Here is a 144,179-nt window from a genome sequence, read left to right as displayed (position 1 = left end):
AGAAATCCAATGAATGAATGACTCAAACAATCTGGCCTCAACCTGCTCAGCTTCCGAAGCTAGAGAACCACCAAACCGGTTTGGTAAAAGCATCCGTTCCAGAGAAACAAAGACCACCCTGTGCTTTGTTATGGTTACCTCTCCACTTCTTTGTGAGAACAGTTGTTTTATCTGTGAGTACAACCTGGTCCTCCTCACCCACCCAGGTGCATTCTAGAAAGAGTGCAGAGAAGAGCAACACAGATGGATTAGGGAGAGACACTGTATAAAGAATGGTTGCAGGAACTGAGTTTGTTTAGTCTACTGAAAAGAAGAACTAGGCAGACATGACAAACACAAGGCCCGGGGGTCAGATCCGGCCCGCGAAGTGGTTTCATGCAGCCCGCGAAGCCATCCTGGAAACAGTGAGGGAACGGCCCCCACTGCCTTGGCCCTGGCCCAGAGACCCTCCTTCTGTCAGAGACCCTCAGATCTGTCCCACTCCTGCCCAGGCCCCCATAGGCGCCCTTCATGCGAACGATGTAGAGCTGGCCACGCCCACCCAGTAGGACATACACACTCTAGCCACGCCCACCCAGTAGGCCACGCCCACCCAGGCCATACCCACCCGGCCCCCTGAGGGCAACCGCAATGCTGATGCGGCCCTCAGTGAAATTGAGTTTGACACCCCTGAACTAGGGGGTGACATGTTAGCAGTGTTCCAATATCTGAGGGGCTGCCACAAGGAGGAGGGTCCGCCTATTCTCCAAAGAACCTGAAGGCAGGACAAGAAGCAATGGATGGAAACTAATCAAGGAGAGAAGCAACCTAGAACCGTGGTGGCGAACCTATGGCACGCGTGCCACAGGTGGCACGCAGAGCCATCTCCATGGGCACGTGCACTGTTCAACAATTTCAACTTCTCGCGGGGAAAAAAAAGATCTTGCAAAGTTGGAATTGATTGACTGAACTTTTTAGTCCCACCCCAGTCTGCAGTTACCACTGCAGCCACGCCCACCCCATGGGCCACACCCACCCAATGGGCCACGCCCACCCGGCGCCCTACGATACATAAGTGGGTTTTGGGTTGCCATTTGGGCACTCGGACTCTAAAAGGTTCGCCATCACTGACCTAGAACTAAGGAGAAATTTCATGGGAGTGAGAACAGTTAACCAGTGGAACAGCCTGCCTCCAGAAGTTGTAGGTGCTCCATCACTGAAGGTTTTTAAGAGGAGATTGGACAGCCATTTGTCTGGCATGTATAGGGTCACCTGCTTGAGGAGGGGGCTGGGCTAGAAGACCCCCCCCTAAGGCCCGTTCCAACTCCGTTATTCTGTTATGATAACAGTGTCCCCTCATTTGAGGGACAGCCACAAAGAAGGGGTGGGGGGGGTGTTCAACCTATTTTTACAAAGTACCAGAAGGCAGGAGAAGAAACAGTGGAAAAATTTCCTAACAATGAGAACAATTAACCAGCAGGAACAAGTTGCCTCCAGTAGCTGTGGATGCTCCATCACTGGCGGTTTTTAACAAGAAATTATTTAGCCATTCCTCTGAAATGATATAGGGTCTCCTGCATGAGCGGTGTGTGTGTGTGTGTGTGTGTGTGTGTGTGTGTGTGTGTATGAGAAGGTCCCTTTAAGGTCCCTTCCAACTCTGATATTCTGTCAACTGGGATCTTAGCTGCTTCCTACTCCAGGAGCAAAGGCAGAAGTCCAGCTGCTTTGATTCGTCTTCTCCCACCGGGGAAGGTTTCCGATTCCATTTCTTTCCCAACTACTGTAATTGCCCTTACAAGATTTACAACAACTCTGGGAAATCAGAGCTTAGTGGTTCACACTCTCCTGCTCCTTCTTTTAACAAGTCCCCTTCCGCAACTGGGATCTCTCCATCCAGATGTTCAGGATTGTTAGCATTTTGACAAGCACCAGCTCTTGAAGAGTGGCACCCTTCTGCCAGCCACATTCCTGGGATAATTCTTGTCCCCGGGGTGCTTGTGGTAAGGGCCCCTTTGAAACAGACATTTGCTTAGACATAAGCCTGTAATAACTGTTTATCTTTTAACACACCCTCGGCTCCCACCCACATTCCTGCAAACAATTTGAGGGCTTCATTATATCAAGATTCTCAAAATTCAACCCACTCCGCTTAAGTTGGACAAACAGAAAAATCCCTTCCCCCCCCTCCAAGCACTATGAGATAAGCATTGTTGCAGTACATGGGGCACAGCTAAGTGTGCTTTTTTTTAAAAAAAAATTCCAGTCTGGGGTTCACCTTTCTTGCAGAGCGTTTAGAAAATGATCAAATCTCGGAACAAATGGAACGCCTATAAATCTGTTACAGTACAAGGAATGCTGATATTATACCACCATCTTCAATTCTTTTTTTTTTAAAAAAAATAACGTATTGCTTCTCTCTGAGCTGTTTATTTATTAGGGTTTTATCCTGCCTTTTATTATTTTATTATAAGTAAGTGCAGGTGGTGAACATAGTTAATACTCTTTCCCTTGCTATTTTCCCCACAACAATAACCCTGCGAGGTGGGTTGGGGTGAAAGTGATTCACTGGTCCAAAGTCACCTGTTGGTTTTCATGCAGAACTAGAATTTAGAGTCTCCTGCAGATTGGCCCAAAGCCACCTCGTGAGCTTTCACATCTTAAGATGGGACTGGAACTTGTGGTCTCCTTCTGATGGGACCAAAGTCACCCACCAGCTTTCATGCCCCAGGCGGGACTAGAACTCACAGTCTCCTGGTTATTGGCCCAAAGTCACACAACTAGCTTTTGTGCCTAAAACAGGACTAGAACTCATGGTCTCTCGGTTTGTAGGCCAGTACCTTAAGAATTATACCTCTGCTGATCAGATTTGAAAAGATGCAAGGTGGAAATATTACATAAAATCATTTATAATACATAATACAAAACGTAAGCATTTTCATTTGCATTAGGTTGATCTCTGAACATTTTTCTAGCGGGGCACATCATAAAAGTAACTATTTTGTATAGAAAGTTGCAAGTTAGATGACTCTTGTGTAAGGCTCATTTCATTCTATCTCAAAGCCTTGAAATGTTGATAAAGACAATTTCCTTTATTTAACTTCTCTTTTCTCCAACTGTCTACTGCTGCTTTAACCTGGCACATTCTGAGGTCTTTACAGAATATCCAGGTAAGCGACTCAATGCAATAATCAATTCAAAAAAGTGCTTAGAACCGTAGCTACTTCAACTTAAAGCCAAGTTGCTTCCCTGCCCACAATGGGGCTAAGTTACAATATGGACATGGGAGTCCTCTGAATAGCTGAGAAAAGCAACATACGTATGTATAATTACAGTTATTAAACAGAACTAATGAAATGGATCAATTTGTTTTTGCCATCCCTATGCTTCTTTAAAAAGTACTCTGTACGTGCAAAATATGTCACCCTAGCAATATCTGTCAGGCTTAAATGTTTTCAATCTCAGCAGAAAACTTTAGCAAGGATTTTTTTCTTCCCATTCAACAAGTCCAAACATATTTTGTGCTGAACAGCATGCCATTCTACTCCTAAGTCTGAACACCCTGTAATAACATACCCGCAGTCATAGTGCTCAAGGAGCCAATTCTATCTACCACCCTCCAACCTTTTGAGAGAGCAAATCCTTCCTCCCATTTCTCTAGAGTTTTGATTATAATTTTTCTCCCTCACTTAGTTAACCAGACCAGAAATTCAGCTTGGCAAAGTGATTTCCTGGACTTTCTCCGATAAATGTTGAGCGAGGAGCACGAGGGACCCTTTTCAGATAGGAAAGTTAGCAAATGCGAAAAATCCCTTTTATAAAGCAATGAACAAAAAGGGCACCTGAGAACCTTAACAGATACAAAGGGTACGTTGAAAAGCCACAATCACCAAAAGAGGGTGTGTGTATATGCCTGTCTTATAAGTGGAAATCAGTTCAGAAGTGAAGAAAATTGGAAGATAAATGTAATCTGGATGGATGGATGAGGGAAGGGAAGGGAAGGGGTGGCAAGGAGCAAGGAGAAGGAAGGAAGGAAGGAAGGAGAAGGGAAGGAGTGGCAAGGAAAAGGAAGGAAGGAAGGAAGGAAGGAAGGAAGGAAGGAAGGGGAAGGAGTGGAAAGGAAAAGGAAGGAAGGAAGGAAGGAAGGAAGGAAGGAAGGAAGGAAGGGGAAGGAGTGGCAAGGAAAAGGTAGGAAGGAAGGAAGGGAAGAAATGGCAAGGAGAAGGAAGGAAGGGGAAGGGAAGGAGTGGCAAGGAAAAGGAAGGAAGGAAGGAAGGAAGGAAGGAAGGAAGGAAGGAAGGAAGGGAAGAAGTGGCAAGGAGAAGGAAGAAAGGAAGGAAGGGGAAGGAGTGGCAAGGAAAAGGAAGGAAGGGAAGAAATGGCAAGGGAAGGAGTGGCAAGGAAAAGGAAGGAAGGAAGGAAGGAAGGAAGGGAAGAAATGGCAAGGAGAAGGAAGAAAGGAAGGAAGGGGAAGGAGTGGCAAGGAAAAGGAAGGAAAAAAAGAAATGGCAAGGAGAAGGAAGGAAGGGGAAGGGAAGGAGTGGCAAGGAAAAGGAAGGAAGGAAGGAAGGAAGGAAGGAAGGAAGGAAGGAAGGAAGGAAGGAAGGAAGGAAATGGCAAGGAGAAGGAAGAAAGGAAGGGGAAGGGAAGGAGTGGCAAGGAAAAGGAAGGAAGGGAAGAAATGGCAAGGAGAAGGAAGGAAGGAAGGAAGGAGTGGCAAGGAAAAGGAAGGAAGGGAAGAAATGGCAAGGAGAAGGAAGGAAGGAAGGAAGGAGTGGCAAGGAAAAGGAAGGAAGGAAGAAATGGCAAGGAGAAGGAAGGAAGGAAGGAAGGAAGGAAGGAAGGAAGGAAGGAAGGAAGGAAGGAAGGAAGGAAGGAAGGAAGGAAGGAAGGAAGTTACCCAAAGTCCTAACTGCCTGGACAAGCGGAGGGGGGGAGGCAGCGAGCTGGAAAAGCGAGGTAATTCGAGGCACGGCTTTCACGCATTCATGAAAAGGGGAACAAGATCTGAAGTTGGGCTGAGTCTGCTTTTCAGCCAGGCTTCTTTTCCTTGCCAAAACCCTCCAACTCCGATATTCCCATCGCGACCCTCCGGGGGTCGTTATCTCCGTCCAGGAAACCCGCGCGGAGGACGGCAGGCTCTCCGCTCCAAAACAGCACCGCCGACACACACACCCCCGACCCAAACCCAGCCCCACGCTTGTTGCAGCCGTTCCTTTCCCCCTTCCTCACCCCTACAACCTCCCCCACCCACCCACCCACCCAAACACCCCCCCGGCAGGGAAGCGCTCTAACCTGGATGGTCTGGTTGGGCTCCCCTCCGGAGAGCGGCCCTCCCACGAGCTTGCAATACAAATCCTCCACCGGGCGCGGGGGGTTCCGTCCGCCGGCTTCCTCCTGGCCGCAGGTGGCGGTGGCCGAGATCTTGGTCCCTTCGGCCAGGTTGAAGTAAGGCGGGTGCAAGCTGTAGCCGTTCACGTCGGCCTGGAAGGAGACCGGCTGACCCGACGAAGCCCCCAGCAGAGCCAAGAGCAGCAGCGGCGGCAGCGGCCCCGGGCACCGGAGCCCAGCAACGGGCACCGCCGGCCGGCTCGCCATGTTGTTGTTGTTTTCTCCCGGGGACTTTGGCCGCCGGGAGCTTCCAAGCGCCGGAGGAGGAGGAGGAGGCCGCTCGGGCTGACCCCGCATCCCGGCCCAAAAGACCGCCAAAAGAAGCTCCTAAGCCGGCGGGGTGTGTGGAAGAGATAGGCGCCGGCAGCTCGGCGGAGTCGAGCCAAGTTGCAACCTGCGGCGGGAGGAGCCTCCCCAAACGAGCGCTCCTCCTCGTAGGGCAGGGGTCTTCAAACCTGGCCCTTTTATGACTTGTGGACTTCAACTCCCAGAATTCCTCAGCCAGCGAAGCTGGCTGAGGAATTCTGGGACTTGAAGTCCACAAGTCATAAAAGGGCCAGGTTTGAAGACCCCTGTACGACGTAGGGCGACCGCCGCTCGGTAAGCAGCTCGGCGCGGTTCCTTCTCTCGCAGCTCGCAACGACGGCGGCGGAGGCGGCCCCGGGAGGGAAGTGGTGCTGGAGGGGGTGGGTGGGTGGGTGAGGGACGGGCCACGCGGGGATTAGTCCTGCCGGAGGCTGCCCATTGTTGTCGGCCGCCCTTCGCGGCTCTCGTCCTGGCTTAACCCCTTCTGCCCACCGGCCGGGCAGGAAAGGAGGCCACGAGGGAGGGACAAAGAGGGGAAAGCAGCCGCCGGGGATGAAGGTGGGGGAAAAGAGGCGCCTCTTTGGTGCCCTCGATCCCCAAATTCTCTTTTTTTCCCCCTCTTCTCCTTCCCTTTTGCAAACGGCTGAGTAGATGCAAGGATTTTTTTTTATTTTCCCCCTCCTCCGTCCGGGCTGGCCAGTCCTGGCACGCTCGCCTGGGATTGCCTCTGGGCTCCCGGGGGTGGGGGGTGGGGTGGAGGGTGGGGGGTGCAGGAGGGAGGGAGGGAGGGAGGGAGGTGAGGAGGGGGGGAAGGTGGGCGAGTTTGCAGCAAAGCGCGTAGTATCGGGTAGTCCTCGACTTGCAACCATCCGTGAGCCCTAGATTTCTCTTGCTAAGTGAGATATGTGTTAAAGCGAGTTTCGCTGGGGGGGGGGAAACACACACACACACAAACACACACACACTCTCACCCTCACGCTCCCCGCCGTGTTACGCCCTTTCTTGCCCCACTGGTTAAGCCAATCGCTGCAGTCTTAAAAGCGATGAACGGGTCGCTAAGCGAACCCGAGTTGACTTTGCTTGTGAGAAAGTGAGAAGAGGGGGAAATCACGTGACTCCCGGGACACTGCAATTGCCGTGGTAATAAAGAGGAGAGGAGTCCCTTGCCAAGCGGCTGAATTTTGATCGCGTGACCCCGGGGATGCTGCAGTAGTCGTTAAGTGTGAATAATGGGTCACAGGTCACTTTTTTTCACTGCCGTTGTGACTTCGAATGGTCACTAAATGAACTGCTGTAAGTCGAGGACTACCTGTATTGGGGGGGGGAGACATTAAAGACAAGAGGGACGCGGTGGCTCAGTGGGTTAGGACGCTGAGCCTGTCGATCAGAAGGTCGGCAGTTTGGCGGGTCAAATCCCGAGTGCCGCGTAACAGAGTGAGCGCCTGTTACTTGTCCCAGCTTCTGCCAACCTAGCAGTTCGAAAGCACGTAAAAATGCAACTAGAAAAATAGGGACCACTACAGTGGGAAGGTAACAGCGTTCCGTGTGCCTTTGGCGTCTAGTCATGCCGGCCACATGACCACGGAGATGTCCTCGGACAAGCGCTGGCTCTTCGGCTTTGAAAGGGAGATGAGCACTGGCCCCTAGAGTCGGAAACAACTAGCACGCATGTGCGGGGGAACCTTTACCTTTACCTTTATTAAAGACAATCTTGCAATTAGAGAGAAAAATGACACACACACACACACACACACACACACACCCTCCACTCTGATTTGGCTCTATATTTTTGAACACAGAATATTTGGATTCAGAAGGAGAGATGTTCTTCCTGGCTATGGGGTTTTGACCCCGTTGCAGGTGACCCTCAAATACTCTTCAGTTCATTCTAAAATATTTTTTAAGCCTTGAAAAAGGAAGTCATCTAGGGGGAAGCACTAGCCAACCTGGGTTGATCTCACCAAGCAAGTTGGGACACGAATAACGCCTGCATGGGAGATACTGCTAGGTAGGAAATGTGAACTGTAGGCTAGACTTGGGAGTTGGGGGGGTGGGGAAACCAACCTATTGCAATGGAAGTTATTTTTGTTTTCAGGAGCTTAACATTTAAGCTTGAATTGAAGAAGACTTCAGTTACTTTGCTTTGGTTTTTAAAAGGAAGTGCCTAATGCAATTGAATTAGCCAGTTGGGTCCAATGCACCAGGCTAGAAACCAGGAGATTGTGAGTTCTAGTCCACTTTAGGCATAAAAGCTGGCTGGGTGAATTTGAGCCAATCACCAAGAATCTGCATGTACTAGTCCTGCCTTAAGAATGAAAGGCAGCTAGTTGATTTTGGACCAATCACCAGGAGACTGTGAGTTCTAGTTCTGCCTTAGGCATGAAAGCCAACTGGATGATTAATTTAATTTATTTAATTTAATTTATTAGATTTATATACCACCCTTTCCCGAAGGACTCAGGGCGGTTTACAGGGCGTGTAAAATCAAACCAATACAAAATACAAAAGTTAAAAACAATTAAAAAGATTACATTATCCCTGAAAATAAAAACCCCAGTTAAAAATTCTCAGCCTGGGCCGGAGAGCTCAAAAAGCCAAGTCTTCAGGTCCCGGCGGAATGAACGAAGGTCAGGGGCAGTCCTGAGCTCCACGGGCACACCCACCGAGAAGGCCCTCTCCCTGGGTGTTATCTGCCGGCAATCTTTTACCGCTGGCACCCTGAGAAGACCCTCCCTGTGTGAGCGCACTGGACGAAGGGAGCTTGATGCTGGCAGCAGGTGTTCCCTCAAATATCCCGGACCCAAGCCATTCAGGGCTTTATAGGTCATCACCAGCACCTTGAATCTCACCCGGAGGGCAACTGGAAGCCAATGCAGCTCGCGGAGTAGAGGTGTTACATGGGAGTGTCGGGAAACCTCCATGATTAGGCCAATCATCAGGAGGCTGTGAGTTCTAGTTCCGCCTTAGGCATGAAAGCAACTGGATGATTAGGCCAATCATCAAGAGGCTATGAGTTCTAGTTTTGCCTTAGGCATGAAAGCCGACTGGATGGTTAGGCCAATCACCAGGAGGCTGTGAGTTCTAGTCCCGCCTTAGGTATGAAAGCTGGCTGCATTACCTTGGACTAGTCACTCTCTCTCAGTCCAAGCCACCTCACAGGGTTGTTGTTATGGGGAAAATATGAAGAAGGGCCGTTAGATATGTTTGCCATCTTGGGTTATTTATAAAAATAAAGGTGAGTTAAAAAAATCTAAATAAACCTGGGTTTGAATTCTGTGCTACCTGTTGCCAGCTCCTCCAAATTTGATGAGGAAAATCAAGGGTTATAATCAGGGACTGTGTTGCAGGAAGACCAACATAATGTAAATATGATTTGTTATTCTCAACATCTTCACAGGAACACCCACGGCATCTCTGAAAACACCGTGAGACCTTCTGTAGCTGATAATTTTATTTAGAGAAGATTCTCACGTCCCTGAAACACGCATCCAGTCGGCTGTACCCAAAAATGGGGCCCGGCTGGATGCAGATCAGAGACCTGGTTCTCCTTGCATCGTGAGCAGCTCTTCCCAGCTGCTCCCATGTGTCTCAAGGTACCTGAGAAGGATGGAAATCTTTGCAGCTGATGCCAAATTGTGGCCAGGCCAGCAATGGGCCACTCCAAGCCTAAAGTGGATGGAGCCACCACAGGGTAATAATGTGGTTCGCATTCGTATAAAGATACATGACCTGCAAATACAGCCTCTGCTTTGTATCTCCTGAAATACAAATTTTAAAAGTATATTAAGGTCATTGAATCCAATACCTTCTCAATTTCTCTGGGTCATTTTATCTCCCAACAAATGCAGGTAGTCCTCAACTTATAATAGCAATAGCACTTAGACGTATATACCGCTTCACAGTGCTTTACAGCCCTCTCTAAGGGGTTTAGAGAGTCAGCGTCTTGCCCCCCAACAATCCGGGTCCTCGTTTTACCGACCACGGAAGGATGGAAGGCTGAGTCAACCTTGAGCTGGTGAGAATTGAACTGCCGAACTGCTGGCAGCCGGAAGTCAGCAGAAGTAGCCTGCAGAACTGCATTCTAACCACTGCGCCACCACAATCATTCGTTTAGTGACAATTAAAAGTTTATGACAGCACTGAAAAAAGCGACTTATGACCGGGTTTTTTTTACACTTATAACCATTGCAGCATCCTCAAGATCAAAATTCAGGCGCTTGGTAACCGACTCATATTTATGACGGTTGCAGTGTCCCAGGGTCATGGGATCCCCTTTTATGACTTGACAAGCAAAGTCAGTGGAGAAGCCCAATTCACTTAACAGCCATGTTACTCACTTAACAGCTGTAGTGATTCACTTAAGAACTGTGGCGAGAAAGGTCGTAAAATGGGACGGACTCACTTAACAATTGTCTTAGCAATGGAAATTTTGAGCTCTATTGTGGTCGTAAGTTGAGGATAACCTGTAGTTTTACTATATGGAATATATATATTACATATACACATACACACACACACACACACAGTATAAACTTTATATTCAGACATTTCCTTCCTGTAACTTGAAAAGATGATTTTGCATCCTATACTCTGCAATTTTGTACAGGTTTGCATGACTTTCTTTTCAGGATTGAGAAAGCTGCCCTATCAAGGATTTGAAGATGTTATCGTACTGCCTGTGAGGCATCTTTTCTCGAGGCTAAAACAAGGTCAATTCCTTCAGTCACCCTTCATTATTATTACTGTACCTCCTGAAATATAAATTTGAAGAGTATATTAAGGTCATTGAATCCAATACCCTCTCAATTTCTCTAGGTCATTGCATCTCCCAACGAATACAAGTAGTCCCAATCATCCATTTAATGACAATTCAAAGTTACGACAACACTGGAAAAAAAGTGACTTATGACAGTTTTTCACACTTACTTACCTTTTGTAGCATCCCAATGGTCCCCTGATCAAAATCCAGACATTTGGCAAACCGGCTCGCTTAGCGATGGAAATTTTGGGGTTTAATTATGGTTGTAAATCAAGGACTGTCTGTAATATTCCTCATTACAGGAGATCAAGAAGTATGAGATTTTTTATATTTAAGTAGATGGATGACACGTGTTTTTAGACCCCCCCCCTGGAGAAAACAAAATATCAGAATGATCCTTCTGGTTCAAAATCCTGGATTTCACCAATAAAAGCCCTGGATAGTTATTTCATAAATTGTTTATTTCGTTCCTTTGTTAGGAGGCCTTCTGCCCTGATTCCCTGTGCCATTCAAAGCAAAATAAGGGGCAGGGGATGTTTGCAGCTGGAAAGAAGCATAATCTCTTCTAGCGGGTGCCCACCACACTTTTCTGTTTGCGCAACCTTTCTGGTCTTTATTTTTTGTCGTGACCATATTGAGGCTGGATTTTGAACTGTTGGGCGCCAGTGTTTTTCTTGTGCGGAATGAATGTGGGGTTTTATTTTTGCCACTGAGTGAGACGTTGCCTAGGGCCATTGAATAACTAGCTGCCATTCTACGAAACAAAGGGCCGATTCTTTTATTGCCGCAGAGGGTAGGAACCACTGCGGTGTCAGCAGAAGTTTCTTGGGTGAATTGGACAGTTGCGGGAAACGTTCAACGGACACGCTAAGGCAAGCTTAAGCCGTTTCACCCTCCAGCTGCTTCAGTCTTGGCACAGGGCTACTGGAGATGGTATTGACATGATGTCACGACTTCCCAGCGCAATTTTCATGTAACCCAAGGTGCCTCGGCCCCCTTTGCAAAGGAGCATTGAAGCACGGCAGCCCAACTCCATTCAATTAGGAATGACTTCCTGGAGAGTTTTCAACGCTACATTTAAACGCTTGCTTTGAATAGCTTGCTAAGCTTGGGAATTTTAAAAGAAGGCCCTGTTTTTCGTGCCAGTTTCTCACCAAGCCAGAAATCTTTTTTTTTCTTCACTCTACTAAATCCTTGGTTCTGCTAAAAAGCTAATTTCTGCATTAAAACAGCTACCCGGAGAGAAGAATGATGGAACTATATTTCCTTGAGCAATGCAAAGTCTCTTGTTTTGGTTGGGTTTTCCGCTTGGAAGGTTTTCCTGGCCTTTGTGAAAATATAGGAAGAGTGGACCATAAGAAAGGCTGAGCGCCAAAGAATTGAGGCCTTTGAACTATGGTGCTGGAGAAGACTCCTGCGAGTCCCTTGGACTGCAAGGCGATCAAACCGGTCAGTCCTAGAGGAGATCAATCCTGACTGCTCTTTAGAAGGCCAGATCCTGAAGCTGAAACTCAAATCCTTTGGCCACCTGATGAGAAGGAAGGACTCACTGGAGAAGAGCCTAATGCTGGGAAAGGTGGAGGGCAAGAGAAGAAGGGGACGACAGAGAATGAGGTGGCTGGATGGAGTCACTGAAGCAGGAGGCGTGAGCTTAAATGGACTCCAGAAGATGGTAGAGGACAGGAAGGCTTGGAGGAACGTTGTCCATGGGCTCGTGATGGGTCAGACACAACTTTGCAGCTAACAACAACAACAAGGAAGAGCGGACAGTCATCCTCGAATGATAACCTTTTGTTTAGTGACCGCTCAGAGTTACAATGGCACTGAAAAAAGTGACTTATGAACATATTTCACACAACGGCCATTGCAGCATCCCCATGATCACATGATCAAAGTTCAGATGCTTGGCAACTGACTCATATTTATGACGGTTGCAGTGTCCCTGGGTCCCTTTTGTGACCTTCTGACAAGCAAACTCAATAGGGGAGGCCAGTTTTACTGTGTTACTAATTAAACAGCTGCAGTGATTCACTTAACAAGTGCTGCAAGTGAGATCGTAAAATGGGGCAAAGCTCGCTTAACAAATGTCTAACTTAGCAACAGAAATTTTGAGCTTAGCTGTAGTCGTAAGTCAAGGACTACCTGCATGGGCTGGGTTTTCAACTTGAAGGTTCCTGGCTTGGAAGAGCGTGTCTGAATGTGGTTTTGATAGTGTGCAGGTCACTTTGTGTCCACACACGGAAATTCGTTTGAGATGTTTGATTCCTTTTTTCTTTTCTCTATGCAGAAAAACTGGTTTCCTGTTTTGCAAAGTGCCGTTTCCAGCTTTGTTTGTCCCCTTATTCAATATGGAATTGCACCAAGAGGAAGCCATGCCTTGCTTTTGAAGTGGTCCCACAGTTCAGAATAGTTGTAAAAAAAAATCCATACAGTGTTGCACAGAGGCAGTGGTTATTCAAGGCGAATGCAAACCTGCAGAATCTTTGCTGTTTAAGGATTTATTTTCCCTTAGCAATTCGTAAAGAGCCCTTTGGCGTTTTTCTGTATGGCCAAATTACATAGCAAAGAATACTTTTTTAAAAAAAAACTTTACGTTAAAAAAACCCAAAAAAAATGGATAAGAACCAGCAGAGAGAGAAGAGTGATTGGGAAAAAGATGAGACACCAGTTTAGAAGAGGGTGCAAACCTGAATAGCAATAGCACTTAGACTTATCTACTGCTTTACAGCCCTCTCTAAGCGGTTTACAGAGTCAGCATATTGCCCCCAACATTCTGAAACCTTTTTACTAATCTTGGAAGGAGGGAAGGCTGAGTCAACCTTGAGCTGGTGAAAATCGAACTCCTGGCTGTGGGCAGAGTTAGCCTGCAGTACTGCATTCTAATAGGGACGCGGTGGCTCAGTGCATTAGGATGCTGAGCTTGTCGATCAGAAGATCGGCAGTTTGGCAGGTCGAATCCCGAGTGCTGCTGTTACTCGTCCCAGCTTCTGCCAACCTAGCAGTTCGAAAGCATGTAAAAATGCAAGTAGAAAAATAGGGACCACTACAGTGGGAAGGTAACAGCGTTCTGTGCGCCTTTGGCGTCTAGTCATGCCGGCCACATGACCACGGAGACGTCCTCGGACAAGCGCTGGCTCTTCGGCTTTGAAACGGAGATGTGCACCGGCCCCGAGAGTCGGAAACGACTAGCACGCATGTGCAGGGGAACCTTTACCTTTTACTGCATTCTATCCACTGCGCCACCACGGCTCCCTACGGCCTCCTCTCTCCCTGCACCACAAATGGATCAAAAATGCAGGCAAGGGAAAATTATAATTAGTTCCTCATTGCTCTTCCCCCTCCCCCATGGCAACTTCCAAGACCCCTTAGTAATTAAAAACAAGCAAACTCTTCCGTGTAGGACAGGGGTCTCCAGCTTGGCAAAGTTAAGACTTGCGGACTTCAACTCCCAGAATTCCCCAGCCAGCCATTCTGGAGAGTTGAAGTCCAAAAGTCTTTAAAGTTGCCCAGTTTGGAGGCCTCTGGCGTAAGACAAGAATAGAACTTCAATTCTTGACTCCTTTAATTCGTAAATCTGGCAACCATCCGATTTCATTTGACAAGCCTGGGCTGGAATTACAAATGCAAAACACAGCATGGATGTGCATCCCTAAAGCACTTTATAATGCGGTTGGCATGGTTTGGAGTAGCTTGGCGTTTGAACCCAGCAATAGTAGCTGTCAAATCACGGTTTGGGATCCAACATGGAGGTTGTCCCAAAGGTGCTTTTTAGGAGGCAACTGGACTTTCTTGGTTTTGTTTGAAGACGTTTCGCTTCTCATCCAAGAAGCTTCTTTGGCTCTGACTGGATGGTGGGGAATGGAAGGATTTGTATTCCTTGCAGACAGCTGGTCATTTGCATTCTTTTAGAGAGTCACTGAGGCCACTTGGAGGTTTACCTGTGTCCTCAGGGTCACCTGAGCAGTGCAAATGGGTGCGGAGCCTTCTTGGCTGCAGGACGTTTTTCTGCCTTGGGTCCCTTCACCGCTGAAGACAGGCGCAGGCTGTTGGGGATGAGTCTGTGTTGTCTGCATCTCAAACTGAAGCGCAAATGGTTCTTCTTGTAGTCTGCAATGTTTTCTGGAAATCCGTTCACACTCCCGCACCATTCGAAGCTATGCTGGCTCAGGAATTCTGGGAGTTGAAGTCCACGAGTCATAAAAGAGCCAAGGTTGCCTACCTCTGCCCTAGAGTCTAGATATTTAGCATGGTGGTGGATCTACAAAGCTTAAATAAAAGAGTTAGTGTACAGCATAGCAGAAATGCAGAACTAGCAGTGATCCTGCAAGAAGCCAGAATCTATCTGTTTGGGGGAATGTTGTCATAAGAGGGTTAAGACATGGATTGGCAAATCAGAGATCGCATTCCGATTGTGATTGTGATGATAATGGCAAACAATATATGGAAAATGAGTCAAACCTAACTCATAAACACAAGTAGTACTCGATCTACAGCAGAGGTCCCCAACCTTTTGGGCACCAGAGACCGGTTCCGTGGAGAGAGGTTTTTCCGCGGACCAGCGGGGTGTGTGGTTTTGTGTTCTGCCTGCATCTCGCGGATGGGGCTTTGCTTGTTTGTGCGGACCAGTTGCTGGCATGCTGCGGCCCGGTACTGGTCCACAGACCGGGGGTTGGGGACCCCTGATCTACAGTCATTCACCTAGAGACCATTTGAAGTTACAACGGCACTGAGAAAGTGACTTATAACCAGTCCTCACACTTACGACCATCGCAGCATCCTCCTCCCAGTCATGTGATCAAAATTTGAGCACTTGGCAACCAGCAAGTGTTTACAAAGTTTGCAGTCTCTGGGGTCATGGGATCACCATTTGCAGCCTTCCTAGTCAGCTTCCGACAAGCAAAGCCAAGGGGACAAGCCGGATTTATTTAATGGCCACCTGGCTCACTTAATCACTGCAATGATTCACTTAACAATCGTGGGAAAAGGTTGTAAAACTGAGTGCAGCTCACTTAGCAACCACCTTGCTTAGCAATGGAAATTCAGGTCAGCTGTGGTCATAAGTCAAGGACCACCTGTATGCAAGACTGGCTCTATTATTAGACCAGCGTTTCTCCACCCTGGCAACTTGAAGACGTGTGGACTTCAACACCCAGAATTGCTGACTGAGGAAGTCTGGGAGTTGTAGTCCACATGTCTTATAAGATGCCAAAGTTGAGAAACACTGTTTTAGACAATATGAACCACTTAAGGCCTGAGGCTATACACACAGCATGAAAGCAGTTTACATTTGTGCCTCTTGTTAATTTTGCCTGCTGGCACAAGGCTCGCTGGAGTCTGGAGGAAAACTGCCAATCTAATAACTGCCAATCCAAACAGATTTGCACATTTGCACAAGCAGAACACCATTTTGTTCTCAGACCAAATGCATTAAGCCACCTGGGACAGTATCCGTGTGCTTGCTTGCTGCCTGCCAGCTCTGCGTAATGCATGATACACATTGAATTCCCATAGAGTCTATTACACAGCTTGTCACTTATGATAAGCAGTTAAGCCTGGACGTGAAATTAAAAACAGGAAATGGATTAGTTAATAACAGGTGAAAATGCTAGTACAATACAAAACCTGTAAAATCATGTTGAAAAAAACTTTAAAATCAGTCGGATGGAAATCTGGTAACATGAATTGAAGAATTTCTCCCAAAATCCAAGGCTGTAATGAACTGTTTAGAATCCAAGTAAGTTTTTCATAATGAAAATGAAAATTGTGGTCTGGTTTTGTGGATTGACTTAAACAACCCCCCTTAACTCCATACCTGAGTGATGAACAGATTTGTTGGACATTTTAATGGGGATTTACAAATTTATTTACTCGTTTTAGCTTTGTTGCAGGTCACCCAGAATCATAGATAGATAGATGATAGATAGATAGATAGATAGATAGATAGATAGATAGATAGATAGATGAGAGAGAGAGAGACCAAGTTATGGAGGTAGATGACAGCATATTTGAAGGACAGTAGATTAAATAAAACTGGTCTAAAGCATCGCTTGGTGCATCTTTTTTATTTATTTTCTTTTATTTATACCCTCCATTACTACTTTTAGAAACAAGGCAACGAACATTTCTAACAGTTCTTCTTCCTCCTATTTATATATTTTAATTTATGTTTCTAGCTTGTATTTTTATGACAGATATTGTACAAAGTAAAGGGGGTGGTGGAGTTCAACACAATTTACTTGCACAGAGACAGAACTGAATTTCAGTGTATTCCATCAGGACATTAAGCATCTTTTTTACTGTGGATCTTTAGCCTTGTGAGGTAGTCCTCACAAGAAGCACAGGCAGGAGAACCAGTGCTAATTTCATTGTAAGGTTAGATTAGCATTGCATTAACGTTGCAAATCTGAAAGGACTTCCCTTTCCTTTTACTCTACAAAAGGGAGTTCTAAAGTCACCCAGCCAGCTTTCATGCTAAGGTGGAACTAGAACACACGGTCACCTGGTGATGGGTCCAAAGTTACTCAGCAGCTTTCATGCCTCAGCCAGAAGTAGAATTCATTGTCTCCTGGTGATTGGCCCAAAGTCATCTAGCCGACTTTCATGGCTAAGACTCTGGGGAAGCTCTAAGCCTGCTGTACCTCATCCTTTTCTCTGAAAACCCCCAGGAATTCAATCGAGAGCCATCTGTATCCCAAACATTTGCTCACTTCATCAGTTCTCATGAGGACAGGATTACAACAACATTCAAGAGGCTGAAAAAAAGGACAGATTTTTTTTTTGCTCCATTTTTGGAATGGAGGAGAAAACAGGAATAGCACAGATTGCAAAAAAACAAAATATAAAAATCCCTCTAGACCAACTCAACCAGTAGTTTTTTAAAAAAAATGGCCCAAGGGCATGAGATTCATTTGTTTCGAAGGAATTTGAACAATTCGAGTAAAAACTGAAAAGAAACAAGGAAAAAAGAAGAAGAAGAAGAAGAAGCATGGGGCTTTCGAATCCAAAATGGAAATCTTTTGACCTTGGGAAACATGCTCCTGAGTTCTGTGGAGGGGTGGGAGGGGAAATTGGCATCTTGGAATATTTAGGGTTAAGTCCCCAGGGATGGGATGGTAACTGTTGGAGAGCAAGCATGCATTTAAAAAATAACAAAATAGAAGCCTCTGGAGAAAACTCCTTATGAAAAAATTATTGTCTTTGTACTCAGTTAAGCTGACTGCTCTAATTGATATAAAATAATAATAATAATAATAATAATAATAATAATAATAATAAGAAGAAGAAGAAGAAGAAGAAGTAGTTGGAAGGGACCTTGGAGGTCATCTAGTCCAACCCCCTGCTCAGGCAGGAAACCCTATAACCATTTCAGACATATGGCTGTCCAGTCTCTTCTTAAAAACTTCCAGTGTTGGAACAATCACAACTTCTGGAGGCAGGTTGTTCCACTGGTTAATTGTTCCAACTGTCAGGAAATTCCTCCTGAGTTCTAGGTTGCTTCTCTCCTTAGTTTCCATCCGTTGCTTCTTGTCCTGCCTTCAGGTGCTTTGGAAAATAGCTTGACTCCCTCTTCTTTGGGGCAGCCCCTGAGATATTGGAAGACTGCTGTCCTATCCCCCCTGGTCCTTCTCTTCGTTAAACTATACATACCCAATTCCAGCAACTGTTCCTTATATGTTTTGGCCTCCAGTCCCCTGATCATCTTTGTTGCTCTTCTCTGTACTCTGTACTCGATCTATACTGATGCCCATCTTTAAATTGGTTGATCAGCGGCTCCTTTTCTTTTAAGAACAGCATGTAGAAACACAGCCATTCAGGAAGTCCTCAACTTACAACCATTCGTTTAGTGACCGTTCAAAGTTACAACAGCACTGAAAAAAGGGACATGATTGTTTTTCACACTTACGACCACTGCAGCATCCCCATAGTCATGTGATCAAAATTCAGATGCTTGGCAACTGGCATGTACAGATGACTGCTGCAGTGTCCCGGAGTCATGTGATCGCCTTTTGCGATCCTCTGACAAGCAAAGTCAATGGGGAAGCCAGATTCCCTAACTTAACTAACAGCAGAGATTCACTTAACAACTGCGGGCGGAAAGATGGTAAAATGGGATAAAACTCACTTAACTGTCTCGCTTAGCGATAGAAATTTTGGGCTCAGTTGTATTTGTACCGTATTTTCCGGCGTATAAGACGACTTTTTAATGCATTAAAATCATCTCAAAAGTTGGGGGTCGTCTTATACGCCCAGTCGTCTTATACGCCGGAAAATACGGTAAGTCAAGGACTACTTGTATTTCAGCAAAGCAAAGCATCTCATTCAATTTCATTTCGAAGGAACATCCCAAAGCGGCCACGTAAACATACAGTACTGGCCAAAATTGTGGAAACCTTTTGGGAAAGGTGTACAGTAGAAATGGCACCTTTGGTTAAATTTCCGCCATTTTTTCTTCTAATTTCTTTATAACTGTCAGCCTTGTTCACTTAATAATACTATTTTACATCACTTTCTGGGCGACCAGTCAACTCTTTGCACCATTACTTTTATTTTATTACGTTTTTACAAGCTCACTAAATGAAAGAACACCAAAAAAAAAACCAACCGACTTGATAGCGATCACATAACACACTGACAAATGACGTGATATCAATCACTGAATCCTGCTGTGATCTGATTGGCTCATTGCCAAAACAAGATGACACCTGATTGGCTCTCTAAACACTCTTGCTCATTGGCTACCATCAGATGAAGGAAAGCTACCTGATATCAACCTAAGCAAGTTGTGCTTCCTTTTTCTGGTTATTTGGCTATAACCTTTCACAGAATACAGTACAGACAATTGAACAAACTTTGTTGCATTACATTCTTGATTAAATTATCTTCCCATTGATATATAATTTTATGGTACTACTCCAAAAAAAAAAGTGGTGCTATTAGCCATGAAACCTCAAAAATACACTTTTCCCAAAGAGGTTTCCACAATTTTGGCCACTACTGTAGCTTAAGCATGGATTAGTCGTATCTGGGTTAGGATGACAAAATTAAGGTAGCTGCAGATCAAGATTAAGCCACCCTTCCTAACCATAACCATAATCACACCTGTCACCTAGATTTGGAAGGTACAATAAATTAAAGCAAAGCAGGGCTGGTATATATGAGAATGCTGTGTATATGAGAATGTAGTAGGTAGAGCCTTGGTGGAGCAGTGGGCTAATGCCTCCTTAAGTAACACCAGCTGCCTGCAATTAGTGCAGGTTCGAGTCCCACCAGGCTCAAGGTTGACTCAGCCTTCCATCCTTCCGAGGTAGGTAAAATGAGGACCCAGATTGTTGGGGGCAATTAAGCTGACTTTGTAATAATGCCGCTTGGGGTGTGTGTGAAAGCCCTAATAAGCAGGCATATACATAGAATGAAGGCTACTGCTAAGCTTGTAAGCTGCCCTGAGTCTTCGGAGAAGGGCGGGATATAAATGGAATTAAAATAAAATAAATAAAATAAAAATACTGTACTAAGATAATGATCATATTGGAATTAATTGTGGTGGGTGGTGAGGCTGTTATACAGATAATGGAGTTTCCCCAGACCACCAGCGAAATCCAGACAGTAAAGTTTTTGGTAAATAGTTACCCATAATTGAATAGAAGAGGAAACAGAAGCCAATAAATTCCCCACTAATTCCCACAAAAATGCAAGGAAATCATCAACATAATAATATGATGCATCAACTTGGCGATGTTGATCCTTCCTTTGTTATCATTCCAGCCAACTTTTTTTTTAAAAAAAACATTCAAAATATGAGGAATTCTCCAGAATCTTTGAAGACAAAGGGGAAAAGATTTAATAGAGTTTTCTCCAAATACCAGGATGTGTACGATTGCATCTGTAAACTCACTTATTTTCCGAAACGTCTGATTAGGAAAAGTTAAGCACGTGAATGCTTGGTAAATAGTAGAAGTTAATCTATAATGCCTTGGTAAGACCGCACTTGGAATGTTGCATCCAGTTTTGGTTGCCACAATATAAAAAAGATGTTGAGACTCCAGAAAGAGTGCAGAGAAGAGCAACAAAGATGATTAGGGGCCTGGAGGCTAAGACATATAAAGAACGGTTGCTGGAATTGGGTATGTCTAGTTTAATGAAAAGAAGGTCTTAGGGGGTGACATGATAGCAGTGTTCTGATATCTCAGGGGTTGCCACAAAGAAGAGGGAGTCAAGCTATTCTCCAAAGCATCTGAAGGCAGGACAAGAAGCAACGGATGGAAACTAATCAAAGAGAGAAGCAACCTAGAACTCGGGAGAAATTTCCTGAGAGTGAGATTAATCAATGGAACAGCTTGACACCAGAAGTTATGGGTGCTCCATCACTGGGGTTTTCAAAAAAAAAAGGCAGCCATATGTCTGGGTCTCCTGCCTGAGGAGGGGGTTGGACTAGAAGACCTACAAGGTCCCTTCCAACTCTGCTATTATTCTGTTAAATTAATTGCAATGGGAAGTGTGGGAATTGCACTCCAAGCTCTCTAACAGCTAGCCACATTTGCATTCCAGTTTGCATCCCAGCTCTCTGAGGCACGGCCTGAGGTCATGTGCACATGGAGAATGTCCCAAATCCTCTTTGCACTTGATAGGAAATATTTTTGCTTTCGTTTTTTTTAAATAAATGCAGAAGCTGGGAACTAAGACAGAGAAGAGAAACAGGGTTCTCTTGTGTGCTTAGCTTAATATTGTGTCTATGTAAAACTTCAGTAACTCATCATTGGACTTTAGAGTTTTAACGTTGCCTCTAATTTATAGGCAAAGCATCATCATTTTCTGGTCTATCCAGAGTCTTATATTTTCCTTTTCTTTTAAAGTTGAGATTTATGATTTGAACAGCTCTATAGTGCTGGAGAAGACTCCTGCGAGTCCCTTGGACTGCAAGGCGATCAAACTGGTCAGTCCTAGAGGAGATCAACCCTGACTGCTCTTTAGAAGGCCAGATCCTGAAGTTGAAACTCAAATACTTTGACCACCTAATGAGAAGGAAGGACTCACTGGAGAAGAGCCTAATGCTGGGAAAGATGGAGGGCAAGAGAAGAAAGGGACGACAAAGAATGAGGTGGCTGGATGGAGTCACTGAAGCAGTAGGCGTGAGCTTAAAGGGACTCCAGAAGATGGTAGAGGACAGGAAGGCCTGGAGGAACGTGGTCCATAGGGTCACGATGGATCGAACATGACTTCGCAACTAACAACAACAACATAGTTTTATCTTTTTTAAAAAAATTCCATTTATATCCCGCCCTTCTCCGAAGACTCAGGGCGGCTTACAAGCTTAGCAGTAGCCTTCATTCTATGTATATGCCTGCTTATTAGGGCTTTCACACACACCCCAAGCAGCATTATTACAAAGTCAGCTTAATTGCCCCCAACAATCTGGGTCCTCATTTTACCTACCTCGGAAGGATGGAAGGCTGAGTCAACCTTGAGCCTGGTGGGACTCGAACCTGCACTAATTGCAGGCAGCTGGTGTTACTTAAGGAGGCATTAGCCCACTGCTCCACCAAGGCTCTTATCTCCATTGTTTCTTCTTCTTTTTTAACATATGACGACTGAAAGCTAAAACAGAATGGCTTGTATATGTTTTTTTCTTCTTTTTGAGCTTTTCATTTCTCTCTAGTGAGATTGCTATATTTCCCCTTAGACTGCTAAGGGGAGAAGGAAGAAAAGCTGATTTTCCTAGCCGTGTGCATTAATGTCATAGGGATAGGATGTAGTAATCTCTCTCTCTCTCTCTTTCTCTTTCTCTTTTAATGTGGAAGCAATACAGATTTGAAGACCCTACATTTCTCACAAGCAAGGGTTAGTAGGAACACGTCACGTGAGATGCCCTATGGAAGATGGCAGAGGTAGTAATAATGACTAAAGTAGAGTTACTAATTATTCAATTAAGTGATTGTATGCCAGGAGTTGGGGATCGAGGGGAAACAAATTCCACCACATCTTCCTCAAAATTGTGCCAATGATGACATGGAAACTGGAATTCTTTTTATTTTGAAGTTTGCATTCTACAGCATCTATAGGCATTGTGACTCTTGCTTTGTGGACTCGCTGAAGGCACGAGCGATGGGAAACAAAAGAATTCGTCAGGTATCGTGCACAACGATTGGCCAATCTACTGTACACAATTATCTAAAGGAAGATCAATGTGACAGAACAAAGTTTTGATTGCGGAGAAGGAAAACGTTTCTTACTGATTCTTCAGGACACTTTTGTGCATTCTTAGTTTTTCATCTGCAAAATGAAAATAAAACTCATTTCTCTTTCCGTAGGGTTGTGTTGATGCTCTGCATTATTTGCTGTAAAAATACAGTGTGGAAACAACACCTGCATTATGTAAGCAAAATGGCTTTTTCCCCTCTTGCTTCTGCTTAGTCTAGAGAAGAAAAAAGAAACAGATTTGGGAAATACAAGTCGTCCCTGACTTACAACCGTTCATTTAGTGACTGTTTGAAGTTGCAACGGCACTGGAAGAACTGATGTGACATTTTTTTTTACACTTACAGTATTCATATACGGTAGTTATGTGGTTTACATTCGGACGCTTTCAACCGGTTCATATTTATGACGGTCACAGTGTCCGGGAACATGTGATCCCCTTTTGCAACCTTCTGACAGCAAAGGCAATGGGGAAGCCAGATTCATTTAGCAACCGTGTTGCTAACTTAACAGCTGCAGTGATTCACTTCACCACTGTGGCGAGAAAGGTCGTAACATGGGGCAAAATTCACATAACCATTGTCTCGCTTAGCAACAGAAATTTGGGGCTCGTACGTCGAGGACTACCTGTACATATTTTGCACTTCGGCTTTATGAGATTCTCGTTTCTTCCGTCGCACTTTGTAGAAATATATGTGAAAGTCCCGCCAAATCAACCCACTGAGAAACTCTTGAAGCTGAATGAAAATGGGTCTTTGCAGACTTGGCCAATTTGCTAGGGCTTTTATCTCCCATGTTTCTCAGGCATTCAGGCAAATATTTGCCATTCCAGATTTCCCACTCACGTTGGTACAGAAGTGGGAGAGAACAGCCAGAACGGCAGCTGAATGCCGACATCAAGGAAAGAGTGCAAAACTGCATCTGGCAAGGTTTTTTTGCTTTGTTAAACCACACCAGCTACAGTAACAGGTGGAGAAAGCTGATGGCCGTCACATCATCAAAAGCCTGAGGCACTTGGCTCTCGTCTGCAAAAGCCGAGCAGGATTTTTTTTTAACAGTTCAAAAAGTGGCTAACATTGCAATAAACCTGGCTAGAGAAAAAGAAAAGAGTCAGAATGAAGAACAAAGGAAGAAATTATCCTGGGAATTTAGGGTGCAGGAAATCTCAATGAAATGTACCACTTAACTTAGGATAGGAGTAACTCTGCCCTTAACCACAGATACCTTGCCTGAATTGACAATGAAAAATATAAATATAGAGTTCAATTTCCAGTCCCTGATCATCCTGGCTGTCCTTCTCTGCACCTGTTGTATTTTCTCTGACTTTTCTTTAGAATACGGTGCCAAGAACTGAAGACATGGCTTGAAGTGGAATCCAGTCAAGGCAGAATACATTGAAGTGGGGACATCCCATGCTTTGGAAATTTAATTTCTCTTGATACAGCCTAAAAGTGCTAAATTTGCCTTTTGAGGAGCTTCATCTCATTGCTGTCAGGTTCATCCTGTGCAAATTTATCCAAACTCAGTTTGATCCAGAGTTAATCTACTATATAGGTAGTCCTCGATTTACGACCATAATTGAGCCCCGAATTTCTGTTGCTATGTGAGACAATTGTTAAATGAATTTTGCCCCGTGTTATGATCTTTCTCGCCATAGTTGTGAAGTGAATGACTGCAGTTGTTAAGTTAGCAAAATGGTTGTTAAGTGAATATGGCTTCCCCAGTGACTTTACTGGTCAGAAGATGGTGTTGGAAAAAAATCAGGTCCACTTCCAAGCCGGGAATAAAATGGAGGCTGCTTTGGAAAGAAGATCTGTTTATTGATGAGCCGAACCAACAACAGCATGCAGTTCTGGGACAGCTGACAGATTGGTTTGAATTTTTATACAGTTTTACAGCATTTCATTATTGGTGGCTTGTTTTGTGTGCTTTTGTTATTAGATTTATTTAGTCTTTTTTGCAAAGGCTAGCAATGGGTCTAAAATGCTGGCTTCCTTGAGTTTTAATCCTGTCAAAAGCTAACAATGGGTCTAAAATGCTGGCTTCCTTGAGTTTTAATCCTGTCAAATCGATGTAATTAATTTTATTCCCTTATCTTCAGTCTGACTGTTACCTTTAGCAAGCTTTCTTTGTAAATCTACAGGCTTGTTTCAATGTTTCTGCTTTTTGCAATAGCCAGGGGGGTTCATGAGTGAAACATTGTTTGTGTATTTCTTTTCCTCAGCTTTATTCTTGTGATTTGGGGGGTGCATAGTAAAAAGGATTGGGGGTTGCATTCTTACCACAGTGGCAAAAGGGGATCACATATCCCTGGGATGCTGCAACTGTCATAAATAAGAACTCATCGCTAAGTATCTAAATTTACCTTTGAACGGTCCCTAAATGAATGGTTGTAAGTCAAAGGACTACCTGTACATACTGTATCTGCATTACATCTTACATTTTAAACCACGGCAATCATTAGAATGATTTCCTGCAGCAATTTCCACACTCACACATTTTTCTTTTATTTTTTTACAGAAACAGACAGTGGTGGGGATTCAGCTGGTTCGCACCAGTTCGGCAGAACCGGTAGCTAATTTTTTGTTGCCCAGGCCCAGAACGGACTTCCGGAAGCGGCATCCACACAGAGAACCAGTTGTTCACATATTTGAATGCCACCACTGGCAACAGATGTAAGAAAAACATTTCCTTCTTTGCAGAAGTGTGGTGTAGATACAGGTAGTAAACAAGTTTAATCCCATTTATTTATTTTATTTTAATCCCATTTATATCCCGCCCTTCTCCGAAGACTCAGGGCGGCTTACACTCTAAGCACAAATCAATGTGCTTAGCAATAGCCTTCATTCTATGTATATGTATATGTCTGCTTATTAGGGCTTTCGCCCCAGTTAGGATTGATCACTTAGCAACTGTTCAATGTTACAATGGACCTCAAAAAGGGTCTGGAATTCAAATTTCCATAATCCACAAACTGTCCCTGAATTTTCTGGAATTTGACAACTGGCCCTTGTTTACAGACCTCTGCAGTCCCCCCCCCATCACTGATTTTCAAAATTTCTACTATAAACTGGCATTTTTTTAACCACCGCAATGATTCATTTAACAACTATGGCAAAATGGTTATAAAATGAGATACAACTCATTTAACAACTGCCTTGCTTAGCAACAGATATTTTGGGGTCAATTGTGATCGTAAGTCAACTGTTTTCTTTAATTGCATTCTGGACCAACATTGTGTCAGATTATTTAACTGACCAGTGGTAAGGTCTGACTGATTGATTCGTTAAATTTATATGCCGTCCATCTCACACTGCAAAGAGATTCTGGATGACTTACAATTAAAATCATAGGTCTAAAAATCTGAAAAACATGAAATCCAGAGACAAGAAACAGAAAGCTGGGTTTTTTTTTATGTGCAGATTAAAATGTAATTATTAAAAGTGCATTGTATGTTTCTTCCTTGTTCAGCCCTAACCCGAATGAAAGCATTAGTTTTATCCAGGCAAAGGACACATATTCATTTAGCATTTAAGGAAGAAGCATTTGAGAATGTCTATCTTCCATGAAAGATATATTGTCTGGACTCACTCTCCTTACCTAAAGGTCAGCTCAGGGAAAAGCTATTTTGAATGTCCTTTTGCTATCACTTTCAATTACAGTTTACATTCTGATAAATGCCTGTCAAAGTTTGGAGAACATGTAAGCTCTCATCACCTCTAACTGTTCCTAGAGCAGAGATACGTCTGTCTCTGTTTGCAAAACTAGCTTTAAATTTCTAACAAGAGGAACAGCATCCGTATGAGGTAAGTTTTTTAAAAAAGTACTAGATATAAATGAATGTCTTTTTTGGAAAAAGGTCGTTTTAACTCTCTCCCCTCCATTATAATCCTCATTTTTTAAAAAAATATACTGCTTTAAATGAAATTTGAATCTAATATATGTTAAATGTACTAGTTGCTAACCCAGTGTTTCTTAGTCTCAGCAATTTTAAGAAGTATGGACTTCAACTCAATTCAGCATGCTGGCTGGGGAATTCTGGGAGTTGAAGTCCACATTACTTAAAGTTGTTGAGGTTGAGAAACTCTCCTGTAATCCTTTAGAAATGAATTGCAGCCATGTAACAATGGGCAGAAAAGGACAAGACCCAAACTCATCGATCTGGCTGCCCAGTGATCCACAGAGATTTCTAAAAAGGTCCACAAAATTTGTGGTTCGTAATGTGACAGATGATACCACTCTAATGGCAGAAAGTGAAGAGGAACTAAAGAGCCTCTTGTTGCGAGTGAAGAAGGAGAGTGCAAAAGTTGGGTTGAAACTAAACATTAAGAAAACCAAGATCATGGCATCCGGCCCTCTCAATTCCTGGCAAATAGATGGGGAAGAAATGGAGGTAGTGACAGATTTTATTTTCCTGGGCTCCAAGATCCCCACAGATGGAGACTGCAGACAAGAAACTAAAAGACGCTTGCTCCTCGGGAGGAAAGCCATGGCAAATCTAGACAGCACAATGAAAAGCAGAGACATCACCCTGTCAACAAAAGTACGTTTAGTCAAGGCTGTGGTCTTCCCAGTAGCAATGTATGGCAGTGAAAGTTGGACCATAAGAAAGGCTGAGCGCCAAATAATTGAGGCCTTTGAACTATGGTGCTGGAGAAGACTCCTGCGAGTCCCTTGGACTGCAAGGCGATCAAACTGGTCAGTCCTAGAGGAGATCAACCCTGAGTGCTCTTTAGAAGGCCAGATCCTGAAGCTAAAACTCAAATCCTTTGGCCACCTAATGAGAAGGAAGGACTCACTGGAGAAGAGCCTAATGCTGGGAAAGATTGAGGGCAATAGAAGAAGGGGACGACAGAGAATGAGGTGGCTGGATGGAGTCACTGAAGCAGTAGGCGTGCGCTTAAATGGACTCCAGAAGATGGTAGAGGACAGGAAGGCCTGGAGGAACGTTGTCCATAGGGTCGCGATGAGTCGGACACGACTTGGCAGCTAACAACAACAACAACAATGTGACAAATCATAGAATGATATTCTATGCATTTCATTTCAAGTAATTTTTAAATGCAAATGAAGCCAAGTGGCATAAGATAAGATAACCTTTATGGTCATTTTTTTACTGTGAGCACACTGGCATACATTAAAAATGAAATTCTGTTGCCTGCTGTCAAAAGCGTAACACATATAAACATGCTATTTAGAACATATGTATATACCTACACCCTTACATATAAATACATGTAAATATTAATCACTGTCCATCTTGAATACATAGCAGAAAGAGGATGCTTGAACATTCACAAGGTTGATACTGTATGGAACAAAACTGTGGCTGAATCTGGATGTTCTTCTTCGGATACCATGGAGCCCCCTCCTCCCAGAAGGTAACAAGGAAAACAGGTCGTGAAGAAGATGTGTCGTGTCCCAGACAATCTTGCGGACCCTGCTCAAGCAACGCTTATGTGCCATGTCCTGGATGGAAGGGAGGGAACTGCCAATAATCTGTGATTTCTCTCTTGGTCCCATCCATACTTTTCAGAGTCCAATTTCTACCGTGTCATTCAAAAGCAAAGTATGGTTCTCGGACCAGCAACAATTGCCGTTTTCTGCTGTAGAGGTTAGTAAAAATTCTCCTTTGTCGTCTTCTGGATAGAATGGAATGGAATGGAATGGAATGGAAAGGAAGGGAAGGGAAGGGAAGGGAAGAAGAGAAAAGAAGAGAGGAGAGGAGAGGAGAAGAGAAGAGAAGAGAAGAGAAGAGAAGAGAAGAGAAGAGAAGAGAAGAGAAGAGAAGAGGAGAAGAGAAGATATAGAATAGAATAGAATAGAATAGAATAGAATAGAATAGAATAGAATAGAATAGAATAGAATAGAATAGAAGAGAAGAGAAGAGAAGAGAAGAGAAGAGAAGAGAAGAGAAGAGAAGAGAAGAGAACATCTTTATTGTCATTGTGTAACTCACAACAAAATTAAGTGCTATCCACAGTGCACACCACACACAAGTAAAAACCACAAATAAGAACATCCTTGAATGTTGGATGCAGTGGGAGTGGCATACGCAGTAATTAGTTCTCAACTTACAACCACAATTAAACCCAAAATTCCCCACTGCTAAGCAAGTAAGTAATATTACCCCATTTTAAGACCTTTTTCTGTGGCTGTAAAGTGAATTGCTGCAGTCATTAAATGAATCACACGGTCATTAAGTGAATCCAGCTTCCTTCATTGACTTTGCTTGTGGAAAACCAGATAGGAAGGTCACAAAAGGTGACCACATGGCGCCTGGAGAGTGCAACAGTCAGAAATACATGCCAGTTGCCAAGCATCCAAATTTTGATCCCGTGACCCTAGAGATGTTGCAATGGTCGTTAAGTGTGAAAACCAGTCATAAGTCACTTTTTTCAGTGTCATGTAACTTTGAACAGTCACTAAATGAATGATTGTAAATTGGGGACCACCTGTATTCATTTCACCTCTGGAATTGGGACTGTTATGCTAACTTACCCATACACATACACACACACACACACACCACACACACACACACCACACACACAAATTACTACCAAGGCAGACCATTCTAAGGGATTTGGAGTGTCACATTCACTGAAAACCACATTTTTCATGAAGTTCTGTGGGTTCCCTGGGAGTGTGCAACTTCAAAGCTGTCCCTCTTTTCCCCATGTGCAAACGATGTGCCCAAACATAACAGATTAGTTTAAAATGGCCATTGGACATAAAACATCAAAAACAAGTTGCTCATAAAAAACGTAGCCGCCACAAAATAGTTACAATTTTGAATATCCAGTTCAATTTCTGATTGCAAACCCTTCCATACTTGTTTATCAGTTTCCAGCTACCGTGGAATCTACAACGAATTAAGATTATCTTTAAAAGTTCAGGTTTTGACTACACCCGTGTTGATTTCCCACGCTTCCTTTGTGTTGAAGCCGAAAATACGATTATTGCTAATTCAAAGTGTGAACATTTGGCAAGTTATGAAGATGCCTCTAACCATGACTATGCTGCATTTTTCCAGAATACTAACATTTTCGTTCCTCTGGGAGAAGAGAATGGCTTTAGGAGATTTTGAAACATTCCCCAGATGCAAATTGCCTTATAAATCAGCCTGTTTCTATAGGAATTGGGATGTACAGTTTACATTCTCAGTGGGAGAGCTCAGATAAGAACAGAAAGTCTTGGGTGGTCTTGGGTGATAAGAGTACCACAAGGGCGACATTAGCAAGACATGGGACAATCTAGCTGACTTATGATCCTTGGTGGCCTTAGGATTTGACTTCTCAATCACAGTGGTACTGTTTATTGGTTAACTTGACATTTAATCTGCCTCAACATTTCTTCATTCTACCTACCTACCTACCTACCTACCTACCTACCTATTTAACTAGCTTCCTAAATAGTTACTTGCAATGGATGAAAACTAATCAAGGAAGGATCCAACGTAGAACTAAGGAAAAATTTCCTGAGAGAACCATTGATCAGTTGTACAACCTGCCTCCAGAAGTTGTGGGTGCTCCAACACAGGAGGTTTTTAAGAAGAAACTGGACAGACCCTTGACTGAAATGGTATAGGGCAGTGATGGCAAACCTTTTAGAGACTGAGTGCCCAAACTGTAACCCATAACCCACTTATGTATCATCGGGTGCCTGGTGGGAGTGGCCCATTGGGTGGGCATGGCCCACTGTGTGGGTGTGACTGCAGTGGTAATGGCAGATTGGGTGGGACTAAAAAGTTCAGTCAATCAATTCCAGCTTTGCGAGATCTTTTTTTCCCTGTGAGAAGTTGAAAGTGATTGATTGACCCTTTTTTTTTTGCACACAGTGGCAGAGGCCTAAAGCGAAAATGTTTTATAAAACCCAGCTGAAGGCCTAGGACTGGGGCGACGGCGTGCGTGCCCACAGAGAGGGCTCTGCATGCCACCTGTGGCACGTGTGCCATAGGTTTGCCACCATGGGTATAGGGTTTCCTGCCTGAGCAGAGGGTTGGACTAGAACAAGGGTCCCCAATCCCCGGCCCGTGGACCAGTACTGGGCCATGGCATGCCAGCAACCGGTCCCCACAAACAAACAAAGTCCCATCTGTGGGATGCAGGCAGCACACAAAACCACGCTCCCTCAGGTCCACAGAAAAACCTCTCTCCACGGAACTGGTCCCTGGTGCCCAAAAGGTTGGGGATCTCTGGACTAGAAGATCACCAAGGTCCCTTCCAACTCTGTTGTTCTCTTACCTATCTACTTACCTGCTACGTACCTATCCACCTTCCTACCTACCAACCTACCTACCTACCTACCCAATCATAACTGTGCCATTTCTGGATCTGGGAACATTCTAAATCCAGTATCTCCCCGAACAGACAAGTGTATACTGTACATACTTACAGTCAGTCATAAGAACAAGACCTTCTCCTGACGTGCAAGCTTCTTAAAATAACAGAATAACAGAGTTGGGAGGGAGCTTGGAAGTCTTCTAGACCAGGGGTAGGCAACCTCAGCTCTTTTATGACTCATGGACTTCAACTCCCAGAATAAACTGACTCAGGAATTCTGGGAGTTGAAGTCCATGAGTCATAAAAGAGCCAAGGTTGCCTACCCTTGTTCTAGACCAATCTTCTGCACAAGCATGAAACTCTATACCATTTCAGACAAATGGTTGTCCAATCTCTTCTTAAAAATCTCCAATGTTGGAGCATGTACAACTCCTGGAGGAAAGACATTCCACTGGTTAATTGTCCTCTCAGGAAATTTCACCTTAGTTCTAGGTTAGATCTCTCCTTGATTAGAGCATCCACAACCTCTGGAGATAACTCGTTCCAGAGAGTCTGCTTTTGAACTCACTTCCATTGCCCCTTCCAATTGATGGGCATCTCCAGCAATCATTCTTTTTATCTTCAGATTGTCCAGGTGGGATCTCTAAAACGTGGGTCTCCAAACTTGGCCGCTTTAAGACTTGTGGACTTCAACCCTCAGAATTCCTTATCCAGCATGGTTGGCTGAGGAATTCTGGGAATTGAATTCCACAAGTCTTAAAGTGGCCAAGTTTGAAGACCCCTGCTCTAAAGGGTATGCTAGTTAGGGAATTCAGGGAGTTGAAGTCCGTTCATCTTAAAGTTGCCAGGTTGAAAAAGTACTGAGAGGATTGCAATAAATAAGCAAACCAAGATATGCCCAAATGCAGAGACCATTCTGGTCAAAAGAGCTTCTCCAAGTACTTGCATTTCAGACTTCTCCATAAATAGCTCAGAAATATACGGCGCTGGAAAGGAGACAAGACAAAATGGTTTCATATAGATTAGAAGATGGCTTTTGCTAAACCAGTATTTTTAACTGGGATTGCAAACCTGCCAGAAAGATTAAATCCAGGAGGACCAAGAGAACATGGAATGTAGGGAATGTAGAAAAACCCTTAAGTTGGGGAAGAGGACCTCTGTTTTTCCGTACTCTTTGGATTGCGTTAATCTTTATAGCATTTACATTCCACCCATCATATTTATAACCAGGGATTAGAAATGAGGGTGGGGGGTCCTGTGAAATTTTCATGCAAACTCTCTTGCTTATCTTCACTAACCGGAAAGCCTTCCAGCCAAATACAAATAACTCCTTTATCACAAAATCATATCTAGGTTGCCAAACCTGATCTCTGACCTTTTAGAACAGGGAAGAGTATATTCTGGCTGAACTGGGTGGGGATTGGTGAGGGTTTCGTGCCCGACCACCACTGTCAGAAGCTACTAGGTAGGAAAGGAGAGAACTGCAGGCATGGTCAAATTAATTAGAATGAAATAAAAATAAAGTAAAATAATAAAATAAAATGTAAAATAAAGTAACACAAAACCGAAACAAAATAAAAAAAATTAAAATTTAAAAAATGAAATAAAATAGAAAATGCAAAAAGGAAAAAAAGAATAAAAAGTTTAAAAATAGAAAATAAAATAAAATAAAATAAAATGAAGTAAAATAAAAAAAAACAATCTTGGCGATTGCCTAAAAGTCACCCAGCTGACTTTCATGCCTAACACGAGACTAGAACTCACAGTCTCCTGGTGATTGCTCCAAAGTTATCCAGTCACTTTTCTTGTTTGATTTTGAGGACTAGAACTCATAATCTCCTGGTTTCTAGACTGTACCTTTACTATTAGACCAAACTGATTCTTGTGCATGGACTAATTTGAGATAAATGGAGATGTGTGTGGGGTGGGTGGGGGTGGTAAGAGAAGGATCCACAGTCCACTCAAGTATCCCAGTCTCCTTATTCACTCCCCGTGGCATCTATAAAAGATTCATGATCTACTTTGCACAAGAGCTTCCCACATTTTGCAGCTTTTAAATCTGAGCATTATATAGCTACAGCTAGTCCTAGACTTACGAACACAATTGAGCCCAAAATTTATGTTGCAAATTGAGAAATTTGTTAAGTGAGTTTTGCCCCATTTTACGACTTTACGTGCTGCATTTCTTAAGTGAATCACTGCAGTTGTTAAATTAGTAACCCCGTTGTTAAGCAAATCTGATTTTTCCCATAGACTTTGCTTGTTAAGAAGGTTGCAAAAGCTGATCACGTGACCCAGGGATACTGCAACCGTCATAAATGTGAGTCAATTGTCAAGCGTCCGAATGTAAATCACATGACCACAGGGATGCTGCAACAGTCATAAGTCTGAAAAATAGTCATAAGTAACTTCGAACAGTTACTAAGTGAACTGTTGTAAGTTGAGGACTACCTGTATTTAGAAAATACAGAAAATAACTATGGTACCTGTTATTTGGTAGTCCCTTAAAGGACAATAACCCTAAGGTTATTTGCTAACAGCATTCATTCTCCTTCCTGGGATAGGAGACCACAAGGAGATTTCACTTTTGTGTAATTTATGCTGGATGGTGCAATTTAGAGTCGAGGAACAGCGGATCAATGTCATGTTATGTAGTTTTTAAAATTTATTTTCAAATGGACATGCTTCCTCCCTTCACTGCTTCCCTCTCTAAATGTGACCCATATAACATTAGGAAGTGGACATGGTTGGATAAATGACATATCTTTTGAGGAATGGCAAATTCTTTGCCTTGGAGGCTCAGGTACATATTTCTGCTGTGGATTCATTCCCGGAGGGCGCCTGCTCTGACATGATTCACTCACACACACACACACACACACACACACACACACACACACACACACAGAAAGATACAGAGAAGGTCTTTTCCCCCTTATTGTGCCCCTTATAGAAACTCACTCAGCTGATATGCTGAGTGAATTCGGAAGGCACAAAGTTGTATATTTCAGATCTGGGCTCCTGTACCACCAACCTCTTCGTTGGTTTCTACGATGGGAAGGTGAAAATTCAGATGAGAAGGAGGCAGGCAGTTCCTGTGGGGGAAGCAAGTATTGGTGGAATTCATTGCTGCTGGGCCTGGTTTATCGAAAGCCGCCTGTCTTTTGCCCTTTAAATTAAAACAAAGAGGAGGGAAGCATTAGGTACACAAAGAAAGAAAGCTGAAATGTAGGTTATGGATTGCAAGAAGCTTTTTTTTAAAAAAAAATTATTTGCAAAACTGTCTTTTTGCTGCATTAAACCAGCTTGATAAAATTGTATGTCGGGAACTTGGTGAAAAAATAGACTTTACTGGCTTCTTCGCGTACCAATTTCGAGAGCTTCTTTTTTTGTCAACTTTGATATTGTCTCAATGAGGAGGTTCCAAATCAGAACAGAGCTGGAAGGGACCTTGGAGGTCTTCTAGTCCAACCCCCTGCTCAAGCAGGAGACCCTATGTCATTTTGAGACAAATGGCTGTCCAGTTTCTTCTTTAAAACCTCCAGTGTTGAAGTACCCACAACTTCTGGAGGCAAGCCGTTCCACTGGTTGATTGTTCTCACTCTTAGGAAGCTTCTCCTTAATTTCTAGGTTGCTTCTCTCCTTGACTAGTTTCCATCCATGGCCTCTTGTCTTGCCTTCTGGTGCTTTGGAAAAATAGGTTGGCCCCCTCTTTTTTTGTGTGGCAGCCCCTCAAATATGAGAAAGCTGCTTTGTGAGATCACCATTCTCCAGCTTCAATGAGTAGCCAAGGATTTTGTCAGGGCCACCAAATCCCACCAGACTTCAAAGTATAAATAAAATAATAGAATGGAGCTCCTCTGGAGATTAGACCTTCTGAGAACCCAACAATCAAACTAGATCTCTGAATGTGTTTTGGGGGAAGGGGAGATCTTCCAGTCTTGAGAAGGAAATGCTGCGGGCTCTCTTCCCAGAGCAAACAGACTTTGATCAATTTAACAACTGATCTGATTAGTTGCCTCGGAGGCATGTTTGAAGATTAGAGTCTGTTGTGGGTTTTTAAGGATGGGTAGGGCTTCAGCAGGAAACTGTCAAAAAGAGCTTCAACTCAGCCAACTAGTCAGGGTGAAAACTATATTAACCATTGATGAGATTCATACAGGCAAGTGATAAGGCAAATAATATATTTAATAAAGGATAACCATATAGATACACACATGTATAGGAATACACATCTGCCAGACAACAAAGCAAGGGATAAATAAATCAAAGCTAGGACTTTGGCATCATAAATCTTTGTTATGAGTTTGGTAAAAGGTAAAAAACCAAAATGTTTGGGATCAAATAGATAAATTAATTCAGAAGATCCTGAAGACTAATATACAATCGAAGCCAGTGAGGTTCCCGTTAGGACTGATGGATAAACAATTGGGGGGAAAAAGTCATGGAATTTTGTTTTTATATACTGTATGATAACAGCGTGAGACTTTTATAGGCACAACGGTGGAAAGATATGACATTATCCACAGTGGAAAAATGGAGGGCAAAGTTGATGGAGCTGGCTGAGGTGGCGAGGTTGACAGCTTTGATTAGGAAAAAAAAAAGACATGGATTAATTTTAATGCTGATTAGTAGCTCTTCAGGATCCTTTTGTGTGAAACAGAAAAAACAGTGAAATAATGATATTTGGATTTGAGGACTAAAAAAAGTTAGAAAAAAATAAAAGTTATGTTGCAAATTTAGAATAAAGCTTAGGATAAAGTTATATCTGTGATAAAAGAAAGTTGTTTCTCTGAATTTCTTTTTCTTTCTGCACTTTTGGATATGTTTCTTTCATTTTTTTTATTCTGGTCAGGAGTCAGTTTCAGAAATAGCTAAGGCCGGAAGTGATATTGGCTTGAATTTGTCCTATCTCACCCATCTGCTTATCTGCTAATCAACTGATTAAATTAACTCCATAAACCAGGATTGTATTTATACACCAGGTTTAATCTTGTTTGTTCTTCTTGGTACAAGACATCTACCTGGATAATTGTAAGGGAAAGCAGTGACCACAAGTCAATTGATAATTACTTCTAAAGGTGCCCCTAGGAAGTCAAAAAAGTCAAGATGGCAGCCACAGCTTTGTAACTGAAGCTCCACCCCATTTCCCAACTTGCTTGTTTTAATGTTTTATGTGAACCCAGTCTGCCTGAACATACCGTAGGTACCTGTAGAGGTAAGTCCTCGACTTACAACAGTTCATTTAGTGAGTGACCGTTTGAAGTTACAAAGACACTGAAAAAAATGACTTATGACCATTATCCACACTTACCACCTTGATAGTATCTCGGTGGTCACATGATCAAAATTTAGGCGCTTGGCGACTGACTCATCTTTATGACGATTGCAGTGTCCCGGGGTCATGGGATCCCCTTTTGCGACCTCCTGACAAGCAAAAGTCACTTGGAAAGTCAACCTCAGCTAACAACTGTGTTACTAACTTAGCAACGGCAGTGATTCACTTAACAACTGTGGCAAGAAAAGTCACAAAATGGGGCAAAACTCACTTCACAACAGAACTTTGCCACTTGGGGTGTGTGTGTGTGAAAGCCCTAATAAGCAGGCATATACATAGAAAGAAGGCTACTGCTAAGCTTGTAAGCCGCCCTGAGTCTTCGGAGAAGGGCGGGATATAAATGGAATTAAAATTAAAAAAAAAATAAAAATAAATCAGTCAAATACTACCTGTAGAGTACTTAAATTTTGTTCCCTCGTGTTATTCAGATCCAGCCAATGAGGAAACGGATTGTCTGCTTTAAATCTGTTTTTTTAAAAATAAAATAATAATAATAATAATAATAAAATAAAATAAATCTCTAGGTTGCCGTGTGGGATTCCTCTCTGGATTGAAACGTGCAGCCCTCGCCCTTTCAATTCATTTGTCGCGGTCTCTCGTTGCAATATTCATGGGGCTTTTGCACAATTGCTATGAATAATTCTCCCTCGAGAAGCCGAGAAAGCAGCGTCTTGCTTGAAAACTCTGAGGCAGGTCCATTCAGATTTAGCTGGAGGCTTCTTGGCGGCTGGCCAGACCACAGAAAGCTGTTTTTCTTTCTTTTTCTTTCTTTTCTTTTCTTTCTTCAAGGCTTCCTGGATTTGGCTGATGAAAAGGGGTTCCTTGAAATGGATACATTCGCTGGATGGGTGTTCTAATAAATTCAGGATAGGCCACTGAAGATTTGTGTCCTGGGTTAGGGCGATATGGAGCTGTAGTGAGATATTCCTTATCTTGATAAAAAGCAAAGACAATTTAAGAATTGCGCCGATGGGAATCTAATGCAGGAGAAAAGTTGCATTTTGGCCAGAAGGAGATTAGACGGAACCATCAGATTCTCAAGTTTGTGAAAGACACTGCTTTTGATTGGGTTCAAGTGTTGTTGTTTTCTGGATTTTTAAAACATTTATTTGTTTGTATCCTGTCTTTCTTATTTTTACAAATGTAATTCAAGGTGGCAAACATATCCAACTGACTTTCCTCCTCTTATTTTCCCCAGAACAACCACCCTGTGAGGTAGGTTCAGCTGAGTGAGAGTGATTGGCCCAAGTCCCCCAGCTGGCTTTCATGCCTAAGGCGGGACTAGAACTCACAGTCTCCTGATGATTGGGCCAAAGTCACCCAATTGCCTTTTATATTTAAGAGAGACTAGAACTCACGAGTCTCCTGGTGATTGGCCCAGTCACCCATGCCTAAGGCAAGACTAGAACTCAGGTCTCCTAGTGATTGAGCCAAAGTCATCCAGTCAACTTTTCATGCCTAAAGAGGGACTAGAACTTCCAGTCTCCCAGTTTTCTAGCCTGATACCTTAACCACTAGACCAAACTGGCTCTCAATTTCTCCTCCCATAATCCACAGCCTTCAAGTTTCTAAACTGGCGCCTTAACTACTAGATCAAATATTCCTGGTTAGCTGACAGCAGTGACAATTCCTGGTGGTCTCCTCTCCAAGCTTGTAATAGATTCAGTTTTGACATTTAATAATGAAAAAGAAAGCTGTACTGAAAAGTGACAGATTCATCCATCTGTACTATGCTTTCAAATAATATTTCTGAGTGCCTCCTTACCAGTGGTGGGATTCAGTCAGTTTTCACTAGTTTAGTAGAACCGGTAGCTAATTTTTTGTTGCTCAGGCCCAGGATAGACTTCCGGAAGTGGCATCCACACAGAGAACCGGTTGTTCACATATTTGAATCCCACCACTGCTCCTTACCCAAAAATTCCAGAATGGTTGTGAGGCCTGCCTACCAAACTTTGTTCCTTATGGTACGGAACAGAGGAGGGATCACCTGTTGTCCTATTTTCCATCTGCTCTTGCTGTTTACATAAAAGGGTTAAAGCTTGAACAATCAAAGGGCACTCCCTTTGGTTAATGCTAATTATCCACATTATGGCTCTGGAAAGTTCTGCTCCTTTTGATAGAGAATTAACAGAAATTATTGCTTGTTGTTTCTGTCTTATTCTTTCTCTGTTTTTGTTTTGCTCTGTATTTGTTCCTGTTCCCCCCCCCCCCCAATTCTATTGATGTTTGCTGATGTTTAATAAATAAACATTAAGCTATCTTTTTACTGGCAGAACTGAGTGGCGGGTGCGTTCTGGTCTAATCTGGATATCGGGGTTGACTGGAAAGCTGCTGGGCACAAATTAAACTGGAATGTAATCACAGTAATTTCCCAATAGCCCCTTCATTTATGGAATGCTGTCTTAAGAAATGACTGCTTGGAAACCATTCCAATGTTCTTTTAGCACAGGGATCTTCAAACTTGGCCCTTTTGTGACTTGTGGACTTCAACTCCCAGAATTCCTCAGCCAGTGTGCCTGGCTGAGGAATTCTGGGAGTTGAAGTCCACAAGTCATAAAAGGGCCAGGTTTGAAGACCCCTCTTTTAGCACCACAAGTTACTATCAAATAAACATCATTTTATTAGCAATTGTTGATGATTTATTAGTAGTTTTCCATTTTTTTTGCATCTTTAAGAAGTTGCATAGAAAAAACTAGTCATGAAAAGCATGCACACTTTGCTATTGGGCTGTCTGCTTTAGGCATCTATTTCCAATATTCTCTGCTTGTACAAGTTAAATCAATATTGAAACAGCCCAAGTCTCTACTGGAGCATTATTTATTTTTATTCTATCTTCATTATTTTTATAAATAACTCAAAGCAGAGAACATACCTAAAACTCTTCCTTTCCCTATTTTCCCCAAAACAACCCCATGAGGTGGGTTGTGTTGAGACAAAGTAACTAGCCCAAGGGACGCTGTGGCTCAGTGGGTTAGGATGCTGAGCTTGTTGATCAGATGGTCGGCAGTTTGGCGGGTCGAATCCCGAGTGCCGCATAGCAGAAGTGAGCGCCTGTTACTTGTCCCAGCTTCTGCCAACCTAGCAGTTGGAAAGCGCATAAAAAGTGCAAGTAGAAAAATAGGGACCACTACAGTGGGAAAGTAACAGCGTTCCATGCGCCTTTGGCGTCTAGTCATGCTGGCCACATGACCACGGAGGTGTCCTCAGACAAGCGCTGGCTCTTCGGCTTTGAAACGGAGATGAGCACCAGCCCTAAGAGTTGGAAACGACTAGCACGCATGTGCAGGGGAAACTTTACCTTTACCTTTAACTAGACCAAAGTCTCCCAGTCATGTATTATGCTTAAAATGAGACTAGAAATCCCAGTCTCCTGGTGATTGGCTGAAGTCACCTAGCCATCTTTCATGTCTAGATTAGAACTCACAGTCACCTGGGAATTGGCCCAAACTCACCAAGCTAACTTTCATACCTATAATGACATTAGAACTCACAGTCTCCTGGTGATTGCTCCAAAGTTACCAAACTGGTTGTCATGTCTAAGATGGGACTAGAACTCACAGTCTCCTGGTGTTTTGGTTGTTGTCTTAACTAAACTAAACTAGCTCTATATGGAATATACAGAACAGCAATCCTCATGTTAATTGCAGTGCATCTTTGGCCTTAGGTCACCATAATCCACATGGTGATATCCTGCTATGATCTTCACCCTTACAGATATCTACTTATCTGAATCAGATCCTTATTAGATGCCTTTCACTGCCTATGGGAAGAGGTAATCTCTCAGTAGTGAGAACTAGAACCTTAAGTCAAAGTCAACAGAGGAATCTCTGCAGCTGAGGGTGAAGTATAAGCTGACCAAGAAGAGAACCAACCTAGAACTAAGGAGAAATTTCCCCACAGAACAATTCATCAGTGGAACGACTTACCTTCAGAAATTGTGGATGCTCCATCACTGGAGATTTTTAAGAAGGGATTGGACAACCATTTGTCTGGAGTGGTATAGGGTTTCTTGCTTTAGCAGGAGGTGAAGACTAGAAGACCTCTGAGGTCCCTTTCAACTCTGTTATTCTGAGGGTGGAGTAGAAGCTGACCTTCTCCATGACTAGTTGAACAGCCTAACCCAGGGGTAGGCAACCTTGGCTCTTTTATGACTGGTGGACTTCAACTCCCAGAATTCCTGAGCCAGCCATGCTGAGGGGAAAGGGAGAGGTTTCCAAGCTGAGCCATGCTGGCTCAGGAATTCTGGGAGTTGAAGTCCATGAGTCATAAAAGAGCCAAGGTTGCCTACCCCTGTCCTAACCACTACATTACACTGACTCTCTATTGGAACCCATTGATGAAATCACCAGGACTAAAGAAAGGCTAGTTCCTTTTCCCCCTTAATATGAATCTTGAAATTATTTCCTTTCATTTCTTTCAACTGAAGTCAACTGAGGTGTTCAAAAGGACAGTGGGCAAGGACCTCTTGAAACAATAACTGAGAACATTTGACAGCCCCAAAATGTAGCTGCAGCTGTTAATTTAGGAGATGGTTTTGATATCTGGATAGATTGTCCAATATGTATAAAGGTACTTCAAACATATGTTGGAAATGTAAATGCAAAGAAGGAACTTTTTTCCATTTATGGTGACAAAGCAAAGAAATATTGGAGTAGGATTCATATCTTAATACAGAAGATTCTTAGACATAAAACCAGAGACTTTTCTTTGGGGCTTAAAGAACTTGGGAAAAAATGGAACTTTGATGTTATATATGCTGACAACAGCAAGAACACTCTATGTACAAAAATGGAAAGATACTTTTGATTCTCACAGTGGAAGAATGGCTGCAAACGTTAATGGAATTAGCAGAGATGGCTAAATTGACTGCTTTGATTAAAGAAAAGAATATAGCTAATTTTGTTTCTACTTGGAAACTGTTTCTGGACTTTGTGCTTGAGGTGGGGAAAAAGTGAAATGTTGATTTTGCTGATTAGACAGGTTTGTTAATTATAGAAATACCTAGTATATACTATTGTATAAAAGTAAACAGTTGGGGTTGTATGTTATTGCCTTACTCTACTGTGCCAAAATATCAGAAGTCAACACATTTCTTTTTCTACCCTCCACGTTTTCCTCTTCCTCTTCTCTTTTCCTCTTTTTATATGATTCTCATTTTTCTTTGTATTTTATATTTTGATAAACTAATAAAAATTTGAGAGACCAGAGATGGCTTTGGAAAACGTTTAAGTCAAATTTGCAAATTTCTTTATTTAGAAGTGGTCGACGATGGTGGGAAAGGATACATTGGTTGGACATGCCTTGGTCTTATCTGTCATCCAGATGGACACTTCCTCTGTTGAAAGTGCTCTCAAAAATGGCCTGGATGTGAAACGCATCAACCAATTGACTCTACAAGACGATGCAGGAAATGTTACATTGCCAGCCCACGGATGCAGCTGTATATCTTGGTTAAATCCGATCCAGAGCAAGGGAAACGCAGAGGCCGGTTGACATTTTGTTTAAAATGTGTTGAGATTTATGGGGATCCCCTGATAAACATTTTATCTCCCATCAGTTACTGGGCTTCTGGAGAGCTTAACTGGAGGGAAAGCTTTTGATATGGTATTTTTCTAAGCCAGTGGATGATGGAAATCTTGAAGGGTTTAACTCTTATCATTTCCATTTCCATTTGCAAGGCCGCTGAACTGTGGAGGAAGGGAACAGCCTTTTTTTTTTGAATTTCCCTTTTTCTGTATTTTAGGTGCAAAACTAGCAGAGCAGTTGGTTTTAAAATGGGCTTGTAATTTTCTGGTTTTTAGCCTGCCTGGTCAAAATTTAAGTGGTCAATATTTAAGTGGTGTATTTTTCTCCAGTGGGTACCCTTAGCCTTATGCATAATGGCATAGACATAAATCACTTTAATACTGACAATATTAAGGATTTTTTTTTATTTTTGAGTTTATCCCACCTTTTTTATTGTTTATAAATAACTCAAGGTGGCGAACATACCTAATACTCCTTCCTCCTTTTGTTTTCCCCACAACAACAACCTTTTGGGGTAGGTTGGGCTGAGAGAGTGTGACTGGCCCCAAGACACCCAGTGGGTTTTTCATGTCTAAGGCAGGACTAGAACTCACTGTCTCTCAGGGATTGGCCCAATGTCACTCAGCAGTTTTTCTTGCCTAAGGCAGGACCAGAACTCAGAGTATCCTTGTGACTGGCCGAAAGTCATTCAGCTGGGTTTCATGTCTAAGGTGGGACTAGAACTCACTGTCTCCTGGTGATTGACCCAAAGTCACCCAGCTGGCTTTCATGCCTAAAGGGAGACTGGAACTCACACACTCCTGGTTTTTAGGCCAACACCTTAACCACTAGGGCAAACTGGTTGTCTTTAACCCTGTTTGGACAATGTATCTGCACAACCCTCTAAAGCAGGGGCCTTCCAACTTGGCAACTTTAAGATTTGTGGACTTCAACTCCCAGAATTCCTCAGGGCTGGCTGAGGAGTTCTGGGAATTAAAGTCCACAAGTCTTAAAAGTTGCCAAGTTGGAAGACCCCTGAATCTACTGTCCTTGACCAGGCTTGTATTTTAGCTGCCATAATTCTAAGCCGCATGCCAAATTTGCAGAGTGATGGAAGCATCTGAAGAGTTTTCCTTAGTAGCCAGTTTCCTTATAAGGATGTGCAGCTCCTTATCACACAATCCAGAACATGGAACATTAAAGGATATGGCTGGCATGTAAGACAAATACTGTAAAACAGTGTTTCTCAACCTTGGCAGCTTGAAGATGTGTAGACTTCAACTCCCAGAATTCTCTGGCTGAGGTATTCTGGGAGTTGAAGTTCACAAGTCTTAAAAGTTGCCAAGGCTAAGAACCACTGCTTTCAAACATAGCTGCAAATCACTTTATAGTTACAAGTCACCTTAGTCAGTTTCTTCAGGAAATATTTACAGGTAGGCCTAGATTTATAATCATTCATTTAGTGACCATTCAAAGTTGCAACAGCACTGAAAAAAGTGAAATGACGGGTCCTCACATTTACAACCATTGCATCATCATCATCATCATCATCATCATCATCATCATCATCATCATAAGAAGAAGAAGAAGAAGAAGAAGGAGTTGGAAGGGACCTTGGAGGTCATCTAGTCCAACCCCCTGCTCAGGCAGGAAACCCTATACCATTTCAGGCAAATGGCTGTCCAGTCTCTTCTTAAAAACCTCCAGTGTTGGAGCATTCACCACCTCTGGAGGCAGGTTGTTCCACTGGTTAATTGTTCTAACTGTCAGGAAGTTTCTCCTCAAATCTAGGTTGCTTCTCTCTTTGGTTAGTTTCCATCTGTTGCTTCTTGTCCTGCTTTCAGGTGCTTTGGAGAATAGCTTGGCTCCCTCTTCTTTGTGGCAGCCCCTGAGATATTGGAACACTGCTATCATGTCACCCCTCACCCTTCTCTTCATTAAACTACACATACCCAATTCCAGCAACCGTTCCTTATATGTTTTAGCCTCCAGCCCCCTAATCATCTTTGTTGCTCTTCTCTGTACCCTTTCTAGAGTCTCGACATCTTTTTTACATCGTGGTGACCAAAACTGGATGCAGTATTCCAGGTGTGGCCTTACCAAAGCATTGTAAAGTGGTATTAGTACTTCACTTGATCTTGATTCTATCCCTCTGTTAATGCAGCCTAGCACTGTGTTGGCTTTTTTGGCAGCTGTAGCACACTGCTGGCTTATATTGAAGTGATTGTCTACTAGGACTCCGAAATCCCTCTCACAGTTACTACTATCGAGCAAGGTACCACCTATACTATACCTGTGCATTTGATTTTTCCTGCCTAAATGTAGAACCTTACTTTTTTCACCATTGAATTTCATTTTGTTAGATAGTGCCCAGTGTTCAAGTTTGTCCAGATCCTTCTGTATCTTAAGCCTATCTTCTGGAGTATTGGCTATTCCTGCCAGCTTGGTGTCGTCTGCAAATTTGATGAGTTCCCCATCTATCCCCTCATCCAAATCGTTAATGAAGATATTGAAGAGCACTGGGCCCAGAACAGAGCCCTGGGGCACCCCACTACACACTTCCTTCCATGTAGATGCAGTTCCATTGAGGACCACACGCTGAGTATGGCCTGTCAGCCAGCTACGAATCCATCTGGTGGTGATGCTATCTAACCCACATTTTCTATCTTATCAAGTAGTAGGTTGTGATCTACTTTATCAAATGCCTTACTGAAGTCCAAGTAAATTATATCTACAGCATTCCTCTGGTCCACTAATTTTGTCACTTGGTCAAAGAATGTAATAAGATTTGTCTGGCATGATCTGTTTTTGACAAACCCATGTTGACTTTTAGTGATGACTTTGTTTGCATCAAGGTGTTTGCTGATTTGTTGTTTGATTATCTTTTCCAGAATCTTCCCAGGTATTGAGGTCAGGCTGATAGGCCTGTAGTTTCCTGGATCTATTTTTTCCCCTTTTTTGAAGATGGGAACTACATCAGCTCTCTTCCAGTCCTCTGGTAGTTCCCCAATGCTGCAGGATCTATGAAAAATATAGTTCAGTGGTTCTGAGATCACGTCTGCCAGTTCCTTGAGAACTTTGGGGTGTAATGGTCAGGGGTAGGCAACCTTGGCTCTTTTATGACTCGTGGACTTCAACTCCCAGAATTCCTGAGCCAGCATGGCTCAGTTTGGAAACCTCTCCCTTTTCCTTCAGTGTGGCTGGCTCAGGAATTCTGGGAGTTGAAGTCCATGAGTCATAAAAGAGCCAAGGTTGCCTAAGCCTGCCCATGGTCATGCGATTGAAATGTGTGTGCTTGAAAAACTAGGATGTATTTACGATGGCTGCAACATTCCAGGGTCCTGTGATCATCATTTGTGACCTTCCCAACCATCTTCCGGCAAGCAAAGTCAATTGGAGAAGCTGGCTTCACTTAATGACCACCTGATTCAGTTAACAACTGCAGTGATTCACTTAAGAACAATGGCAAAAAGGTTGCAAAATTGGGTGTTCCCACGTAACAACCACCTTGCTTCAAAACATAAGTTCTGTTCCCAGATTTGGTCAAAAGTTGAGGGCTATCTGTATTTATTTTATTTAAACATCTATATGGCTGTCCAACTCAGACCGTGTGACTCTGAACAGCGTACAAAAGGACAAAGAAATTTAAACATAAATCAATCAATTAAAAAACAACAACTGGCGATTGGAATTGAAAATTATAAAATTCAAGCTGTTTGCTTCACTAATCCTGCCTCAGGGCCTAGGAAAGAGCCAGGTCTTAAACTGGCTCTTAAATGTTCTAGTGAAGAGATAAATTTAGGAAGATTTATATCAAAACAGTGAGATATAAATCAAATAGGAATTTAATAACCATGGAATCAACATTGAGAAGAACAGAGCCCATTCCATAACTCTTTTGTCTAATTGCTTTGACTTGGCAATGTTTGCTGCATTTAATGAAAAATCCACCCACACCTTCACCTATATATTATGCCTTTCCGTGTCACATAAACATCCCTGAAGAGCAAACGAAAGTATTCAGAAAAGTAAAGCATGCATGTGTGCATAATCATTAACTTCCATTCCAACGAAGCATAAAAGAATTCAAGCGTCTGCAGCAAAACTTCAGCTAAATAATCAAGCCCTCTTGAATTTTGAGTGGGCTGTTCAGATTCCTAGAAAAACGACATATAGGTTTGTCCGCAACAATGTTTCTCAACCTTGACAACTTGAAGATGTGCGATTTTACTTTGCTGCCTGGGGAATTCTGGGAGTTTAAGTCCATGCATCTTCAAGTTGTCACGGTTGAGAAACATTGGTCTGCACAACTTCAGTCATTTTCCAGCTGAAAAAAACACAGCTCTCTGGAACCACACAGTGGCTGCAAAAAATAATACAAAGGTAAATGGCTGAATTTTGAGGCTTCCTTTTTCTTGTTTTATTACATTCAGCATTCTCACAGTATTATATAGTATAATTTACAATATCCTTCAGGTGGGACTGCCTTTGAAAACCACGTGGAACTGAGAGCCGATACAAAATTCAGAGTAAGTCTGTCAAATGATTGTTGATGGTAAGAATCAAACTTCTGTTCAGTTTTTATCCGATGTAGTTGGCTGAAATCAACACTCTGTAGTGAAATTCGCCTTGAATCAGTTACCTTCTCTCACTCAGCTGTGGGCAACCGTGCAACCCCAAAAGCTGCTTAATTGAAATACGAAATGGGAAGAAGGAAGAGAAAACGCTAAGCTCATCATATTCAGTGACCTCACAGTCTCCCTTACAGTCATAACTCAAGGACTATTTGTACTAACAGCAACATAGATTTTCTTTCCAAGGTGATCACCACTTTATGATGCCTTGGTAAGGCCACCTTTGGAATACTGCATCCAGGTTTGGTCACCACAGTATAAAAAAAGATGTTGAGACTCTAGGTCAGGGGTGTCAAACTTAACTTCATTGAGGGCCGCATCAGCATTGCGGTTGCCCTCAGGGGGCCGGGTGGGTGTGGCCTGGGTGGGCGTGGCCTACTGGGTGGGCGTGGCTAGAGTGCATATGGCCTACTGGGTGGGTGTGGCCAGCTCTACATCGTTCGCATCAAGGGTGCCTATGGGGTCCTGGGCAGGAGTGGGACAGATCTGAGGGTCTCTGGCAGAAGGAGGGTCTCTGGGCCAGGGCCAAGGCAGTGGGGGCCGTTCCCTCACTGTTTCCAGGATGGCTTCGCAGGGCGCATGAAATCACTTCGCAGGCTGGATCTGGCCCCTAGGCCTTGTGTTTGACATGTCTGCTCTAGAAAGAGTGCAGAGAAGAGCAACAAAGATGATTAGGAGGCGGGAGGTAAAACATATGAAGAACAGTTGCAGGAATTGGGTATGTCTACTTTGGTAAAAAAAAAAAAAAAGACTAAGGGTGACATGATGGCAGTGTTTCAATATTTGAGGGGCTGTAATCTGGAAGAGTGGGGGGGTCAACCTAGTCTCCAAATCACCTGAAGGCAGGTTAAGAAGCAATGGATGGAAACTAATCAAGGAGACATCCAACCTAGAGCAGAAGAGAAATTTCCCGACAGTTAGAACAATCACTGGAAGATCTTGCCTCCAGAGGTTGTCTGAAATGGTATAGGGCAGACATGTCAAACACAAGGCCCAGGGGGCCCGGATCCGGCCCGCGAAGTGGTTTCATGCGGCCTGCGAAGCCATCCTGGAAACAGTGAGGGAACGGCCCCCACTGCCTTGGCCCTGGCCCAGAGACCCTCCTTCTGCCAGAGACCCTTAGATCTGTCCCACTCCTGCCCAGGCCCCCATAGGCACCCTTGATGCGAACGATGTAGAGCTGGCCACGCCCACCCAGTAGGCCATACGCACCGTAGCTACGCCCACCCAGTAGGCCACGCCCACCCAGGCCATACCCACCCGGCCCCCTGAGGGCAACTGCAATGCTGATGCGGCCCTCAATGAAATTGAGTTTGACACCCCTGGTATAGGGTTTTCTGCTTAAGCAAAGGGATTGGACTAGAAGACCTCCAAGGTTCCTTCCAACTCTCTTACTGTTATTTTGATCTGTCCCTAACCTGATCCTTCTGGTCTTCCAATGATGACCCCATCAGCTGCTGTAACTGAGTCCATTCACCTTGTTAATGATTGCCCTCTTCTTCCTTTTCTTTCCACTTTTCCCAGCATAAGAGCTTTCTCCAGTATTTAGGCTCTTATGAATGCCACGGGCATTTTTTTTTATTGCTGTGCATACGTCAGCTCTGCCTGGGAAGGAAGGGCGGGACAGCCAGAATTCTAAATGCACAAACAACTCCCTCGAGACTTGTAGAACTAATTGTATTTTTCCCCCCCAGAATACATGCCTTCCCTGAAACTCCCTCCGTGTTTTGAGCCGTTCAAACTTCGTGCACATGGTTGCCAATTCAGAAAACAGAAAAAACAGGTCTTCTTATTGTAATCTCACACCAATTTCCTAGGTTTAATCCAGCAGCACGGAGAGCTAATTCCAAGAAAGGGGTGCGCTAAGGGGAATTCTCTCTAATTTTGAACAATAGCAACCCTTCCTCTTTGGAAGTAGCGTTAAATGCCCTTCCTTTGTTTGCTTCCAACTTAAATCTTGTGGGTAATGGTTAGAGATTTACCATTCCCACCCCTAAATTAGATTTTGCAGAAAGTTTCTGCAATTTACGTAATGAAAGTGGCACCTTGCTGACTGATGATGCCTTGATTTGGCATACATGAGAATCAACGTTGCCAAGAGAAAAGATCAGCTAGGTAGGATTACTAGTTAGGTGGGACTGTATTGCTACTTTTTCATACAAGTTGAAGCTGTTGGTCCAACATACCTGGACAGTGACAACCTGGGAAGGCAACTGGTATAGCTTCTTCCTACCTTCTTTTTGGCAGAAGGTGCAAAGTGTGTTCCTCGGGTCTTTCATGGACAACATTCCAGTTTTGGGAAGGGAGTGATTCATTAGGTCCCGAGCTGATTTTTTTAATGAGCCAAAGCTCTCACTAATCTATTATCTTCAAAAGTTTAGTGTGCTGTCTTTTCTGGAATGCAATAGCAATTAGACTTATATACCACTTCATAGTGCTTTACAGCCCTCTCTAAGTGGCTTACAGCAGGGCATTACAACCAGTGGTACACGTACCACCTGTGGTACACTGGCACCTGGCAGGTGGTACGCAAACATCCTAGAAAAGTGAGTAGTGGGGGAGGGGAATGAGCTGAACTGGTGGCAGCACCGCACAAGCCTGAGCGAGAGACGGCTGGAGCTGCAGAGCTGTCAAGGCTCAGTGGAAGCGCCAGGATCAGTGCCAGGCTCCAGCTGGAGCTCAGCACTGATCCTGGTGCTTCTGCTGAGCCCAGAAGCGCCAATCAGCTGGAATGTTGCAGCATCTCCAGGGTCTTGTGATTTACATTCAGATGCTTGGCAACTGATTCATATTTATGACGGTCACAGTGTCCCAGGGTCATGTGAAGTGGCCAAAACCTGCTGCAACCACCCAGCAGAGGAGGGGGGAATAAAAACCAAGCACCCCCCCACCCCACACCCACTGCCAATCCTCAACAGAAATGCTCACAACAATGAAAACCTCGGACAGGAGGAAGAGCACCACCGGGCAGGCAGGCAGGTGTCTTGCCCGGCTGTGGGTTGGGGGGCACTTTTTTCAGTGCCACTGTAACTTCGAACAGTCACTAAGCGAACTGTTGTAAGTCAAGGACTACCTGTACTTCATCACTTTTTTCTTTTTTTTTTTGTCATCAAGTTTTTGACACCTTGCTAGGCAACTGGTGGTACTCGGATGTCGCCATATCCTAAAAGTGGTACAATGGGTGAAAAGGTTGAAAAGCCCTGGTTTACAGAGTCAGCATTATTGCCCCCAACAATCTGGGTCCTCGTTTTACTGACCTTGGAAGGATGGAAGGCTGAGTCAAACCTTGAGCTGGTCAGGATTGAACTGCAGGCAGCCGGCAGTTAGCAGAATTAGCCTGCAGTACTGCATTCTAACCACTGCGCCACCAGAAAGACTGCTGGTCAAGGAAAGGGACACCAAACTTTTCACTAGGGGGAAATTATATTTGTGGACGGCTGAAGTCTTCTCTTTTTCATTCATGTTTTATTGACAGGCACCAGGAAGCATTAGAATAGAATAAGAGTTGGAAGGGACCTTGGTGATCTTCTAATCCAACCCACTACTCAAGCAGGAGACCCCATACCAGGAGTCTTCAAACTTGGTCCTTTTATGACTTGTGGACTTCAACTCCCAGAATTCCTCAGCCAGCCTGGCTGAGGAATTCTGGGAGTTGAAGTCCACAAGCCATAAAAGGGCCAAGTTTGAAGACCCCTGCCCTATACCGTTTTAGATAAATGGTTGCCCAGTCCCTTCTTAAAAGCCTCTAGTGTTGGAGCACCCACAACATCTGAAGCCAAGATCTTCCAAAACTAAAGCTGAGAGTCATCCAATCTGCAATCTGAAACGGTCCCTTCCAGAAGGAGCTGTGTGTCGTAGATTATTTGGGAGGCCCAGTACAGGTCGTCTTTGACTTACGACAATTGGGATCCGTCCTTCTAAAATTAATGGGTAAGAATTTCACGTTACTCAATATAACCATGTAAGGGCAGGAGGGCACCCCTTGCACAAACCTCCTTTCCTTTATTCCCTTTCATGGCGCTTTTGAGATCTGAACTATTTCTGTCCGAGAACAGTAGAGCATTTTATACTGCACGCAGATTCCTAAAATACATCTGGAAAAGTTCCCTAAAACAGCCCAGGCTGGCAAAAAAAACCAAAAAACTTATTTCTAATGGATCAGAGAACAGGATTTTATGCAGCCCATTGAATGCATTAATACTATTGTGGTGCTGGGTGGGGAATTGGATTATTCCTACCATGAATAATGGTAGGAATGAAAAAAGGAACCATTTCCAAAAATAGTCTGGATTAGTTTTTTTTTTTTACTGCTGGGGTGGGAAGCAGGAATCGACAGCCAGATAAATTGAGATTAACATCAAGATTTTGTTTATATTTCCTATTTCTAAACCTCCTTCCCTTACTAGACCAAAAATCAAACAGTAAACAACAGTTTACTGCTTCATACAATTCCCCCAATCAAGGAACTACCTACTCAGACAAACAGTAAATACAGCCTAATTAAGGAACCAGCAAGACACTCCTACGATAACGCCAGGGTAGGTTGCTTGTATGTAAATAGAACAAAACTCACTCCCTTCCAGCACTGATCATGTTACCTAGTTGGGTAATAAAACGTCTTCAAGAAAACAGCCAAGCTGTCAGAATCCATTTATATCACATTCATAAATGTATATTTAAAACATTATCCCCCCCCCCATGGATTCTGCCATCTCCCGAGGAAGGAGGAGCGCATGTGGATTCAGCCTGCCTTAGGTTATTTCAAAGACCAAGGGAAACCTTTTGAACTGGAGGAACAAAAGGGAGGGTTAGAGAAGAGGGCATCTGGCCTGTGTCTTCATTTAAATCTGTAGAGGAAGAAGGCAATAACCATAAAGATTCGAAGTTCCTTTTTCCCCACGAAAGGGATGACACGAAGTAAAATGATGGGGGCTGACCAAATGGGGTTGAACTGGGAACACTTTATAAAGTTTCAATTTGTAAAACTATACTAAGTCCTGTCTTGTATTTCCACAACCAAGCATGTCCTAGTAAAAATTCCTTTTGGACTAGAACTGACTCCAAGAGTTTTTCCTAAGATGTGGATTGGGGTGGGTCCTGACACAAGCTCAGAGAGAACCAAGGACTACAGTCTCCCTCCTCTCCTGGCACTTGCAACCATTGCAGCCTGCTCACAAGTCACACAATCAAAATACGGGTGCTTGGCAACTGGCATGTATTTATGATGGTTGAATTATGAGGTCCTATGACCGCCGTTTGTGACCTTCCCAGCTTGGTCCCAACAGGTAAAACTCAAAGGGAGCTGGATTTGCTTAATGACCACATGGTTCATTTTACTACAGAGATTTGCTTAACAAGCATGGCAAAAAAAAGACCATAAAATCAGGCATAACTCATTGAACCACCTTGCTGAGCAATGAAAATTGCTCATAGGTTCAGAGACTACCTGTAATATGGCGTTTCCAAGCCAAACATAGCCAAACATAGATGGTCCAACAGTGCTCCATGTTTTACTACATGCTCTGTGATGTCATGCTGGCCACATCACTGCCAAAATGTCCTCAGACAACACTGGCTTCCTTGGCTAAGAAATGGAGATGAGCACCACCCCCTTGAGTTGGACATGACTGGATAGGGCAGTGGTGGTGAACCTATGGCACGCGTGCCAGAGGCAGCACTTAGAGCCCTCTCTGTTGGCACGCACCCATGCCACCGCCAACAGCAGGTCCATCAGGACACCACCGCCACCCGGAGCAGGAGTCCCGCCCAGCACAAAGGAGGTGAAGTGGTCGAATACAAGCTCGAGTAGAGGTGGCAGAGCAGAGGTCACCAACCATTGTCGATTGGTGGACTGGAAGGGAGGGGGAAGCATTTTACGTGAGAATGTGCGCGCAGGGCCGCAAGCATGCACATGCTGCAAATGGGGCGGGGCTAGTGCCTGCGTGATACTCACTAGGCCTGCCCCCTTCTTGTGTGGTGCAGTGCCTTGTATCTGCATCCTATGGTGCGGCAGCAGCCGTTTTTACACCTTGCACACAGTAGCCCATTTTTGTACCCCCTGGGTTTTGTGTGCCAGAAGCAGCACTCAGAGGTGCCTCCCTGCCGTCTCCTCCCCCCCCCGAGGGCATCACAAAGCTGATGCAGCCCTGGCACTTTGCGATAAATAAGTGGGTTTTGGGTTGCGGTTTGGGCACTCGGTCTCTAAAAGGTTCGCCAACACTGGGATAGGGGAAACCATTACCTTTTACAGGGTCTAAAATGGAGCATGATGGATATTAGCTAGGAGTGAAAATAAAGGGCAGATGAGAGTACTAACTACAGGTTCTTTCCAATGAACTCAGTGCAGAATCTCTGGGCTTTACCAAGTAGAGATGAACTGTTCTGACCTGCTCGTTAACTGTCTATTGAAATGGCTATTCTTAATAAGCCCTGCGGTGGCTCAGTGGATTAGGACGCTGAGCCTGTTGATCAGTTTGGCGGGTTGAATCCTGAGTGCCGCGTAAGAGAGCGAGCTCCTGTTACTCGTCCCAGGTTCTGCCAACCTAGCAGTTCGAAAGCACGTAAAAATGCAAGTAGAAAAATAGGGACCACTACGGTGGGAAGGTAACAGTGTTCCGTGTGCCTTTGGCATCCAGTCATGCCGGCCACATGACCACGGAGACGTCCTCGGACAAGCGCTGGCTCTTCAGCTTTGAAACGGAGATGAGCACCGGCCCCTAGAGTTGGAAACGACTAGCACACATGTGCGGGGGAACCTTTACCTTTTATTAATTACTGTTTGTTCCACAACATAAACCATCCACATTTTTCCCACCCAAGAAATTATTTCCTACGGCAGAGGCGATATACAGAAGGCTGCACTGCCTGAAAGGTTAGGCAGCCCTCAGTGCCACTGAAATTGATGGAATTTATTTTAAAGTTAATTACGAATAGGATTGTATTCTTAAACGATGAACACCAATAATGCCTTAAACTTAAAAATTATCCACATGTAAAGTATTCTGCCTGTTATGACTTGAAATGATGCACTGCACGACAAATGTTTTCCAATGGTTTTATTTTCTAAGAAATCCCATATTACGTTTCTTCAGTTAGAAATTCCTGCAAAGACAAAACCAAACACAGGATGGTTAATGTTCCCAAAAATTAAGGATATGGGCTCACAGAAATTCCTCCCTGGAACCTGCCCTATTGGACTTTCTTAAATAAAATAATGGTCGGCTGAAGCCCTATGCTACATCTGAAAATATGCCCAAAAGCACTGAAAAACAAGGGAGGGGGATACTTTCAAATGGAAAGGGTAACTATAGATTTCCTTCTGATAATATAATTAATAGAGCTGAAAAGGGACCTTGGAGGTCCAAACCCCTGCAGAAGCAGGAAACCTTTATACTAGGGGGTCTTCAAACTTGGTCCTTTTATGACTTGTGGATTTCAACTCCCAGAATTCCTCAGCCAGGCACGCTGGCTGAGGAATTCTGAGAGTTGAAGTCCACAAGTCATAAAGGAGTTTGAAGACCTGTCTTATACCATTTCAGGCAAATGGTTGTCTAATCTCTTCCGGAAAAACTCCAGTGTTGGAGCACCCACAGCGTCTGGAGGCAAGCCACTGATGTGATTGTTCTCACTGTCAGGAAACTTCTCTTCATTTTTATAAGAATCACTTTTTGTGAAATGAGCAGCTATAGAAACCTAATAAATACATAAGCGTTTTCACCAAGGCATATATTTTGAGAATACACGATATCCATTATGTGCTACCAAGCAAAACAGAAAAGAAAAATGCATTATCCCAGTTTCCAGACTTAAATGTCAGACTTACTTGGAAACAATTCCATCATTTTTTGCCAGTCGCAGAATTGAGTCATCGGACTCCCCCTGAAAAATAGTTTTATAGTTAGGCAAGACGAAGAAATTGAATTCATACCCTGAATTTCAATCTGAAAATGCTTAGGTGAATTTGAAAGGAAATTCATCGGCAACTAAAAGGGCAACAGTTTGTATCAGCCTTAAGAATAAAGTGGACACTAAGCTGATGTTGAATTTAATTACGGCAGCGAGACTTTTAGTAGTGCAATATTGGAAGAAGGAAGAACTGCCGACTATAGAAGAATGGACTTTAAAAGTTTCCAATTTGGCGGAAATGGCAAAGATTTCAGCGTATTTGAAAGACCAATCGCAACAGAGATATATTGTGGAGTGGAGAAGATGGATTGATTATATCCAGAATAAATATGGGACTAAAAAGTTTCACTTAGCATTTGAATAAGTAGTGGATTTATATGATGTATAACTAGCTTGTAGTTATTTTATTAAGAGTTAAAGTGCGATAGAATTTAATATTTTATTGTTGTTTGCATATTTTAGATTATGTTTGTTTGTATTTTTATACCCTGTATTTAGCTCTGGGAAGTCAAGGAGGGGGGGAGGGGAGGGGAGGTTTGGGGAGAGGGGAGGGGAGGGGTTTTGTATTTAAAAATGTACTGTAAAACTTTTCAATAAAAAAAAAGAATAAAGTCCTATTGTATACTTATTTGCTAAGTTTTTAAGATTAAATAATGGCCAAGGTTTAAAACCTAGTTACAAGAATTCGTAATTATAACAGTCTAAAACCACAATACAGAATTAGTATTTCTTTAGTGAAGATAGGTAAAGCATTCCACAGTAACACATTGAGACTGAAATGGATAGTCCTAAAGTCTCAGATAGGCTTTTTTGCAAGAGGCAACTGGACTTTCTTGTTTTCCTTTGAAGATGTTTCGCTTCTCATCCAAGAAGCTTCTTCAGCTCTGACTGGACGGTGGGGAATCCAGAAGAAAGCCCGGTTGCCTCTTGAAAAAGCACCTCTGAGACAACCATGACATGGATGACTGAGAATTTCCATAAACGTAGTGCTAAAGTGGTTTGACCCTGAAACAAGTCCATTCTAATGTTGGTCTGTTTCTTGAAAGGCGGTCTGTTTGAGGTTACAACATTCCACGATGGTACATTTTATACCCCCAAATTATATACCCTAATTGCAATGTATGGCTGTGAAAGTTGGACCATAAGAAAGGCCGAGCGCCAAAGAATCGAGGCCTCTGAACTCTGGCGCTGGAGAAGACTCCTGCGAGTCCCTTGGACTGCAAGGCGATCAAACCGGTCAGTCCTAGAGGAGATCAACCCTGACTGCTCTTTAGAAGGCCAGATCCTGAAGTTGAAACTCAAATACTTTGGCCACCTAATGAGAAGGAAGGACTCACTGGAGAAGAGCCTAATGCTGGGAAAGATTGAGGGCAAGAGAAGAAGGGGACGGCAGAGAATGAGGTGGCTGGATGGAGTCACTGAAGCAGTAGGTGTGAGCTTAAAGGGACTCCAGAAGATGGTAGAGGACAGGAAGGCCTGGAGGAACGTTGTCCATAGGGTCGCGATGGGTCAGACACAACTTTGCAGCTAACAACATTAATATGTATGTCCCTTTTATTATTTTTACAAATAACTCAAGGCGGTGAACATATCCAACAGATAATCCTCCTATTTTCCCCACAACAACAACAACCCAAAGTTGGTTGGCCTGAGAGGGACTGGCCCAAAGTCACTCAGTTGGCTTTCATGGCTAGAGTGGGACTTGAGCTCACAGTCACCCGCCTTCTAACTTAATGTCTTAACTACCAGACCAGGGGTCTTCAAATTTGGCCCTTTTATGACTTGTGGACTTCAACTCCCAGAATTCCACAAGTCATAAAAGGGCCAGGTTTGAAGACCCCTGCACTAGACCAAACTAGCTCTAACATTATGCAGTATATTAATGTATGGTACATTACTTTAACTGAGTTGCTACAAGAAGAAGAAGTGGAATGGACATACATATGCATAAATACAATGTGTGAAACTACCCATCCTGTATTTATAAACCATTCAGAAATGGGCAAACTCTGAATCGTTGAAAAACCATTAGACTTACCATCCGACGAATTGCTCCGCAAATGGCATATGCTTTGAACTGGCCATTCACTCTGCCTGTAGCTTTGTCAACCTGCCAATGGAATTAAGGGGGGTTCAATTAAGAGGGTTACACAATCATACCTGAAAGTTGAAAGTCACAGAATATACTTGCTCACTTTTATGTTTTACATATCTACATATCTAGCCAGTTTGACACTCTCGGCAAAGCCCATTCCCATCTCGAACAAATGGGTTTAAAGGAAAAGATGCATTTATGGCTAGAGTCACCGGAATATTGCAAACTTGGGCAAAAGTCCCACTTACAGAATCATTTTTCGTTACGGCTATTTTACAGCACATCAAAATGAAAGGGGAAAAAAAAGGCAAAGTTTGAAGCAATTTTTAAACCAGGGGTCTTCAAACTTGGCCCTTTTATGACTTGTGGACTTCAACTCCCAGAATTCCTCAGCCAGCATGTTGAAGACCCGTTTTAAACTTTAAAAGAAGCCTACAACAAATGACGATTTCAACCTCCGTTACATACAATATTTTGTTCTAATCATATTCGTTCTCTCTCCTGTCTCACTGCTAGGTTTCTGTTTGTGTTCTGAAAGCTTTTGATTTAACAGTTGTTATTACATAACAATCAAGCTCTGGTTTTGTTTGCCTGCGTTAGGAATGACAGCTTAATGTCTAATGCCCATACATTCGGGATATATTACCCCAAACAAGTAAAAATATTTTTTTACTATGCAATTGCAACAAGCTGTTTATATTATTTGAAACACAGATGGCTTTCAATTTGGAGTACTGATATTTTACTTACTTCTGCAACATTTATTTGGATGGAAGCGTGGTCTTTAGCACCAATTATCCGATTGCTAGCAGAGCTGAAGGGAAAGGAATATATAAACAGAAGAACTTAAAATCAGACCCTGGTCTAGAAAAAATGCTGTTATCTTTCTAGATAACTCTCATCATGTAGCATTAATTCCATTTCTTGATGTGCCAACTTACCACTCTTTTAGCAGAAGTTCCCACAAGAAAAAAAAAACCAGAATCGCTCTTATTAAGACATTCTGGGAGGGCAGCTATGCTAATCTATGGTAACATAAAATCAGAAACTTTTTTCCTAATTTACACATATAATTTTCACAAGCTGCAGGATGTTTTATGCCTTTTAATGAATTATATTAGTCAGAAAAGGTTATGCCAGATTCTTCCTTATAATTACTTTTTTTTACAATAGTAAATTATGCATATAGAAGTATCTACTAGTATAACAAAGCAAATCTCCCTATGCGTGCATAATCCACCGGAATAAAACATAATGCCCAATTAAGATACAATAAGGTTAAATTATAATTTGAGTTAAAATCATGAATCAGAAAGCTACTGCTCTCTGTGAAAGATCTTTCCTGAGAAGAAAACAATTTTTCATCTATAGCTGAGCGCTCATTTGGGTATAAAGCTAACCCATGTTCCAATGTTTTTTAAGTTTGCAATTCTCTGTTTTGGAGGGTCCACATAATATTGAAAGCTCTTCCTTCCCTTTAAAAATAATCACAATTTTATTTTATAATCTGAAATGGGACAAACTGCTAATCTGAGCGATAACTGATACAAACAAGGCATTTTCAATAATAATAGATTTATGATTTTTCTCTCATCTTAACTAAATTTAACTAACCAGTTTGGTCCAGTGCAGGGGTAGGCAATCTGGGCTCTTTTATGACTCATGGACTTCAACTCCCAGAATTCCTGAGCCAGCTGGCTCAGGAATTCTGGGAGTTGAAGTCCATGAGTCATAAAAGAGCCCAGGTTGCCTACTCCTGGTCTAGTGGTTAAGGCATTAGGCTAGAAACTAGGAGACTGTGAGTTCTAGTCTCACCTTAGCATGAAAGGGAACTGGGTGCCTTTGGGCCAATCCCCAGGAGACGGTGAATTCTAGTCCCACCTTTAAAGGCAGTTGGCTGACTTTAGGTCAGTCTCAGTCCAATTCACCTTTCAGGGTTATTGTGGGGAAAATAGGAGAGGGAAGATTGTGTAAGTTTGCTGCCTTGCATAATTTTTAAAACTAATGAGTTCAGTCTAAAAACGCCTAAATAAATAAAAAGTACTTTGCGGCTATGGTGGAAAAGAAATGAGAGAGAAGGTAGCCACCAAGGCAAGATTCTCACCGCACGAAACAGAGGAGCCTGATGGCCTAGTTCAGGGGTAGGCAACCTCGGCTCTTTTATGACTCGTGGACTTCAACTCCCAGAATTCCTGAGCCAGCCATGCTGAGGGGAAAGGGAGAGGTTTCCAAGCTGAGCCATGCTGGCTTAGGAATTCTGGGAGTTGAAGTCCATAAGTCATAAAAGAGCCTACCCCCTGGCCTAGTGGGAAATATTAGGCATGATACTACTGGCTTTCATTCATGGAATATCTGAACCAAACTGTCCCAAATTTCCTTTGTTGGGCCATCGGAACATGTTGCAATAACTTCCTTCTGGAAAAAACTATAGGAGGGGGAGGAAAAAAGCACAAAGCCATCTGTGATTGGCGCCAATTATTTCCCCCAAGTACCGAGAGGATGGTGAGCTAAGCTTGCAAATAATTTTGCCTTGCAGCAGTGAGAAGCCTTTCATGCTTTCTGAGCTTGGTGGTTTTCTTGCAGATGTTTCCTTACTCAAACTAGGAAATATAATCACTGCCACTGGCACTAGTTTGGATGGTGAAACATCCGCAACAATATAATCAAGCGCAGAGAGCATCAGAGACTCATTCCAGCCCTGAGTTACAAATATTCTCTTTTATCGGTACAGCAGTTTAAAACAACTACCCAGAAAAGTGATGGTTTCCCTTCACCAGATGTATTGGGATGGAAGGTGGAAAGCCAGGCCTGAACTGCCCCTCCGAATCCTTATAAATCCCTGGATATCCTGCCAGTTGTGTCTTACACATAAGAGGCTGAAGCTGGTACTTTCCTGGCTAAGATTATTTTACCAGATTACCGGACTATATTTACTGTGTTGAGCTTTAGAGAGCCATAAAACTTTGGATTTATTTTTTTAAAACCCAATGGACAATTCATACAACCTGGCACCTGTTTTGCTGTTTATCGTTGCATGGGGCTATAGTCTTTATAATTTTACTATACTACTGTTTTTGGGATTGTTAGTTTTGTTATTCCATTTTACTATTTTAATTTATTTATTTATTTATTTTATTTTAATTCCATTTATATCCCGCCCTTCTCCGAAGACTCAGGGCGGCTTACAAGCTTAGCAGTAGCCTTCATTCTATGTATATGCCTGCTTATTAGGGCTTTCATACCCCCCAAGCGGCATTATTACAAAGTCAGCTTAATTGCCCCCAACAATTGAACTAGAAGGGAATGTAAGACACTTAGGAGTCCTGATTTGGAATCCTGTGTGAGATCAAATAAGTAATAATACAGCCATATCAATTTTCAAACCATCCTAAGGAATACACACAATTTCTGATGATCAGATTTACTCACCATTTGCGAGGCACATAGAGATCTACAAACTCCCCAGCGTCGTTCTGCATTATGCTTCTTTTATTTGCCTCAAATCAGGTGCAACAGGAGATTTCTAAAAAGATTATTGCAAATCATGGAGTTATTATGCTAATCTGGCTTTCCCCACTGACTTTGCTTGTCAGAAGCTGGCTGGGTAGGTTACAAAAGGTGATCACATGACCCCAGGACAATGTAACTATCATAAATATAGTCCAATTGCTAAGCGCCTGAATTTTGATCACATGACCATGGGGATGCTGCAAGGGTTGTGAGCGTGAAAAAGAGTCCCGTCACTTTTTTCTGTGATGTTGTAACTTTGAGAATATTATCTGTAGCTGCCCATTTGCACACAGCTTTACAGGATAAAAACTGGAATTGTTAACATTGGCTTACACATCTTTTGGGAACAAGATTGTATCCAGCTGGCCACTACTCCCTCATTAAGATAATCCTGTGTTTAATAACACTTGAGATACATGAATGGCGGGATACAGGATCTCTCCATCCTTACTACAGAAAGACCCTTCTCTTTTCACAGGGGTTAAGCAGGAATACACTCAAGCATTTCCTCATTCTCCTTGGCCAGCACAATTAGCAGCCACTCTGAAGACCACAAAAATTATAGATACATATATGTGGAAAACAGGCTGTAGAATAGCTGCATTCATTTGCTCTGCTGTATCTGCTTCTAGGAGACAAAACTCATAAACCTGAGTATAAAAATCTGCAAAGCCTATCTTTCTTAAATCAAGGTTTTCTCAACAGCTCCAGTTCTATGACATGCACGAACAAGCAGGGGCCCATTTTCTATATCAGGGGTGTCAAACTCAATTTCATTGAGGACCGCATCAGCATTGCGGTTGCCCTCAGGGGGCCGGGTGGGTATGGCCAGGGTGGCCATGGCCTACTGGGTGGGTGTAGCTAGAGTGCGTATGGCCTACTGGGTGGGCGTGGCCAGCTCTACATGGTTCGAATCAAGGGTGACTATGGGGGCCTGGGCAGGAGTGGGACAGATCTGAGGGTCTCTGGCAGAAGGAGGGTCTCTGGGCCAGGGCCAAGGCAGTGGGGGCCCTTCCCTCACTGTTTCCAGGATGGCTTCGTGGGCCACATGAAACCACTTCGCGGGCCGCATCCGGCCCCCGGGCCTTGTGTTTGACATGTCTGTTCTAGATTCTCATGTCTCCTTGAGCGTTAAGTGAAGCAGAAAGGATGGGCTTATTGATCGCAGACACTGGCTCAAGATTTCTCCTAAGGAAGGAAGAAGGATGGATGGATGGATAACCTTTTACTGTGGGCACGGCACACACCAAAAATGAAATTTAGTTGCCCACTCCCAAAGTGAACACATACACAACACACACCTAAACACACAATATACAACATATGCATAGTTATCATTAAAAAACAAAAAACCTAACCTTCATTTGCCTTGAACTGGAAAGATGGAGATATCTCACATCATCCATCAGATACCTGGCTGGGTCTGACAGGAAAGGGCAGAATCTGTTCTCCATAGGTCTGAATGCAGACCAAAAAGGATGGATCCATGATACAGGAAAGTAGAATCAACGTGAGGGGAAAATAAACCCGAGAAGCCAAGCTTTACTTGCTTTCTAAAGAGGAACCAAGGGAGGTGGGTAGTGGGGTGCCCCAGGGCTCTGTTCTGGGCCCAGTGCTCTTCAACATCTTCCATCAACGATTTGGATGAAGGGATAAATGGGCAACTCATCAAATTTGCAGACGACACCAAGCTGGCCGGAATAGCCAACACTCCAGAAGATAGGCTTAAGATACAGGAGGATCTGGATAGACTTAAACACTGGGTGCTATCTAACAAAATGAAATTCAATGGTGAAAAAAGTAAGGTTTTACATTTACGTAAGAAAAACCAAATGTACAGATATAGTAGTAACTGTGAGAGAGATCTCGGAGTCCTAGTAGACAATCACTTCAATATGAGCCAGCAGTGTGCTGCAGCTGCCAAAAAAGCCAACAGAGTGCTAGGCTGCATTAACAGAGGGACAGAATCAAGATCACGTGAAGTACTAATACCACTTTACAATGCCTTGGTAAGGCCACATCTGGAATACTGCATCGAGTTTTGGTCACCACGATGTAAAAAAGATGTTGAGACTCTAGAAAGGGTACAGAGAAGAGCAACTAAGATTGGGGGACTGGAGGCTAAAACATATAGGGAACGGTTGCTGGAATTGGGTATGTGTAGTTTAACGAAGAGAAGGGTGAGGGGTGACATGATAGCAGTGTTCCAATATCTCAGGGGCTGCCCCAAAGAAGAGGGAGTCAAGCTATTCTCCAAAGCACCTGAAGGCAGGACAAGAAGCAACGGATGGAAACTAGTCAAGGAGAGAAGCAACCTAGAACTAAGGAGAAACTTCCTGACAGTCAGAACAATTAACCAGCGGAACAACCTGCCTCCAGAAGTGGTGAATGCTCCAACACTGGAAGTTTTTAAGAAGAGACTGGCCAGCCATTTGTCTGAAATGGTATCGGGTTTCCTGCCTGAGCAGGGGGTTGGACTAGATGTCCTCCAAGGTCCCTTCCAACTTTATTATTATTATTAGGTGGTGGTTCCCCTTCGCAGGAAGCGTGGACGGGACGGCCAAGCAGTCGTTAAGACGGGAAAAACAGCATAGAAATGTAACAAATGAAGCTGTCTGGGATACTTGTAATTGTTGGGGGCAATAAGCTGACTTTGTAATAATGCCGCTTGGGGTGTGTGTGAAAGCCCTAATAAGCAGGCATATACATAGAATGAAGGCTACTGCTAAGCTTGTAAGCCGCCCTGAGTCTTCGGAGAAGGGCGGGATATAAATGGAATTAAAATTAAAAATTAAAAAATAATAATTTGGAATCCCTGCAGTAGCAGGGGGTTGGTCTGGATGACCTCAAGAGGACCTTCCCACCCTAGGCTCTACCCTCCTAATGGGGCTTGGCTTTCTGCATAGGCAGCATTGGGAAGAGGAGGGTCGCGGGCACGTTCTTCCTTCCCCGCCCCGCAGTAAATCTAGAAACATCCCCCCCACACACACACTTCCCGCCGTGGTCCGACCGGCCCGGGGAAGGCGGCGAGAAATAAAAAGGCGCCGCCGCGAACCCGGCCAGGCCTCGCCTCACCTCCGCACACGCCGCGAGCCCAAGCCGGAAAAGGAAGAGGACGTCACTCCGAAGCGACTCGAAAGCTCGCGGCAGAAGGGAGGGGGGGAGGAAAGACACGGAGCGGCGCGCAGGAGATGACGCCATCAGAACGCGAAAGCGGAAGTGAGGGCGCTACCTGAGGGCGGGGCGCAGGGGGCGTTAGCCACGCCCACGCCTTTCTCCCGTTGCAGGGAGGGGATGCCCAACCTGAGCGCGCGCTTTTGGCAGCGCTGGTGGAGCCGAGGAGAATGCAGAAGCTCCCAGCGGGAGAAAGAAACGCGCACCGCTTAGGCCAGGGGTAGGCAACCTGGGCTCTTTTGTGACTCGTGGACTTCAACTCCCAGAATTCCTGAGCCAGCATGGCTCAGCTTGGAAACCTTTCCCTTTCCCCTCAGCATGGCTGGCTCAGGAATTCTGGGAGTTGAAGTCCACGAGTCATAAAAGAGCCCAGGTTGCCTACCCCTGGTCTAGGGCATTTCAGTGTATTAGTTAAGCATTACCTCAGGGATAGGCAACCTTGGCTCTTTTAGGACTCGTGGGCTTCAACTCCCAGAATTCCTGAGCCAGCATAGCTCAGCTTGGAAACCTCTCCCTTTCCCCTCAGCATGGCTGGCTCAGGAATTCTGGGAGCTGAAGTTCACGAGTCATAAAAGAGCCAAGTTTGCCTACCCCTGGCCTAGGAACTCATGCTGGTTGGGGAATTCTGGGACGTGAAGTCCACCCATTCTTAAAGTTGCCAAGGTTGAAAAAAGACCCTCATCTAGATTGGGTTGGACTTCCAAACTTCAGCTCCCATAAACCACTGCCCATGATTGGGCATAAGGGGAGTCCCAGTCTCTCAGTTGGAGGGCATTCCGCAGAACAGAAAACTATCCTGGGATTCTGCCAGCTGAGCCTGTACGCTCGCCACACCGGAATGGTGCATCCACTTTTGGTCATCACGATATATATATAAATATAAAAAAATGCTGATAGGCCCTGGAAACTGCAGAAGAGCACCACAAAGATGATGAGGGATCTGGAGACTAAAATATATGAAGAAGGGTTACACAAAATAGGTACATCTAATCTAAAGAAGAGAAGGACTAGGGTTGACTGCCTTCCAATACTTGAGGGGCTGTCACAGAGAAGAGGGGATCCATCTGTTCTCCAAAGCACCTCAGGGCAGCACAAGAAGTAACGGATGGAAACCTATAAAAGAGAGATGCAACCTACAATTGAGGAGAAATTTCCTGACGGCGAGAACAATCAACCAGTGGAACGGCTTGCCTTCAGAAGTTGTGGGTGCTCTTATCACAAGCTTTTTAAGAAGAGGCTGGACCCTATACCATTTGTCTAGGGCAGGGGTGTCAAACTGCCGGCCCGCGGGCCGGAGCGTCACGGAGAAACTGCGCTCATCCCATTGCCAGCAAAGGGAAAAAGTTCCGATACGTTGCACGATGTCACATGACGTCGCGAGTTTAACATGTCTGGTCTAGGGTCTCCTGCTTGAACAGGCGGTTGGACTAGACTAGAAGTCCTCAGAGTTCCCTTTCAACTCTGTTATTTTGTATTTTTGGCTTCTGCCAGCTCAGCAGAGATGATGCTGTTGGGCAAGGGGGTTGAACTGCAGGCCAGTGGGCCGGTTGCATCATGCAGAGGCCGCGCCCGCTCCAGCAATGCAAAAAAAAAAGTCGAGATATGTCGCAACACGTCATGCGACGTGGTGAGTTTTGACACCCGTGCTGTTGGGCATCAGGTAGGATAGCAACAGGATTCCTCTTCACCCTGGGCAGCCCTCCACCATAGCAGTAAATATGGCTTCCTGAGAAGACAGTTGTTATTGCACCTTTGTAAAGCAGTAGTTTCAGCAGGAACTGCCAAGCCAGCCGGCTCTTCCGCTGTTGTATGGTGATGGAACTACTTAGGGCCAGATGGGTCTGGCATGGATCACAGCGCCCCAAAATGGGAAGGGAACTCAACCTGCCAATTCAGTTCTTGCTGATGGGAAGTGAAGCACAGCAACCAACACCAAGAAGCTATTTTGCATCTCTGCCCCATTCTTCTCTTGACCTACCTGAAAATGACAGCAGCTTGAACTCATTCCCCAGGCCCTTCTTGGCACTTGTAAGGGTGGGCAAATGACAAAATATGCTTAATAACATCACAGAAAGGCTGCTATGTGTCATTTTGACATCATTGTGGTTTGCTGAAGCTGTTGCTATTTGCTTCCTGGGCATGCTTTGCTCTTAGGATTTGACAAATTAAATTAGGTTAGGTACACACCGCTGATCTGATACAAAGTTGAACATGCAACAATTGGAAGAAGCTGTGCTTGACAGGGAAGCATGGAAAACACTTACCTATAAAGTCACCCAGAGTTGGACACGACTAAATGGTTAAAACAACAGACAGCTAGTCAAAATTGCAAGAATTCACCATATGCCATTTTCCCAGACAATAAAGTGGAATATCACTGCAAACTATACTGGACAGTTGTGGAGAAACATTTCAAGCCCTTGTACTCTGGAAGTTAAAGGTCTATTATCCTCCTGAAAAAAAAATCAGCATACCCTTTAATCTTGTATCATCTGAGGACCTCTCTAATTTGGAGGGGAAAAAAATCAAAGTTGCAATTAACAATATTGGTTTTGGTGGAAACACAATTGCGATCATTGCAATCCAGCTTTCAGTTTAAGCCCAGGATGAAGATGTGAATCTTGCTATACATTTTCCAAGGAACATATCATTTAAACCAATTTTAAAAAATAGCTTTCATTTCTTCTGTGAACATTTGAATTTTTCCCTTTCTCTATTTTGGCAAACCTTTTCTTTTTAAACTATTCTCTCCACTATCACTGTTTCTGCTACACAGCATACTGTATATTCTGAGTTATTGTGATGTAACTCAAACCAAAAATAGGTAACCTGTAGTGACATTTCATCTTTCAGCATAAAATGCCTTTGTGTTGGAAGTTAAGTTTTTTTTACTTAAAAGTTGGTAAAAGCGTTGTCATTAATTCAGAAATATTTACCTTTCACATGTTACCTTGAACCTGGTTAGATTAAAAACTGTTGTGTCCCCTTTGCTTTATTATTAGCGAATGGCATAGAATTAGAAATTCGGTCAGCTACAACATGCATTTATTATAGGGTATTTGAAGTTACCCATTACTACATTCTCTCCTTGGAAGATGCACAGTTCACCCCCATCTCAAGATCATCCCCCATCAATATGAACACCAATGATAGTTTTGAAATCAGGTAATCCTTGAGAGATTGTTTTTGAAATTTGATACTATACCTGCTTAAAGAGTCATGCATACAAGACTCAGTATACCTTGCCCTTCCTATTGAATTTTTGCTGACAGCTTGGGTTCAAGACCCCAGTGCCACGTGACAGGGTGAGCTCCTGTTACTTGCCTCAGCTCCAGCCCATCTAGCAGTTTGAAAGCATGTAAACGCAAGTAGATTAATAGGTACCAGTTTGGTGGAAAGTTAACAGTGTTCTATGTCCCTTTGGCATCTAGCCATGCTGGTCACATAACCAGGGAGATGTCTTCAGAGAACGCTGGCTCCCTCAGTCAAGAAATGGGAGATGAGCCCCGCGCTGTAGAGTCAGACACAACTGGACAGGGAAGCTTTATCTGAATCTTTCCATTTTATAATGTATTTATTTGACTTCTATGGCAATTCATCTTATGAAACGGGCTTGGGTAGTTCACAGCACTATGTTATCCTTCCCCCTTTTTATGATCTAGCATACTTTCATCCTCATCCCCTTAGAATGATTTGAACAAGAATCAACCCGTTCCAACTTACTGCACTCTTCGTGGGCCTATCATCTCTGTGAACACAAACTACAGGTATTCAGTGATTTAACATTTCTCAGTTAAAACCAGGTAAATATGGTAAAATGTATCCAGAATGCGCATATTTGTTGTATGGTAGCCACCTTTCGGCTTTCGGCTGCCGAAATGATACCACTCTAATGGCAGAAAGTGAAGAGGAACTGAAGAGCCTCTTGTTGCGGGTGAAGAAGAGTGCAAAAGTTGGGTTGAAACTAAACATTAAGAAAACCAAGATCATGGCATCCGGCCCTCTCAATTCCTGGCAAATAGATGGGGAAGAAATGGAGGTAGTGACAGATTTTATTTTCCTGGGCTCCAAGATCACTGCAGGTGGGGACTGTAGCCAAGAAATTAAAAGATGCTTGCTCCTGGGGAGGAAAGCCATGGCAAATCTAGACAGCACACTAAAAAGCAGAGACATCACCCTGTCAACAAAAGTGCGTATAGTCAAGGCTACGGTCTTCCCAGTTGCAATGTATGGCAGTGAAAGTTGGACCATAAAAAAGGCTGAGCGCCAAAGAATTGAGGCCTTTGAACTCTGGTGCTGGAGAAGACTCCTGCGAGTCCCTTGGACTGCAAGGCGATCAAACCGGTCAGTCCTAGAGGAGATCAACCCTGACTGCTCTTTAGAAGGCCAGATCCTGAAGCTAAGACTCAAATACTTTGGCCACCTAATGAGAAGGAAGGACTCACTGGAGAAGAACCTAATGCTGGGAAAAATTGAGGGCAAGAGAAGAAGGGGACGACAGAGAATGAGGTGGCTGGATGGAGTCACTGAAGCAGTAGGCGTGAGCTTAAATGGACTCCAGAAGATGGTAGAGGACAGGAAAGCCTGGAGGAACGTTGTCCATAGGGTCGCGATGGGTCGGACACGACTTCACAACTAACAACAACAAGCCACCTCTGTCCAACCGTGGCTATTTTTAAGTCCCTCCTATTTTGACGTAACTACAGCATCCAATATCCCGTGGCATGCGCCATTTTAATTGTGGGTGCTGAGAATTATAGTTCAGTAGTTTCCCGTTTTTTAGTCTTTACGGCAAGGCTCTCAATTCTGGAGACACATCTTGAACATATGCAGGTTCCAAAACAGCCTGCACTGTTGCGGTTACTCCTTATGTCATAATCTATGAAACAACTCCGATAAGATGCACTGAAGACTACAAGGTGTGAAGCCTACCATGTACTTGCAAATAGGTTCCAGTTTTACTGCAAAAGTAGCCACTGATAGAAAGGTCCATAACCGAGCTAAATATAGATGCAAAAAAAAAAAGAACCCGATCAACCCCTTTGAGATTACACTGAAGCTCATTGATTCTGCAACTTTGTTTTGATAAAATATCCAAGGCCGATTTTCATTGTCTAATAATATATCACTGATCAACAGATCCTAAAACGCTGGCATTTGTTGAAAGAGGTAACCTGTATATAGTTATAATTGGAGCAGAAGTGAGCAGCTATTTATGGATTTTTCCCCTATTCGTGCAACTAATGAGAAGGCTCAACTTGCTGACAGTTCAGATTACAAGAGAGGAATATACAACTAAGTCACTATTACATATAAGCTATGTTTTCTTCCAGCATATTAATATTATACATCAAAGAAGTATTGTGAAAAATATATGTAGACAGGTTTTAAGATTTTGACACAATCAGTGCTAACAAACTAATGCTATTTAACAGCAATCCTGAGTAAACTTTGTCTTCATAGTCAATATTACACTTAATACCGGTATGACAGCTAAAAAGTAGCAGTAGCCCTATTCTGAAACCCCATTATTTACTCCAAAAGATCCTAGCAAAGAAATCAGTTTTATCAGCTTAATGGTATAAATGGTATTTATATTAATGGCTTAATATTCTGATACCAAGTTATAGAATATTAGGAGGTAAAATCTAAAGCTATAAAAGATTTCAAGTAAAGCTAAACCTGAACCTCTTTATATATATATGTATGTATGTATGTATGTATGTATACGTACGTGTATATATATATATCTATCTATATATCTATATGTATGTATGTATGTATGTTATGTATTTAGATTTTTTTGCTGACAAAGAATTAAAGGGAGACTAGTATAGCTATTCGAGCTTTTTGGCTCTCATCAGCTAGCCATACCCTTCTGAGATTCGAACCTGGGCAGCTTGCATGTTAGGCAGTTGTATTAACCTCTAGGCCACAGGTTCTCCTCACTTCTGTCAGCTGGGAAAAAAATATCTAAATTTATAGTTTATTGCAGTAGCGACTTGAGCATGCAAAACGCTCCTAGATTGGGGCTGAAAGGCAAAAGTAATCATAGCAGTAGACCAAGGTGTTCTATTAGACCGGTTTCACAGGAAGAAAAAAACTTAGTATGTATGTATATGTATATATAAGGGACGCGGTGGCTCAGTGGGTTAGGACGCTGAGCTTGTCGATCAGAAGGTCGGCAGTTTGGGGGGTCGAATCCTGAGTGCCGCGTAACAGAGTGAGTGCCTGTTACTCGTTGCAGCTTCTGCCAACCTAGCAGTTTGAAAGCACGAAAAAATGCAAGTAGAAAAATAGGGACCACTACGGTGGGAAGGTAACAGTGTTCCGTGCGCCTTTGGCGTCTAGTCATGCCGGCCACATGACCACGGAGACGTCCTTGGACAAGCGCTGGCTCTTCGGCTTTGAAACGGAGATGAGCACCGGCCGCTATAGTTGGAAATGACTAGCACGCATGTGCGGGGGAACCTTTACCTTTATATGCATATATACATTTATTTATTTATTTTATTGCATTTATATACCGCCCCTTCCCTGAGGACTCAGGGCGGTTTACAGGGAGTTAAAAATCAGGCATACAAAAGTTAAAAACCAATTTAAAAAATATTAAATCAACCCTGTATTATTAAAAACCCCAATTAAAATAATTTACTCATCAGCCTGGGCCCGAGAGCTCAAAGAGCCAGGTCTTCAGGCCCCGGCGGAATGATCAGAGGTCGGGGGCAGTCCTCAGCTCCACCGGCAGCTGGTTCCAGAGGGCAGGCGCTCCCACCGAGAAGGCCCTATCCCTGGGTGTCACCCGCCGGCAATCTCTTACCGGCGGAACCCTGAGCAGACCCTCCCTGTGGGAGCGCACTGGGCAAAGGGTGTTTGATGCCGGCAGCAGGTGTTCCCTCAAATACCCCGGACCCAGGCCATGTAGGGCTTTATAGGTAATAACCAGCACCTTGAATTTCACCCGGAGGGCAACCAGAAGCCAATGCAGCTCGCGGAGTAGAGGTGTTACATGGGAGTATCGGGAAACCCCCATTACAACTCGCGCGGCCGCATTCTGCACCAGTTGAAGCCTCCGAGTGGTCTTCAAGGGCAGTATATAAAATTCTAACTTTGGAATCAGCATGTCTAGAAAGTATTTGTTCTAACATTTAACATTCAGTTGTTCATAAAATCACAGGCTGACTTTTGTGCAGAGAAGAAACAGAAAAAGACACACCACAGTGTTTTAAAGGGTTATTTATGACACAAACCTGAAATATATTCAGATGTGCTAAGTTATAAAATAGGTATCAAAACATTCAGTTACACAAACATTCAGTTATTAACAAATTCATTCATTTCATTTGGAAGAACAAAGTCAGACAATATACAAAGCAGAAACTTAAATTTAGGACAACACAAATCTACTAACATAAAAATATACAAACTCCAATTCAGAGTGTTTTCTTGGGCTGAAGGTATACAAGCACCATTATTTACATAAGAATCTATAATTTAAACTTCAATTGTCAAAAGATTAGTATCTTACTCCAAAGATAGTAAATTGGGATTTTATACTGGATCTACGTTTGGTTGTAATAATAATAGTTACCACGCAGTGGCAGATATTGCATGAACAAGGAATACAGTGAGTCTCAGGTGAATGAGAATCAACCCCAAAAATTAAGGTATGAAATTACAAACATATCACACTCTCCATATTCACTACAGTATTCAATAGTTGAACTGTTCTATGTAACTCAGTGTACAAAGTCAAAATGCAAAATTAAAACGATGATACTCAATTCCTCATTCTTTTGAATCCTGAAGCAACATTGTCTCGACTATCAGGCAAGATTTTCAGTCTCTTCCATCCAAAATATATTTCCAGGTTTAATAAAAGACCAGAACAAACCTTTTGTCAATTATATAGACCACTGCAAATTTGCAAGTACGTATAGAGATCATCCGAAGAGGGAGAAGAAAATCAGAACCCCTGATTTACAGGTAGGTCCTTGGTGCTAAAATAAACTTCTTTAAAAAAATTGTACCATCGGTCATTATAAATCCACTTTATTATCTGAAAAGGTGAACTCGTACCATTGCTTTATGCCTTATTTTTTGAGTGAGCATGCTTTTAAGTATTACAAGGAGAATAGCCTTCTCCAACCTTACATTCCCCAAATATGCTTCCCAACTCTCAGAGGCGCTATACTAATGGCCTCTGGAAACCAGCAACCAATTGCAGTAGAAACTTACTTGTCAAAATGCCTGCATATCAGTAAATGTTTTAACTAAACTTTACGTTTTTCCAAAGGAAATTTTTCCCCCAGAGTTTAATTATGACAGTCTTTTCAAGCAGCCTTCTGACAACTGTATTTGCCTGAAAAAAGATAATACCTGCCTTACTTGGAAAACTAAGTAAATATTTCAAAACACACTGTAGTTAATGAAGTCAGCTGTGTTTAAGTTTATACTGTTTAACAAGACTGGAAGAATAGTGTAAAAAAACAATCTTATCACTTTCTGTTCAGGTGATTTTTAACGCCCCCACCCAATTATTTCTAAAGTTTCCTGGGTAAAACTGGAATGGCATTCTACACTGTCGAAATCCAGAAAAGAAATGAAACATACCACATTTTTGTTGTTGTGAGCAATAGTTAAGCTACTATACATTATATCAAGAAATGCTACAATTAGGGTTTGACTGGTATTAATACAATAAGGTGCATTAATTTCCAAGCCATGATTAGAAAGCCATTCTCAACTGGGTTGGCTCAAACTTCAGTAGTAAGCTGACTTTGGATTAAAAATATTTTTCCAACTAGTGTTTGTTCATGCATAAGTGCAAGGAGGTCAGGGATAAATCAAAACTCTTCATGCTAAATAATGCGTTCTTGGATTTTTCTATTTTTTCTCTCCCTTCGTTCCAGATGTTTCTAAGCCCCTTTGCAACTTTCCATCCCAAAGCCTATGTATTCCCAAGTTAAAATTTGTGGCAATCTAGGTACCAAAAGCCCTCTATTTTAATGAGGCTCATTTTCTATAGCCCAGAATCGTTGACTCTACCATTTCAGATTCAACCAGGCATGTGGCTGTATGTTTAAGTGCCTTTGTTAAACAGCAATCACCATCATAAAACAGCTTATCGGAGAAAATTTGTTCTCTAAACTTCTCCCAAGTGTGCTTTGTTTACTGTACACACTGTCATGATGGTAGCAGCGCACCTGTGCTTAAAAATGTGATTTTACACCTGCAGTAATCCATTCCAATCTGATGCACCTTTATCTCCCCTCTTTATTTTGCAAGATCTTTCTCTTTTTTTTCCTCTCTCACTAAAACTGGCCAAACTTACACTTAAAAAAAGTAAAAGAGTGTGGACATTAATCACAATACCCAAATAGTAATTTTGTTCACTGGCGAATGTCACACATGTACACAAACACTTTGATTTATATCGCAATATTGCTTAGGAAAAAAAAAACCTGACAGCCATTGACTCTTCTTGTAGAAAGAAAGTTCGTATTTTAGCATCTAAATCAATGTATTGTCCAAGTGTATAAAAACTGCATCTGCTCAGCACGTTACTTAGACATTGGCGTTTATCAGATTGGCGGTTTGAATGTGCCTTTAAAAATCAGGTTCGTGAGGAACATCACAGTGACGAAGAGCTTGGAAGAACCTCTTTTTTTGTTGTTTTCAAAGGAAAATGTTTTACAGAAGTTAGATATGCTGAGTTTCATTGGCTTAATATAGGTAATGACAGCAGTACTGCCTGAGACATTTACATGTCAGTAGCACAGGAAAGACAATATATGAACACCTTGTTATAAATAAAAGAGTTATTACTTTCAAGCTACAGAAAGCAGGAACAGAAAGATATCAGTCCTAGAAGCCACGTCAAAATTACTGCCGTGAAATCAATGGTTTCACTCAACCTCTGAGGGACACACTTTACCATGAGGACTGTTTTGCTACAGCTCCTGGTTCAACAGGTGCAGTATTTCAACAATAGGCTTCAGTTCAAAACGAAACGAAACTGAATAATCAAGACGGGACAACCTTCCCAAAAATGATAGTGCAGATACGATGGATTTTTTTCCCCCTCCCTTACAGCACAAGTAAATAAAGGCAAAAGGATAAATTGCTGCCTAAGTTCAGAGTTTCCCACTAAGTAACAGAACTTTCAAAAAAACGAGAAAGAGAAAGAGAGAGGCTGGTACCAGCCCAGCCTTAGGCACATCCTTCTTCTTCCCCTCCCCAAGTTTTTATGGTTCGAAACGAATTTTCACACGGGGCTAATTAAGGAATGGAAGTGATGCTCTTTTAAGTTTGAAGAAGAGGGGGAAAAAAGAGAGTAAGGAAACGATCAAAGTAGCAAAGCCAGGCAGGAAGAAGAGATTGTTTCCAAAAAAAACCCCAAAACCCCACAAAAAGTTAAATGAAGGATAATCAGCAACTTTCGTGGCAACTGGACGAGAATTATTTGTGCTTTAGTTTCTCAAGCAAAAATTCCCCCACTTCTGCCACTTCTCACACGAGAGTTCTGTATCGTCTTTTCCACTTTGGAAGTTCCATGAAAATCCCGCCATCGACTCCATGCCAGGAATATTCTTAACACAGTTTAATCCTGTCACTTAGGAAAAGCCGGGGGTCAGTTCCCAAATCCACCTAAGGATTGGTGCTTTTGTCATAATGTAAGCATTGACTAGGACTGTTGTGTGAGACGACGGAAGTGAGGTAACACTTGGTTATCTGGAAGGTAAAGAGCTAATTCCAAAGCCACGAGAACGGTAAATTCAAATCCAATGAGATCTCGTCTGTTGAATCGGAATCGTTCTTCCAACTTCTGTAAAGGCAGAAAATAAATAAAATAAATACAGCACCGTGTCTGTGGAGATTCTCAGTCATGGTTGTCCCAAAGATGCTTCTTCAAAAGGCAACCGAACTTTCCTTGTTTTTCGTCAAAGACGTTTCGCTTCTCACCATAGAAGCTTCTTCAGTTCTGAACTGAAGAAAGTTCTTGGATGAGAAGCGACACGTCTTCAAGGAAAAACAAGCAAGTCCTGTTGCCTTTTGAAGAAGCGTCTTTGGGACGAATGCGGCACCATGTTTTGTGTCATTGATTGTAGCGGTCTCCATATTTTAACTGTCTGACATATAAAACCAGAGCTATTTTAGTGATTACATACAGATAGTCGACTTACAACCATTCATTTAGCGACTATTTGAAGTTACAATGGCACTGAAAAAAAATGAATTATAACCGGTTTTCACTCTTACGACCGTCGTAGCATCCCTGTAATCACAAGGATTGAAATTCGGGCACTTGGCAACTGTGTTTCGGATACACTACATAGTAGTTCTTTAGGAGCAAGTATTTATTTTCTGTGTGGAGAAGCACTGAAGTGTGTAAATGTACACCACTAACATCAGGGTGAGTAATTTTTCAAGGACAAGAGAGGGCAACTGACTAGCTGGGGCTGTTAAGCGATATAACTTGAAGGATGCATGTCAGTAGAAGGGGTGAGACTGGCCCTTGTAAATGTTTTAAGGATAGAAAAGGATGAAGGAAGATTTCTGGAGATAAACTGTTCCATTCTGACCTTTAAAAATCCCACTCATCCAAACTAATGTATCATGAACATTTAGTGAAAAAGGAGAAACATTTTGGTGATCTGATTTCTAGTTATTACTGAGTGCGCTTGCACTGTCTCTCTCTCTCCCTCCCCCCTCTCTCCCTGTCCCTCTCCCTCCCTCCCTTCTCTCTCTCCCCTTCTCTCCCTCTCTCCCCCTCCCTCCCCCTCTTACCCCTCCCTCTCCCTTTCTCTCCCCTCCCTCCCCCTCTCTCCCCCTTTCCCTCTCCCTCCCTCCCTTCCCTCTCTCTCCCCCTCCCCCCTCTTACCCCTCCCTTTCCCTTCCCTCTCTCCCTCCCTCCCTTTCTCTCCCCTCCCTCTCTCCCTCCCCCTCCCTCTCCCCGTCCCTCCCCCTCCTCTCTCCTCCCTCCCCCTTTCCCCTCCCTCTCTCCCTCCCCCTCTCTCTCCCGCTCCCCCCTCTACCCCTCCTTCTCTCCCTCCCTCCCTCTCTCCCCTCCCTCCTCCCCTCCCCCTCCCTCTCTCCCTCCCTTTCTCTCCCCTCCCTCCCCCCTCTCCCCCTTTCCCCTCCCTCTCTACCTTCCCCCTCTCTCCTCCTCCCTCCCCCTTTCCCTCCCTCTCTCCCTCCCCCCCCTCTCGTGTGTGTGCGTTTGTGTGTGCGTTTGTGTGTGCGTATGAAGTTGGAAATTGGAGCAGTTTATGTCCTCCTAACCCAGGGGTGAGGATTAACATTTTGCCACTGAATTTCAATGGACCCATTTCCATGTAGTCTGTGGACTCCCATTTCTGACTTGTGCCGTATTCCGAAAAGCTCCAGCCTGAAGGCCAGACAGATTTAGCTGCTCAGTGAGAGGCACACCAAATGGTTACATAATTTGACAGCAGAGAGTGACTTGGTCTTCTGCAGAACCTAATGGTTCTGCAATTGCGATATATTGCTGATGTCTGTTGCAAGGAAAGCTAGAACTAATTACATCGCTTCAGGAGGATGTCAGAGCTTGGTGTTATTTTCTGGTAAAGAATCAAACTGGCTAAGAATTGTAGGTACTTGGCCCATCAACAATGGTTTATTTAAGGTAAGCGGAGTGTCGCAATACACTGAGGGGCAACAAAGAGACAGCTTCAATCCCTGTTCATTTATTTGAGATTAAGTCTTACTGAAAAAGGAGCAGGGCTTATTGTCAGAAGGCATGAATTTTTGTCCCATGTTTGGGGCCTAGCAAGGTAATTTAAATAGTTAACAAGCATTTAACACATATCTCCCTTGCTTCTCAGCTAACAAAGTGAGATAGAGTTTGTGGCCTAGAGGGTAAAACAACTGCCTAATGTGCAATCAGCCCAGGTTCGAATCTCAGAAGGGTATGGCTGACTGATGAAAACAAATGTTTGAAATGCATATCAGTCTCCCTTTAATTCTTTGTTAGCAATCTAAAAAATTTACACACATATATATACGTGTGTGTGTGTGTGTGTGTGTGTGTGTGTGTGTGTGTGTGTATCAATCCAGAGCCAGACAAAGAATAGAAAAAGAAATGGCTTGATGCCACTATCAACAAGATAACAGGGAGGAAAATTTAAAAAAACTGATGCATATAAACAAATTGACCTGCTTTAGGAAAATTCAAATTATTTTGGCAATAACCAAGGAGACCTAGCGAGAAGGAAGAACTCACTGGAGAAGAGCCTAATGCTGGGAAAGGTTGAGGGCAAGAGAAGAAGGGGATGACAGAGAATGAGGTGGCTGGATGGAGTCACTGAAGCAAGAGTCGTGAGCTTAAAGGGACTCCAGAAGATGGTAGAGGACAGGAAGGCCTGGAGGAACGTTGTCCATGGGGTCGCGATGGGTCGGACACGACTTCGCAGCTAACAACAACAAAGGAGATCCAGTCCCAATACAATTCAAATTTGATATCGTGTCCCATTGCAAACTAACACAATCCTTTGGCTGATGATCCATTAAGTAGACAATTTGGGGCTGGTGTTGCAGAGAGAACATTATTACTATTATTTTCATCACAATCCTGACATCCAAATGGTAGCTTTAAAGCACTGCCAACAGTTCCACCCTGCATCTTTCTAATTTTCTCATGCATTTACAGTGACAACCAGGTGCAGGGTATTCTTACCACAATTCCTTAAAACTAACTTTGGACTTCCAGTCTCTACCAAAATGTATATATTTCCATTCGATGTTATTTGCAAGTTTGCAAAGATTTATGTATGAAGCGTAGGAAAAAAAATATTGGAGAACTTTAGCACTTTCAAAGAGGTGGAGACCCTGGAAGAAGCAACCTGGAATTAAGGAGAAACTTCCTGACAGTGAGGACAATCAATCAGTGGAACAGGTTGCCTCCAGAAATCGTGGGCACTCCATCACTGGAGGTTTTTAAGAAGAGACTGGACAGCCACTTGTCTGAGATGGTATAGGTTCTCCTGCCTGAGAAGGGGGTTGGACTAGAAGGCCTCTAAGGTCCCTTCCCTCTATTCTATTCTATTCTATTCTATTCTATTCTATTCTATTCTATTCTATTCTATTCTATTCTATTCTATTCTATTCTATTCTATTCTATTCTATTCTATTCTATTCTATTCTATTCTATTCTATCCTATCCTATCCTATCCTATTTTCCAGGTGTACTTACATCAATTAGGTGTTTGACTTCGTGTTTCCTGAGATCACTGCTAATCTTGGCTGCGAGCAGCACACAAGCACCGGCACACAGTTTTCGGTTGTGTTTGTTGAGCTTGCCTTGAAGGACCAGCTTCTCAAAGTAGACATAAGCCATGGACACAGTAATTGGCTCCAGGTTGCACTCCATACTCAGGGTCCGCATTTCTCTTTTTAAACTGCAAGGGGGAAAAAAAGAAAGTGAAAAAAAAAGTTCATTTTTTTTCTAGGTGAACGAGAGAAACTTCAGAAGTACGGTAGGTGAAATGTGTATGTTTTAAAGGTAAAGGTTTCCCCTGCCCAGTCGTGTCCAACTCTAGGGATGGTGCTCATCTTTGTTTTTTGGCTGAGGGAGCACATGTTGTCCAAAGGCATTTTCTGTTGTCATGTGGCCAGCACGATAAATACGCTGAGGTGAACAGAACGTTGTTATCTTCCTACCGAAGTGGTACCTATTTATCTACTCACATTTGCATGCTTTCAAACTGCTAGGTGAGCAGAAGCTTGGGCAGGAACGGGAGGTCACCCCTTCATGCAGCGCTTGGGCCTTGAACCCAAGATGACAGCTTCCCAGCTGACAAGTTGAGCATCTTTAACCACTGAGCTATTGTGCCCACATGTATGTTTTTGAACGGTCCCTTTCTTTGGGGCTTCAGGAAGTAGCAATTGAAATACATATACATATACATATATATATACATATATACATACATACATAAAGGTAAAGGTTCTCCCGCACATGCGTGCTAGTCGTTTCCAGCTCTAGGGGCCGAAGAGCCAGCGCTTGTCCGAGGACGTCTCCGTGGTCATGTGGCCGGCATGACTAGACGCTAAAGGCGCACGGAACGCTGTTACCTTCCCACCGTAGTGGTCCCTATTTTTCTACTTGCATTTTTACGTGCTTTCGAACTGCTAGGTTGGCAGAAGCTGGGACAAGTAACAGGTGCTCATTCTGTTACGTGGCACTCGGGATTCGACCCGCCAAACTGCCGACCTTCTGATCGACAAGCTCAGCGTCCTAACCCACTGAGCCACTGCGTCCCTTTTCATACATACATACATATATATGTATATATATATATATCAGGAGAGAGACTATGGGACCAATCAAAAGGACATGGCTAAGGGGCAGTCCCCATAGAAGATCGTTCAATCAGAAGAAAATCAGAAAAAGGAGCAATTATCTGACTTCTTTCCTATACATTAGAACTGAATTGTTGTGCAATTTCTTGCAGAATCAGAAGTATCAACTACCAATACTGTACGACAAGGAAATATGGAACATTATAAGCTTGTGAAATGTTATTACAAGTAGTCTTCGGTTTATGACCATCATGGAGCTTGTGGTCATGTGACTGACCCGCTTTTGCAAGCTTTTTGGCAGTCTGACCACAAGAAGGACAGCTGTTGGGATTTCAGAACTGGTCGCAAGTACTTGGGGGGGGGGGGAGACTGTCATAACTTTAAACAGTTGCCAAGTGACAAGTTGTAAGTCAAGCACTGGCTGTCTAATTAGAAGAGAATGAAAGAACTACAATGAAGCAGATATTTTTTTTTACCATGCCTCTATTTCATGACAGCAACTTTGATTCAGGTTTACGTAGAATTTATTCAGTGCCCTTTCAGTCTGACATTCAGAGGAAAGCGAACTAAATTAGATCTATATCCTAGAGAGAGATGGATCAAGTGGTTAAAGAAAACCAGAACTATGGAAAAGCTTGAGCGTCTCAAGCTCAAAATGATGAAGTTTATAATTATTGTTTGAAAATGGCTATTCTAATGTCAGGGCAAGTGCTTCATCTTTACTAGAATGGTTCCGAACCGGGTCCATTTTTATTTCAAGTTCACGACATTTTAGTTAAGCTGAAACTGTACTAGGCATTCTCTGTGAAGTCGAAATACTCTGGTTTGAGTTGAAATGTTTCAAATTTAAATACGTTTCACATTTCTAGTCAAAAAATGTACAGAACAGAAGCACTGCCAGGAACAAAAGCATTCAAACGATGCTAGAGGATTGAATGCTCATGATTTTTATTTTTATTTATTTATTTTTTTTTTTATTACACTTATATCCCGCCCTTCTCCGAAGACTCAGGGCGGCTTACAAGCTTAGCAGTATGATGGATACGATACGTATGTGCAATAGGTCAGGGCTTTTCAAACTTTTCACCCATTGTACCACTTTTAGGATATGACAACATCCGAGTACCACCAGTCGCCTAGCAGGGTGTTAAAACCTTGACCTCCCCCCAAAAAAGGAAAAAAGTGCTGAAGTACAAGTAGTCCTCCACTTAAAACAGTTCGCTTAGTGACTGTTCGAAGTTACAATGGCACTGGAAAAAGTGTCCCCCAAGCCACAGCCGAGCAAGACACCTGCCTGCCCGCCCGGCGGTGCTCTTCCTCCTGTCCCAGGTTTTCATTGTTGTGAGCATTTCTGTTGAGGATTGGCAGCGGGAGTGGTGTGTGTGTGGGTGTTTGGTTTTTATTCTCCCCCCCATCTGCTGGGTGGTTGCAGCAGGTTTTGGTCACTTCACATGACCCTGGGGCACTGTGACCGTCATAAATATGAATCAGTTGCCAAGCATCTGAATGTAAATCACAAGACCCTGGAGATGCTGTAACATTCCAGCTGATCGGTGCTTCTTCGGAGCTCCAGCTGGAGCCTAGCGCTGATCCTGGTGCTTCCTCTGAGCCTTGACAGCCCCGAAGAAGTGCTGATCCTGGCGCTTCCGCTAAGCCCTGCAGCTCCAGCCATCTCTCGCTCAGGCTTGTGCGGAGCTGCCACCTGTTCATCTCATTCCCCTCCCCACTACCACTTTTCTAGGATGGTCGCGTACCACCTGCCAGGTGCCAATGTACCAAAGGTGGTACCCGTACCACTGGTTGAAAAGCCCTGCAATAGAAGATGCAAAAAACCTGGGTATGAAACAAGCTAAGAACAAAACCTTTCCCAGTAACATCTTCTAACTAAAAGTAAACCAAATAGTTTAGGTTCCTACTTCATTGTAGGAATTAAATCTGTGCTTAGGCCAGCGTTTCTCAACTTCAGCAACTTTAAGCTGGCTGGGGAATTCTGGGAGTGGAAGTCCACACATCTTAAAGTTGCTGAAGTTGAGAAACATCGGTTTAGACCAGGGGTAGGCAACCTCGGCTCTTTTATGACTCATGGACTTCAACTCCCAGAATTCCTGAGCCAGCTTGGCTGGCTCAGGAATTCTGGGAGTTGGAAGTCCATGAGTCATAAAAGAGCTGAGGTTGCCTGCCCCTGGTTTAAACTATATCACAGCATATTTAGCAGCTAGAGATTCATAACAGAATGAAAACCCCCAATTCCTAAAATAATTAGCATAAAAAACAAGAAAATAATAATTCCTCACCTCCTGACATGTTACGCTGCTATAGTTATTACCTATGACTATGTTGTCACAGAATATATTTTGGGATGGAGCACTGAATCAAGGACTTGTAAATAAAATATCTCATAATAGTCAAATCTGCAATGTTGTATGTATTTCCTCATATTTATTAATACTTATGCAAGATTGTGCTGTAAATATTTACAGATAAAGCCACTCTGATGTAAATCTGGATAGAAAGAAGCTTGTTCCAAAGACAGGACTGACACACAAAGTGATTTTCACACCTCCCAAACAGTTTTTTTACCTTCTGATTTTGCTTAGCGTGAGCTTGATGTGAGGAAATTTTTCTTTAAATGTTTCATTCATATCCTTTTTAAGATCGGAGGGTTTTACGTATTCAATCACGGTGGTCTGAAATAAAAAAAAAAGGATTTATTTAGTCATCTGTACGGAAAAAGAAGATTGTGAGACACGAAAAATAACTTGATGGCAGTATTCTGTCTAACAAGGCAGGTTAATCTCTTCCTCAGAAATTCAGCTTGATCATGTTAATTTAATCATTTATTTCTTTAAGTAAGCCCTTTTCCTTACGATGCTATTTGGTTTGTATGGATTTGACTGGCGTTGTTTGAAAATGATCACTCAGAAACCAGACATGGATAGAAAATGTTATCTGCATTCAATTCAACACCAGAAAACTGCTTCTGATTATGTTCCTTTGTTTCCTAAGATTGGGATACTAAGCACAGTAGGGTCCTTGGTGCTCTCTGAGCGTGGCTGTTTTCTTGCAGACCAGGGGGTGTCAAACTGGTGGCCCGCAGGCCGGATGCGTCATGCACAGGCCACGTCCACCCCAGCTCCACAAAGGAAAAAAGGTCATGATATGTCATGTGACAAGATCAAGTTTGACACCTGTGCTGCAGACGTTTCAATACCAAACTAGGTAAGATCATCAGTGCTAGAAGGGAGTGGAGATATAGGAATATAGCCAGCCATACCAACAGGCTGAAAAATAGCTTTTATCCGTGGGCTGTTAGGCTTTTAAATGGGATATAATCTCTGTGAACTTATGCAGAATTGACTTGGGAGGCCGGTGTGTGGTGTAGTTGGTTCACACGGTGTGGTAGGATGGAGGGTTTGTTGTCACTGTGTGTTGGGGGGAGAGAGCACGGGGGGAGGCTCAGCTAATCTCAATGTACACATGTTGTACTTTGACAATAAAGGTTTATTATTTATTATTATTTTTGCATTGATGATGTTACCTAGTTTGGTACTGAAATGCTTGCAAGTTCAGAAAGTATCAAGGACCCCAACTGAGCTACCAATATTTGCTTCTATCAATACTAAGAACAGATTCTGTCTAGATGAGCTAACAAGTTGGGCTGATTCAGAACAGAATAAGGCAGGGGCCTTCAACTTTGGCAACTTTTAAGACTTGTGGGCTTCAACTCCCAGAATTCCTCAGCCAGCCAGGGCTGGCTGAGGAATTCTGGGAGTTGAAGTCCACAAGTCTTAAAGTTGACAAGGTTGAAGGCCCCTGGAATAAGCGGTCTTGCAAGTGCCAAGCAATAAAATGCTTTATAGGACAACACCACCATTTTATATTGCATTCAGGAACTAACTGGTAGCTGGTTGCTAGTTAAGATGAGTAAGGATCACACAGTACTGTAATGTGTACTCCTAGGGCTGCTTGATGGTGCGTTCCTATGTTGCTTGATAATCTTCTGAAATGACAACTGACAAAAGACTGAAAATCTAGTAGGATGTTAGCAATGGTGTTTGCTGCAGCTAAAACTCTGCTCAGTTTCTCCCTAGCCCAGTGCAAAGATGCCTGGACTTCAACTCCCAGAATGCCCCAGCCAGCTTTGCTTTGGGATTTGAAGTCCATGCACCTTAAAGTTGCCAAGGTTGAGAAACGCTGCCTTAGGCCTATTTTCCACTGGTGTTTGGCCATTGTTGATTTTTGTGTGCTTAATTTTGTAGGCTGCTTGGAATTGTGCACGTGAAACAGGCAGCTATATAAATCTACTAAACCAATAAATGTTTAAAAATAAATCTAACATAATGGTATAATAGAATGAACCTTTATTGTCAAAGTACAACCATGTATACATTGAGATTGGCTGAGCCTCCCTTCGTGCCCCCACCCCCAACTTACAGTGACACAAACCCTCCATCTTATTACACCATGTGAGCTAATTGCACAACACACCGGCCTCGCAAGTCAATCATGCATAAAGTTTATAAAAATTATTTCCCGTTCAAAAGCCTAACAGCCCATGGATAAAAGCTGTTCTTCAGCCTGTTGGTACGGCTGGCTATACTCCTATATCTCCTACCCGATGGTAGGAGAGTAAAGAGATACCGTCCAGGGTGTAAGTCATCCCTGAAAATTTTCCTCACTCTTCCAAGGCAGCGAGCCCTGGCGAGGTCATCCAGTGGTGTCAGGGGACAGCCCACAATGTCTTGTGCTGTGCTCACCACCCTCTGTAATGCCTTCCTATCCGCGGCTGTCAGACCAGCATACCAAACCACAATACCATACGAGAGGACGCTCTCTATAGTAGACCGGTAAAAGAGGGTCATTAGCCATTGTTCTACCCTGTTCTTCCGCAAGACCCTGAGAAACTGAAGCCCCTGGGTGGCCTTTCTGGCCACCTGTATTAACTTTCCAGGTCAGATCTTCGCAGAGGTAGACTCCCAGAAATTTAAAGGAGGAAACTCTCTCCACACAGTCCTCCCCGATGTAAAGTGGGGCAGGTTCCTCCTTTTTCCTCCGGAAGTCTACCACCATCTCTTTCGTCTTGCCGATGTTTAGGTGCAAGTTGTTGTTACTACACCATATGGATAGTTTTTGTACCTCCGCCCTGTATGCTGTCTCATCTCTACCTGTAATAAGACCCACCACGGTAGTATCATCTGCAAACTTAATTAGACAGCAGTTTAGAATTGTGGGGTCCTTGGTGCTCTCTGAGCTTGGTTGTTTAATAATAATAGTAATAATAATAATAATAATAATAATAAGAATAAGAATAAGAATAATAATAAGTTGGAAGGGACCTTGGAGGTCATCTAGTCCAACCCCCTGCTCAGGCAGGAAACCCTATACCATTTCAGACAAATGGCTGGCCAGTCTCTTCTTAAAAACTTCCTTGCAGATGTTTCATATATCTAATTAGGTGCACTGATGATGTTACCCAGTTGGGTAACTAAACGTCTGTAAGAAAACCACCAAGCTCAGAGGGCGCCAAGGACACTACCCTGAGTTACAAATATTCTATCAAAAATGTAGAAAGCCCACATATTCTACACAGCACAGAATTCAATGCTTTGTTTCAGCTGCACCCCATTAAATTGAACTTTGCACTCTAACAACCCTTAGCTGGTATTAAGTTGCACTAAGTTTATGATGTTAACCACATTGTTCGTCTTTGTCCGGGGATCGGCGTCAAGCCCTCCCCTAACTAGGTCAATAGGGTTACAAGACTAATCACTTAAAGCCCTTTAATAATTTAATCCTGCAACACTTGGCACTTCAAACGTAAGGCAGAATGGTGAGTTTGTGCCAGTTTGGGTTGCGAAGCGCAGCCTTGGCAGCAAATGCAAGATGGGCAACAATGGGGGTGGGTGGGTGGGTGGGTGGGTGCAGAGAAATACGGGTTTGCTTGGCTATTTGAAATTCAGAAGCTGAATCTGAGCTCATTAGGAATTTGGGTCTGCTTGCTAACGGCAGCCAAACCTGCTGGAGAGGTCGTTACAAAAACATTATTGCTCGTCATCTGGTATTTGACCACAGCTGCTGAAACTCCTTGCATTTCTGTGTGCTTCAAAGAGAAAAATGTAAGTTGTGATAATATCTGCATTGCCCTAGAGGTCTATGTAAGCTCCATTTATTTGTGCAATGCCTGAAACTAGGCTTGCCTTAGGCCACTTGGTGCCTCCGGTTGAGATACAATTTGAATAATAAACTGCCTGATTTACTATTCAGTTACAGAGTCCCCTACAAGCTTTCAGCTACCTATTGCTTCAGCACAGAGATTCTCCACTTTTGAGTTGCACATCACTGTAGGCACAGATAGTCCTCCATCTATGACTTCTGTTGAGTCCCCAATTTCCCTTGCCAAGCAAGATGAGGGAGTTCTACCCCACTTTATGACCTTCCTTGCCACAGCTGTTAAGTGAATCACTGCAGTTATCAAGTCGGTAACCCGGTTGATTAGTGAATCTGGCTTCCCCATTTGACTTTGCTTGTCAGAGAGTCACCCAAAAGGTGATCAGGTGACCCCGGGACACGACAACGGTTGTAATTGTGAACAAATGGCGCTGGGTCACTTTTTTCAATGCTGTTGTAACTTCACTCGGTCGCTAAATGAATGGTTGTTAAGTCGAGGACTACCAGTGTATGGAAAAACCCAGCATTCCCAGGAATCCTTGAGTAACTGAAGGTTGTTTTCTCTGATCATACTGAGCCTCCAGTTCTGGCAGTTTTTTTGGAAATATCTAAGCATATTGGCACGATCAGGAGGAGAAACAGTCAGACTAGTTTTCCCCATGAGTCACAAGATCATCTCCTCTCCCTCCTGGCGATATGGAATCACCTTAGAATTAGAAGCTGATTCACCTAGCACAGGGCTTTTCAACCAGTGGTACGGGTATCACCTGTGGTACATTGGCACCTGGCAGGTGGTACGCGACCATCCTAGAAAAGTGGTAGCAGGGGAGGGGAATGAGCTGAACTGGTGGCAGCACCACACAAGCCTGAGCGAGAGACGGCTGGAGCTGCAGGGCTGTCAGGGCTCAGCGGAAGTGCCAGGATCAGCGCCAGGATCTAGCTGGAGCTCGGCGCTGATCCTGGCGCTTCTGAGCCCAGAAGAAGCGCCGATCAGCTGGAATGTTGCAGCATCTCCAGGGTCTTGTGATTTACATTCAGATGCTTGGCAACTGATTCATATTTATGACGGTCACAGTGTCCCAGGGTCATGTGAAGTGGCCAAAACCTGCTGCAACCACCCAGCAGAGGAGGGGGAAATAAAAACCAAGCACCCCCCCCACCCCACACCCACTGCCAATCCTCAACAGAAATGTTCACAATGAAAACCTCAGACAGGAGGAAGAGCACCGCCGGGCAGGCAGGCAGGTGTCTTGCTTGGCTGTGGCTTGGGGGGGGCACTTTTTTCAGTGCCATTGTAACTTTGAACAGTCACTAAGCAAACTGTTGTAAGTCGAGGACTACCTGTACTTCATCACTTTTTTTTGTCATCAAGTTTTTGACACCTTGCTAGGCGACTGGTGGTACTCGGATGTTGCCATATCCTAAAAGTGGTACAACGGGCGAAAAGGTTGAAAAGCCCTGATCTAGCAGATGAAAAACGAGTAGCAGGAAACAGAACATTGAAGTTTCAAATGGGGAAGAAAAAAGGCTTTTTATTACTAAGAGCTCCACGTGAATGAGATTCTGTAAGCTATTTTTTTTTTGTTTTCAAAGGCATCTAAATCAGCAGCCCTACAGGGGTAATTAATTCTGGAGGTGAAAGTCCTCTATGTGCTACTTCAGAATGAAACAAATCTCCTTTGGTTAACAGTGGTCACTGAACTGCAGTTTGCTAAGAGAGGTGGTTGCAGGGGGAAAAAGGGTCTTATTTGCATAAGCCACTTTCTCTTTTATTTTACAGAAATGTTGGAGTTGGGGGAAACTCGAGTCAGGAAAATGACACCGGAAAAAAGACTCTGGGGCGTATTGATCACAATTCTATCTAGTTTTCAAAATCAATATGATCTCAGATCCCAGAATGCTAAAACTGGAACACCAAGTTGCTACGGAGAGGTGAAAAGAACCGAAAACCACAGGTAGTGCTCAACTTACGACCGCAATTCTTGTCACTAAGAAGGCAGCTGTTAAATGAGTCGTGCTTTATTTTATGACCTTTTGGCCATACTTGTTAAGCAAACCACTGCAGATGTTAAGTGAATCACATGGTTGTTAAGCAAATCTGGCTTCCCCATTGATTTTGTTTGTCCAAAGCCAGCTGGGAAGGTTGCAAATGATGATCACGTACGTGATCCTGGTTACAAGCCACTTTTTTCGAACGGTTGCTAAACGAATAATTGTAAGTCAAGGACTACATTGCATAGAAAATGGCATAATAATCATTGATTCCCCCACTGTAATTTTTAACTAGTCAAGTGGAAGAGGACAGACGCCTCACTGCATGCATGTAAATAAAACACACAGGGAAATACATTACCAACGTTTGTGCTTAATTAGTGTATTGTTGAGAATCTGCACAAAATCATCTTACCATGTATGATGCAAAGATCAGGACACGTTTGTGTTTCCCACAGGGCCACTGTGGGTCATCAAGCAAATTGGGATTGTATTCTGCTAACTCTCCCACTTCATTTCCTGGAAGCAAAGGAGGAGTTGAAGATTAAAAGCTCACCAAGGTAATTTAGGAAAAGCATCTCCTCAGTCTTTCTGAAGGATAATAATAATAATAATAATAATAATAATAATAATAATAATAATAATAATAATAATAATAATAATAATAAGTAGTAGTAGTAGTAGTAGTAGTAGTTGGAAGGGACCTTGGAGGTCATCTAGTCCAACCCCCTGCTCAGGCAGGAAACCCTATACCATTTCAGACAAATGGCTGTCCAGTCTCTTCTTAAAAACTTCCAGTGTTGGAGCATTCACCGCTTCTGGAGGCAGGTTGTTCCACTGGTTAGTTGTTCTAACTGTCAGGAAATTTCTCCTCAGTTCTAGGTTGTTTCTCTCCTTGACTAGTTTCCATCCATTGCTTCTTGTCCTGCTTTGCTGTCAAATCCAGATGAGGCTAAGAAAGGCTCAATCCACGGGTCTCTCGTTTTGCAGGGCGGGAACACACAACAGTGGTGCTCTGTCTACAGCCAACGGGGAGGCCATTTTCTGCTACATGGCCAAAGAAGTGCATTTTCTGACTTGAGCCAGGTCAAATATTGCTGTTATGGTTCACTTGCCTGCTTCCTTTCTGGGTTGGCAAGCCCATACACTTCAACAGCTTACTGTGTATCAAAGGTAAAGGTAAAGTTTCCCCCGCACATGCATGCTAGTCGTTTCCGACTCTAGGGGCCGGTGCTCATCTCCGTTTCAAAGCCAAAGAGCCAGCGCTTGTCTGAGGACGTCTCCGTGGTCATGTGGCCAGCATGACTAGACGCCAAAGGCGCACGGAATGCTGTTACCTTCCCACCGTAGTGGTCCCTATTTTTCTACTTGCATTTTTACGTGCTTTCGAACTGCTAGGTTGGCAGAAGCTGGGACGAGTAACAGGCGCTCACTCTGTTATGCGGCACTCGGGATTCGACCCGCCAAACTGCCGACCTTCTGATCGACAAGCTCAGCGTCCTAACCCACTGAGCCACACCGCGTCCCTTACTGTATCATAGCAGGCAGGAATGCAAACTCTCAGCTGGTCCCTGGTTACCACCCAAAGTATTTTTAAAGGTTTATGAATGGAATAGTGAAACGTGGATCTGTTGAATTTTTTTTTACCAGCTATTAATCGACAAGAAATCTATTTTCCCCGTGTAGCCCTAGCACAATAAAAAAGCCTCCCTCCCTCCCCTCTTTCCTTCCTTCCTTCCTTCCTTCCTTCCTTCCTTCCTTCCTTCCTTCCTTCCTTCCTTTTCTTTCTCTTTCCCTCCCTCCCTTCTGCCAGGAGAGAATCAATCAGATTCAACACAATCTGGACAGAACATCACGTCACTGTTGTCGCTAAAGCAATGCAAGGAGTTAAATCTGGAAAAGAATACTTTAAGCTGGCTTTATTTTCAGTTTACCCATGGGAGACAAGCAGCTTAGGATTGCCGTGCAGAAGCTCAAAATCTTCGAAAACCCTAGAATATAACTACAGATAGCAAAAACAAAAAGAAAAAAACAACAACCCCACAAACAAAACAGAAACGAGCTAAATAGGCCCGTAATTTGATTAAGCAAAGGCATATTTATATATGTTTGGTTTAGTTTAGTCTAGTGTTAAGGCACCAGGAGACCGAGTTCGAGTCCCAATTGAAGCATAAAAACTGCTTGGTGACTTTGGGCTAATCACCAGGAGACTGGGAACTCTAGTCCCGCCTTAGGCATGAAATCCAGCTGGGTGACTGTGTCCAAGTCACTTTTTCTCAGCCCAATCCACCTCAGAGGGTTGTTGTGGAGAAAATAGGAGGAGGGAGGAGGACTAGGCACCCCCGCTAGTTTGACTTATTTATAAAAAATAAAAAGGCGGAGTAAAATACACACACACACACACACACACACACACACACACACACACACACAGACCTCTTTTTCCTGATAAACCACTTTAAAACAAACAAAAAAACAAATAGTTCCCGAAGGTCAATTTTTCTATAAAATATATAGGACTATTCTCATTTGGCTTTAACACACACACACACACACACACATATATAAAAGCTATAAAGGTCATGCAAATGTCTGGGAAAAAGGATGTACTGAGTCCATTCCAAATGTGCATAAATCATTTCTCCACTGACCCCTTCCTTTCTTCCTCCTCCAGTCACCCCCCTGCAGATCAGCGGCTCCTGTTGTACGTTCTGTTACTCGCACAAAGCTACAGCGTGTGTATCTGACAGCTCAACGCTGTTGCCTCCCTCAATTACTGGTGCTCTTGCCGTGGCTGGAGCAGCAGGTGCCTGGCTCCGAGCTTCCATCCTGCTGCTTTTTGCAGAGGTGCGCTGAGTCACGGCGTGGCCAAGGCAAATTTTTCTTAAGGTCTCCCAGCGGTGGTTGAAAGGATTTGTCAAATCATCTTGACAAAAAAAAAAAAAAAAGGCCCGGCCTTGTATGACCAGCGGCGGCTCGGTGATAAAGCAGCATCAAGAGGGCAAAATGGAATTCCTTTTAGGAGCACTTAGGGCAACCCAGAGATGGATGGTTGAGCTAGAAGGACCAAATGGGCTTTTAGCCAGAACTCTCAAAGTCAACCTCCTGTTTGCTGCTTGTTTGTTCCTTGAAAAATAATTAACCTTCTTTCTTTAGGACCTCTGATCCACATTCATGCAGCATTTGCAACTCCCAGAATTCCTGAGCCAGCATGGCTCAGCTTGGAAACCTCTCTCTTTCCCCTCAGCATGGCTGGCTCAGGAATTCTGGGAGTTGAAGTTCACGAGTCATAAAGCGGCCTAGGCCTAGGGTAGGCAACCTTGGCTCTTTTATGACTTGTGGACTTCAACTCCCAGAATTCCTGAGCCGACATGGCTCAGCTTGGAAACCTCTCCCTTTCCCCTCAGCATGGCTGGCTCAGGAATTCTGGGAGTTGAAGTCCACGAGTCATAAAAGAGCCAAGGTGGCCTACCCCTGGTCTAGAGTTTAAGACACCAGGCTAGAAGTCAGGATTTCTAGTCATGCTTGGGGCATGAAAGCTGGCCAGGTGACTTTGGGCCAATCACCAGGAGACTCTGAGTTCTAGTTCTGCCTCAGGAATGAAAGCTCTGGTATCTGGGTGACTTTGAGCCAGTCATTCCCACCCCAATTCGTCTCATGAGGTGATTGTTGTGAGGAAAATAGGAATTTTATGTTTGCTGCCTTTAGATGTACAGGTAGTCCTCGACTTACAACAGTTCATTTAGTGGCCGTTCAAAGTTACAACGGCACTGAAAAAAGTGACATGAGCATTTTTTTCAGTTGCCACCTTTGCAGCACCACCCCCCATGATCATGTGACCAAAATTCAGAGGCTGGGCCGCTGGGTTCATATTTATGACCGTAGCTGTGTCCCAAGGTCACGTGACCGTCTGACAAGCAAAATCAATGGGGAAGCCAGATTCACTTAACAACTGAGTTACTAACTTATTAACTGCAGTGATTCACTTGACAACTGAGGCAAGAAAGGTCATAAAATGGGGCAAAACTCACTTCACAAATGTCTCACTCAACAACAGAAATTGGCTCTCAATTGTGATTGCAAGTTGAGAACTACCTGTACTGGCCACCCTGTTTGAAAATCCTGGAAGTTGTTTGATGCAATAGTCCTGGTTAATATCTCTGAGCACTGCTCAGCAACGGTTTTTATAATCGAAACAGCAGAGTCAATGCACAAGAGAGAAGAATCAATCAGCCACAGGAAGTTTCAACTACTGCAGAACTAACAAAAAGAGGAAAAAATGCCCCAAGGGGTGGAGAATGTCTCCCAATTGAAAAGTGGGTGCAGTAAATTATTGACTGAGTCTTGGGATGGGAGAAAGTGGAAAATTGGAGACAGAGCCTATAACAGGCTGGCATTCTAAACAGAAGCCATCTATCCGGCTGTATTGTGTTGCAAGTCTCGATTCTTTTTCGCCTATTTATCTTATCATCTAAAAGCAGAACTGGCTTGTTTTCAAATTTAAAAGATGGCACTCACTGAACGATCACAGCTTGGCTTCCCAAAGCCAAAGTTGGTTGGGATGAAGCATTCACTCAAACATAGCAGTAAACTATTCAGAATTGCTATTTTAATGCCCTTGGCACATTGCCCAGATTTTTATAAGAATATATGTACGTTTTTGGCTTTTTAAGGCATTGCTTCGACTTTCAGGAAATGTCTCATTTGTATCTTTGGCATAACCATGCTTATGAGATTTTTTAAAAATAATTCTATATTTAGTTGGTTTGAGACCTCTGGATGCAACTGCTGAATCCGACCCAGGAGTACTCAGCCAGTATTAAATTTGATTAAATTGAGGAATTTTCAAAGAACATTTTGTAAACTCAATAATGCCTTTAAAAAAATAATATATTGCTGAACTGTTGAAGTTGGTATCCAGATACAGCCTATTTTCTACAAGACTCATAGCTTGCAAGGTCTCATGCCAATTCTCTGGATGTAAAGGGGAGATAGAAATATATTAAATAAACAACAGAAATTTATTTGGGTTTGAGCTGAGGGTCACAAAAGAGTAAGATGGTTGTGGGGATCTGTTCTAACCTCTCTGCCATGATTTAGTTAAATGCAGCACCAAATTTATATCTGGGTGCTACTTTTAACTGAACAGGATGCTCGTAAGTGTAAAAAACAGCCATTTCTTACTTTTTCAGTGCTGTTATAACTTCAAACTGTCACTAAACAAATGGTTGTAAGTTGAGGACCACCTGTAGGAGATGATCAGGCTGAGCCCGAGGGAGAGGTCAAATGTGTCATAAGTCATGAGTCCCTGGCGCAAGAGATCTAAGTCCAGCCCACTTGAATGCCTTCTTATCTCCTGCTCATTTCCCTTGACTATTAGTTGGTCAGATTCTTATAGAGAGCTTAAGCTTGTAATAAATCTTGATACTCATTTGAACTGCCTATAATAGATCTCCTGATTTCCCCAGCGCTTGATTTTATCATTTCCAAGCTTCATTATAAATTTTCTTCTATGTACGTTGACGCAAAAACAATCATTGGATGACTTATTTTGACTTAGTGTATGTGTGAGCAGAATCACTGTACTTTGTAAACCTTGATTTCAATGAGGGTGAAGATTCGTTCTGCGAGCTTGTGGGTTGGTTTCCAAACGTTTCGTGACCAGGCTAGGTAACATCTTCAGCGAAGTTTAGCGGGGGATGTCAGTGTTCTTCTGTTTATAAGGGCTTCAGGTGTGTGTGTGTGTGTCAAGTGAGGGTCTTGTGATGGGTCAGATGTGAGTCACGAGTGAGAGGCTTGTGATGGGTCTTATGATGGGGAGGTTACATTGGATCAGGGTCCTTGGGAGGTGAACTGCCAGTGGGAGGGAGGAGGGGGCTTGAGTGGGTTGTTTGAGGGTCAGTGCTGTCCCTGATTGGCTGTGCAGTTGATTTGGATCCTGAGGGGTTTGTAGGATGTTTGTAAGTCAATGTTTCTGTTGATGGAACTGCTTGTGGAGTGGCAGGCTTTGATGAGCTCACAAGCGTGGCAGATGGTAGCGTGGCCGATGATTTTTGTGTTGCTCCAAGCGAACTGGTGCTGTTTGGTGTCGGTTCGTAGGATTTGGGATCGTGGCGTTTGACTGCCAGCCGGTGTTCGTGGTGATTTTCCTGATTTCAGTCTTAACATTACGAATAAACAAGGTCTTACGGTTTGTCCACAAACCATGGTGGAAATTAACCACAGTACAGATTACCATAATATGTGAATTTCCACAGCTGAGCAGTTGCTAGGAATTGGAACGGGACAGCTGTGGCACCCTTTGTAACAACAAAAGCCTGGCCTTGACCTTCCTCTGATCTGACCATTGTAACCTTCAAAAATTGCCCGTTTCTTGGCTGTTCTTTGTTTCACATGTACAGGTTTATATACGGTACCCTAGATCAGTCTCAGCCTTGGCAGCTTAAAGAAGTATGGACTTCAACTCCCAAGATTCCTCACCAGTCATGATGTCTGAAGAATCCTGGGAGCTGAAGTCCACACAGCTTTCAAGTTGCCAAGGCTGAGAAACACTGCTACATATGGGTTTTTTTTAACTGAGGTGAACTGCAGCATGTAAGCAAGCTTGGATGAATGTATTTCCACTTTTCCTGTCTTTCTCTTTCTATATTCTTCGCAAGTTTCAAAATTCCCAAACGGGAGGTCTAGAATTCAGAAGAAATGACTGAATAGTCATTGATTTAGATGTCTATTATCAAAGGCGGAACGCAACTGGTTAGGAGGAAATAATTGGATTACAAATTACAGTTGTGGTTTTTTTTACACATTGATTGGAAGCATTCAGGCAAATTAGATAAGGAAACGGCCTGGAAAACTTGCCCAGTCAGGCCGAGCTCCTCATAAATTGGAGGTTGGGCTATTTCACTCAGTAGGATAAAACCAGGGTTGCATGTTCTGAGCCTACAGAGCCAGTGAGTTCCAACTGCTCAGCCCTTCCAAAACTTACAATAAAGGTGTAATTTTAATGCAAAATACATATAAATGCCTCTTGGACAAAACATAGAAATAACCTCACAATGCATTCTTCCAGATTGTTTTCAATGGGCCAGTTTACAGATGTCCTACTGGTCTCACACCTGTGTTAGTCAATTTGCTCAATTTCTGATCCCATAAAAGTCAATTGGCGTTGCCCTTTACTGAGGCTAAACGCCCTGGGAATAATCGTATTTTCTTTGAAAAAACAAAACAAAAAACAAAAGATGACGCTGATATTTAAAATACATGAAATAAACACCAGCATTTATTTCTTAGATTTTTTTTTATCCTTCCTTTATTACTTTATAAGTAACTCAAAGTGGCGAACTTACCTAATACTCTTTCCTCCCATTTTTGCTGCCAAAACAACAACCTGGCAGAGATGGGTTGGGCTGAGTAAGAGTCCACCCAGCTGGCTTTCAAGCATAAGGCAGGACTAGAACTCACCATCTCCTGGTGATTGTCCCAAAGTCATCCAGCTGGCCTTTATGCCTAAAGTGAGACTAGAACTCACCGTCTCCTGGTTTCTAGGCCAGCACCTTAACCACTAGGCCAAATTGGCTCTCATTTACACTTGACCTCATCCCACCCATATTTGTAGTCTTTTCTAGAACTCTATTCAATGCAGCTCAGGGTTAAAAAAAACCATCCCAAGATTACACTGAATATAGAACAGATATTCTATAGAATATAGAATACCCTTCGCTACAGTGCCAATTATTATGTACAAAAATGTCCTATTAGTGCAATTTTTATAATTAATTCTCAGGGTACAAACAATGACACCAAGAGACATCGTATTTTGAAAAATGTAGAATTCCCCCGTTCGCTGCTTTGGAAAATGAAATGTTATCTTTTCACCCAATTGTTCCATTAAATCTACTGCTGGCAATATTCCATCTATCCTCTTAATTGCGCTGCAACCGCTGTTTGTTTTTTCTTTATTTAAAAGTTAATAAAAAATGCAGAAAGATGGAACATGCTTGTTCAAGGCACTTACCCAGATCTGCTGTGGCAGGGATGGTCTTGGCTGCTGAAGGCTTGTACCTCGATCCTCCAACCGTTCGGGATGCAGTTGCTCGACATATGGAAACAGCACCGATGCCATCACCTTTGTGGCCCACAAGAGCGTTGGTTGGATACAAGAATTGTGCATAGGACACCACCTGAAAGACAGTTCCACAATCGTCAGCAACAGACGCCCCCGTGATTTCGGCAACTGTCTACCTTTGGTCCCCAAGTAGTGTTTTTTTTATTTGGAACTGGAATGCCCTGGGAACAATCCTGCAGGTAGGAATTTCATTTCCCAACTTTTGTCGCCACGATATAAAAAAGATGCCGAGACTCTAGAAAGAGTGCAGAGAAGAGCAACGAAGATGATCAGGGGACTGGAGGCTAAAAGATACGAAGAACGGTTGCAGGAGTTGGGTATGTCTAGTTTGATGAAAAGAAGGACTAGGGGTGACATGATAGCAATGTGCCAATATCTAAGAGACTGCCACAAACAAGAGGGGGTCAACCTATTCTCCAAAGCACCTCAAGGCAAAACAAAAAGCAAATGATGGAAACTAATCAAGGAGAGAACTAACCTAAAACAAAGGAGAAGTTTCGTGACACACAGAACACTTAATCAGTGGAACAGCCTGTCTCCAGAAGTTGTGGGTGCTCCAACACTGAAGGTTTTAAAGAAGAAATTGGAAAACCACTTGTCTGAAATGGTATAGGCCAGGTTTTCTGTGGCAAATCTAGACAGCACACTAAAAAGCAGAGACATCACCCTGTCAACAAAAGTGCGTATAGTCAAGGCTATGGTCTTCCCAGTTGCAATGTATGGCAGTGAAAGTTGGACCATAAGAAAGGCTGAGCGCCAAAGAATTGAGGCCTTTGAACTATGGTGCTGGAGAAGACTCCTGCGAGTCCCTTGGACTGCAAGGCGATCAAACCGGTCAGTCCTAGAGGAGATCAATCCTGACTGCTCTTTAGAAGGCCAGATCCTGAAGCTGAAACTCAAATATTTTGGCCACCTAATGAGAAGGAAGGACTCACCGGAGAAGAGCCTAATGCTGGGAAAGATCGAGGGCAATAGAAGAAGGGGACGACAGAGAATGAGGTGGCTGGATGGAGTCACTGAAGCAGTAGGCGTGAGCTTAAATGGACTCCAGAAGATGGTAGAGGACAGGAAGGCCTGGAGGAATGTTGTCCATAGGGTCACGATGGGTCGGACACGACTTCGCAGCTAACAACAACAACAACAGGTTTTCTGTTTAATCAGGGGGTTGGACTAGAAGACCTCTAAGGTTCCTTCCAACTCTATTATTCAACTTTAACTCCCCACTTGGAAGACAGAAGCTCAACTTGTTGGAAGGTTGTATAACACATTCATTCCAAATCTGGGAATCCAGAACTAACCAGTTTTGAATTCAAATGAGCCACCCACGGAGGGTTTGCTGGCCATGTGTGGCTTGTGCATGGAGGGAGCAAGCGCCTTCAACATTTAACAGAGCAAGGATGACACGCACACTGCAGAAGGAGCAGATTCAAAGGAAAGGAGTTGAGAGCAAATCAATTACAGATAGTTTCAGCACTTCTAAAAACGTATTTCTTCCCAACTGATGTCTATAAGAGACTCTGAACCATCCAGGTCCTGGTTTGTTCCAAAGCTGCTTTTCCAAAAGGCAACTGGACATTCTTGCTTTTTTCCTTGAAATCTCTCGCTTCTCATCCAAGAAGCTTCAGTTCTGACTGAAGTACTTTAAGGAAAAAAACCCACAAAAACAAGAAAGTCCACCTGGCCTTTTGGAAAAGCAGCTTTGAGATATGGAAGCTGACTCCCCACCCCCACCCCCACCTCTAGAAACATCCACATCACAACACAAATGTTTGTTCCATTTCGTGGGGTGTGTGTGTGTCTTACCTTGCCATCTGCACCTAGTTCCACGCCTTCCATTCCTAACACCATCTCCGTAGTGGCTGAAATTCCCCCCGACGGATGCCTCTGCTTCTGGCCCTCTATTCTCAGCTCGCTGTCCCAAGGCAGAATGACAGCAGAACAGAAAATTCAACGTTGCTTTCTTCTCATCCCAGCCCAAACCAGCTGGGTCAGCAGTTCAAACCCACCCACCCCCCAAAAAAACCCCATAAAACACCCGTACATATTGAAAAATTAACAAGGGCAATTCCCTTGTCTGAAAGTGGTTTTTTTTTAAAAAAAAAAAACATTAGAGGGGAAAAAAAATTAGTTCAGCAAACAGTCAAGAGGACTTAGTTGGAATTCATCCTGTTTTTTAAAAGAGCTTCATGTAGTTGTATCCGCAGACAAGGCTCAACAGTTAACAGCTATTCCCACGACTGGAGAGGAACTAAAAATGCAACACAGCCTTTGAACTGCAACCTAGGACTGGAGGATATACCATAATATAGGAAAAGGCGTAAGCTTTTGAAAAGCTATAAAATACACAAAGATCTGATCCAGCCATGGGAACCTCTTTGCTAGAAATAACATCTGTGAACTTTACTTTGTAGTCATCCCCTTTCAAAACTACATGAAAATAGGAAGTTTTCCTGGCAATTGTTAACTCCTTTAAATTTATGCCCAGTGGGATATTATGGTCACATAGCGCTTAGAAAGAAAACATTCTGCCAGCTTTCCCTAGCCAGCTGTCCTTTGGATGTGATGCAATTGTAACTCTTTGAAATTCTTTGCAAAAACACGGGGAAATGTTGGAAGGCTGTAATACATCAGAATTTCGAGCTTGAAAAATTAATACAAAACTGGGAACCCAGAACTGACCAACTACCAAAACTATCTCTTAAGCGTGTGTAGTCCTTGTTTGATGACGGTAATTGGGACTGGAATTTTCAGTTGCTCGGTGATGTGGTCATTCAGCAATTCATTACATGACCAGACCTGGTTTTATGACAATTTATTTTTACTAGGGCTATTAAACGAATTACGTAGTTGTTAAGTGAATCAACCACTGTAAATAAAGGCCAGTTGCCAAGTGCCCAAATTTTGACCTAGTGACTGCGGGGATACTGTGTTAGTCGTAAGTTTGAGGAACAGTCGCAAGTCACTTTTATCCAGTGGCATCGTAATTTTGAACCATTGCTAAACAAGTGGTCGTAAGTCAGGGACCACCTGTAATTAATTACACATGAGCTCATAACATATTAGACAAGCTTGCAATTGTATTATTCTACTGCCTTTCCCCTAAATTGTTAATCAGTAGCTAAATTATTTGGGGTATTCAATCTACATTTCTTATCCACAAATAAGTGCTTTCATTAAAATGAAGCACTTTTGAATGATTTTGCTGTTTTCCATCAAGCTAGAAAGAAGTTTCCCATACGTTATTTATAGTAGCGGCATGGGGACCGTCTGTCATGAAGATATCCATTTCCTTCTTCACGGCACTAATCACAGGAACTCGAGTGATGAGTTGTTTTGTTTTTATGACAAGGCTAATTAAATGTGATATACATCCAGCAAGAACCTGAAATATGTCGTGGGATTTCTGGAGGAAGGGTTATTAAATGAACGTCTGCTTATCAGCCTTCCTTTAATTAATCTTTAATGTGTGATTCATTTCTTCTCAAATTCTGAAGTGCGTGGGCCAGGAATATAACTTACAGGGTGCAATATTGTTAGGCACATCATCAACAGTGCTTGGATGACCTGATGTGCATTCATGCTGGATGGGTGATTCCCAAATGGCCATCACCTTGTAGATGGAAAAGAGCATCTGAACACTGACCTGTCCTGTTAGACTGGAACAAATGTTTCAAAACTAGACTTCTATACAGCTTTATGTAAACTAAAATGCCAAAAGTTAACCATAAAGATAAAGGTAAAGGTTCCCCCGCACATGCATGCTAGTTGTTTCCGACTCTAGGGGCCGGTGCTCATCTCCGTTTCAAAGCCGAAGAGCCAGCGCTTGTCCGAGGATGTCTCTGTGGTCATGTGGCCGGCATGACTAGACGCCAAAGGCGCACGGAACGCTGTTACCTTCCCATCGTAGTGGTCCCTATTTTTCTACTTGCATTTTTACGTGCTTTCGAACTGCTAGGTTGGCAGAAGCTGGGACGAGTAACAGGCGCTCACTCTGCTACGCGGCACTCGGAATTCGACCCATGAAACTGCCAACCTTCTGATCGACGAGCTCAGCGTCCCAACCCACTGAGCCACTGCGGCCCAGTTAACCATAGGAACACACTAAACTAACTGATGTACAGTTATCCTCATGTAAAAGAACAGACTTGCCACGTATATATTGGAACTTTTGACTACGCAGGTGGTCCTCAACTTACGATAATTGGAACTGGATAATTCCTTGTTAAGCAATGCGGTTAAGTGAGGCAAAAATTACGACCATGCCCAATTTTGGCAACCATTTTTGTCATTGTTGTTAAGCAAGACATTACATGTTTGTGATTTGTGACCTTCTCTGTTAATGTTGCCTTTCAGAAGAGGGCTGGGAATATCACAGATCACGATCACACAGCCGTAGAGGTGCTGCAACGGTTGTAAGTGCAAGGACCAATCATGAATCACTTTTTTTTAGCACTGCTGTGAGTGAGTGTTGCAAGTTGGGGAAATTGCACCTTATCTTCTATACCAACTAAAATAGGCCTTTTTTTCTTTGCCTCTTCCCACTTTAGTATGTTAACTATATAAATCTAATAATTAATTAATTAATTAACAATATTTGACTAACTTTTTACATTCAAGTCAAACTTTCATTTAAACGTTATAACTCTGCTAGGAAAGTATTCAAAATGGACAATGATATATCTAAATGTGTTTGTGTGTGTGTGTGTAAAAAATGACAATAATGAGATGAGATAACCTTTGTCATTTTACACACACACACACACACACACACACACACATATGTAATTGTCCATTTTGAATACTAAAGTGGCAGAGAAGATGATAACTTGATAGCTCGCCAGAGTTAAAGGTACTTGTAACAAAATTTGGAATTTCTCACCTGATCCTTAAGCTCTCTCCATAAGGCAGGATAGAAAAAGCCACACAAAGGGTTCGTTTTGCGCAGATTAACACTATCCTGAAAAAGACAAGGAAAGAATATTGTGAATTATAGTAGCATTTTTATTCCTAAATGAGCTGGATTGATAGCTCTTTTAACGCGGGTTTTTATTAAATAGCTTTCTGCGAGCAATTACAAGCCCAGGTTTTTGTTTTAAAAAATGAAGCTATTTCACATTTTCCCTAGCGCAAGGTGTAGAAAAATAACTTCTCCAGTTCCCAATATAAGTCATCTGTAACTGTCTAGCCAGATTCTCTTAATGACTGCACGATTCACATAACAACTGTGGCAAAAGAAAAAAAAGTTGCAAAGTGGGGCAAAACTCAATCAACAAGTGCCTTGTTTAGCAACTTGAAATTTTGGGCTCAGTTGTGGTTGTAAATTGAAGGCCTATCTCTGTGTAGAACAGGTATGTGCACAGGTATGCCCAAAACGGCCACGGCCGGAAGCAATTTATTTTTTAAAAAGTGAACGAATAGCTATTAAGTAAAAATGATTGCATGTAACGTATACTACATCATTTATAAAATTGGTCAGTCCTCTATGTACATATAATATTGATTCTATTTCCCTCTGGGCTATGACAAAGTCTTCCTATACCATTGTGGCAGCTTGCAGCTTGTAGTAAGTTAAAATTAAAATACAATTAAACAATAACATAACAAGGTTCTGCTGTGTTCCCACTCAGGATTGCAGAACCTACACATGTCCCCAAACAGATTTGCATGACTGTTTTGCATTGAAATAATAGAGTATGGTCTGGTTCTTAACCGAGAAGCCTTGAGGGTGGAATTTTTGCGGATGACATTCGTTTGGGACTGGATCCCCACAAATCGTCTCTGCCAGATCTCTCTAGGTGAACAGATTAAACTTAGAAGAGATGATCTCAAAGAAATCCAGGTCTGTAGGGCTTTAAATGTGATAGGCAGCCCTTGAACTGCATCTGAAAGCTAGCTGGGTAGTATTACATAGACCGGGGGTCCCAATTCCAACTTTGCGAGAATTTTTTTTTCCCCACGAGAAGTTGAAATTGATAGATTGAACCTTTTTTTGTACACAGCGGCGGAGGCCTAAAGCGAAAAGGTTGTATAAAACCCAGCTGAAGACCTAGGACTGGGGCGACGGCGCGTGTGCACCCGTGCCATAGGTTTGCCACCATGGGTATAGGGTTTTCTGTTTAATCAGGGGGTTGGACTAGAAGACCTTTAAAGGTCCCTTCCAACTCTGTTATTCAACTTTAACTCCCCACTTGGAAGACACAAGCTCAAATTGTTGGAAGGTCATAGCACATCAGCATTTTGATTCCAAATCTGGGAATCCAGAACGAACTAGTTTTGAGTTCAAACGAGCCACCCACAGAGGGTTTGCTGGCCATGTGGCTTGTGCATGGAGTGAGCGAGCGCCTTCAAAATTTAACAGGGCAAGCATGACATGCACACTGCATAAGGAGAAGATTCAAAGGAGTATTACATAGACCGGGGGTCCCTAACTCCCAGGCCGTGGCATGCCAGCAACCAGTCCACACAAAGACTGTCATGGTTCCGATAAGTTCAAACAATGCTGCAAACATTGACAGCGCCATCCGCGGGATGCAGGCAACACACAAAACCTTGCCCCCTCTGGTCCGCTGGAAAAACCTCTCTCCGTGTAACCGGTCCCTGGTGCCCAAAAGGTTGGGGAAATCTGACATAGACAATTAATTCCTTGGCTGGATGAGCTGAAGCTTCTGAACAGTCTTCAACGGCAGCCCCGGAACCTAACCTAGAGTCACATCCTGCCTACTTCTTCATTTTAAAAAGCTTACTTTATTTTTAAGAAGACGTCTGCTTACACTTCAAGTGAAATATGGGATTGGGGAGAGAGATCAGTCTTTGGTTAAGATTGAGCAGACATTGTTTCTTGTTCCAATTCTGTACAATTCATGACCTTCGGTTTAATTTCAAATGTTTTCTGCGAGAAAATGATGGAGCTTCTGGCGAGACAACTGGCTCCAAATTGAGAGCCAATTTGGCCTAATGGTTAAGGCACCAGGCTAGAAACAGGAGGCCGTGAGTTCTAATCCCACTTTAGGCATGAAAGCCAGATAGATGATTTTGGGTCATTTATCAGGAGACTGTGAGTTCTAGTCTCACCTAAGGCATGAAATCTGGCTGGGTGACTTTGGGCCATTCATACTCTCAGCCCATCCCACGTCACAAGATTGTTGCTGTGGAGAAAATAGGAGGAAGAAGGTGGGATATACATTCACCACCTTGAGTTATTTGTCGAAATAATAAAGGCAGAAAATCAAATCAAATCAAATTAAATTAAATTAATAAAAGCCATGGTCAGAGGAAGCCAGTAGGGTGCAGCTAAAGAGACCCAGAAGGAGTACCATCCCACTCTCTCAGCCATTTTGTTCTCCCCAATCATCTGTGAATCAAAATTTGCGCAGAGATGAAAGCTAAAGGTCACCTGCTGTTCCGCGTGTCGTATTGCCTCATGTTCTTGATGAAATGTACTTTCTTCAAGCCTTTGTGTCGCGGAGACCCGGATGTGTGCTTCGTTCTACATTTCGAGAAAAGAAAAAGAAAAAAAGAACAAATGCGCAAATATCTGTGATAAATAAAACACCTCAGCGATAACAAAAGAACCGCAGGATGTCGTAGCTGGATCGAGCATGCATGCTTAGGTTGGGTTTTTATTTATTTATTTATTTACGGTATTTATTTATTTGGTTTGAATGAGGGTGGTGGGAAGGAGGACTTGCAAAGCATGCAATGGAAGGTTAATGCTGCTTTTGACAAGTACCTGCGCGCACTGGCACATTCCACTATGTCTTCTAAAAAGTCTAGAGAGCAGCGCTGGGAGATAAAACGCCTTCTGCAAAAATGCACAACAGCACGAAGAGCGAATCGTATTAGTTCATGGCCTCCAAGGACGGCAAACGCTCAAGCTAAGAGCATCCCATACAGGTAGTCCTCGACTTACAGCCACTCGTCTAGCGACCGTTCGAAGCTGCAACGGCCCTGGAAAAAGCGACTTAGGACCGTTTTTCACAATCAACGGCCGCTGCAGCTGCCCTGTGGTCACGTGATCAAAATTCGGCCGCTGACTCATATTTGTCGTGATTGTGGCAGTGTCCTGGGGTCACGTGATCACCTTTTCGCAACCTTCCGGCAAGCCAAGTCAGTGGGGAGGCCGGATTCAACCTTGTTACTAACTTAACAAATGAAGTGATTCACTTAACCACTGGGGCAAGGTAGGCTGTAAAATGGGGCAAAACCCCCACTTGCTTAGTGACTGACGCTTGTTTGCCATCCGTCTCGCTTAGCAATGGAAATTTTGAGTTCAATTTTGGCCGTAAATCAAGGACCACCTGTAGGGTCATTTTCCCACAAGAAATCTAGAATTTAGGGCTTTCAGAGAAGGTTCTCACACCGTTATGGGCCTTTTTGTACCACAGCCTGTGGAGTCCCTTGCAACAAACTCTAAAAATCAGATGCAGCCACCCTGGCCCTTGCAAAGTACTACTACTACTACTACTACTACTACTACTACTACTACTAAGTAAGTTGGAAGGGACCTTAGAGGTCATCTTGTCCAACCCCCTGCTCAGGCAGGAAACCCTATACCATTTCAGGCAAATGGCTGTCCAGTCTCCTCTTAAAAACTGTTCCCGTGGGAGATATTTTGTGGAGCAGATTAATCAAAGAGCTCTCCTCTTGGGAACAAACAGTAAATCCAACATACACAACAACATACCTTATAAAAAACACTCAGTCATCTTTTGAGGAATTTTCCCACATTGCTCTTTAAATAGCGTAATAGGACCCACAGCGTGAAAACTACTGATTGATAACAGTCTGTTAAGAACAAAGCTTATTATTCCATTTCCATCTATGAGCGGCTTTCAACTTTTTAGGAAATCTCTCTGTTTTTCCCCCTCCTGGGATTTTATGCAAATATCAAGTTTGTATTTTTAATCACTAGCGTTTCTTTGCCCTAGCTTTTCATGTGGAAATAACAGTGTTTAAAGTCACGCTTCAGTGGTTAGTAGTACTTGCCAGAAGAGAAGAAAGGAAATTATTTATAGACTATTGATGATTTTTTTAAAAAGAAGTTGTTGCTAAGAGTCCAGGTGTAAGTCAAAGACTAAGGATTTCCGATCAGTTCATCAAAAATGGGTATTAGAAAGCAGTTGAAGTACAATTGTTCTAAAATGTAAATAAGATTAAAGAATCACTGACCTAACTGTTTTAAAATTGGTTTAAGAATATATCAGAGCACATCAACAATAATCATCTCGATTTCTGGTTAATAATGATGATTGCTTTTGTTTTGCTAATAGTACGGTATATGGCAATGGGGCAACAGACTGGATAAGTTAATTACAATTCATTAGATTACACAGCCTTACTGTATTTGTATACTTACTGAGCAAATGATTTTTTTTTAAACTCAGTTTGGTCTAGTGCAGGGGTAGGCAACCTTGGTTCTTTTATGACTCGTGGACTTCAACTCCCAGAAGTTGAAGTCCACAAGTCATAAAAGAGCCAAAATTGCCTATTGCTGCTCTAGTGGGTAAGGCACCAGGGTAGAAAGAAAGGGACTATGTGTTCAAGTTCCATCTTAGCCATGAAAGCCAGCTAGGTGACTTGGTCCAGTCAGTTTCTCTCAGCCCAACTCACCTCAAAGGGTTGTTGTTGTGCAAAAAATAGGAAGAGATGTGTTTATATTTGCCACCTTGAGTTATTTCTAAAAATAATAAAATGAGGAAATCAATCAATCAATCTTCTACATGTGATAGATACCCATTCAAGGGATTTAATATGGAGCAAAATATAAAGAAAAATGATTTTGTAGTAGAATTTCTCAGATAAAATTATTATTCTATTCTGTCTCCTCAGGTAATGTCTAATGGGACTATCTCCTCGGCACCCAAGACGTGGGACATGTCAAGGATGTTCCTCTCTTCTCTAATATTTAATTTGGTACGTTTAATAAGACAAGTGGATGATACACAAGGAAGGTGGGGAGTAGAAACTGAATAACAATTGCAGTTAAATACAGATGATGTTGGGAACAAGAAATACTAGGCAAACGTTTGAAATACTTGAAGCACAGTCATTTATTTCCTACAATGATTATTTGGAGATAATTTATACTGATTATATCATGGTCTTTTAAACATCTTAATCAAAGATCTTTTGCTTAAATATGTAGAAATGATACACCGTTATGTATTATTCCGTTTGCTAACAAGATAACATGTTAGACACCTTTGGGCAGTATTGAATAAGAAATTAAAATTCAGTTCTCATGAAAAATTGATGTTTGATTCCAATTACTGTAGGCAATTTATATAAGAAAGATAGTACAGTATTATTTTTGCTATAATAGAAAAGTAGAAAATTGTTAGAATGTAAGGGAGATGGACTGCTTCAAGTCAAGGACTGCCTGTACTATCATTCCCTGTGTAGTAAACTTAAGAAATACCAGGTCCAAGAAGCAGGTTTGCTAATTGGTGCATGTGTGAAAACACTCTCTCTCTCTCTCTCTCTTTCTCTCTCTCTCTCTCTCTCTCTCTCTTTCTCTCTCACACACACACACACACACACACACACTGATATATTGTTGAAACAATAACAGGTTCCATCCATCTTTATAAAAATATTCTTTGGAAGGGAGAGGTAGAAAGAAAAAAGAACTGGCAAGAAGAGATATAGATTAATTAAATCCCAGGTAATGTTACCAATAAATCACGGTAAATGGTTGAACACTTCTGGCAACTGAAACATTAAAAAAAAATCTGGGATTATATGTCAAGGCATGGAAAACCATATCGTTAAAGGAAGATTTCACTCATCAAATTTAATGGCATATTGTGCATTCCATATAAATGTCAGCCTTCATGAAAAATAATTCTTCAGCAGCAAATGAATAATCTGCAGGAGCTAGCTGGCCAACAGCTCCTATAATCAAAGAAGAGCTTCAGATATTTTTAAAAATAAGATTTATAACCTAAGCTGGGATTATTAAGAGAAATGGTAACAGATGAATGCCTTTTGTTAGCCATTCACTTTATTACGACCAGCAAAAAAGAGTGAAGGCAAAAATCCTATGAAGTATGTAGCTAAAGTGTTAAAGTTCACAGAGAAAATACGAGACTCAAGGCTAAAAACAGTCCTCCTTTTTTTATTGTGGTGGCTATAAGTCTCAGAAATAGAAAAGTTTTGCTGGCTCGCCTTTTTAGGAAAATTGTGATCATACATCGAGGGCTACTTGTATTTTGCCACTTAAAATATTTGTACATTTTACCAAATGGGACGTTCGTGCTGCCACTGTAATATTGCAGCGCAGCGTGCCATTTCCGGAGAATTGGTGTGAAAGCTGCAATGAAACCCACAGGCAGCCCATGGGTTGCAGAGATTTTGAATACAGCACAGCTCCATTTTTCGACTTGGACAATTTTAAGATGGACTTCAACTCTCAAAATTCCCAGCCAGGGGAAGCTGAAGTCCACACATCTTAAAGTTAGAACATAGAATAACAGAGTTGGAAGGGACCTTGCATGTCTTCTAGTCCAATCCCTGCAGGAGACCCTATACCATTTCAGACAAATGGCTGTCCAGTCTCTTCTTGAAAGCCGCCAGTGTTGGAGCACCCACAACTTCTGGAGGCAAGCCGTTCCACTGGTTGATTCTTCTCACCGTTAGGGAATTTCTCTTTAGTTCTAGGCTGCTTCTCTCCTCAACTAGTTTCCACCCATTGCTTCTTGCCTTGCCTTCTGGTGCTTTGGAAAATAGGTTGAAAACCCCCCCCATCTTTGTGATAGCCCCTCAAATATTGGAACACTACTGTTTTTCAATTTGAGAAATACTGCAAGGTCCTTGATTACAATCTCATCAAGAGCACCAATTTTCGGCTATATTTCCTTGCATGCCCCTAAATACGTGCATGTAGCTAGCTCAGTGACGGCGAACATTTTAGAGACTAAGTGCCCAAACTGCAACCCAAAACCCACTTATGTATTGTCGGGTGCTGAGTGGGCATGGCCCATTGAGAGGGTGTGGCCCATTGGGTGGGCATGGCCCATTGGGTGGGCATGGCTGTAGTGGTAACGGCAGACTGAGTGGGACTAAAAAGTTCAATCAATCAATTCCAACTTTGCGAGATCCCTTTTTTTTTGTCCACGAGAAGTTGAAATTGATTGACTGAACCTTTTTTTTTTGCACAAAGCAGCGGAGGCCTAAAGTGAAAAGGTTTTATAAAACCCAGCTGAAGGCCTAGGACTGGGGCGACGGCACGGGTGCCCACAGACTGGGGGTCTGTGTGCCACCTGTGGCACGCGTGCCATAGGTTCGCCACCATGGAGCTAGCTGATTGCCCTCTAGATCAGAGGTCCCCAACCTTTTGGGTACCAGGGACTGGTTCCGTGGAGAAAAGTTTTTCCACGGACCGGAGAGTGTGTGGTTTTGTGTGCTGCCTGCATCTCGCGGATGGGGCTTTGCTGTTTGTGCAGACTGGTTGCTGGCATGCCGTGGCTCCTGCTCTAACAGCTTCTGATTTAAAAGGCAAACTCTATTCCTTTGCCGATGGCTCGATCTGATGGCTAGTCAGAGAGACCTGGGGGAAAAAAAATAGCTAGGACTTTGCTTTGGACAGCTTAGTCATTCTATCTTTCCAACATTTTACCCAGAGGACTAAAAAAATGGTAGAAGCCAAAGCAGCCAAGGTCGTGGGAACATTCTAGCTCAATTGCTGGAGGTCACAGTGACAACACAACCACAGAAAACTAGAGGAGGTTTTCACTTCAAAAGCTGGAACAAGCTGTACTTTCTCAAGGACACCGTCCCTGCACTGTCATTCTTCTGCAGCTTATTTTGGAGGCAATCACTTAAATCTCTCTGATAGGAGCAAAATCAGATGTCAACAGCTCACAATTGGTTTTGGTTTTGAGTCCTCGGAGCAATCTAGCTTCTGTTCTAATAAGTCTACCCTTCCTTCCCAAATCAGAGGTGTCCAGCCTTGACAACTTTAGAAGACCTGTGGACTTCAACTCCCAGAATTCTGGGAGTTGAAGACCACAAGGATTAAAGTTGCCAAGGTTGGACACCCCTGCCCGAAGCATTGCCTTTCAGATGCCTTTGAGAGTACAACTCCCAGAATCCACAAGGAACACGACTGGAAAATACTTCCAATATATATTGGTTCTTTTTATTCGGTTAATATTTTAACTTTCAGTGCCTAATGTTTTAATTTTTTAAGCTTTTAACTGAAAGAGAAGAAGACATAATTATGTTCTCTTGCATTTAAAAATTCAGTTCCACCAGTCACCAATAGCAGAGAACCCTTGACAGCATTTTTTAAACAAACAATAGCACTCCTTTCATGTTGTGAGAGGCATGTATGAGTGTTTATCCTGATTTATGGTATTGTAAGCTGCCCAAAGTTGCTTGATAAGTGAGATAGGCAGCATCAGGGCTTTTTTTCTCATAGAATGCTCAGAACGGAGTTCCGGCACCTTTTTTGGATGGAACCTTGGCAAGGCGGGTTGTAAGACATGTGTGAGTTCTGTCACCTTTTTATTTTACAAAAAAAGCACTGGGCAGCATATACATATAATAAATAAACATGCACATGTGTGTGCACACACATACAAACACATAGGAGATACCAGGCAAGGAAAGACCGTGTTGGGCTAAAGAGCAGCAAACCCAAAGGAAAGGGTGTCAGCACACAACTTGTGGTCCACTCATTTGCTTCAGCAAAAATTGACTTATTTTTTTATTTTTATTTTATTTTATTTTAATCCCATTTATATCCCGCCCTTCTCCGAAGACTCAGGGAAGACTCAGGGCGGCTTACAATCTAAGCACAAATCAAATGTGCTTAGCAATAGCCTTCATTCTATGTATATGCCTGCTTATTAGGGCTTTTGCCCCCCCCCAAGTGGCATTATTACAAAGTCAGCTTAATTGCCCCCAACAATCTGGGTCCTCATTTTACCTACCTCGGAAGGATGGAAGGCTGAGTCAACCTTGAGCCTGGTGGGAATTGAACCTTCACTAATTGCAGGCAGCTGATGTTACTTAAGGAGGCATCAGCCCACTGCTCCACCAAGGCTCTTACTTATTGACTGATAGATACAGAGTGGGCCTGTATGCACGTTAGCAAACCACGAGGGGTACGTTCATATAGTAGGTATGCTCAAGCAAAGCACATTACATAGGTCTGGTTTGTGCAACATGTAAAAGAATAGCCTGGCTGCCCCAAACACATTGAGACACAACAATATATGCAGCAGCTGCAACAAAGGTAAAAGCTATCCAAACCAAAGCAACTACAAATAGCTCACGATTTATAACTGATCCTTTAGCAACCATTTAGCAAACCCCACATCCAAAAGTCCTTACAACCCAGTTTCAAAGTTCTGATAGCCACAACCCCCACAGTCACATTAACTGCTTGGCAACTGGCTCACTTTTACAGCTGTTTTGCAGTTCTTGGCAAAAATTGCCCATTGGATAAAGTGGATTCACTTAATCACAGCACTGTTCACTTAGTGACTGTTGTGTTCACTTAATGACCCCTGCAAAATAAGGTAGTAAAATTGGGCACAATGATATGGCGACCCACTTAACAACTGCAATGAATTATGTCCATAATTCTGGGCTCAATTAAGGTCGTAAATTGAGGACTACCTGCAATTGTTCTCCTGTATTCTGCCCTGATCACACCCCAGTTGTTGGATCCCTGTGCCCAATTCAGACACAGGCCCACATTTCAAAAAGGACAACAGCAAATCAAAGTTCAGAGGAGAAGTATCAAGATGGCAAGGGATCTAGAAACCCAACCTCTTATGGGGAATCAATGAAGGATCTGGGTTTGTTTTGCCTACAGAAAAAAAAACAACTGAGGGGAAGGCATGACAATAACCTTCAAAAATATGAAGGAGTATCATACAGAAAAGTGAGTAGAATAGTAGTTTAAAATCACAAGAAAGAAGCCTCAGGTTAGACATCCCCCAAATTTTCTTGGCTGGCATATAAACAAGCAGGTTTTTTTTTTAAACTGGACATTTGGATGGTTGGATGTTCACTATCAATGATATTTAATGGATCCTACACTAAGCAGGTGGTTGGACTAGATGACCTCTAAGATCCCTACTGACTCTATGATTCTGTGATTCCGGTAGGCCAGGTAGGATGTACCTGAGAAAACGGCTTTAGAGAAGCATTTCTTGGCCCACACAGTTAAGTACTGTTCAGAGATTCCAGCAACCGGAAAGTCACTTCGTGGATCAATCAAGGGGATCTGCTAACTAGGGTGATCTGTTTTTCCTACTCTTACTGTAAAAAGCTTGGCCCAAGAAGGCAACATATGGCAAAGTTTACCATACACAAGTTCAGGTCTCACTGCAATACATCTTTGAAGAAAGAGGCAAAAGCAGTATTTTTTTCCAAATGTAATATGAACTGGATGGGTCCTGTCAAACCTGCCCATCTCTAAAGACTTTTTAAAATCCATGCTTGTGAGCGGGTAAACATGCACAGCTGAAAACAGTCTGCAGCTCTCCTTTCTCCAAACTTCCTTGATAGCTGAGTCACTTAAACTGTGTCAGCACCTAATTAAACAGAAGTTATTTTTACTCTAGGATTTGCCTCGTAAAAAATCACTGGCAGATTTTCCCTTGTATTCTCCGTCATCATAGGCTGTACAGCCTAGAGGGGCTCAAGATGAACACATTTGGGCAACGATTCAAAGTCCTGCCAGCCTAGCCCAGTCCAGTCCTCTGAAATACATCCGAGGAAAGTTTAGTGGATTGTTCTTTAGGCCGAGGATTATGGGAGAAAAAACTGAGAGCCAGTTTGGTCTAGTGCAGGGGTAGGCAACCTTGGCTCTTTTATGACTTGTGGACTTCAGCTCCCAGCATTCCTGAGCCAGCATGGCTCAGCTTGGAAACCTATCTTTCCCCTCAGCATGGCTGGCTCAGGAATTCTGGGAGTTGAAGTCCACGAGTCATAAAAGAGCCAAGGTTGCCTACCCCTGGTCTAGTGGTTAAGGCATCAGGCTAGAAATAGGGAGATTATGCGTTCTACTCCTGCTTTAGGCATGAAAGCCAGCCAGGCGACTTTGGGCCAATCACCAGGAGACTGTGAGTTCTAGTCCTGCCTTAGGCATGAAAGCAATTGGGTGACTTAAGGCCAGTCTCTCTCTCTCAGCCCAACTCACCTCACAGGGTTGTTGTTGTGGGGAAAATAGGAGGAAAGAGTATTAGACAATATTCACCGCCTTGAGTTGTTTATAAAAATAATAAAAGTGGACTTCCGGTGGCTCCGCGGCGCCGGAGACAGCCTTCCCGGGCTGCCCGCGGCTCAGCTGTGTGATTTTCGCCCGAAACAGCGCCGATCAGCTGTTCGGGCGAATTTGAAGCCCCCTCCTCGGGAGAAGAGGAGGGGGTGAGGCCCCAGGTAGGGGTCGAGTTCTCCGGGGCCGCCTGAGCTTGCAGCTTGGGCGGCTGAAGGATCGAACTTCCCCGTAGCCTGGGTTGCTCCCAGCTGGCCGCGCCTCTGCTCCTGACTTCATGGAGCAGAGCCAGGCGTCTGCGACCACCCCTGCCTGAAGGAAGGACTATGGATTAAAAGAAGCAGGCAGAGCGGTACAAGAGGAAAAGGTGAAGAAGATTATTTTATTTTACTCTCGAGCTTGATGGACTTTTTTAAACTTTAAGTGAAAGTGCGTCACAATTGAAAGTTAAAGATGGCGGCTAAACCTCTCCCTAAAACTCTTCGGAGTGGTGGATCTTCTCCGGTGCAACAATCATCATTACAGGCGTTGCATCCTCCTGATGTATTGACACTGAAGGATTTACGAGATGCTTTGGATAAACATGCCCAGGTGCTTTTGGAATCAATTAATCAATCAATTGGTGATAAATTTGCACAGATGGAGGAGAAATTGAAGAAGTTGGAGGAGAGAATGGAGGAGAGGATGGAACAGAAGTTCAGGGTGATGAAGGCAGACATTTTGTCTTCAGTGTATAAAGTGGCTGAATGTGTGGAAGATTTGGATGAGAAAGTGGAAGATTTGACTCAAAAGAATGCCATATAAGAAGCAAAAGTGCTGGAGAATGAAGATTTAAGGGATAAAATGGATAGAGATTTGAGTCTTGCTCAATATTTCCAGATGCAGTTTGCCATTAGAATCAGAGGTTTAAAGGAGAATATTAAGGAAGATCTAAAGCAGCTGGTTTCTGAGGCTCTTGAAGTGGTATTGAATCAGCCAGCATCCGAAATAAAAGGAGGCATGGATAAAGTGTTTCGTGTGAATTCATGGATTGCTAGACAGAGAAAGTTGCCTAGAGATGTGGTGGTTTATTTTGCAAAAAGGGAAATTAGAGATGAAGTTATACAAGCTGCCTATGACACTAAAGTCGTGATTGCTGATCAAGAAGTTCTGGTTCTAAAAGAAATTCCTCCAAAGATTTTAAGGAGAAGGAAGGATTTTACATTTCTTGTGCAAGAGCTCAAGCAACGAGATATAAGGTTTAGATGGGAGATCCCAGCTGGGCTGATGGTGATGCATGAAGGTAAAAGGTACCGTCTGGTTACTGTGATGCAAGCGTGTGATTTTTACAATAATGTTTTAAAAGCAACCCCATTAACACTTCTGGAAGCTGCAAAGGGATCTGGAGAAGGAGAACATCAAGAGGCTGAAGATGGACAGACAGAGGAGAATGGTGCTGGAGGAGATCAAGTTATAACACTTTTGGATGATCCTAGAGAACAGAGGGTGACGCGTGCTGCTTTAAAACGATCAAAGAAGATAAAAGAACAAGAACAGCAGAAGTCTATGGAACTTTCACAACGTACCTATAGCCAAGTAGTGGGAGGTGGGAAAAGATTTGGGTGAGGAATGTAAAATTTAAACAAGTTTGAAATCTAAGAGAGAATTTTTACAAAATGTTTTATAGATGGTATTTAGACTTTAAAAAGCTAAGTATGTATCTGAATCATTAGCCTAAATGTTATTTTCATATATGGTGGACTTGTAAAAAGGTTAAGGCTTTTTGGATAAAAGTTTGGTGGAACATACTAAGTTGATGTTGAATTTAATTACGGCAGCAAGACTTTTGATAGGTTAGTACTGGAAAGTGGAACTGCCGACCATAGAAGAGTGGGCTTTAGAGGTTTCCGACTTGGTTGAAATGGCGGAGATTTTGGCCTATTTGCAAGATTACTTGCAGGAACGCTATATTATGGAAGGGAGAGAATGGTTTGAGTTTATCCAGAATAAGTATAGGGTTAAGAAGTTTTATATTTGAATAAGGCTTTTTTCTTTGTGATTTTTTTTCTATATTAGTTTTTTTTATATATATTTAATATTATTAAGGTTTGTTTTATCCTATATAAGCTAGAGAGTGATAGATTTTAGAGTTTATGGTTGTTAATATATGGTTGTTTATGATTGTTTTTTTTTATATATACCTTGTATTTAGCTCTGGGAAGTGGGGGGGAGGGGGGGAGGGGGGGGAGGAAGGGGGGGAGGGAGAAGGGAGGGGGAGGGGGGATTTTTTAAGGGAAAAATTGTATGTTAAAACTTTTCAATAAAAAAAAATAATAATAAAAGTGGAATATAAATATATGAATAAATAAAATTAAGCACGCCTGAACAGGGTTGATTGTGCCAGCAAGATAGGAATTATAAGTCTTTGGAACAGTGTCCCTTCATCTCAGGAAATTTCACCTCAGAAAACCAGATCTGTGGTGTGATGTTTTATTAACATGGCTTAGTATCCCTTCCTCTTCCCCAAACGTGCAGCTTGGACGCTGCAGGCACAAAGATCAAACGAAACAAACTTGGGCAAACTTCTGTGCCTTTCTCATATTTTGGAGGTTTTCTAACCCATTTTTGTGAGCCTTCATCTGGACTGACTTTGTAAATCCTGCCCGTTTCCTTGGTGCAGAAATGAATTAAAACTGGCTACCCTGCAGGGTATACGGCCCTCACTTCTTCATACCTTTTGTTAAGACTTACTTTTTGAGACAACAAAGAAAAGAATGAAAAGATGCACCACCTAAGGATACTCTTTTCAGTAAATTGGGGAGGGCATAGAGGAAAAACTAAATATAATTTTTAAAAAAACTTTCAAACCAAGGCGCAGTAGCAGTTCACAGGAATTCACAGAAAACCAAGCTCATGCATTTTATTTTCAAGTCCCTGTGCTTGAAATCAGGTTTTAAAAAAGAATTTAAGGATAAAAATTGTGTTGGTGGACACACACAGCCTTTGATCATCATGTACTGTATACCTGGCCGAACAAAGACTCTCAGATTTCATTCCACTTTTATTTAAATCTATCCCTCTTCCCCGAGTACATTGCCAGCATTCAAACTGCCCACAATGTGCAGCCTTATTAGATACTGTGCAAACAATTCAAAGACCAGTATGAGTATGCTAACTGCAGTGCTGAATTTGAACACCCTGGGGGTTCTTTCAAGGCAAGATGCAAATCTTATTTTTTATGTACTTTTGCCAATACCATCTTTTTACGCCCAGAATATATTAGCAAGGTAATTCTGTGGTGATAATTAGGACCCTACTGCAGCCTAGAACAGCCATTTAAAATATAGGCTGGTGGTGTTGGTGGAAACAGAAAGACCTATGGGAACAATTAATCAGTGGAACGGCTTGTCTCCAGAAGCTGTGGGTGCTCCATCACTAGAGGTTTTTTAGAGGAGACTGGGGTTGGACTAGAAGACCTCCAAGGACCCTTCCCACTCTGTACTTCTGTATTCTGATACGTGTCTTAATAAAGTTGTGAATATACAGTATTCTTCATCTCACATCCAAAGTAATTCATCTCTCTTTCTAAAATAGTTTTTGCCCAACAGGATCCTTTAGTTAAAGTCAGAGAAGATTGGAAACTACTCCTGAAGTCTCTACAGCACAGATATCAAACTTGATCACATCATGTGATGTATCGTGAAGTTTTTTTTGCCTTTGAAGACCTGGGGTGGGCGTGGCCTGAGCGGGACACATCTGGCCCATGGACCGCCAGTTTGACACCCCTGCTCTATAGTATCTAAAGGTAAAGGTAAAGGTTCCCCCGCACATGCGTGCTAGTCATTTCCAACTCTAAGGGCTGGTGCTCATCTCCGTTTCAAAGCCGAAGAGCCAGCACTTGTCCGAGGATGTCTCCGTGGTCATGTGGCCGGCATGACTAGACGCCAAAGGCGCACGGAACGCTGTTACCTTCCCACCGTAGTGGTCCCTATTTTTCTACTTGCATTTTTATGTGCTTTCGAACTGCTAGGTTGGCAGAAGTTGGGATGAGTAACAGGCGCTCACTCTGTTACGCGGCACTCGGGATTCGACCCACCAAACTGCCGACCATCTGATTGACAAGCTCAGTGTCCTAACCCACTGAGCCACAATAGAGCTTAGTGTGCTGGGAAAATACCACCAACATTTATCCTTCCATTCATTTCTCTCAAACTGATGCACCAATCTGGTGAAACCTGATCTAAAAAAGTTAAGAATAATAGGCATTGGACCTGGTATTTAAAAAAAAACCCACAGAAAAATCTCCTAAACAATAAAGTAAGGAATAAAGTAAACTATGCCCCAGAGAAGTCTCCAGCCCCTGAAAGATCAGAGTGTTTGTAATGCTTAACATGGCAAAAAAGAGACATGATTAAACATGAGGGGTATGCATTAAATACCAATCAAGAATCCTTTGGCTGAGATGGGTGGCGAATGAATGAATGGCTTTGGACTTGCAAAACAGAACACCACTCTGTCGCTTGCAAAAAGAGTAATCTTTTTTGCAGATTTTTCTGTGAGCCAAGGTGAATGTACTATAAGAGTCACATTGTGAGCTGGCTTATCAAAACAGCTGCATCTTTTTTTTTCTCCACTCAGGCTTCCACAATAGCCTGTAATACATTGGGGAGTTTAATGACTATCAGAGAGGTGCTGTCCCCACCCAAGGTCCAAACCACTATTTCCAAATCATATTCAAAGTGTGTACAACCTTATGTAAATATATAGGGAGTAATCAAATAAGACTACACTGAAGAGTGTCTAATGTTAATTACACTTAAATGAAACAGAGTGAAATATGGTTTAAGTCCTGCTGCACCCTGTTTTTCCTCTTGCTGTCAACTCCTTGTTCAGAACAACTCCAAGGCATGTTATATCACCACTCAAAAGAAAAATAAAAGTTTGCAAGCCAGCAATTGAGAAACTGCCAGCGGGACCAGCTTGGAAAGGGCATTTCATAACCAAAGAACCATTAGAGACAAAACTATTTATCAAATCTGGCAGGGGTGTGGGGGGAAAAACGGCTCCTTGGCATTGCAGAATTTAAGATCTACAATTTCATAAATGTGTGGTAGGTATATCTTAAATCAGTTTTTCTCAACCTCAGCAACTTGAAGATATGAGGACATCAACTCCCAGAATTCCCCGTGTTGGCTGGAAAATTCTGGCAGTTGATATCCACACATCTTCAAGTTGCTGAGGCTGAGAAGCACTGCTTTAAACTATCACTTCCTTGAAAGCACCCATCCTTTATTACCGCACAGAAAAACCTGAAAATATGGTGTAAAATTCAGGGCTCCAGGCTATTTCTAAAACCTCTTCCTAACAGAAAGAGTTGCATTTAAAGAATCACATTAAGTGTTCCAGATAAGCAGGGCTGATATTTTACATGCTGATCAGGAAACAAGACTCATGCCCCGGGTCTATAAAATCCCACCTACTCACATGAAGGTACAAAATGTGCTTCCCATGACTGTTGTATATTATTCAGAAATACCACCTAATCGTAAAGCACACAGGATAAGGCACAAAAAATGTGGGAGACAGAATTGACAATGTGCTATTTAGGGCCCCCAAATCACTAAGATTCCTTATGCTCCAAAGACTGCAGAAAAGCATTTTCTGCTGATATACTATTGTCTAAATTGCTGATGGTTGGGTCCATATGTCGTATTATATTTTGTGCCAAGATTCCAAGATGGTATATATTTGACGTCTGATTCCATTAGGCCCCCCAAGCAGAGCTGAACACAGCTTTCCCCTATCAAATATTAAAAATAAACCCAAGAGAAATAACATTCAAGAATATAAGCATGCTCAATATTTTCCAAATTAAGGAATCTTAAAAGTGCCAAAGCTGGAGGTTAAGCAACTACAGAACGTGGAAAACTCCTGCTCTGCGGCAACCCAAATATAATTTCTTCTACTGAGAAGATCCTGGGATTACTTGGTAGAAATCCAAAGGCTGCTTTATAACCTTTGGCATAAAAACCCGGCAGAGCGTATGTTTCGAAACATGTACATAAAATAGTTTATAGGCCTGTACAAACTGCTCATATGCAAAGCAGTCAAAGGTTATTCTCATTTCACAGAGTTCTCTCACAATATCGCAAGCCAGACTTGTTAAATATGTGTGAAGCAAATGTCTCCCTTTTAGCATTTACAAGAGATGCTTGTCCTAGCTACAATCTGCCTATTTGCTAATCCTTCTGTCCTCCAGGGAAAATGTAGGAGACAATAATTTTATAGGAAGATAAAAGTGCCTTATATCTCAAGGAACAGAAATATTATCTTTTTCGGCATGCTGTTATGATGGCTTGTTTCAATTTCTCAGAGCAAAGATAACAAGCCCTTTTAATATGCTGTTCTTTTGGGGGCTGATTTTTCCCCCAACACTTTAGGAAGCCTATCTCCAAATTATGACTTTATTGCACCTTTTTATAATTAGGTACTTCTATTAAAAATGTCAACCTGTCTTTTAGATTCTCAAAAGGCTGAAGTGCTAAGTTCCACATATTAAAGAAATCCATCTTCGCCTCTTATTTAATAAACAACATGAACAAATTTCATAAGAGCCCTACCAGAGATTAATTCTTACTTCTGCAGACTTTAATGTGCTTTTTCTCATTTGATGTTGAAGGAAGATTTTTGCTGATGCTCTTCTCTCCCAAAGGGACTCATGTACAAATGATACTCTCTTTTAAGTTATTTTGCATCCTGTATCTTCACTGCCAAGAAAACTGTGGGGATTTATCCAGGAATCAACATGGACTTGAAAGCATACAACAATTTTTTTTAAAAAAATCACTGCAGACTATTATTTAGGTAAGGTAAAGGTTCCCCCGCACATGCGTGCTAGTCGTTTCCAACTCTAGGGGCCGGTGCTCATCTCCGTTTCAAAGCCAAAGAGCCAGCGCTTGTCCGAGGACGTCTCCGTGGTCATGTGGCCGGCATGACTAGACGCCAAAGGCGCACGGAACGCTGTTACCTTCCCACCGTAGTGGTCCCTATTTTTCTACTTGCATTTTTACGTGCTTTCGAACTGCTAGGTTGGCAGAAGCTGGGACAAGTAACAGGCGCTCACTCTGTTGTGCGGCACTCGGGATTCGACCCGCCAAACTGCCGACCTTCTGATCGACAAGCTCAGTGTCCTGAGCCACTGTGTCCCTTAGACTATTAGTTAGGACAAGCTATATTATTTATTTCCCATTTTTATTATTTTTATAAATAACTCAAGGCGGTGAAAATGCCTAATAGTCCTTCCTCCTCCCATTTTCCCATAACCGCCACAAGGTGAGGTGAACTGAAAGAAAGTGACTGGCCCAAAGACACCTAGCCAGCTTTCATACCTAAGGCAGGACTAGAACTCACTATCTCCCTATGATTGGTTCAAAAAAAACAAAAACCAAGTTGGCTTTCATATCTAAAGCAAGACTAGAATTCACCAACTCCCGGTGACTGGCCCAAAGTCAACCAGCTGGCTTTCATGCCTAAGGCACGGCTAGAACTCACCATCTCCTGGTGATTGGACCAAAGTACCCAGCTGGTTTTCATGACTAGGGTGGGACTAGAACTCCCACTCTCCCAGTTTCTAACCTGATGCCTTAACTACTAGATTAAATTGGCTCTAGGTTTTTTCCTCAAAGTTTTCACTCTTTTCCACCCCCTGCCCCCCAAACAGGTAGGACTTCCAAGTCACCAGGATGGAGAAGACTGACTGTACATCACATGTTTAGAGTCTACATTTAGCTGGCTTCACCTTGTCTCTAACAGGAAAGTTAAATCTCAATTTAACTGTAACCTCTCTTTGCTTGAAGGCACTGACTTCCAGTATCCTGCCATCAGCACCTCCTTAATGAGGTACTAATTAACCTGCACAAATCTTCTATTCACATCCCTGGAGCTCAGCACTCCATTGCTGATCGTGGAGAATAAGAAATAACTTGGCATTTGCTGCTTAGCTATTTACTGTGCACAACAAAAGCCGGAACAAATGGCCTGCAGTAACACACAAAGTGAAATGAACAGAGATTTGTGGTCATCCCTACGTCCCATAACTTTTTCCTGGAGGACTGACGATTGCTTAAATAAAGCTTTCCAGAGAAATCCATGCTACTAAGCCCATGCTACTTAACCAAAAATGGACCATTGAAGATAATGGCTAATGATTCTTACTTAAGTACATATGACTCATTTTTTTCAGTTTTAAAGGTAAAGGTAAAGGTTCCCCCGCACATGCGTGCTAGTCGTTTCCGACTCTAGGGGCTGGTGCTCATCTCCGTTTTAAAGCTGAAGAGCCAGCGCTTGTCTGAGGACGTCTCCGTGGTCATGTGGCCGGCATGACTAGACGCCAAAGGTGCATGGAGTGCTGTTACCTTCCCACTGTAGTGGTCCCTATTTTTCTACTTGCATTTTTACGTGCTTTCGAACTGCTAGGTTGGCAGAAGCTGGGACGAGTAACGGGTGCTCACTCTGCTACGCGGCACTCGGGATTCGACCCACCAAACTGCCAACCTTCTGATCAACAAGCTCAGCGTCCTAACCCACCGAGCCACAATAGAGTTTAGTGTGCTGGGAAAATACCACCAACATTTATCCTTCCACTCATTTCTCCAGAACCGGAGAAGAAGGAGGTTGAGATGCTTATCTTATACCTCTACCACTTTCTCTTAATCATACAGCTGGGTATAATTTTCTACCAACAAGGACTGGGACGGTACTTGTAAGCTACATGTTGGCCACTGGCACAGATGAGATGGAAAGAGCCTCATATATCCTACTTGTTACAACTTGTCAGTATCACTATTTCAACAGTAGTCTCTTTTCTCCACTCAGCTGATCTATGATCTTGGGGGAGGGAAGAAAACCAGGTAGGGTTTCCTCAAGCTGCACAGAAGGTAGCCATCCCTGAAAGCAAACCTGGATTCCTTCCAGAAAAAAGCACGTCAGCTATAGATCAATAAAGGCTGCAAATGGAGGCTGCCCATGGCGACAACAGGTAATCTGAGAGCCCTGGGGAGGAATAGGAAGAATGATCTGGCTGAAACAGGAATCTGGGTCTTCTCCATAGGCGTTTAAGATGAATGAACCTTTATTATTATCAAAGTACAACCATGTTATACATTGAGATTGGCTGAGCCTCCGTTCGTGCCCCCACCACCACCACAACTCACAATGACAACAAATCCACCAACTTGTTACACCCTGTGAGCTAACTGCACACAACACACCAGCCTCGCAAGTCAATCATACATAAAGTTATTTCCCGTTCAAGAGCCTGACAGCCCATGGATAAAAGCTGTTCTTCAGCCTGTTGGTACGGCTGGCTATGCTCCTATATCTCCTACCTAATGGTAGGAGAGTAAAGAGGTGCCGACCAGGGTGTGAGTCGTCCCTGAGAATTTTCCTCACTCTTCCGAGGCAGCGAGCCCTGGCGAGGTCATCCAGTGGTGTCAGGGGACAGCCCGCGATGTTTTGTGCTGTGCTCACCACCCTCTGTAATATCTTCCTATCCGCGGCTGTCAGGCCAGCCTAGAAGACCACAATACAGTGCGAAAGGACGCTCTCTATAGTAGACCGGTAAAAGAAGGTCATCAGCCGTTGTTCTTCCACAAGACCCTGAGGAAGTGGAGTCTCTGTTGGACCTTTCTGGCCACCTGGGTTGTACTGACTTTCCAGGTAAGATCTTCACAGAGGTAGACTCTGTGAAGGTGAAAATATCCAAAGGGAAAGATGGTCAAACGTTCTACAAGTCACTGTAAAATGACTTAAAGGCTACAAAAGTCAACTTGGTGACAGCCCTGAACATTACCGCATCAGCATAGTAATAATAGGTAGTCCTTAACTTACATTTAGTGACCATTCAAAGTTACAATGGCACTGAAAATAGTAACATGACTGTTTTGAACACTTACACGACTGTTGCAGCATCCCCATGGGTTAAAGCAGGGGTAGGCAACCTCGGCTCTTTTACGACTCATGGACTTCAACTCCCAGAATTCCTGAGCCAGCCAAGCTGGCTCAGGAATTCTGGGAGTTGAAGTCCATGAGTCGTAAAAGAGCCGAGGTTGCCTACCCCTGGGTTAAAGTGATCAGAATTCAGATGCTTGGCAACTGACTCGTATTTATGATGGCTGCAGTGTCCCGGAGTCATGTGATCCCCTTTTGCGATTCTCTGAGAAGCAAAAGTCAATGGGGAAGCCAAATCCACTTAACAGCAGTGTTACCAACAATTGCAGTGATTCCCTTAACAACAGTGGCAAGAAAGGTAGTAAAATGGGGCAAAACTCACTTAACAACTGTCTCACTTAGCAACGTAAATTTTGGGCTCCATTGTGGTCCTAACGTAAGGACTACCTATATATTGGAAACCTTGTCTGTAAATTGGGGTACTCAAGATGATGACTCAAAGAAGTAATAAAACAGAACTCAGAACTGTTCCCTGGTAGGTAAAGGTAAAGGTTCCCCCGCACATGTGTGCTAGTCGTTTCCAACTCTAGGGGCCGGTGCTCATCTCCGTTTCAAAGCCGAAGAGCCAGCGCTTGTCCGAGGACGTCTCCGTGGTCATGTGGCTGGCATGACTAGATGCCAAAGGCACATGGAACACTGTTACCTTCCCACCGTAGTGGTCCCTATTTTTGCATTTTTACGTGCTTTCGAACTGCTAGGTTGGCAGAAGCTGGGATGAGTAACAGGCGCTCACTCTGCTACGTGGCACTCGGGATTCGACCCGCCAAACTGCCGACCTTCTGATCGACAAGCTCAGCGTCCTAACCCAAGGAGAAATTCTTGGGGAAGTAATCTGCCATGTAATTTTGCAACACAAAACAAAAACAAAGCAAATGAAGGATTTGACCTAATCAGGTATACAACCAATGGTGCCAGGAAACATAACCTAGATGGCAATATCTGATAGTCAAATGGTGGTATCCAGTCCAGAACTGATGCAATCCAGTCCAGAACTGATTCAATTCAACCAAAACACCACTGAGGAATGGAGGAACTATCAGCCAATCACTTGGGAACTAAGAAAGGCTTCTGTGGTGGTCTCTCATGGAAAAAAAGAGTGTCTTTCCTGCCTCGGGATGAGAGCCCAGAGCAATGTCCAAAGCTCCCTTTTATTCACAAGGAAATCACACTCATTGGATTGAGCTCGTGTATAACAACAAAATCCTACTTTCCCATTGGCTCTGAACCTCCATGATAGTCCCCAGGCTTGGTTATGTCAGCTGCATCTTAATAGCCAACAATTAGCTGATTCACCTTGTGCTGAACAGGTGGTTTATCATGGCTTGTTTCAGGAGACTGAAAAACAATGGTTTCAGCTGCGCTTCTGCAGCCTGCAATAATTTCCCTACAGGCTTCTTCAACAAAGGATGAAGAAGGATGAAGAAGAGAATCTAGAAGGACAACAGTGGTTAAAGGACAGTTCATCAGCTGATGACACAGAACAGGAATAAAGGGCAGAAAGTAAAAAGAGCAAGAAGGATGAGCAGAGGGTGTAATATGAAGGATGGAATTACAGACTGTTGAACCTCTTATCTGAAACAGGAATAAATTCAAATGGAGAGGGAGTAGAAGATAAAGAAGATAAATGACAGCTAGCGGAAGGAAAAGGAGAAACAATACCCATAATTTGTAATAGACAGCTTGCATAGGATAGCAATAGCAGTTAGACCACTTCATAGTGCTTTACAGCCCTCTCCAAGCGGTTTACAGTCAGCACCCTCCCCCCAACAATCTGGGTCCTCATTTTGCCGACCTCGGAAGGATGGAAGGCTGAGTCAACCTTGAGCCGCTCAGCTCTGAAGGAATCGAACTCCTGAGAGTGTGAGCAGAATTAGCCTGCAATACTGCATTCTAACCACTGCGCCACCATGGCTCATTTGTGGTGAGGATGTGGTGGATTGGGCCCTCCTTGTGTCAATACGCCCTCCACTACGACCCTTCCCGTGATTGCTGGAAAGAGCAGACACAACAATGCTGGCCCAAGGACAATTTACTCCAGAGGAAGTCCTGTCTGTTACTAGTCTACTCCGGAGAAGGCCAAAGAATGGAAGGATCCATTTGCTAAGATTGCCCTTTCTTGAGAATGAGCCTCCCTGATTCATTAACAATTCAGGTTTTATTAGCTATATCAAGGTCAAGGAACCAAGGGAGCTGAAAGGCTCAAGAAGAAAGAAGACCAAAGAAGTAGGAAATATTTATTTCTGATGAGGTTCATTTCAGCCAGTTGTTCATTTGGCTCAGGATCTCTCGCAACACATAGAGCAGGAGTCTTCAAACTTGGCCCTTTTATGACTTGTGGACTTCAACTCCCAGAATTCCTCAGCCAGCATGGGGGAACTATGGCCCCCTCATGACTCGTGGACTTCAACTCTCAGAATTCCTCAGCCAGCATGGGGGAACTATGGCCCCCTCATGACTCGTGGACTTCAACTCCCAGAATTCCTCAGCCAGCATGGCTCAGCTTGGAAACCTCTCCCTTTCCCCTCAGCGTGCCTGGCTGAGGAATTCTGGGAGTTGAAGTCCACAAGTCATAAAAGGGCCAAGTTTGAAGACCCCTGACATAGAGAACAAGGTCCCATTGATGGCTCACCACCCTTAAAATGAAATCCATAAGCTGAGCTTGCTGTATAATTCCATGATCTCCATCTTGGATTTCTATAAGTAAGGGCTTCTTTTTCTTTACCTGACTTCTATGAAAACTGCTCTGATGACAAAAGCAAAACAGAGCTAGCCCTTCCCTCTTTCAAACCGAGCCCCATCTAGCAGGGCCAAGAAGAAGGGCCTTCTCTGTAGTGGCTCCCTCCCTGTGGAACATCATCCCTGCAGAGATAAGATCGGTCCCCACTTTGACACTCTTTTGCAAACCCTGAAGATGTAGTTTTGCCACTGGGACTGGGGAACCTCAGAACGATACTGAGCCCATTGTGGCACCTTTGATTATTGTCGCCAAGAAGGTGGGGGAGTTATTGCTTTTTTATTGTTCTTGTATTGGGCTTTTATCCGTTTAAGACAACCGGAGTCACTGAGAGCGGGCTGGGTGGCCATATAAATTTTCTTAAATAAAATAAACTACCTGAGGGGGGGGGGTTGGGGGGGAAATCCTGCTTAGTTTCGCTGTTCAGTTTTCGATTCTTCTGTTTTCCTGCTCCTTGGATTGACAGGATAGCCAGTTTCTTCCGTAAGGTACGGTGGAGAAAATAAGATACTTGCCCAGTTTAGCTTAAGGTAGAAAGCAAAGTCAACTCGACTTTGGCTGACAAGTTTGTGCAGGCTTTTTGGCAGCAATAGGGAAGTGATTTCCATCGCCTTCTTTGGGGATTTTTTTTTTGTAATTCCCAGTCTACCCTACAGCCCTGGTAATGTCCCACCCATCATGCAGGCTGTATTAAACTTAGCTTTCAGGGTTAGACAAAGTTACAGAAGATTTAGTCTAAAGAGGGTGCCCAAACAGTCACTCAACGGTCAAATCTGCCTTGTTTAGGAAAGGAAAGTGGAATCCTTTATCCTTAGAAGAATAAGGCAGAAGAAAGGAGTTCCATTTTTCGACTATTCCAACTACTGTTGGAATCAACTTTCTGCAAAGTTTTCTAAATTTTTGGGACAATTAAAATTTGAAGATTTGGGGAACATCCCTTTTCCAACAGGGAAGTGTTTCTCTGTATGCATCCAAGCGACTTCTTTTTAATTTTTTTTTATTCCGCCTTTATTTTTTTTAAATAAATAATTCAAGGCAGCAAACATAGCCAACATTCCTTCTTCCTCCTATTTTTCTTTCTTTTTCAACTTGGTTCATTCTGGATTTCTGGACCTTCTAAGTCAGTGGTGTCCAACCTTGGTAACTTTAAGGCTTGTGGACTTCGTACCGGCTGGGGAATTCTGGGAGTTGAAGTCCACAGGTCTTAAAAGTTACCAAGGCTAGTTCTCAGTACTCTAAAAGAAGATCCAATCCATTTGGAGAGAATTAAAATGAATTAAATTGTTTTAAAAATTAAATTAAATGGTTTAAATTAAATTAAATTAAATTGTGCCTGAGGATGTACTCAGGCCCTGAGTAACCGCCCTGAGTCCTCAGGGAAAGGGCGGTATATAAATGCAATAAAATAAATAAAATAAATAAATACTCCAGTACTAATCTGAAAGCTTGGAAGACTAAACCTCTGGGTCCTGGTGAATGACACATATTGAATCCTGCAACGTTATCGTGGGACACGTATATTTGCCTTCCTTTGTGTTGAATTAAAACAGGAAGGCTGATTGTCACACTTGGCTGGAGAAAGCAAAACATCACACAGGCTAAGAAAAATCTTTCAAAAATGTATTATTATTTTTTCTCAAATCCTTTGGGAAAGAAACGCTCTAGCAGATACCTTTGTTCAGCAACAAGCAAGGAAAAACACACAGCACCTGCAGGGCTCCTAATTATGGGAGGGGAAGTCCAATGCTCTGTTAGAGGCACTTGATTGCAAAAGCTGTCCTATAAATTTCTAGCTTCCACAGGTAATAATAAATTGTACCTGACAGAGAAGAAAGAGAAGGAGAGAGAGAGAGAGAGAGAGAGAGAGAGAGAGAGAGAGAGAGAGAGAGAGAGAGAGAGAGAGAGAGAGAGAGAGAGAAAAGCTGGCTGAGGAATTCTGGGAGTTGAAATCCTCAAGTCTTAAAGTTGCCACGTTTGGAGAACCCTATCCTAACGCACAGAGTTATCCTATACAGCAAAAGAATGATTGTTTTTCTTCCCTGGGAAAAATAAGATTTTCTTTCTGTGGACACCCCCCTTACAGCACACATAAAACATTTATTAGCAGGACCAAGGCAAACTGAACAGAGTAACTAAAACAAAAGCAAAACATCTATGGGTAAATTGTTTTGACCTTGATAGTTATCTATCAGGAATGCTTAAGTCCAATTTAAAAGCAAACACCTCTATTCATGACTTAGCATTTGACAAGAATAAACACCCACATAGAAAACTACCAACAGTAACCAAAAGAAAGAAAAAGTCTTATGGTAAACTGCCCAAATATTTAAAATACTCACTTACTGGTTTTTTTTTTAAAGCAAGAGATGAAGAAAGAATCACATTGATTTAAAATAATCAACTTCTGAAATAATCCAAATTGCCCAGAAGGTTTCGAGAGATTCATTCTTGATTTAAACTCAACCTCGGCAACTTGAAGATGGGTGGACTTCCAACACTGAATGCACCAGTCAGGATGATTTGCCTAATCACTAAATCAACTCAAATGTATTCATATAATGCACTGTATCATAAAATAATCAAATGGGGTCGGCTCCATATAACAGGTTATATTATCAAAACACCAACCCCAGCCTCCTCAAAAAACACCTTAACCAAAGTTAATAATAATCAAGCTTAACATACTCTCCAAACGCATATGAATTGTCTCAATGTCTCCCAACGTGGCCAATTTCCAGAAGTGCAGGCTTCAATCCCAGAATTCTGGGATTGAATTAGCTGAGGAATTCTGGGAGTTGAAGTCCACACATACAGAAGTCAGCGAGGTGGGGAAAACCTGTTTTAGGTCTTCATTTGATCTGATTAAACATGCTCTAACTTTAGCATCAGCTTAAATCTCAAGTACTTGGAGATTCTTTATAAACAATGGGTCAACCACTAGGATTATTTGCTTTAAAATTAAATATACATCCGTGCCTCAGCCACAGAAATAGCAAATGTCAACAGACAACTGGCAACATCCTCAGGTTTTTATAGTTTCAGAAACTCAGGGAGGGTATTATTTCCAAAGACATGTTATTTATTTATTTATTGAGAAATTCATTTCGGCTTCTCCTTTTTGAGATTAAAGGAAGCTGTAGGTCGCTTGATCACAAGTTATGGAGAATTTCTTTGAGATCATTTTCATTCCATTTTTTCCACTTTGTGGCTCCTCATAACAAAAGATGGGATTTTACTGAAGCAATATACAGTAGGATTAAAAAAAATCACTCAGGGCAGATGGGTAGTATAGAAATTATATATATGTATATATTTTTTTTAAAAAAGCTGCTTTTGAGCATATGGGATCATGAAAAGATAGCCTTCTTTTTAAGGAGCTACAGAAAGAAGCTATATTCATATTTTCATGCATTTGAAGCACCTTTCTCAATTATCTCAGAAATATTTTCAGAGTCCAAGAAAAGATAGCTTTAGGCAGTATCTAGTTGAATTGGTGCACTGAAGGAGGGATATAAATATAATAAACTATGTATGGGAAAGTACACTTAGCCATACTTGTTATGACCTGGAAGGAAATGTATGTACAAATTGCAAATAGGAGGAATTTAAAAACCTATTTCAAGCTACAATGCTTGTGTTCACACAACACAGTCCCAGATCAGTAATAAAACTAGCAACTGTACTTACTTGTCTATGGAGATTTTCAATCATCCAGGTCATGGTTGTCCCAAAGGTGCTTTTTCCAAATGGCAACTGGACTTCCTTGGTTTTTCTTTTCCTTTGAAAACATTTCACTTCTCATCCAAGAAGCTTCTTCACTTCGCTCAGAATGGAAGAAATCTCTTGGGTGAAAAAGCGAAATATTTCAAAGGAAAAAACAAAAAAAGTCCACTTGCCTTTTGGAAAAAGCACATTTGGGACAACAAGTGTACTTGTGTGACGTAATCAAGTTAGGTATTTTGTAGCTCAGTTTATTATATTTAACTTGCTTGTGGTCCCATGCATTATGCAAACCTAGAAAGTGGTCTAATTCAAAAACTAGGTTGTATGAATGTTGCAACAGGATCCTATGACTTGGTCAAGACCAGCCAACTAGCTTTACAGATTTGAAGATTGCAACAAATGCCCCAAATAGCACATTTCTGAAAGATCACTTGGCCCAGAGTCTAGGTGCTCAGTGAATCTTTTATGTTTACCTTCTTCATAGCATCTCTGCCAATTTTAGGTTTATTCATAGATTCCGAGTAAAAACCATGGAACAACTTGTAAAGTCTCCCTTGAAATGAACATATTCAGAAAGTTTTCTTGGCAACACTACAGAAATGGTTTGCTTTTGACTTCTTCCAGGATATTTTTTTTTTCAATTTCTCAATCTATTCTACATATTGATCTACTCTACAGATTGATTTACAGTTTGCTTTGCAGCCTTTCTTAACAATGTCACATCCAAGTAGGTCTAAGCCTGCTCAGCTTTTGAAGATCAGTCAAAGCTTATCTGTTGGCTTAATCAATGTGCCCAGCCAAAAGATCACACACACACACACAGAAATCTATGATGGTGGGGGTAGAAGGAAGTTTGCATGGAGATGGATGTTTTCTTGAACTTTCCAAAGAAAGCGCTCTTATTTTTTTGAGCTTGAGCCTAAGAATGCTATTCACTTATTCACAACAGCAAAAATCAAATTACATAGGTTGAGCTTAAGTTGTCTCATTGGCCTCTGTGCAAAGAGCGATTGAGATCCCCAGGCAAAAAGCTCATTTTGTACACAAACACAACTTCCTCCGGTCTTTTGGCCATATTGGGGTGGTGAAAATGCCCTCCCAGATTTGCTTCTCTTAAGGCTCAAAGGGACCCAACAGAACACAACTGTGTTGATAGTTCCACAGAGACTCTTCTGCAAGATTTGAGTGTGAAAACCAAGGAGAAAAAAAAGGGGAAGGGATTATTTTGACATAACTTCTCTGGATAGCAAAGCAAACACTCCCCCCCAAAAGAAGGGATTGGGAGTAAGAAAAGGCAACCAGTATGTAATTCCTGAGAAAAACGAGAAGCAAAGCTGCACACCACCCTATTCCTTCTCTCCCAACCATCTCCTAAATCCAGAAAATGCAAAAATGTAGGGCCCAATCACTGAATGGGGGCTGGGGAGGGGGGGTCACAAAAGGACATTGGCCAGCCAGCTGCAATCTCAGGGCTTTGTTTGTTTGTTTTCCAATTCTAGTCAAAGGTATCAGGTGGAAACATCTTAGGAGGCGTTCCCCAACTTTCCTTCTCCTTTAGGAAATAAGGAGAAGACCGGCTTTGGGGGTGACTTTCCTTTCCTTGATCTTGCTATCCAAGGATACACCTCCGTAGCTTTCCTTTGGCTGCATCCAGAGGTAGCCTTCGCAGGCTCCCTTGAGAGAGGGCCCCCTTTGGCGCTGCAAGGCGACACGAAAGTTTGCTCAGCCTAAAATCCAGAGGTTTCCACCCCCCCCCCCCGGAGCCACCGCATACAGACGTGATCTTGGCTCACCCCGCCTGCCTTACATTACGCCACCTTGCCCAACAAGCCGCTTCCGCTGGGATGGTGGCCATCGGGCAACTCCAGTCGGCCCATCCTAAAGAGGTGACCGGTGTGTGTGTGTGTGTGTGTGTGTGTCTGCAGCCCCACGCACACGGCAGGGGAAAAAAAAAGTTGCACAAGACAAGGACGTGGCCAGGATTCTCACGTGCCCCCAAGACCCCTTCCTCGCGGCTGGCCAGAAAACAAGGCATTCAGACGAGAGAGAGAGAGAGAGAGAGAGAGAGAGAGAGAGAGAGAGAGAGAGAGAGAGAGAGAGAGAGAGAGAGAGAGAGAGAGGGGGGGGGGGGGAGAGAGGGAGAGGGAGAGGGAGAGAGAGAGAGAGAGAGAGAGAAAAGAAGGCGGGCGGGCGGGGGATGGGGAGGCGGTTCCCCAATCCAGAAGACCCAGCAGGGAGGGGGGGCTATTGCCCACCAGCCGATGGGTCTGGACAAGACAGTGGACTCAGCTTGCAGACCATCAAAAAGAGACGGCACCAGCTCTTCCTCTCCCCCCCTCGCCCCCCCACCCCCCGTGCAAGAAGGAGACCCGGGAGCAGAGGGAGGGAGGGAGGGGAAGGGGGAGCAGAGACCCTCACCTTTGCCTCTGCACCTCCACAGGTAGCCCTCCTCCTCCTCCTCCTCCAACAGGGGCGCCCTGGTTGTGGTTCAGCAATCCGGGGGGCGCGATGCCCGTCTTGGGGGCCCCCACCAACACCCCTGCCAGGGCGGCCGGGCTGACGGCGGCGGCGGGCAGCGGGCAGAGCGGGCTGCCCAGCAGCAGCTGGGGCAGGAGAGCAGCGGCCGCGGCGCCCAGCCCGCGGGAAGGGTCCAGCTCAGTCGCGGGGGCCAGCAGGAACCCCGCCGGGGGGGGCGTGGGGGGGCGGCGGCAGCAGCAGCAGGCGGGGCTCGGCCGAGGCCGCCCCTGCTGCCTCTTCCTCCGGCCGCGGGGGCGGCGGCGGCGGCGGCGGCGGCTGCTGCTGCTGCGGTTCCCCCGGGGCCGACGAGGCGGGGAAGGCGGGCTGCCCCTGCGACGGCTTGCCGGACGCCGGGCAGGGCGGCCGCCCGTCCAAGGAGATGTTGTTGAGGAAGAAGAGGGCGGCCTGCCTCCGCCGCGCATCGCCGCCCCGCTTGCGAGCCCCGGCCGCCGCCGCCAGCCCAGCCGCTGCCTCCGGAGGCTCCTCTCGAGCCGGCCGGTTAGTCGGGGAGCCGCACGCAGTCGCAGCCATTCTCCCCAGCCGCCGCCGCCTCTGCCCGCAGCCGCCACTGCCGCCACTCGCAGCGGCGGGGAAGCCGTCGGCCCGCCGGCCGCCCGCCCCCAGCTCGGGCGGGTGGAGCGCACTCGCGCTTCCCCCTTTGGGCCGCTCGGCCCGGCTAAGGGAGGCGGCTCAGGGGAGCCCGGCCAGCTATTGGCCGCGTCGCGGCGGTATGTAAATACGGACGACCTTCGCCGCTTCTCATTGGCGCGCCGTCCGTCCTATAGTCACGGCCGCTCTATTTTCCCCTCCTGCTCCTCCTCCCCCCGGGACTTTTTCTTTCCTCCTTCCTTTCTCTTTACGCGTCTTCACGCGGTCCTAAAGGCCGCCGGGTTCAAAGGCCGGGAACATTATCCGAGGGGGGGGGGTTAGAAAAAAAAACAACAAGAAAAGTTCAGTTGCCTTTTGGGAGAAACCAGGTGGATAGCTGAGAATCTCTATAGACATTTATTTTTTTAAATTTTAATTCCATTCTCCGAAGACTCAGGGCGGCTTACAAGCTTAGCAGTAGCCTTCATTCTATGTATATGCCTGCTTATTAGGGCTTTCACACCCCCCCCCCAAGCGGCATTATTACAAAGTCAGCTTATTGCCCCCAACAATCTGGGTCCTCATTTTACCTACCTCGGAAGGATGGAAGGCTGAGTCAACCTTGAGCCTGGTGGGACTCGAACCTGCACTAATTGCAGGCAGCTGGTGTTACTTAAGGAGGCATTAGCCCACTGCTCCACCAAGGCTCCATTTGGCGGGAAATGCAAGGAAACCATCCTTTAGAGCAGTGTTTCTCAAACTTGGGGGTTGCTGGTGTGTCTGCCTGCCTAGACTAGAGTCATTACATAGCTGGGAGATGGGCAGCTATGCAAACTGAATAAATAAATATGTCTTTAAAAGTCAGGTGGCCCATGACTTGAAAAGGCAAAGAAGAAACAGATTATAGTCGAATACAACACACCCAGTGTTTTTCAAACTTCGCATTTTTGAGATGTGTGGACTTCAATTCCCAGAATCCCCCAGCCAGCATGGCTAGCTGGGGAATTCTGGGAGTTGTGAGTCCATGCATCTTGAAGTTGAGTCTGAAAAACACTGGTCACTATGTCAACAATCCTCTTCTTGGGGGAGCTGGTTATATATAGGGTTTGCAAATCTCACTTTTAATAGAGTTCTGTTATTCATACCATATACCTGACCAGGTGAAGGAAGTCCAAGGAAGTTTGACATTTAGCCCTCTTTTTTCTAATATTGACTGACATAGGTTTATTCAACGGATGTATCTTTCCATTGAGTCAGTTAGCAAACATACGAGCAGAAAGGGTTTGAAATCCAACTTTATTCATTGGAGTTCCACACTTTTTATTTTCTAAGAAAGAGCTGGTTTAAGGAGACTATAGCATTCATCTCTGTTATCTGTTTTTTGTTTTGTTTTGTTTTGGACGTTACCTTCAGTAGCCCTAGATCAGGGGTAGGCAACCTCGGCTCTTTTATGACTCATGGACTTCAACTCCCAGAATTCCTGAGTCAGCTGACTCAGGAATTCTGGGAGTTGAAGTCCATGAGTCATAAACGAGCCGAGGTTGCCTACCCCTGCCCTAGATAAAATATGTAATACTAGTCTTGGAAGGGAAGAAGGAAGAACCCGATTTTCAGAAAATTTGCTTCTAGGATGTTTCTAATAATAGGTCACATCTAATGGCAAACCTCACAGGATTTGCTTGCACAGCTGTTCAAAGTTATGCTAACTTTTTGTTTAATGCCGATAACTGAATTTTCAAGTTAAAGTTAACACTTAAAGGTACTGAATTTGAGAAATATTGGTTTAGAGAGAGCAGGTGAGTGAGTTTGTGGCACTTTGCTGACTCCTGGAGACTGCCTGGACTGGTCCCTGCAGTTTTCTTGGCAAGATTTTTCAAACTGTTTTGCCTTTGCCGTCTTCTTAGGGCTGAAAGAGAATGACTGGCTTAAGACGGAAGGTCATTAGGCCTACATAAGTCAGAGTGTTTCCCCGGATGGCAGCAGAGAGGTATAGAAAATTCTGTTTGCAACCATCTTGCTGCAGCCCAGATAATGCAACCCTCTTGTTATGACATAATGGGGGTTCCATCTTGAATTTCTTTAGCTGATGGGTCTTTAATAATAATAAACCTTTATTGTCAAAGTACAACATATGTACATTGAGATTAACTGAGCCTCCCCCCCTGCTCTCCCCCCCCAACACACAGTGACAACAAACCCTCCATCCTACCACACCATGTGAACCAACTACACCACACACCGGCCTCCCAAGTCAATTCTGCATAAGATTATGTCCCATTTAAAAGCCTAACAGCCCACGGATAAAAGCTATTTTTCAGCCTGTTGGTACGGCTGGCTATATTCCTGTATCTCCTACCGGATGGTAGTAGAGTAAAGAGATACCGTCTAGGCTTAGCAGAGCTGGTTCTGGCAATTCCTTGGATGGGTGACTTGAGAAATTTCAGAATTCTAAATAAGAAATGGCAAATAACTGGTGTTATTGTCGAACTGACAACATAATGTCCATTAAGTCATTAGGCGTTAAGCTCTATGGTAGAGAGATTGTTACAATTTTGTTGATATTTATTCCTGCAATAGGTGCTGGAACTGGACCATTTATCTTGGTTAATTTTTAATCCTAACCCTAAATATTATGTCGTAGAGTATTTGGATCTGAGACCACCAAGTCTATAGGCTAAAGTGAGAAACTGAGCATCCAAATAAGAAATCTTTCTTTTTTAACCAATGCAAAGCTATCAATAGAGCCTTGGTGGAGCAGTGGGCTGATGCCTCCTTAAGTAACACCAGCTGCCTGCAATTAGTGCAGGTTCGCATCCCACCAGGCTCAAGGTTGACTCAGCCTTCCATCCTTCCGAGGTAGGTAAAATGAGGACCCAGATTGTTGGGGGCAATTAAGCTGACTTTGTAATAATGCCGCTTGGGGGGTGTATGAAAGCCCTAATAAGCAGGCATATACATAGAATGAAGGCTACTGCTAAGCTTGTGAGCCGCCCTGAGTCTTCGGAGAAGGGCGGGATATAAATGGAATTAAAATAAAAAAATTAAAAAAATACTTTGACATGGACAGTTTCATTATGTTGGCATTCCTTTTTTATTACTGCCATTTTATTTCATCTGATGTTTTGCACTGCTCAAGAATATTTTGAGACAGTGGGGTTTTTAACTACATAAATAAGTAAAATAAAAAAAACCGTGGTGCCTTTGCTTTTCCTGCTGAACTGTTTCATCTTTCTTTAGATGCCTCCAGAAGTTAATTTCCAAATAAATCCTTCAACCTACCTGCTCCATTGAGAATTTCTGGCTTATAAAGCTTCTGATTTGAAAAGAAAATTGAATATTGATTTTACGATTTATGAAATGGTTTTGGGTTTTAATCTTTGTGTGCCACTCAGGGTCACCTTGGTGAAATAGGCAGCTGTATCAATTGTTTAAACAATTAAACAAAGTGATGAATGAATAAAAAAGAAAGCACACGTATATTCCTCATTTTCAAAACTTCAAAACAGTAAGCATTTAAAGCAAGTTTCCTGACTGAATCCTGTTTTCCACATTATAGAAAACCTTTTTAAAAGCATAGACTAAATGACTAATTAATATATTAAAATCTCTAGTATCAATTATTTACTAGATAGCAGACCATCATTTTTTTTCCAATGTGCCTACAGGAATTCTTTTCTTATTTGTTTCACCTTCACATTGGGAAAAAGCCCTGTTGTATTTTTTCCTGAAGAGTACTATTAAGGCCATTGCAGGATGTCTGTCCCCCCAAAACTGTGAGGTGTGAAGTGTCTTCAGTAAGGATCATGCGAGACAGCTGGCTCAAGTTTAACAATCTTTAATGGTGAGGAACCGGGCGCCTGACAGTCTTCCAGCGCCTGCTTTTATACTACAGCTGGCACGCTGGCTAGCCAATCCGAACCGCGCCGGTTTCCCGCGGTCGGCGAGGGCCAATCGGCGGCGGCTGGTTTTGACAGCCGGAGCTGTCACTGTTAGCCGCGCCTGCGCTGTTTACGAGCGCTTTGACAGCTGAGAGCTGTCAAACCATCGCGCTTGCGCATTAGCCCTCGGCAGCTTTTGACAGCTGTCAAAAGCTGCCGGTTTACCTCACGGACTTAAACACTTAATGCATAACCAACCATTATCATTAATACATAACGTTAATTCGTACAGTAATACCTAACAAGGTGCAGCCCTAGTAGGCAAATTGTTCATTGACTTCTGTATGGAGATTCTTAATCCCAAAGGCGCTTTATTCAAAAGGTAGTTGGACTTTGTTTTTCCTTTAAAACAGGAAATCTCAAATCTCGCTTGTAGAATTTCCAGCCATGGGTTAGTCCTTGATGGCATTCACACAATACACTTAACCTTGAGGGGACTGAATTTCTTATTTTCTAACTTGACCCAGCGTTGGTCAAGTTAATCAACGCTGGCCATAAGTCAATCAAATAGCCGAGGTTGACGTTGGCAGCCACTAGCTGACCCAAAATTTGGCAGATCAGATTGTGTAACCTTGGTTGAATTTAAGGAAGGCTCTGATGCTTCTTCTGAATGCTGCTTCATTGCTGCAAATTTAGTGCTGGTATTTGAACCAGGCTGCAGCACACAATGATAGCCTGCCCAGCAGAAAAGAGCAGCTGCGTTGAAGGTTATTTGCAAACTGGGAAGAAATGACTTTCCTTTTTCTTTGAGTGTAATTGGATGGAGTCATGGATTGCAAACTTAATATTATGGGTTTTTTTCTTTCTTTGCTGATAGCTGGGCCTTCTAATCCGGGAGCGTTAAATGTGTTACTGAAAAAGGGTGTTTTTTTTCTGGACATGCTATCTGCGAGTCCCAGCTGCTTATCATTCTTAAGGTTTTAGTAACTAGCCATGATAATCTAGACAGGAATTTCACTTCCTACGGTATCTCACCCTGGATGTTAAATTAGCATAGAATCACTGGGGGAAAAAGCTATTTCCATGTAAGGTAAAGGTAAAGGTTGCCCCGCACTTGCGTGCTAGTCGTTTCCGACTCTAGGGGCCGGTGCTCATCTCCGTTTCAAAGCCGAAGAGCCAGCGCTTGTCCAAGGACGTCTCCGTGGTCATGTGGCCGACATGACTAGACGCCAAAGGCGCACGGAACGCTGTTTCCTTCCCACTGTAGTGGTCCCTATTTTTCTACTTGCATTTTTACGTGATTTCGAACTGCTAGGTTGGCAGAAGCTGGGATGAGTAACAGGTGCTCACTCTGTTACGCGGCACTTGGGATTCGACCCACCAAACTGCCGACCTTCTGATCGACAAGCTCAGTGTCCTAACCCACTGAGCCACTCTCTTTTTATTTCATACCTGTTCACACAGCACACTAAACCTTGAACTCAGGTTTAAAAAGGAAATTTTTCTTTAAATTGAGCTTGATTCTTGGTGACCTTAGAACAATTTTTTGCAACCTCAGCTATTTTAAGATGTGTGGACTTCAACTCCCAGAATTCCCTAAGCAGCTATGCTGGCTGGGGAATTCTGGCAGTTGAAGTCCACACCTCTTCACATTGTGAGGTTGAGAAACACTGCTTTACAGATACCCTAGACTTCTTGGTAATAGTACAGCAATGTTTGCCCTTGCCTTTTTCCAGGAGATACAGATTCCTAGTTTAGCATCTACTCTTGGTGGTCTCCCATCCATGTATGAATGAGATCCAACTCTGCTTGGTTGTAAAGTTCTTACAAGGTCAGCTTGGTGCTACCATGATTCCATCTGATTTGAATTACAGCTTAGTTTTCTTATTTATTCAGCCAGCCAGTCATTTTATGTCTGTCCTTGACTAGCAAAACAAATATTTGAAAGAAAAAGAGTCTAATTTATCTGGTTGAATATCAATACAGCCTATACAGCACAGAAATTGTCTAGAATAAAACAAGCCATGTAATCATGTAACATTACAAGCACTATTGTAAGTTTAATTTGGAGCATGGAAATTAATATAGTGAAGCAATTACAATAAGGCAATTAAGTGATTATTTAGAATAACAGAATGGGGAAATTGCCAGTCTAAAGTACAGAACCATTATAATGCCAAAATCCATGGGAAAAAGGGGTAACAGCTCTCTTATTTAACTTCATTTTATTTATTTTTAAAACTATTTTGTAGACCTTTTATTTGTGTATTTTTCTGGTATATTTTTACTGGGTGTTTTATTATATGAATTGCCCAAAGTCCTTTGGGACTGCAGCAGTTTCTAAATTTGGGTAATAAATAAAAAAATGTGACCTGTTGCACTGCCTGAACTGCATTATGATTTAAAGCAGTGTTTTTCAAACTTGGCAACTTTAAGATGGCTGGCTAGGGAATTCTAGGTATTGAAGTCCACCCATCTTAAAGTTGTGAAGTTTAAAACGACGGCTTGGTCTCACTATATGCCTTTGTACCTGGGCCTAGTTTTCTAGCACCAGCACCACCTGTTAAATTACAGGTGGTCCTCAGCTTACGACCACAATTTTCATTGCTAAGCAGGAGTTTTGCTCCATTTTACGACCTTTCTTACCACAGTTGTTAAGTGAATCACTGCAGTGGTTAAGTTAGTAACATGGGTTGGTAAATGAATCTGGCTTCCCCCATTGCCTTTGCTTGTCAGACGTTTGCAAAAGGGGATCACATGATCCCCGGGACACTGCGACCATCATAAATATGAGTCAGTTGCCAAGCACCTGAATGTTGATCATGTGATCACAGGGATGCTGCAGTGGTTGTGCGAAAAACGGTCACAGGCCATTTTTTTCAATGCCATTGTAACTTTAAACAGTCACTAAACAAATTGTTATAAGTGGAGGACTATTTGTTCAACCCATCCAATTCCGTTTTAGCCCAATCCGGCATGTTGTGTGAACACAACTTCTGCATCTCCTACCAAAAAATGGCGCAGACTCAACGATCACTCTTGAGGAGATTTTTGTTCTATTGGTGATCCTAATATCAAAAGTTCAGATCTCCTTGAATAAGTTGTCACCTAGCAGATGAGCTCTCTGACTCATCAAAACACAGAATTTGGAGTCACGGTGCGTAACTCTGTCGCAATCTTAAGCCAACTTTCTTTCTTTTTTTGCTGTCAAGCAAATTTGATGCCAAATGAAAGCAAAAACATTTGGGGCAATGCGATAAAACTTCATTCAACCCAGTGGACTTTGGATGCAACGGACCAAACAGACCTGATGACATTGGCAATTTCATCATCGCATAAATGGCATCATTTGTTTCACCTGCTTATAACTAAAAGGGCCACAAATGCTCTCCAATTCAATTGCTATTGGGGAATAAGGGGCACCTTCCTCACATTTTTCTGTTCAACTGGATTTTGATTGTACAGTCATCCCACTGCCTATGACAGCTTCGGCCCTTCCAGCTAGTCCCTTCATCTGGTCCTAATTGAAAAGATTGTGGGTATGGGTGGATGAGACTCTGTGTGTGTGCGTGTTTGTGTGTGTGTGTGTGTGTGAGAGAGAGAGAGAGAGAGAGAGAGAGAGAGCGAGACCAAAGAACCTTTTGTGCTTCAGTGATCCTCAACTTATGACCAGTTGTTTAGCAACCATTCAAAGTTACAGCAGACCACAAAAATGGGACTTAGGACCCAGTTTCAAAGTTCTGAGGTCTGCCTCCCCCATGTGGTCATGTGACCAAACTTTAGGTGCTGAGCTGCCTTTGCAGCCATTTACAAGATCCCGCAGCTGTGACTGTAAAAACTGCCCATAGAGAACAATGGATTCGCTCAACAACCATGGGATTTGGAAATTGGAAGCTGATCTTCTTGAAAGCAGCCACTTCAGCTTGCCGGCTGGCAATAGATTGGCCCCCATCTGATTAGCAATAGCAATAGCACTTAGACTTATATACCGCTTCTTGGTGCTTTACACTTCCCCTTAAGTGGTTTACACAGAATCAGTATATTGACACCATTTTACCAGCTTTGGAAGGATGGAAGGCTGAGTCAACCTTGAGCCAGTCAAGATCGAACTCCTGGCTGCGGGCAGAGTTAGCTGGCAATATTGCATTGTACCCACTGCGCCACCACGATTCTTCTAACATCTCTGTTAACATCCAGATGAAAGCTCTCCTCTAAAGATCTGGTGTGGAAAATCTAAATTAAGTTGACAACAATGTGGGGTTTGAATTTATGTTTTTTAATTGATGCTTTGTAATTCACTTCTTATGCTGTCAGTTGCCTAGAGTCCAGGGAGTATGGCCCAACACTAATAAGGTTATAGGTAAAGGTAAAGGTTCCCCCGCACATGTGTGCTAGTTGTTTCCAACTCTAGGGGCCGGTGCTCATCTCCGTTTCAAAGCCGAAGAGCCAGCGCTTGTCCGAGGACGTCTCCGTGGTCATGTGGCCGGCATGACTAGACACCAAAGGCGCACGGAATGCTGTTACCTTCCCACCATAGGGGTCCCTATTTTTCTACTTGCATTTTTACATGCTTTTGAACTGCTAGGTTGGCAGAAGCTGGGACGAGTAACAGGCGCTCACTCTGCTACGCGGCACTTGGGATTTGACCCGCCAAACTGCCGACCATCTGATCAACAAGCTGAGCATCCTAACCCACTGAGCCACCGCGTCCCACAATGAGGTTATATGACAGTATAAATAAATAAAGATGCCAGGCAACAAGGATTTGTGCAGGATGTTGTAAAAACAAGGTGGTGCCCACAATGATGTGATCGAAAGTCCCTCTGTTATTTAATGCGCGTTGAAACCTGTGGATTTTCAGTCACACTGTTGCGGCCATCAATTTCCCTTGGTTTGACTATACACTGCAAATGTCCTTACCTCCGAAAGTGGCTTACAGTTTTCTTCTGATGTTAACTAGTTGAATATCGTAAGTCGATATTCACATGATTGAATCACGCAGACCAGGAACAATGATGCATTCAGCTAATACAATGGGCACACATTCATACCGAATGACAGAAAGAAGACTATTCTGTTTTGGAAATAAAGGACAAGGTCCAATTGTTATAGCTTTCAAGAGTGGAGAGGAAGAATGGCAGGAACATAGTCACTAAAACTTACTGTATAGAAACCCAGCTTTAGAAATTCAAGGTCTTTTGCTTCTAACCTTGAGCCTTGATGGAGCAGTGAGCTAATGCCTCCTTAAGTAACACCAGCTGCCTGCAATTAGTGCAGGTTCGAGTCCCACCAGGCTCAAGGTTGACTCAGCCTTCCATCCTTCCGAGGTAGGTAAAATGAGGACCCAGATTGTTGGGGGCAATAAGCTGACTTTGTAAAAATGCCGCTGGGGCCCCCCCGAAAGCCCTAATAAGCAGGCATATGCATAGAATGAAGGCTACTGCTAAGCACATTGATTTGTGCTTCTTAGATTGTAAGCCACCCCGAGTCTTCGGAGAAGGGCGGGATATAAATGGGATTAAAAAACAAAACAAAAAACCTCTCAGGAATTCCAAGAAGAGAGCATTGCCAAATCACATAATGGTGATCTTGTGCATCTAATAGGTTTAGCGGAGCCAATGTTGCTAAACTCTCATTTTCATTAGGAAAGTGTGGGAAATACTTACTGTATTGTACATACTCGGGAGACAATTGCATCAACACTATTCATTAATTTGCTTTAATGGTACGGACGCTTACATTTACAGGTAGTCCTCGACTTATGACCACAACTGGACCCAAACTTTCTGTTGCTAAGTGAGACAATTGTTAAGTGAGTTTTGCAACCTGATCAGGAGACTGGAGGCTAAAACATAAGGGACAGTTGCTGGAACTGGGTATGTCTAGTAGTTTAATGAAGAGAAGGACGAGGAGTGACATGATAGCAGTCTCCCAATATCTCAGGGGCTGCCCCAAAGAAGAGGGAGTCAAGCTAGTCTCCAAAGCACCTGAAGGCAGGAGAAGAAGCAACAGATGGAAACTAACCAAGGAGAGAAGCAACCTAGATTTGAGGAGAAATTTCCTGACAGAACAATTAACTAGTGGAACAACCTGCCTCCAGAAGCGGTGAATGCTCCAACACTGGAAGTTTTTAAGAAGAGACTGGACAGCCATTTGTCTGAAATGGTATAGGGTTTCCTACCTTAGCAGGGGGTTGGACTAGATGACTTCCAAGGTCCCTTCCAACTTTCTTCTTCTTCTTCTTCTTCTTCTTCTTCTTCTTCTTCTTCTTCTTCTTCTTCTTCTTCTTCTTCTTCTTCTTCTTCTTCTTCTCCTTCTCCTTCTCCTCCTCCTCCTCCTCCTCCTCCTCCTCCTCCTCCTCCTCCTCCTCCTCCTCCTCCTCCTCCTCCTCCTCCTCCTCCTCCTTCTCCTTCTCCTTCTTCTTCTCAATAACAACAACAATAATAATGTCCTAGTTGGGGAATGAAAGGTCCACAAGAAAACCACCAAGCTAAAGATGGAACCAAGGACCCCACCATTCAACCCTGAGCTACAAATATTCTCTTCATTTGGTATAGCCATCAAATCTCTGGAATTTATCGTCCTCTCTGGTGCCTAAGAGGAAACTGCTTTCTGAATTGGAGATGAAACCAACAGACTATTTCTTGTTAGCGGGTAGCTGCCAAGGATCAGCCAGAACACATAACTGAGTTTTGAGATTTGGGAAAATCAGTTCCTCTGGAGATCATCCATGAATCCACACTGAGTAGAATCCTCTTTCAAGCAATGATTGTTAATCAATTTCCCGGGACAGCTGCATAGAGAAAGCACATCTTCTCCATGTCCACTAGGTGGCAGTCAAGGACCAGCAGATCCATAGGTTTTCTCTTATGGCATTAATCACCATGGATTTTGCCCTGGAGATGTCCTTAAGGCAAACTCAAGCAGAGGTTTTGGTGGCTTTTATACTGGGTGAATTAAACAGAGTCCAAAAATAAGAATTCTGGACAACCGTAATATATTCCTGGAGTTCAGTAACAATTTGGACGTGTCATACTGTTTTCTTGGCAACCATTCAGAAGCAGTTTGTCACTATCTGCTTCCAGGATGGAATAATAGGATTTATTATTGGTGGTCTCCCATCCAAGTACTGACCAGATTTGATCTTGCTTAGCTTTCTAAACATCAGCCACGGCTGGCTAATTGCTCCACCTAATGAGACACAGGGCAAAAGCCCGAGTGTTTCTCCCATTGACTGCTTGTTGGAAGGCTGGAAATGGTGATCATGTGACCCTGGGAGGCTGCAACCATTGTAAATACAAGTTGGGTGTGAAGCACCCACCCACATTTTGATCACATGGCCTTGGAGATTCTGTGACAGTCATAAGTGCGAGGACTGATTGTAAGTCACTTTTTTCAGTGCCGTTGTAACTTCAGTCACTAAACGAATAGTTGTCAATCAAGGACTACCTGAAATAAATTTGAAACGTGACTCAATCCCCAACTGTGCTTCAGGAAAGAACATCAGAGCAAGCTGCGATAAGGCAAGCATGCTCAGGAATGAGTGATAATATTTTAACGCTCAGAAACTTTGCAAATCTGAGACGATCAGGGAATAAAAGTTTAATTAAAGATATGAAAACAAAAACAGTGCGAACCTTGCTGACGATCAATCAGGGAACTGTTATTACATTTGTTAAGCAGAAAACTGGGACGCGGTGGCTCAGTGGGTTAGGACGCTGAGCTTGTCAATCAGAAGGTCGGCAGTTTGGCCAGTCGAATCCCGAGTGCCACGTAGCAGAGTGAGCGCCTGTTACTCGTCCCAGCTTCTGCCAACCTAGCAGTTCAAAAGCACGTAAAAATGCAAGTAGAAAAATAGGGACCACTACGGTGGGAAGGTAACAGCGTTCCGTGCGCCTTTGGCGTCTAGTCATGTCGGCCACATGACCACGGAGACGTCCTCGGACAAGCGCTGGCTTTTTGGCTTTGAAACGGAGATGAGCACTGGCCCCTAGAGTCAGAAACGACTAGCATGCACGTGCGGGGGAACCTTTACCTTTACCCAGGGCTTTTTTTGTCATAGAACGCTCAGAACGGAGTTCCGGCACCTTTTTTGGATGGAACCTTGTATGGTAGGCAAGGTGGGTTTTATGACATGTGTGAGTTCCGGCACCTTTTTCTTTTACAAAAAAAGCACTGCCTTTACCTAAGCAGAAAACTATACATATATAGTAGAGTTAAACTTCGTGATGATATTTCCCTGGGGAATTTAATTGCCAAACCTCTATCATGCATATCAGCGTGATTTGAAGGAAGGAGTTGAAAGGAATACTTTACAGAAGATGAGGAAAGAAATGTAACATCTGCAATAAAGTGGGACATTTCATTACACGGAGGAAAGAAAATAGGACACATTTTATTAGATAAAGAATGCAGACTTGAAATCACAGACAACAAAGAAAGATAATGAGATGGAGTTGCAAAAACAGTGAGGTGCAGACCAAGAAATAATATCTATGTTACTAAAAAGTTGCTTATTTGAAATTGGGCATGATTGTAAAAGAAAAAAAAAAACAAATTGCTTCAGGTTAACGTATCTGCAATAAGGACATGCCTTGATGAATCTTATCATGGAAAAATTGATTTAGCAATTGAAATGTAAAGAGATCTATGTGGAAAAAACAGTATTAAATTGAAATGCCTGGTGAATCATTACGAAAGCAAAAATATAGTACAGGTAGTCCTTGATTTACAACCGAAATTGAGCCCAAAATTCCTGTTGTTAAATGAGACATTTGTTAAGTGAGTTTTGCACCAATTTATGACCTTTCTTGCCGCAGCTGTTATGTGAATCACTGCAGTTGTTAAGTTAGCAACCCGGTTGTTTAAGTGAATCTGACCTCCCCATCCACTTTGCTTGTCAGAAGGTTGCAAAAGGGGATCACATGATCCCAGGACACTGCAACCGTCATAAATATGAGGCAGTCTGAATTTTGAACACGTGACCATGGGGATGTTGCAAAGGTCATAAGTGTGGAAAATGGTCATAAGTCACTTTTTTCAGTGCCGTTGTAATTTCAAACAGTCACTAAATGAACTGTTGTAAGTCGACGACTACCTCTATTACAATAATAGTATTTGTAGCTGAATTGGATCCTAATGATATAGGTCTCTGCTATTGACAAAGTGTTGATTTAACAGCTAACCAGCTTATGTAATGTAAGATGCAAGATGTAATGATGGGAATGACTCAGCAGGGTCTGTGTCTCTTTAAGAACCTTTGTATAAAGGGAAGGCTCTGCTGAAGTGTTCTCTCTATTCTGTTTCCTGCTGTAATTGTGGTTTGTTGGATCTTGCTGTATTAGCAAGGGTATGTATATTGTTCCTGGTGTATGATATTATAGTTAATGTAAGATAAACCACCATTTAATACAAACCACCGTTTACTGTGTTTTACTTCTGGGTTATCTCAGCGCAATAAGATTGTGCATGCTCTGACAGCTATCTCATGCAACAAGCTGTAAAACTATGCTTTAAAATGGCATCATTAGAAAAACAGAACGACTAATTTGCAGGAACTTATGAATCCTTATGCATGTACAGGAAGTTTGGACAATAATAATCCTGCAAAATTGCAAGAAGATTTGGTCACAGAGATGAATCTGCCATTAAAATGACTGAGTTTTGTCGCTGCTAGAAAAAAAAGGGATAAAAATATACTTGTTGCTTAAAGGAAAGAGGAAACCTTCCCTAGTCATTCAAGGCTTTTTTTCCAGATGTTTATGGTCCCATGCCAGTCAAACTAAGGGTGAGAAAATATATGTAACATTCATAGGCTGTCACTCAAAAGTATATTTGGACAT

At 43.1% G+C, this 144,179-nt stretch overlaps 3 protein-coding genes across 7 annotated transcripts in view; all 3 read right to left on the bottom strand.

Moving 5' to 3' along the window:
• The window catches only part of LAMA5 (laminin subunit alpha 5), a 240,386-nt gene extending 234,488 nt beyond the window's left edge, over window positions 1-5,898 (bottom strand). Inside the window, exon 1 of the mRNA XM_083360813.1 lies at window positions 5,272-5,898. Coding sequence (XP_083216939.1) covers window positions 5,272-5,664 — 393 coding nt within the window. The 5' untranslated portion in view covers window positions 5,665-5,898. The remainder of the gene's footprint in view (window positions 1-5,271) is intronic.
• Window positions 5,899-53,426: 47,528 nt separating this feature from the next.
• RPS21 (ribosomal protein S21) lies at window positions 53,427-63,032 on the bottom strand (the record flags this gene model as incomplete). 5 transcript variants are annotated; one of them, XM_083361037.1, is made up of 6 exons in its annotated part: window positions 62,972-63,032; window positions 59,816-59,909; window positions 57,137-57,200; window positions 56,330-56,401; window positions 54,209-54,264; window positions 53,427-53,487 (listed from the first exon to the last, which is right to left on the bottom strand). In XM_083361037.1, exons 2-6 carry the CDS (start codon window positions 59,863-59,865, stop codon window positions 53,478-53,480), a joined length of 252 nt encoding a protein of 83 aa, XP_083217163.1. In that variant the 5' UTR covers window positions 59,866-59,909; window positions 62,972-63,032. The 5 variants fall into 5 exon arrangements, with proteins under 5 accessions (XP_083217163.1, XP_083217165.1, XP_083217164.1 ...); XM_083361039.1 differs by lacking the exon at window positions 62,972-63,032 and adding an exon at window positions 61,447-61,696; XM_083361038.1 differs by lacking the exon at window positions 62,972-63,032 and adding an exon at window positions 61,255-61,694.
• A 7,266-nt stretch (window positions 63,033-70,298) lies between these two features.
• Window positions 70,299-130,527, bottom strand: CABLES2 (Cdk5 and Abl enzyme substrate 2). The gene is given in 10 exon segments (XM_083360869.1): window positions 70,299-73,898; window positions 77,286-77,490; window positions 80,975-81,081; window positions 86,970-87,073; window positions 94,569-94,734; window positions 96,483-96,591; window positions 99,559-99,636; window positions 102,073-102,165; window positions 129,773-130,044; window positions 130,046-130,527. Coding segments are annotated over 10 exon segments (1,632 nt in total). The 5' UTR covers window positions 130,403-130,527; the 3' UTR covers window positions 70,299-73,757.
• Between the last annotated feature and the right edge of the window lie 13,652 nt (window positions 130,528-144,179).

This window comes from Vipera ursinii (genome assembly GCF_947247035.1).
Source record: "Vipera ursinii genome assembly, chromosome: 3".
In the NCBI taxonomy this organism is placed as follows: Eukaryota; Metazoa; Chordata; class Lepidosauria; order Squamata; family Viperidae; genus Vipera; species Vipera ursinii.
Note: the sequence above shows the minus strand (reverse complement) of the source record. Positions and strands in the feature narration are given on the sequence as shown.